We start from the raw sequence: 127,008 nt of genomic DNA on the forward strand, positions 1-127,008 counted from the left end.
TCCTCTCCAAGCTATAATAAAACTATGTACCCAGAGGGAAAGAGTCAAATCAGGAATTATGTAGTTGGACTGGTAGATAGACCTATGTCACCTAGAACTGAAAACAATTGTTATCTTATAAATCTTTGTGAAACCAGAAATGCAGCTCTAGAAATAGTTCAAAGCCCACCTACATTTACCAGCCTCAGTTTCTAAAACTGAAGGAAAAAAGGGGATGGGGGTTAAGTTGGTAGATTCATTGGTTCTGCAGCTTCATCAGTTTTTTAGCAGGTTCCGTCTCCTCATGAGATTGGTGAAGAAAATATTTGGCCAAGTTCCTCAAAGGCACATCATCTCAGTCAAAATAGTAAGACATGGACAGGTAGATGGAAGTGTAGAGCTCCAGGTTGATCTGGCGGTTGATGGTGGCCTCTGAGTCCTGGTGGTAGTTCTGGCATACCTTCGAGGTGGACCTGGTTGTGGTCATGGTGGTGGCTAAGGTTAGGCGGCTGCAGCACTTGAGCGGTGGCGGGGGCCTTGGGCTGTCCAAGGGCGCTGTGAGGCGGCAAAAGGTTGGATCTGGGCGGCTGGTGGGGATGGGTGGATGGCTTGAGCACCGGGTTCCATCCAAGCACTGTTGAAGCAGAAAACCACTGCGACTCTCCTTGAAGACTGTGATATTGTGATTTATAAGAAGAAATATATACTTGGTCCTCATCCCTGTTACTGGCACAGGGCTCTTAAAACTCTTGGAATTTCCCAAGTGATAAGAACACTAAAAATATCTTTTTTTTATAATATTTGGACTTTGACCCTGGTTCCTGAAACTGAGCTCCTGAAACTTTTGTAATTTCCTGGGTGGTAGGAGTGTCTTCTGTTCTAATGAAGCAACTCTGGATGGACTTCTGACTGGTTCCTGGGTGAGGGCTGCTCAGTGGAACAGCCAAGCCATGATTAAAAGATTGGAATTTTCAGTCCCGCAACCCATTCTCTTGAGAGGGAGAAGGGGAAAAATGGAGTTAATGAGGGAACATGCCTACAAGATGAAGACTCCATAAAACCCCCAATAGTACAGAGAGCTTCCAGGTCTGTGAACACGTCCACGTACCTGGAGGGTGATACACCCCAACTCCATGGGGACAGAAGTTCCTGTACTTGGGACCCTCCTAGACCTCTCCCTATGTATCTCTTCACCTGGCTGTTCACCTTGTATCCTTTATCACAGTCTTTAAATGCTTGGTAAGCATAAGTGTTTTCCTGAGAATGTAAAAGAGCAGTTGGATCCAAACTGTTTCTGGCAGATGGTATAAATTAAGGTTACCTGCTTAGATAGCTAATGCTTTTTCTTATTAATATTTATGGAGAAAGTCTTACGGAAGCTATAGCTAGATTTTGGGCAAGGGTGCTTCTATAGCCATTTGTACTTAAACCAATAACAACAACTTAACCCCCACCCCCTTTTTCCCTTTAGTCTTAAGAAACTGAGGCTGGTAAAGACATCTGGGCTTTGAACTATTTCTAGAGCTGCATTTCTGGTTTCACAAAGATTTACAAGATAAGAACAATTGTTTTCAGTTCTAGGTGACATAGGTCTATCTACCAGTCCAACTACATAATTCCTGGTTTGACTCTTTCCCTCTGGGTACATAGTTTTATTGTAGCTTGGAGAGGAAGCCTTAAAAAAAAATTCCTACCAGGTTCTGATCATCAGCTTCCAATTGGCAAAATTTCTGATAAAAAGGTAATTAAAGTCTTTCAATTGTCTTGTCAGGTTTCAGCTTGGACAAACAGTAAACATTTCTGGAAGTATTAAATGATCCCATGGACTCAAGACGGTGCAGTTTACCACCTTCCAGAGTCATTCTCTCTAATGACAGCCAAAGAGCTGGACCATTTACAAAAACTTTTGAGAATCCTCCCTAGTTTTAAGAATTCCTCTAATCATGGCCCTTAGACTGGCCTTATTAGACCAAGGAAAAAAGAATATCTGAGGATAATCACCTTTAAGAAATAACATCAGGCCCGGCCAGGCGTGTCTCAGCAGTTGAGCATCGACCTAGGATCCAGGAGATCACAGTTCCAGTCCCAGTCAGGGCACATGCCCCGGTTGTGGGCTTGATTGGCAATCAGGGGTGTGCAGGAAGCAGCCAATCAATGATGGCTCTCTCATCATTGATGTTTCTATCTCTCTCTCTCCCTCTCCCTTCCTCTCTGAAATCAATAAAGATATATTAAAAAAAAAAAAAAAAGAAATAACATCAGTTTTCTAGTCTTTGGTTTTAGATACCTTTTATCTCTAACATTTCAAGCCTTTTACAACAAATTTTTCAATAAAGCTATAATTATTTTTCTGTTTAGCATATCTAATTAATATTGCCTGAAGGGTGGATGTATATGCCCTCTGTTTTATAATGTAGGTTGTCCCCCAAAAAATGTATACACACTTTAACAGCTGAGAGCTCAATTTTGAAAATGAAATGTATTTTAATAAACATTGCCTTTATAATTATTTGAAATGTGTGTATACATTTTGGGGGACACCCTATATTAGGCATGGGAATGTTCCCCCAGTAAGATACAATATCTGTTTCCACAATACAATCAAGTAAAAGAGACACTTCATAGAAAGCCCGTTCAAAATTTACTAATTCACCTATAAACTTTGACCTTAATTTCATCAACTCTTACATTCTTAACTGTAGCCTCCATTAGGGCTTTATCAATAAGTTTGAGTTTTACAGTACTGCATAGGAGATGTGTTTCCAGCCAGCTATGATAACCATTCCCATAAAACATTCAGGTAAAGCTGACATAACTTCTTTACATAAGACTGGTTAAAAATTCCAATTTTTGTAATTTTATCAATCCTTACATTTCCATTTTCTTTTTACCTAATCATAGCCTGACTCAATTCTTGACTGGTGGAAAATAAGAATGAGAAGCCCCGTTTTTACCATCTCTGGGAGGAAATGGATAGACACAGATAAATGCCATGAGAGCTTGGCATAGCCAGGCAGAGAGCTAAGTGCACCCTGGCAAGTACACCCTTCTGGATGGAGGAGGCCAGAGAAGAAATATTTCACTGGTCAGAAAGGCCATGTTCTAAGGACATATGACAAGATGAAAGAAGAGAAACCATATAGAGAAACACAGAATTAACAAAACCCATGAGTACTCATACAAATAATCAAGAGTTGCTAAGCTGAAGAAACTACAGTTTCACAAATATTTTCTCACGTTAATCAAAATTTAGAAAAGGAAAAAAGACTCTCACCACTCTGCTTCCACTAAACTCTGCAGGTAGACTAATCTCTTATTATGGGCAACACCTTTAACTTAAATTCTTCTAGGTAATTAAGGAGGGGTGGGGCAAAGTTTCTCTTGAGACTGCAAAGCCTCAGTTGCCTTTAGCTCAGAATAATCCATGTACTGAAGCACATCCTGGGGTGACTTGTTCTGAACCCCTACAACTTCATCTAATTGCAGCTGCTGCCTGCATGTATGGTACCTATAATGTGTGAAACTACTCCCTCCTGTGGTTAGCAGCACAACCAATAACAGGTTTAGAAATCCCTTATGCAGCTGTCTGCAATGGACTGAATAGGTATCATACCACAGTAAGTTGTACAGGGGTACTAGCCATAGACTCTGCTCACTTTTGTTCTTCCCACTTGTCAGCATCCCTCCTTTGAATAATGCTCACCCATAATTAGGTTAACTTATATCTAGCTTTGCTTTCCAAAGTACTCTGTATAATTATTGGACTACTCCTCTAACAATAGGAAAAGATTGAAAATTAACAAAGGTGTTGGGGAAGGATATATCAATCTAATTAATCCAATTAATGTTATAGTCAGTGTGTCTGTAAAGATAATAGGATCATAAATCTCTATTAGTGCCACCTAACTGGCAAAGAAAAAATGGTGTGCATAAGAGGAAATACAATATAACTTGGATCCCATGAACTGAGGTGAATTGGGACCTATTTGGGTTTGTCAGTACTGAAATGGAACAATTCATTTGAACAACAATCAGTTGAAATGAAACAATCTAGCACCAGGTGATAGTGTAACACAAGGTGGAGAAGTCATTGTTTGACTTTAATCTCAACAAAGCAAAAATAAAATAAAACCCACTTCCTACCCATGTCTCTCTCTTGAATTTCTGAACATTTTTACTTTCTTATAAAGAAAACGGTCTGATAGTAAAGGAGTATCCTCTTACCTTTGGCAAAAAGTTCCCCAAAACAGAGTGACACAAACATATTTGCTATTTAGAAAGATCACTTGGGCTACTTTATGGTGAATAGATTAGGGGAAAGCAAGATTGGAAGTGGAGAATACCAGTCTTCCAGGTGAGAATGCTGGAAATTAGGAGTTATAAACAATAGGACTTAGCGATTAATTGGGTGTCAAGGGCAAGGAACAGGAAGAGTGAAAGATAATTGTCAAATGCGGCTAGAATTTTCCACAAGGCCTTAAGTAGACATAAGTGGAAAACCTCCAGGATTTGCAGTACAGGCACCCAAAGGAAAGTTTGTTTTGCTCTTGGCACAATAGAAAGTCAAGGCCTACAACCTGCCCATTACACCTGTGTGGCATGGCTCACTGAGTGCATTAATGGGTACTGATACAAAAGCGATGTTCCACCTCAATTATATTCTAATCTGGAGAACATTTTACTCAATCTGGCCATTATACTCACTCTACATCAGACACACCTTTATGAGGTATAAGGGAACCAATAAGAAAATGCTCCCCAGCTGTCTATTTAGCTCATGTTTATCTTTACTCAACCGTTTTGCTGCTTTAGAAGTAAACTGAGGCAAAAGTAGCTGAATGAAGTTTAAGTCATTTGCGTACACTCTCAAACTTAAACCAGTGAGTTTCTGGCTTGAGCACTTAATTACGTAGCCGGTGTTGCTACTGTCTGAGGTGGGGAAGACAGTAGAGGAGGACCAGGCTTTTTATGTTATTGTTCTTGCTGTAATTGCTATTATTGCAGTCGTGGGAGAGGTAAAGTTCAGTTTTGGGTATGTTGACTTTAAGGTCGCTTTCATACTCCAAGTGGAAATAGGGACTAGACAGTTGCATATATGGATCCAGATCCCAGAAGAAAGTTGTGAGCTAAAATTAAAAATGCTGGAAACCTTAGCCAAACAGATAGAAATTGAACTTATGGGCACAAATGAGATAACCTAGGGACAGAGTATAGTCAGAAGAGAAGAAGGCCAAGAACTGAACACTGAGAAAAACACATGTTTGTTAAGGACAGTGAGCAGGCTTAGAAGAAAGATGTATATAGCAGAGTAGTTAAGGGAAGCATGGTGTCTGAATACCAAGAGGAGGAGTATTTCAAGGACAGCATGACCAGCAGTGCCAGATGCTACTGAGAAGCATGTAAAATGAAAACCAGTGGTAAAATAAAACCACTGGATTAGAGATCAAAGGTTATCGATGGCCTTAGTGAAAGTAGTTTTGGTAGAGTAGTTTGAGCTCAGTCCGTGGGTTGACGGGTCCTGGGTTCAAGTTTGGCCAAGGGCATGTACCTCTGTTGCAGGCTTGATCCCAGGCCCTGGTTAGGGCTTGCGTGGGAGGCAACCAATCGATGTCTCTCATATCAATGTTTCTCTCTCTCTCTGTGTCTCCCTTCCACTCTCTCTGAAAAGCAACAGAAAAAATATCCTCAGGTGAGGATTAAAAAAAAAAAAGTTTTAGGGAGTGCCTTTGAGGGCAGGAGAGGGCAACAAATATAGATAGCCTTGAGAAGTTTAACCTGAAAGGGGTTAAAAGGTATTAAAAGGAACATTTTTAGGAAATCAGGAAAGAGAAAGCAAAGTAGTAAATGTGTGTTGTTACTCGTATTTAATCCCATAAGCATTTATTGATCACATGAAGGTCACATGGCAAGGAACTGAGAATTGAGAAATGCGTAGGAAACAGTCCCTCCCCTCAAGGTGCTCAAGGTTTAAAAAGGGAGAGAGAAACAGATCAGCAATTATGTACAAGGACAGTGCAATAATAGAAAGGTTAGATTTAGTGATAGCATAGTGGTGTAGTGGAGAGTATGTTTTATTAGGAAGGAGATCAGGAAGATTTTAAAGTTAACATTTAAACTGAGTTATGAATTCTTAAGTGTTTGCTAGGATGACTATGAGAAAGATATCTCAGATGGAGAGAAAAAGCATAGTTTATTGGAAAACTACACATAGCCTTTAAAGATTGTGAGTTCTTGGAATCACAATGCTTAGATATAAATCCTGCCTCCAACATTACCAGCTTCATGACTGGGTTGTCATCATACTCTTGTAAAGCCTGGAATTCCTCACCTATAAAATGAAGGCTGATAATTCCTATTGCGTAAGATTTTAGGGAGGGTTAAAACTGTGAAGCACTGAATTCAGTAGCTGGTACAAAGCAAATAATCAATACACATTAACTTGTTATTGTAGAATCAAAAATGCAAAAAGAGTGGCGAGGTCTAAAGCTGAAGAAGAAAATTGGGATGATCTGTCATGAGAGATTTGTTGCAAAAGGCAGCATTGTTCTCAGCATTAATTAAAACAAACTAGTACAATTATTAGAAGACAAACTGAAATCAGGCTTAATTCAACTAAAAAAAAAGTGTTCAGGAAGCATCTTAATTATAATCTCCTGTTGATGATGCCTAAGGCAACAGGTATGTATTAGCAAGTATCTTACAGGCTACTAATTAGGAAGCTGAGATTGCTAACCTCTAATTGTTCAATTTGCAAAATTTTTTTGTACATTACAACATGTTGGAATACAATGTATTATTTCCCATTAAGATTGTTGCTAAATTTCAGTTTTCTAATATTTTTCTTTATATATTTTGGTATTTTTAAAAAATGAACTGGTAGAATGGTAATTTTTTGCTTTCAGTAAAAAGCCGATTTCAGCTCTACCACCAACACACACCAGTTAACCTATCACTTAGTGCAGCTGACCTTGAGAGGGATTTTAAGGGTATAGTTAGACTCCACAAAAAGCTGCAGGTGTATCCAAGGAAGTTTGCACGAGGCTTCTATCCATTTGTTTGAATGGATAAAGGTTTCTCTAGTGTCCCAAATCAGCGACTTATCTTTTAGATCTTTATTTTCAGGAAGCCTTACTCTTTTCTTTTTGGAAGAGTTCAACGTCTCACTTAAGTGAACAATATTTCCTCTGCAGGAGGATTTTTTTTTAGCCTTAAAAGATAATTCTGGGTCACTACTGCCTGGAGTACTTAACCTGTTGAGTGGTTTTGAAGTTAAGGTATCAGCCTGACACCTTCATTTAGAAATTTTCCATTCCTGATGAATCCAAGGTATAATCTTTACACTGGAATTGTTAACGATGATTTTGTATAGGATACGGCATGCATCGTTAAGGCTGTTTTTGTATCTGGTATGGACTGATTTGTGTCCCATCCTGCGCGTGTTCCTCAGTTTCCCTGCCCTTTTTCTGATGGCCCGGGCGTGTAGATGCATCTTGGCATAAATACCTACGGAGGTCCTGAGCTCTGCCTGCTGTGTAGGTCTGACCTTTAGGCTGGCAGGCACGAAGCTCGCTGAGCCGATCTGTGAGGGCGGGGTAAACTCCCTCAAGCAGTGGCTTTGGATTTTTCAAAGTTGTTGCGTTTTGTTGTTGTTGTGGGTCCGTCTGTTTTTTTTTTTTTTTTTTCCCAAACAACAAACATCCGTCACATCCGTAACCCAATACACGGTACAGGTATCTGCAACTGAATAAAAAAGGTTAGCTATCCGACATTCCCCGAAATTTCTTCCTCGATTCATAATAAAAACGTCACCCCTCCCAGGCAGAAACCAGCCACGTCGCAGTCACGAACCACCAACGCGTGGGTCAGGGCAGAATGACACCGCTCCTCCGGCAGTTGTCCGTCCCGGCCCTGGGGAATCGCGGCGCCCGCGGCGGGAAGGCCGCGGCCCGCCATCGGTCCCGGCCGGGCCCAGCCCCGCCCCGCCCCGGACGGAGCCGGTTTTCCGCCGGGAGCCGCGCCGCTCTAACCCGCAGCCCGGACTCGGTGGATGAGGCCGGGCTCCCCCCCCCCCCCCGTGGCCGCCCAGCTTCCTCCCCCTTTACCCGCCCCGCCCCCTTTATCTCCGCTCCGCGAATTTAATTTCTCCCCGGCGAGGGGGGCCGAGCGCCGAGCGATCGATGCCTCCCCACACCCCGGAGGCCGCCATTTTGAGGGGAGGAGAAACGCTAGGAGTGGCGGCCGAGGCGCGGCGCGATGCGGACGGGCTTTCGCTGCGCTCGCCAGCCGTGTGGGACCGGGACGGACGACCCCACCGCGGCCACTCCGCCCGCCGCCTCTCCGGAATGAGGCCGCGGCCCTCGCGCGGGACGCCCCCCTCCCTCCGAGAGCGAGTGACGGCCCGCGGCGCGGCACGGCACGCCCCCCGCGCGCCCTCGGCCGTCAGTTACCCCGCGCGCCCCCGCCCGCGCGCCGCCTCCCGCGCGCCCCTGCAGCTCCCGGCGCGCTCCTCCGCCCGCCCGCCCGCGCGCTCCCGCCCCGCCCGCCAGGCTTGGCGCCCGGCGCAGACTCGCTTGTTTGTTTCTGCGGGAACCTAAGGAGAGGCCCAAGCCGACACCATGCCTGGGAAGCTGAAGGTGAAAATCGTGGCCGGGCGCCATTTGCCAGTGATGGACCGAGCTAGCGACCTGACTGATGCCTTCGTGGAGGTTGGTGCAAGGTCCTGGTGCTCAAAACGCAGGGAGCGCCAAGCCCTGAGACGGACCCGACCCGCCTCGGCCGCAGCCCCTCGGCCCATTCCCCTTCCGACAGTCCCGTGCGCCCTGCTCGCCCCGCTCTCCCTGCGGGGCTGTCGGCCGAGGCTGCAGCCGGTGGGATGGGCGCGCGGCTGGCGGGCGGCCGCGGCACACTGCGCGGCGCGGGGGGCTGTCACCACTCTGCATGCTGGGGTGACCCTGATGCCAGGGCTCGTAACAGGCCACCTGCCAGTCAGGAGATCCCAGGCGCGGCCGCGGGGCCGCCGACACGCGCGCACACACACGCACACACACGCGCGCGCACACACACGCACGTCCTTTGGGGAGCGGTGGCTCTTCGCGCTAGAGTGATGGAGACGAGGTTTCAGAACGTAGAGATCCCGTGTGAGCGCTTTGGAGACCTGCCGGGCACGGAGATCCACTCTTTACCGTAGTATTTTCGGAAGCGTCATTTGTTAAGCTCTAAAACACAATTGTGACACTTCCTGCACTTGTCTGGACTGGTAGGTCTGAAAAGCTGTTTTAGGGTAGTTTAGTGCCTTGGGGTAGGAAGTCGTCAATTAAGTGCCATGGATATTTAAATTGCAAAATTGCCTTTTAAATTTAATGATTAGTTTATAACTCATGCAAATTATCACAGGCCTAGGGCCCGGAAAGTAATAACCCAGTGTATGAAAGAAGCCAAGTAAAAATTGTAATAAAAATTGACATGATGAGCCAGAGGATTAGGACAATAATCATTTGGCCTATTAATGCTTAGAGTTGATAGATACATGATAATATACAGCTTGATTTTATCTCAATATAAAATATTCTTGATTTTCCATAAAGGTTCTCTAACCTAATAACTGCAGTTTTGCCCTCAGACATGGCTGTGGTCATTTTAAACCTCAATTTCATTTGGGAAATAGTTACTGAATGTGTTTTTGGCCAGATGTTAGGTAATGGGGATACACAGATTTCCAAAGCATAGCCTTTCTTTCAGGTAGCTCAGAGATTGGCCTACAGTTTAGGTTAATAACTAATAACTAGCATGTATTGTAGTCTTTTTATGGCCAGGTCTGTGCTAAGTACTTTTTAATTAGTTCTCAGAACAGTCCTGCCCTGGCCGGGTGGCTCAGTTGATTGGAGCATTGTCCCCATATACCAAAAGGTTTCAGGGTTTGATTCCTGGTTAGGACACATACCTAGATGGCGTGTTCGATTCCCGGTTGGGGTGCGTATTGGAGGCAACCGATGACATTTCTCTCTTTCCTTTCCTCTCTAAAATCATTAAACATACCCTCCAGTGAAGATTAAAAAAACAAAAACAGCCCTAGCTGGTTTGGTTCAGTGGTTAGAGCATCTGCCTGAGGACTGTGGGGTCCTGGGTTCGATTCCTGCCAAGTGTCCACACCTCAGTTGCAGGGTTGGTTCCTGGCCTGTCAGGGATAGTTTGGGAGGCAGCCAATCGATGTCTCTCTCACATCAATGTGTGTCTCCCTCCCTCCCTTCTTTCCTCTCTCCCCGCCCTCCTCTTCTCCCTCTCTCCCCTCCCCCTCTCCCTACCACTCTTTCTGAAAAGCAATGGAAAAAATACTCTCAGGTGAGGATAAAAACAAAACAAAAAACAGTTCTGCTATTGTATTCTTTTTATCCTCAATTACAATTGGGGTAATTGAGGCCTAGGAACAGTAAATAATTGGCCTAAGGTTACTTAACTTTGTAAATCCCTGTAGCCTCGTTGCCTGTTATCTTAATGACTGCAAATACTGCCTCTTCAAGCTAGATGATGAGTGTGGAAACTTAAATCTGTCTCTGAGGGTTTAGGGAGGCTTCCTAAGACAGTGACATTTGAGCTGAGTCTTGAGGGACACTCAGGATTTTTACCAGACAGAGGGAACATCGGAGGCATAGAATGGGACACACAGTATGCTTAGGAAGTTTGAGATGTGTCTGGAGTAAAAGAGGATATGTGGGTAGTGGAGGTCATGGGTGATAGGCTGGAAAGGTAGGTTGGAGCCAAGCCTCATTTTCTATTCTAAAGAAAATTTCCTTTATTCAGTAGCAGAGGGTTAGCCAAGGGAGCTTTTTAAGCAGAAATGAAATGAGATCATGTCCTTTAGGTTATTTCTTTCTAGGATGACTTGAATGATGGACTGGACAGTTGAGAGATGAGACAAGGATAGCAGTTAAGATGGTGGTAATGTTGTAGGCGGTGGGAATGGCACTGGGTGTTAGTCAGTTGGGGTCAGACCAGACTTGGGTTCAGCAACCTCAGTACTTGGGTTCTGGCTAGGAAAGAATTCAGAGCCAAGACCCAAACTATAAGAGAACATTTATTTGGTAAATCACAGAGGTAGAAGAAGTAATTTGTAGAAGAAGTAATTTGTAAAAGAAGTGGGCTTAGGAAACAAGTTATGAGGCAAAGGAGGTCCTCCATCTTTAGGGTTTTAAGGGTGTAGATTTTAGGGGATGTCCCAGAGGAAGATCTCATTATAATATTCAGCAGCTTTCCAAGTGTGTTCTTTCAGGGTTGTGGTCTCCACTGGTTGATTGGTTGGCACCAGGTGGGTCATTATCCAGTGCAGGTGGTCCCGCGGTCAGCTGTGGCTGGTTTTGTTGCTTCTCTGGGCCTGAAGCTGAAATACAGTTGAGGCCTAGATGGAATACAATTGAGGCCCTTTGGGGAGGAAAGGTCAGAGGGTCCAAACCATGTGACCAGTGATAGCTAGGGGAGGAAAGGCCGCCCTGGCCTCTGGGGTTGTCCTTTACAAGACACATGGGGTTTTCCACCCAGTGACCTGTACCTGGCCCATAGTCCTTGCTCTACTCACATCTGTCTAACTGCCCAGCACAGTAACATTATCTAGGCAATATGTGTGTATATAATGGCAATGGGAATGGATTAAGAGAGAAAGATTTGAGGGGCATTTTTTAGGTAAAATTGTCAGGCTTTGGTAACAAAGGGTTTTTGTTGGTGAGGGAGTGGTTGGATTCAAGGGTGACTCATTAATTCCTTCTTTCATCATGTAGTTATTGAGTGCCCCCTATTTGCCAGCCCCATGCTAGTCACTGGCCTAGACGGTGCATATACAATGATGAACAAAATTGACTAGGTTCCTGTTTTTATGAACCTTGTATTTTGGTGAGACAGACATTAAAAAATAAAGAAATGGCCCTGGCCCGTGTGGCTCAGTTGTTTGGAGCATTGACCCATACACTGAGGGGTGGCGGGTTTGATTTCTGGTCAGGGCACATACCCAGGTTGTGGATTCAGTCCCTGGTGCAGGCCAGTGCGGGGGGCAGCCTTATTGATGTTTCTCTCTTCCCCTCTGTAAAATCAATAAAAAATTATTAAAAACAGCTTTTAAAAAAATAATAAAGAAATAAGAAAATATATAATTACAAGTTGTGATGAGTGCCATGAAAAAAAACAATAGGAAGAGAGTAACAGGGAGCATCTGCTTTAGGTTGAATAATCCGGGGAAGTGTGAATTAGGCAAAGACCTGCTGGATGAGAAGGAGGGGCTAGCTGCTCAGGGTGTGTGTGTGTTTAGGGGAGTTTGGAGCAAGAGAGGCTAGAGGAGGAGAGAGAGTCTCAGCAGAGGGAAGATCCTGAGGAGATTTGCTTTGTTTTAGGAAGTGAAGGAAGATGTGTGTGGTTGGCATGTTGTGATTGTGGAGGAGACTGTGTAAGATAAAGTTGGAGAGTTAGGGAGCCAGTCTTGCAGGATCTTAGAGGTTATGGTTAGGAGATTGGATTTTATTCTAAATTCAATGGGAAGCAGTTAAGATGAGCACTTTTGTTGTCTGGAGAATGGATTGAAGAGAGGAAAGAGCTGAAGCAGGCAACTAGTTAGGAGATTCTATAACAAAAAAGAAGTGGTAATAAAGAGAAGTGGTCGGATTCCAGTTGTGCTTTGAGGTAGACTCTAGAGGATCTGTTGGTAGATTAGAGTAGGGGATCAGGGAAAGGGAGACTAAAAGATGGCACCTAGCTTTCTGGAGTCCTGGGGTAATTTTCTGACACTCCATGGGGTTGATAAAGATTGACTGAGTGGGTGGAGAGTCACTCTCCATTTGGGCGTTTAGACTTGAGATGTCTTTGGTCCTTCAGTTGGAGTTGTCAAGGTGAAAGTTGTATTTGTGAGTATAGTGTTCAGAAGAGAAGCGAGTGCTTATCAACTTTGTGAGACCCAGTATCCCCTTTATATAGCAGATATTTTGAAATCCACCCTTTACTATCTTGGCATGATAGTAATAGCTAATATAACCTACCTGTGCTCACAATTTAAAAAAATCAATATAATGCTCTAACTTTAATAAGACAGAAATAAAATTATTTAATATGTGTTTCAATATGGAAGTACTTGTTCATGACCACAGTAGAAGGCATGAAGTAATCAGATTGAGTCCATGAATATTTTCTGAACTTTTGTATATATCAGATAGTATACTGGATATCGTACAGCATACTGGGGATATAGCAGTGAATAAAGCACAATTTTTTTAGTCATGGAATTTACATTTGAGTGGGAGTAGGGAGTTCATAAAGAAGATAATTAAGTAAAAGATAAAGTATGCTAGATGGTGAGACGTGCCCCATGTGGAGAAAAAACACAGCAGGGATGCAGAGTAAGAGAATGCCTGACCTATGTGTAAAATCACATGAATATGACTGCTCCTTGGACAGTGAGACGGTTGTGTAGTTTCTGCATCTCAGGCCTTCATCGCCATTGGCTTTATGATTTTCCAAAATAGTCAACTCACGGGAAAACAGAGTTGTCTCTTAATGTACACGATGGCTGTACTTCTTGATAATTATGTATATTCTAACCCCATCATACTACATTTATCTGTAAAACTGAGTTAGTTAGGTTGTAGATAGGTTTTTCAGCCATGTGACTATCTGGTAGGACGTGGCAGGAGACAAGTCTTCACTGTTGGGTACTATCTTGCATTGGAGAACAGTACCTCTGGCCTTCCTTATTAAATAGTTCTACTCTTTGTCCCCGAAACACCCCTAGAAATTTCTAAAGTTTCCTTAGAAGTTAGTTCTATCCATTTTGCAAATTTCCAGCTTGGGAGATAGGGAGAGGACAGAGGGATGGATCCTTGAAAAACTTGACATTAAGTACTTTTTAGAGGTGGAGGGCTAGGTGAAGGAAGCTGAGGTTGTCATCTAGTGGGTAGGTGATAAATCAGGAAAGGAATGTCTCAGAAGGCAAGAGAGGAAATTTCTGGAAAGAGAAATCTCTCAATTGTTCAATGCACTTGAGAGGTCAAGTAAGAGGACAAAGCAATCACTGGGTCGGACTCCATGGAAGTTGTTAAAGACCCTGGTGAGGAGAAGCTCATGCTCTAGTGGAAACGAGGGCTAAGGTACATGGAAGATGGGGAGGTGGGCGTGGTGTGGATAGACCATGGTGTCTGGAAGTCCGGCTCTGAGGGAGAGGAGAAAGTGCAGGGTTTGCGGGAGTACAGAGCTTTGTTGCTAAAGAAAATGAGTTAGAAGGTAATAGAATAGTTTGTGTGCTAATAGGAATAATCCAGCAGAAAGGGGAAGATTAATGCAGAAAAAAGGGGATAATGAAGGATTATAACTTAATAAAGGGATAAATTGTATGGTGTAGACTGTAAGTGCTTTATAAGCTCGTAGGAGAGGGACATAATGAAGCCTGGGCTGGTGACCACAAATTTTTGTGCTGGGCTTGAAGAATGGTAAATTTCCACAGGCAGAAAGGATTTTTATTATTTTATTTTATTTTGTTTTGTTTTATTTTATTTTATTGCTTTTAGCAAACTAAATCTAGAAGTTTAATAACAGAATAATACACCTTGAGCAAGGATAGTTTACTCTGCCAGTACACGAGTACGTAAATATTACATCAAGTGATGAAAGAAGAATAAGCAAATGATCATATCATTAGATGTGGCACCAGTTATGTGTCACTGTGTAACTACCCCAGAACTTCATGGCATAAAACCACCCTTTCATTATACTCATGAATTCTGAGGGTCAGAAATCAGAACAGAGCACAGCAGACACCATCTGTCTCTACACCACGATGTCCAGAGCCTTGCTAGGCTGTCTCAAGGCCGAGACGACTTGATGACTGAGGGATGGAGTCATCTGGTAGTGTCACCACTCACTTGTTTGGCACTTGATGTTGGGTGTTGGCTGGGACCCCAGCGGGGCTGTCAGGTGGGAAATGTAGACATAGCCTATGCAAGTGCTTTCTCTGTGGGTTAATCTGAGCTTTCTCATGGCACGGTTGATGGATCCCAAGAGTGAGTATCCCAAGAGAAGGAGGTAGACGTGTATGGCATTTTTATGATCCAGAAAGGGGGCATTTTTTAGATGAATAGGACAACCTTGGTAAAAGCAAAGGTAGGATAGAGCAGAGTATATGTAATCGAAGGCAGGGTTCTTGTTAAATAGAAATGGGAAATAAAATTTGGCTAGGTAGGTGGGGATACAGACCACCAAGTGGCCTGAAAGCTGGGGCAGTAGTCTGTGCAGTGGAAGTTCTCTTAACCAACTTACATTAACTGATTCACTACAGTCCCCAGTGCCCTGAATCCCTTCCATAATCACATTCCTCAATACTCCACACAGTTAGATTATTCTCCAAGGTACCCGTGTGCCTGCTTCTCCCAGCGGTTGGCTGGTGTACTTTACCAAGAGGCAGTTGTTTATGCCAACTCTATTGTTGTAATTTATTTAAACCTTCTATAAGTTGGTGAAATAAGTGTGAAATAAGCTGATAATGCTACGTAAAGACTTATGGATACAGTCAATAAAAATTAATCTTGAACTAGATGAAGATTGTAAAAAATCTAGGATTCTATGTTTATGGTTTTAAAAAAGCAATTTTAAGTTCTACCACCACATTTTAAAGAAATCCAAACTGGCAATTATAGATGATACATTATGGGTGTAGTTCATGCAAAAAAGATGAGTACAACTCTAAAGAATGGACCCGTACTCAGTTTTACACATTCAAAGATAGGGGAATGAATATTTATGTTTATTACCTTAGTGTTTACTGTTTGTATAATTTTTAATGATTCTCCAATTTAACGAAGTTATTTCATTAATCAATTGGTTGAGGGAATTTCTACAATATATGATGTGAGGTGTATAGGAAGCCAGTGAAAACCAAGTCGTATTTAAAGATGATTATTCTTCAGGAATCTCAAGGATGTATGGGATGTGTTTCTGTACAAGGGAAGCATTAATGGAAATATGTCCCAGTGTTAATGTGTATGCTACAAACTGTTCTGCTAATTATCTGCACATTATCATTTTGTGTTTTTCCAGGAGCCTTGAGGGAACAGAGAGAGGAAAAGAAATTAATATTAAATAAGTATTTTCTTTGTATCAGACATTTTACTAGGTCGATTTCCATGCCTTAGCTCATATAATGCTCACAGCAACCCCCTTTTTCAGAGGAGGCAGCAGCCTCAAATAACAGGTTAAATAACTTTCTCAAGGTAATTTAGCTAATGAGTGGGGAAAGAATGCTTGTACTTTACTAGGTAATCTCATTAAAATCCCTGATGTTCTTTAATAAAATTGTGAGGCATTCACATTAAGGCTGAGTAATAAAATCTTCTTTGAATTAAATAAGACCGAATGGACTGTGATTCTTCTTTAGTAGAAGGGGAGTCAACACAGTGTTTGGAAAATACACACTTTAGGCTTTTTCTTTTTCGAAAATCTTTGTTTTTGTTTGTTTAAAGGAGTGTGGGGACTATCCTATCTTTACTATAGTATAGCTAGAATGGACAGTTGACTAAAAAAAGTGCAAAATAGTACTATAATATAGTGGGATAAAAGTGAAGGGGCTTTTAAATTATAACTTAAAAAATGATATGCTGTTTTTGGCAGTTGAGCCCAAACCCTTAAGTACTCTTGGCTTTTGAATGGTTTTATAAATCCTAACTACATTTTACTTCAAAAAAGCAGTTTTTAGATAAATTAGACATCGAAGTATTTCTTTGACATTTTGAATATTGAAATATAATGAAAATTAAATTAGAAAATGAGCAATTATCTCTATTCTTCCTAGGTTTCTTTTCCTGCATCATGTCTTTTTTTAAAATTGAATTTTTGGGGTGACATTGGTTTACAAAACCATACACATTTCAAGTGTATAACTCAACATCATCTGCACAGTGCATTATAGATCAATGGCCCAAAACAAAGTCTCTTTCCCTCCCCATTTATCCCCCTTTGCCCATTTCCACCTACCTACCCCCACCCTCTCTTTTCCTCTGGCTATCCCCACACTGTTGCCTGTGTCTATGTGATATATATATGTGTGTGTGTATATACATATGTATATGTATATATATGTATATGTGTATATATATTCTTTGGCTTAATCCCTTCACCTTCTTTCATCCAGCCCCCTACCCCACCTCCCCTCTGACAGTTGTCAGTCTCTTCCATGTATCCATGCCTTTGTTTCTGTTTTGTTTGTCAGTTTATTTTGTTCATTAGATTCCACATGTAAGTTAGATCATATGATATTTCTCTTTCTCTAACTGGCTTATTTTACTTAGCATGATAATTTCCAGGTTCATCCATGCTGTCACAAAAGGTACGATTTTCTTCTTTTTTATGGCCAAGTAGTATTCCATTGTGTAAATATACCGCAAGTTTTTTATCCACTTATCTACTGGTGGTCACTTGGGCTGTTTCCAGATGTTTGCTATTGTAAATAGCACTGCTATAAATGTAGGGGTGCATATATCCTTTCAAATTGGTATTTTAGGATTCTTTCAATATATTCCCAGAAGTGGGATCTCTGGGTCAAAAGGCATTTCCATTTTTTAACTTTTTGAAGAAGCTCCATAGTGCTTTCCACAGTGGTTGCACCAGTCTGCATTCCTACCAACAGTGCATGAGGGTTCCCTTTTCTCCCCATCATCACCAGCACTTGTTGTTTGTTAATTTATTGATGGTAGCCATTCTGACAAGCATGAGGTGATATCTTATTGTGGTTTTAATTTGCATCTGCCTGATGATTAGTGACATTGAGCATTTTTTCCAATGTCTCTTTGCCATCTGAATGTCCTCTTTGGAGAAGTGTCTATTCTGGTCCTTTGCCCATTTCTTAATTGGGTTGTTTTTCCCCCATTAAGTTTCTTATCTTCAACATTTGTGATTTAAATTTTTAAAAAATGACACAAGAAATATTCAAACAGCTCCCATTACAAAAGATTTGAACACTCAGAATTAAAACTTGAAAACTTACTTCTTTGTTACTCTACTGTACTATATTGCCTACACCCTGTCAGTCCCTTCTTCAGAGATAATTGCTGTCAGCTGCATATTCTACTATGTGTCCTGTTCAGTTATTACGTCATTGACATTTTCCCATGACAGAATGAATAATCATCTCTGTCCTTTAGTAGGATTCTTTAGTTATTTAGTCACTTTCCTGTTGAATGACTATTTAGTTTTTTGTATATTTTTAGGGGAGGAGGCCTTATGTAAAAGTGCTTCTTTAGGATAAAATCCTGCAAGTGAATCCAGAATTCTATAATTCAAATAAAAATAAATGTTTTGTCATTTAGATTTAATTTTAATTTAATTTTTAATTTTAAAATAATGCATTTTAAAAATAGGTAATATATATGTATGGTTCAAAATCCAAAATGTATAAAATGAGTCAGCCTCTCGTCGCCTTTCCTTTAACTAAGTGGTCTGTTCTGTTCTTTGCAGTGGCCACTATTAACATTTCTTGTATATTCTTCTAGAAATAATCTGTGCACATGAAGGCAAATGTCATATGTCTTGTAACATTTTGTCATATTTCTCTATGCAAATTATGCCACATACACTGTTCTGCAATAGAAAGTTATATCTTGGACATTGTTCCATACCAGTGCTTGGAGAACTGCTTCATTCTTCTCTTTAGGACTGCCTTGTGTGACTTTACCATATTTAATTTAACCAGTTCCAAACTGATGGACATCTAGGTTGTTTCCAATCTTTTGCTACTATAATGCTGCTTATATGCATTGTAAGTCCATTGTACATCTGAACTTAAAGGATATAAGTATTATGAATTTTTTTTTTTTTTAATCCTTGCCCGAGGATATTTTTTCCATTGATTTTCAGAGAGAATGGAAGGGGAAGGAGGGAAGGAGGGAGAGAGAGATAGAGAGAGGGAAACAGAAACATTGATGTGAGAGAGACACATTGACTGGTTGCCTCCCGCACACGCCCCAACCGGGGCCGGAATTGAGCCTGCAACTGAGGTACATGCCCTTGGCTGGAATCAAACCCAGGACCCTTCAGTCCTCGGGCCAGAGCTCTAACCACTGAGCCAAACTCGCTAGGGCAGCATTTTGATATATGTGGTCAAACTGTATTCCATAGAGATTGTTCTAATTTGCACTCATTGATCATCTCTTGACATATTTATAACACCTATTTTTCCATTTCTCTGAATTATCTGTTCATGTCCCTTTTCCATTTTTCTGTTGGTTTGTTGATCTTTTTCTTATTGGTTTGTAAGAACTCATTAAAAATTGAGTTAATTAGCTTTTTGTGATGTATTTGGTAAATACTTTTACTCAGTTTCTTATTTATCCTTGATTCTATCAAATACCTTTCATGCAAGGTGTTATTATTTTTATGTACTGTTTTAAACCTTTTTTACCCTCTAACGAAGCTACCTAGGTATCACGTGGTTGCTGTCATTCGTGATAATTCCAATAGAATGATATAAATAACTGGAAAAATATACAGAAGATAAAAATAGTTTTGGATATTTTGCTTTTAGAAAATTTCCTGGACTGATTAAACATTAATATCTATAAGTATTAAATACCAAAAGTAGGATTGTAGTTAAAAAAGGAAAGGAGATTTTATAGATTATCTGATTGAACCAGCATTTCCTAAGTACCCTCAGTGTGCAAAGCTCTGTGCTGGTTATTGTGATAAAAGGGATGATCTTTAGTGAATTCTGAGGTTTATGGTGATAACTGATAGACTTAGGGAAGAGTTGAAGAGATTAATTCAGGAAAGGAGAGGCAATCTAGGAAGTAGGTTCCTAGCTGTTTTGCTCCTAAGCTTCCTCACTGTTTTCTATGTCATCTGAGTTTCACAATCTCCATTCTTAGCTGGAAGCAAGTCACAAGGATTTAGCCTGCTTTCTACCACCTTTTGTTTCCTTATTTACTTATTTTTGGACCTTCGTGATTTAGTGTTTGCCAAGAGTGCTATGAAATAGGGTAGTCTTTCCATCCAACCCCTTCCATTGTCCCTAAAGATAAGAACATAAAACCCTTAATGATCATAGTTTATTGTCTGTCCCTTTGTGTGCACACATAAGACTTTTAAAAGCATGTATGGGGAAGTTAGAAAATACAACAAGGATATGTAACTGAGTTCTTGTAATATGGGCTGTAGTTCTGGAAGGTGGAAGCTGGCCTTTTGCCTTCTGACTTTATTTTGGCTTATCCACCCTTAAAACTTTCTTTTGTCTGAGCCCCTGTGTAGTGAAGGGCATATGGATTCCTTTCTCCATACTAACATAATGGTCTGTGTTTTAATTTTCTTGTAGAGTTAGTCAAGCAGAACAGTGGGTAATCCCTTGTACCTGGTGTAGCCTATAATGTTACTGGGAACCATCCATACTTTCTTCTTTTTGGCTCAGGGGATATTTGTCTGTTTTCCTCTCTAACGTTAATCCTCTCACTTGTTGGCTCACATTAAATTTTATTTGTATTCACATATTTGACATCTGTATTTGATTATTTTTTTATTTGTTTTTAGGTAAAATTTGGTAATACCACCTTTAAAACAGATGTGTATCTCAAGTCCCTCAACCCTCAGTGGAACTCGGAATGGTTTAAATTTGAGGTAAGTTTTTAAATGTCAGCATTTTTAGTGTTTTTTTTGAGATGACACTTTCCCTAGGAATGATAAGAATACCTTTTATTTCAGGCATAGTTTTCCTATACCATAAAAATACTTCTTAGGAATATTGATTTTTTTAAAAATTATGTTACAATTAAGAAAATATAAATATATGACTAGGAGAACCCAGATTAAATAGATATTATATAGTAATTTTCTCTGAATTTTAGCATATATCATAAATCACTTAAGAACAATGTACAGATTTTTAAAAATTTGTTAAATTACAGTAAAAATATATATCATAAATACTGCCATTTTAATCATTTTTAAGTCTACAATTCAGTAGCATTAACTACATTCACAGTGTTGTACAACCATCACCACTGTTTCCAAAATTTTTCATTATTGCACAGAAAAACTACTCACTTAGCAATAACTCTCCATCCGATCCTCTCCCTAGCCCCTGGTAACTTCTAATCTACTTTCTGTCTCCTCGAATTTGCTTATGTTAGACATTTCATGTAAGTGGAATCATAAGTATTTGCCCTTTGTGTCTGGCTTATTTCACTTAGCATATATTTTCAGTTTCATCCATGTTGTAGCACCTATTAGAATTTTATTCATTTCTGTGTCCAAATAATATTTCTTTTATTTTTTTGTATGTATATACCACATTTTGTTAATCCCATTTATCTGTTCATGGACTGGACACTTGGGTCATTTCTGCCTTTTGGCTATTATGAATAATGCTGCAGTGAGCATTGGTGTACAGGTATCTCTTTGAGTCCCTATTTTAAGTTCTTTTGAATATACACCTAGGAATGGAATGGCTGGGTCATATGGCAAATTCCATGTTTAGCTTTTTGAGGAATTGCCAAACTGTTTTTCACATTGGCTGTCCACTTTACATTCCCACCAGCATGTATGAGAGTTCCAATTTTTTCATATCCTTGTAAACACTTGTTATTTTCTGTTTTTTCTTGTTTTTTTTTGGTTTGTTTTGTTTTAACATAAGCCATCTTAGTATGTCTAAAGTGATATTTGCGGTATAATTTCAACCAGCCTCCCACTCTTGAGTGGGGTCCAAAAGTCACCTCATTCACATAGCACTTTTATCACTCTCAACACTTAGGAAATTGCAAGGGTTTTGGCAGCCATGAGCCAGGAATTGTGGATGAAGACCAAATATTTTATAAAGTACACTATCGTGAACCCACCCTATCTAGCTCCATATGATGACTTAGGCATATATCTCATTAGTTGCAAAGGACGCTAGATAGGTAGTCTTTTGGCTGGGTATTTTTCTGTGCAGCTAAAATTTTTAAACACTTAAAACATTTCTGAGAAACTTTTTTTAAAAAAAATATATATTGATTTCAGAGAGAGGAAAGGAGAGGGAGAGAGAGAGATAGAAACATCAATGATGAGAGAGTCATTGATCGACTCCTCCCGCACGCCCCTGACTGAGGATCGAGCCCACAACCCGGGCATGTGCCCTGACCAGGAATCGAACCCCGATCTTCTGGATCCTAGGTCGACGCTCAACCGCTGAGCCACGCCCGGCTGGGCGAGAAACTCTTAATTAATGAAAACTAATTCCTGAACTTCTCTATTCAGTTTTTTTACATTATTAGCTATCTATGTATATGTCACAAATTATTTCTAGTCAGTTAGTATAGAGTCCTGTAATGTCTGGAAAGGGATACCTCAGTGTCCTATAAGATAAGATAATAGTACTCATAGGTGAGTGAGCCTACACACAAAAAATGGTATTAATGTAGTTAGAAATTGGGGGAACGTCTTTGGAGGAATCGTTAATGGCTTAGTTTATGATTCTTTCCTGTTAGATAATGCAGTAGTGGTAGAGAAAATTCCATTGATGACAGATGATTCAGTATGGATTAGAATGCAAAATGACCACTTTATTTTAACATTTCATTAATGGAAATTTTCAAATATGCACAGAAGTAGACAGATTAGTATACTGAGCTACGTATCCGTCACCTACCTTTACCTTTACTTACCAAAGTTATCTATATTCTGCTATTCTTGTTTTACCTGTTATTAAACACCCCATTTTGGGGGTGAGGGGTTGCAGGAGTATTTTAAGGCAAATTCAAAATATTATGCAATTTATCCACAAAATTTTAATTATGTCTGTCTGAGAGAGAAACACCTCCCCCCCCCTTTTTTAAAAATATATCTTTGTTGATTTCAGAGAGAGGAAGGGAGAGGGAAAGAGAGAGATAGAAACATCAGTGATGAAAGAGTCATTGATCGGCTGCCTCCTGCATGCCCCCGACTGGGGATGGAGCCCGCAACCTAGGCACATGCCCTGACCGGGAATCGAACCCCGATCTCCTGGATCCTAGATCGACGCTCAACCGTTGAGCCAAGCCCGGCCAGGCAAAACACTCCTTTTTAAAAACAAATCATCAAGCCGTGTACTTTAATTCTTATAATAATCTTCAGAAGCTAGATTGTTAGTCTAAAATCAAAGAGAAGTTAAACTGGAGATGAGAAAAGGCATAATGTTTCATAATTAAGTTTAAAAAATTTGACCAAAGGACTAGGATTGCAGAGATACCACTTGACCGAAGCATATATAAGGAGGTACAGAGGTTTTAGTTCACTGCAAACTTGGTCTTCACTGACAGTGTGGTACATCTGATGTAACAACCACCATTCAGAGACTGCAGTTTAAAAGTAGTGTTTTAGTTACACGAAATAACTCTTTTATATTCTGTCCTAGTCTTATTACTGTCTATAATATTGTGTTGCATCTAGCCACGATATTTGATGAGGATTACTGGCAAATTAGAGGATGGCCCCCAAAATTGGGAATGTGGCTTTCATGAGGGAGAATTTGTTTTTCTCCTATGTTCTCTGTCTTAGTTTGGGCTGCTGTAACAGAATGTCGCAGCTGGGGTGGCTTAAACAATAGCATTTTACTTCTTACAGTTCTGGATGCTGGGAAGTCTGAGATCAGTGTATCATCATGGTTGGGTTCTGGTGAGGACCCGGTTTCTGGCTTGTAGATGTCCATTTTCTCATGTCCTTACATGGTGAGGCAAGAGATCATCTCTCCCTGTCATTACTAATGAGGATCCTAATCTCATTCATCAGGGCCTTATCCCCATGACCTAATTACCTCCCAAAGGTCTCCATTTACCAATACCATACATTAGTTATCAGGGCGCGTCAACATTGTATTTTGGGGGACACAAGCATTCAGTCCATTGCACTCTCCATTGTAGTCCCTCTCTGGCACAGTGCTTGGCACACGATAAGTACTTGACAATGACTAAGCAAAAGAAGGAGAGAGGGTAGACATTTATTTCATGAACTTAAATTGTTTTCCTTACAAATAAAGTTAGTTTTGCTTACAGTTTTCTCTGAAATTGTCCTTAGGAATTGTGGTGTCATTGTACTTATTAGCGTCTTTACTCTGTAGATAATATATGGACACTGTTAGGACATTCCTAAAGCATTTTTGCTGTATACCATTGGTGGAGTAGTAGAACACAGGATAATATGTAGAAAAGGAATTACAACTTTTTGTGTGTGTTAATTATTCTAACTTTGTGCTTGAGGTAAACTGTAATTTCCCCCTCCCCGAAACTTGGCATCTTGTGTAGAAAATGGAGTTACAACTTTTTGTTTGTATATTAATTGGATTCCCCTCCCCCCCCAGAAATAAGTAATCTTACATTTGCTATATGTATACAGTTACAGTAATGAAGATTTTTAAATTGTAAGATTTAATTTTAAGGTATACTTTTAGGTGGATGATGAAGATTTACAAGATGAACCTCTACAGATCACAGTTCTTGACCACGACACTTATAGTGCAAATGATGCCATTGGTAAAGTGTACATTGATATTGATCCTTTACTCTACAGTGAAGCTGCAACAGTCATCTCAGGATGGTTTCCAATTTATGATACTATACATGGTAAGGGGTATACTTTAAGAAAATAAATCTTTTAAATTTATCTTTAAAGACTATTATCTGCACTTGGTGGTTTTAAAATATATATATATCTTTAAATGGTGTCTTATTAGACTCAGTAGTAAAGTATTTTTGGTAGAATTGTTTCTTTTCTGAAAATAATTTGAAATAATTTTCTGAGTTAAATTTGTACAATAGTAAGTAGGTGCATTATTTAAAATCATCTTATATTTGTACTCTGTTCCCAAAACATACTTTCAAACTGTATTCCATTAAACTGGACATTTTAGAGATTTGCAAAAATGTAACACAGTACCACTCTCATTTCCCCCCAAATATAGTTATTTTAATAAAAAACATTGTTTATATTAACATAGATTCATTATACTTGAAATGAAGTAATAAGCAAATATTTTTAACAGTTTTCAATTTTAATTTATAATATGGTAAATATTGATAGATATGAATCACATATACAAAAACTCTTTGAGGTCCTCAATAATTTTTAAGATTGAAAGGGGTCTTGAGATCAAAAAGTTTGAGAACTGCTAGCCTAAATGAACCCAAAAGGAACTGGCAGATGTTTCTCTCTATAGTCTTGCATCTTTTTGCCTATTTTACATTTTTGACCCAGCAATTCCATTGATAGTCATTTATTATAAGAAAATGTTTGCTGAGATTTATGTATATAGGGTGTTCCCCCCAAATGTATACACACTTCAAATAATTATTAATTCCAATGTGTTAAATCTGAAAAGAAAGAAACATCAATTGAACTATCAGCTATTAAGTGTGGCTACATTTTGGGGGGGGACAACCTATATTTATTTTGATGTTACTTATGTTATCATTTCCTGATGTATAAATTGGTAAAAAATAAGTTGGAAAATAGGATTTACTTAAATAATTTAGAGCATATATAGACCATAAGTTACATAGCCAGAACTAAAAGCATGTTTTCATAATACAGTGGCATGATGTATTATGAATTGCAAAATCCAGATTATAAAACATTATAGGATGATCCCAAATTTGTTTAGAAACAAGAGAATTGCATGTATGTAATGCTTTTGGCTAAAGTATCAGAATACATGATAAAATGTTTACCCTTGGATAGTTTTATTTCTGGACTATAATCCTGTTTTTCCTCTTTGTCTTCTTTTGCTTTTTCCCATACTTTTTACAATGTATGCAGGGTGGGGCAGAAGTAGGTTTACAGTGGTGAGTATGTGAAACACTTGAGTTCATTCTTGTATTATTATTTATTAATTATAGTATTATTTTCCATACGAACAACTGTACATCTCCTTTTGCCCCACCTTGTGTGTATAATTTTCGTACTCAGAAAAGAAAATCCAGTCTTATGTAATATTACCAATAAAAAAAGCCACTGGAGAATTAACCTGGGCTTGCATTAAATGCAGTAACTATATGAATGAATGAATGAATTTTCTAAACATTATATTAAAGATTGCTTATAGTTGATTTAAAATGTTACATGAACCCTTTGTTAGGAATATAACCTTTTATTTCAGTGGGTAAATGAACAAGCCACTCTTCTTAGAAGGGCTCCTCCATAAGTATGAATTTGACAGGAAGTCAGGACAGTCAAATAAAAATATTTAATAAATGTTTATAGAGATAGGGGCTGGGTCATTTTTATTTGTTAGGGCATCTTCTAAAAACCCTTTAGCTTGGAATTTCTTAGTTAGCTTATTGTAACTTATTACTGTATATTCATTGAAAAGAATAAGAGTTCTTTTGTGTTAAATCAGAGTTTTGCATTAGTTGTTAAGAGCATTTACTCTGGAATTTTAATCCTGGCTTCACCACTTACTAACTATTGACATTATACAAATTATTGAACTTTTATTAAACTGTAGTTTTTTCCTCTGTAAAGTGGGAATAACTAATACTACAGAAATTACCTTACTAGTTTGGTGTAAGCACTATGAGATACTGCTTGTAAAGCATTTAGAACATTATCAGTGCTCAGTAAATGTTATCATCGTCAATTTAAATGGTACTCCTTTCCAGTTAGATTGGTTCAAATAAGTGGAGGCTTGTGGTAAAAATGAATATTATTCATTCTTTAATGTATACATGTTCTTCAGAAAATGTAATAAAGAAACTACTTAAAATGAAAATTAGGAAACAAAGTTAGCATTGCTGTTATGATTGATACATTATTTTAAAATCATTAATTGGTGTTGCTTGATTATTTAATTATTCTTTATTTTTTTTAAAGTAGAAATTTGATTTTTCTTTTGAAATTATAGGTATTCGTGGGGAAATCAATGTAGTTGTCAAAGTAGACCTCTTCAATGATTTAAATCGATTTAGGCAGTCATCATGTGGAGTCAAATTCTTTTGCAGTAAGTAAATACATTTTATTACTCCTTTAACAGGAAGTTTAATAATTGATAAATATGGGAAATCAAATTAATATTGTAGAAGGCTAATGGAAAATCTATTATACTTTGGCTTTAATGCCAAAGAGAAAATTGTCAATTTTTCAGAAATAATTGCTGTAGCTTTGGGGACTACTTATCTGATTTTAAAGTAAATGATATCTACTTTTTTACAAGTTCATGAAAATTTTTATTAGAAAAATTCAGTTGTGTACATGTGTGCGCGTGGTCGTAATGACAATGCCCGTTGCCCAAAGGGAGGCTATACCCAGCCTGCCCCACCTCTAGCCCCTTCTCCAGCTGCTACTTCAGTCTTTACCCCGGCCTGTGAGCATGATTAGAAGGAATAACATTAAACATTGCCGGTGCCCTAGCTGGGTTTGCTCAGTGGTTAGAGTGTTGGCCCGCAGACTGAAGGGTCCCAGGTTTGATTTCAGCCAAGGGCATGTACCTTTGTTGCAGGCTCAATGCTGGGCCTCGGTCAGTGCGCAAGTGGGAGGCAGCCAATGGATGTGTCTCTCACATCAATGTTTCTATCTTTCTCTCTCTTCCCCCCTTCCACTCTCTCTGAAAACAATGGAAAAAACAACAACAAAAAACCTTGCCGGTAACAGCCACTTAATGCCAATAGAAAGCGTACTAGGTGAAGGTCTTTGGATTTTTCCCAGAATTTTAAAGAATCAACATATTAATGAAACATTTTAACCTCATTTACTTTAAAAATATATATATATATTTTTATTTTTAGAGAGAGAAGGGAAAGAGGGAGAGAGAGAGAAACATCGATTGGCTGCTTCCTGTAGCCCCTTCCTGGGGATCAGATCCACAGCCCAGGAATGTGCCCTGACCAGGAATCAAATCAGCAACCTTTTGGTGCACAGGATGATGCCCAACCAACTGAGCAACACTGGCCAGGGCAACCTCATTTACTTTTAAACCTTATGTTTCACGGTATTGAGCCCGAAGGTAGAGAATTGATTGTTAAAGCACTGTGTAAAAATAAAATTATCGGATACCTAAGAATGACTGGAAACAAGGTTGAAAACAAAGGTAGAATGTGTTTTTGCTGCAATGCTACAAATTAATTTATCCTTAGAGAAATTAGATCTGTGTGCCTTCATTTGGGAAGGTAAAGTGTGATCACATTTGCTACAGCCCTAACTCAGAACCAAACAATGAAGGGAATAAACCTAAACTAACCTGTGGTGAACAGGTTTAAGACTCTACCAAAAAAAAAAATCCCTGCCTTATTGAATTACATATGTGTAAGAATATAAAAAATTGGCTTATAAGACAGGTGAGCCACTGTATCTGAAGAGTAGCCTATGCTACTTTGATGTCCCCTGGTTGTCACTAGTCAGCAACAACATAGAGGGAGAAGGACTTGGTGCACTTTCTTAGTCAAAGAGAACAAATCCCACACTCTCTAATATCTACATTTGCGGAAACAAATTTGATGAGGCTACATGTGTGGCATGTTCAGACTTCATTCAAATGGGCCAACTAAAACTAAACAATACAGATGTGGAGCCTTTTGTGGTAGATGGATGTATGTATCTTGCAGAGGTCTCCAATGGCCTTAAAAGCCATAATTATTAGACACCAACTTATGGAGAAGCTTGTGGCCACTCACCTAATGCAGGTTTTACTCTTGTACCAGTAAGTCAACATCTATGAAAAACAAGGTTAAAAATGTCACATATTTGTTTTATTACTTTCACAGAGGTTAGTATTTTGTTGGCATTAAAATTTTTTCACAAGTTAGAACAAGTGACTTTTGTCAAATGTGTAAAAGATATGACTTATTAAACTTTGTATAACTGTCAAAAAGAAAAAAAATCCAGTGGTATTTTATGCTAGAAGAGGACACTGAAAGATAGGAGTAGAGCACTGTGGTGCTATCCAAAATTACATAGGCTTCTACAGGTATGGAGCCATGCATGAATGCCATGCAGTATGGGTCAGAATAGGCCAGATCTGGGCAATTCATAGCCATTTTGGATTAATAGGGATGAAAAATCCTAAGTAGTTGAGTTAGCTTCAAGGCACGAATGTCTGTTTTAAGAAACTAGTTTGGTTTAGATGTTCTCAGGTTCTTTTTTTGAATCTGATCAGATCTTAGTTAAATCCAATGACATTTGGTGTTTTACATCTTAAATGAGTCTGTTAAGCAGAGTGACTATTGAACCATTGGCCATATGGCCATGCATTAGAAACTGCAGAGCTGTATCACTCCTCATTATGTCAGAAAGGTTTGATTTTTGAGGCTGGCATACAGAACTTTTTCATAGGGCTTTGAATAAATAGAGCTTTTTGTATGCATTATCTACTTGTCACCTATTTAGATAATAATCAGCTAGTGAACTTTGAGTTTTTGCGGTTTGTATTGAATGTTATTTAAGAAGTCTTAGCTGTTTTCTAAATTATAAAAGTACAGTGTATATTCATTATGCTTACATGGGAAAGATGAGATGTCTCATGAAAGAAAATGATTATTTGTAAGAATAATTTGTAAGACTGTTTGCTTGGAAGTATTATTATAATTACATGTAGATTGTCACAGTAAAAGATCTTCTTGTACTATACATCCAAAAGGTAAGAACTTAGTTGTACATTTTTTTAAAAAATTGATTTAACCTTGTGATAAATAGAAGCATAATAGACAGTTTCTTTTAACAGCAACATCTATTCCAAAGTGCTATAGAGCTGTAATAATTCATGGATTTGTAGAAGAACTTGTGGTCAATGAAGACCCAGAATATCAATGGATTGATCGAATTCGCACACCACGAGCATCAAATGAGGCCAGACAGAGACTCATTTCTTTAATGTCAGGTATTTTTTTTTAAAGACTTCATTACTGATTGACTTAATATTCCCAAATTTTTTACTTTCTTTTGATATGCTACCTCAAATTTTACAATGAAGACTGTGAATTATAAACAACTGATTCCTTACCCCTGGCCCTATCCTCCTGAACACATGAATTTCCATCTTACAATAGGGAGAAATCTAATCAGAAGCTTATAATTCCTTCTTAACTAGGCAGTAAAAGGAAATTGTGCTCATGAAGTAGTATAGTGGAAAGTGTCTGCGCAAGGAGATAGGAAACTGGGTTCTAGTTTTTTCTCTCAGCATTTATTTATAATCAGATTTAGGTAACCTGTCTCATGCTTTCTTTTCAAATGTTGCCTTTTCATAGCCCTTCTCTGACAACTTATATCTCCTTCTATCTCTCCCTGCCACTTTTACCCAATTACTTTTCTTATTTTTCTTTGAAGAACTTATTTATCATCTAAAATTTATGTTTATATGTGTATATATGTGAGTGTCTATATGCACAGACACATTCATACATATTTACTAGACAAATAAGTATAAATATTTATATTTAATAAATTTATGTATTTTAAATATATACTTATACCTATATTACTATTTAATTATATTAAACTTATATTATTTATAAGTATATTTACGTTTATATACTTTTAAATTATACTTAAAATATATTTATGCCCTGCTGGGCGTGGTTTAGCGGTTGAACATCGACCTAGGATCCAGGAGATCGTGGTTCGATTCCCAGTCAGAGCACATGCCCAGGTTGTGGCCTTGATCCCCAGTGGGGGGCATGTGAGAGGCAGCTGATCAATGACTCTCTCATCATTGATATTTCTCGCTGTCTCCCTCTCCCTTCCTCTCTCTGAAATTGATAAAAGTATATTAAAAAAAAGTACTTATAAATATATTTATACTTATATTGCTATTAAGTTAATTATAATTAATATTTATAAATAATAATGAATACGTCATATTCATATTTAATGTTTAATACATTAAATAATACATTTAATTAAGTTATATTTGTATATTCTCCATATTTGTATTTTACGATATATAATAATATATAATGCCTAAATTATAATTATATTTGATTACATTATATGCTATGTATTCTATATATTATATTTAATGTTTATATTTGTTTTTTGTCTGTTTCTCTCACATTATATAAACTTCACTAGATTTGAGGCTTTACCTTTCTAGCTTATATATCTAGCACTTAGAAGAAAGGAGGAATGCCAGGCACATAGCACACAACCAAAAATTATTTGGTAAATGAATGCTACCTGCCACATCTGTAAAATGTAGTTAATAATATCTTGCCACCCTGAAAGTTGGTTCACTTTAAGTTATAAAAATCCATGATTTTTTAGATTCTTTTATTACTACCATATCCAGTTTTATTTCATAGAATGTGGAGATATAAAGCAGAATGAGTTTCCTTCCTTTTTTGTAGGTGAACTGCAGAGGAAGATTGGCTTGAAAGTGCTTGAAATGAGAGGAAATGCGGTTGTTGGGTACTTGCAGTGTTTTGACCTGGAAGGCGAATCTGGTTTAGTGGTACGAGCCATAGGAACAGCGTGTACACTGGATAAATTAAGTAGCCCAGCAGCATTCCTTCCTGCATGCAATTCCCCATCCAAAGAAATGAAGGAGTAAGTATGAATCAATGAATTGTTCTTAAGGAACTTTTTATTTTACCCATACATGTTCATTTGACTTGAAACATTTTAGTAGTGTTCAACGTACATTTTTTCCTAAGATAATTTTTCTTATCAGAGATGACTGTCAACATTTGAAACTTAAAACTATTTAGATATTCCTAACATTTTATTTATAGTCTTAATATGAAATTCAAATAAAGTAATATAAGCTTATCCAGATCTTTAAACACTGTACATCTAAAGCATAAAATGAATATTCATGCATTGCGTGGAATTTTACTTATTCTCTGGAGCATGCTTAAAACCCTATACCTGATCATTCAATTATGCTTATTATCAGCAACATATAGAAAGCAGGGAAGATTGACTTGTACAGGGGTCTCAAACTTGAATGTCTATAGAGGCCAAACAGTTTATATAAATAATTGGGCATAATAATTAGCAACATATAGAAAGCAGGAAAGATTGATTTGTGCAGGGGTCTCAAACTTGAATGTCTATAGAGGCCAAACAGTTTATATAAATAATTGGGCATAATAAATAGGTAATACCGGGTACCATATAAAGCAGATGTTGGCAAACTTTTTTTATAAAAGGCCAGATACTAAATATTTCAGGCACTAGCTATATAGTTTCTGTCTTCATTTACTGAAAAAAGGAGTTTGTTGATCCTGATCTAAAGGAGTTTAGGCTCGCACATTTTTTAAAAACTATGTGTGATCCAAGAAAATACTTTTGTTGGGTGGTGTCATTGTTCAACATAGTGGTGCTGGTGCTGTCAAAAGGAAATGTTTGAAACAAACTTTCTATTATAATGATGGGATGAGGGAGACCAATCCTGCTGGAGACTAGAAATGCTGACTCTCCTTCACAGCAAGGGACAGCTCTGTACTGTGAAAACTTTTTCCGTCCTAAATGCCAGTAGTACTTCCAGTGAGAATCACTGGTCTAGAGATTCTTCTAGATCAAGGATCAACAAACTTTTTTGTAAATAACCAGAACATACAGGTAAATAATTTATGCTTTGCCAACAGTAGCTTCTCAACTCTGCTGCTGTCCTGTGAAAGCAGCCATCAGCAGTATGCAAATTAACGAGTGTGGTTGTGTTCCAATAAAAGTTACTTCCTCACAAAACAGATGGCAGGATGGATTTGGCCTGTAGTTTGCTGACCCCTTTCCTTTATCATCAGTGAGTCAGAATTCTACACTCAGAAAACCTGAAATGTTTTCTAGTTCAGCAGTAGTCAAGAGAGGTTGACTAGAAAACAATTACAATCTTTTTTTAAAAACAATCTTTTTAAAAAAGATTTTCCTCTTTAAGTTTATTCTTTTTGTTTAATTATTTCCTTTCTGCTGGCCTTAAATTATTTGGATTAAATTTTAGTCACAAGAGGGAACACGTATATTGCTTAATTTTACTTGGAAAGTAGTGAAATAACTGTTTTCAGTAAACTGGAAGAGTGAATTTGCTTTATATTCCACTTACAATGTGTCTTAAAAATATATCAACCGCCTGCTGCTACAAGTAAAGTCAGATTGCAAGGGTAGATTTTGGGGGAATTCAGATTTTTTTCCTCTCTTTCCATAGCAAATTTAAGTAAGGACCTGGGTCCCTCCTCCTCCTACCACCCTTCATCTTTATTGACACTGCCTCAGGGGTCTGGCTTTTGCAGCTGTGATGTCTGAAGTTTTCCTCTTGTCACTAAATTACTTAACGGAAAGAGAAAGCCATATTACCTGTTGGTGTCTTAGAATGATACATGGGGTAGTAGGGGAATACGTTTTGTCTGCATTCCGGAAGTGTTTCAGTGATGCAAATCTGCTAGGATTGTGTACATTTTCTCCTTTTCTAACTTTGTTGTAACCATTTGCCTTAAATTGTCAAATATTCACACTATGAAGAATTTTAAGTTGCTTCATTAAGATTTTTCTGAAAGACATCTTGCTACCTGAGTCATGTTATTTAAAAACAACAACACACACAAAACCTTAATACTCAGGCTGCTTTATTTCAACTAGCTTCTCTGTATTTTTTATAATGAATCAGTTTGAGTGCTAGCTTAAAGTTGTTTTATGAGTCAGTTGATTCTAATTATTCTGGTATTTAATTATAACATTATTGATTCTAGACAGGAATTTGATAAAAGGTAGTTTGGATTATGTTCCTGCCTGAATGGATTTGATATTTGAAGTGCCAGTAGGGTGTTGTTGTAAGGCAGCCTTTCATGCAAGGAGACTGATAAGAATTAGAACTCCAAGAATACATTATGAAGCTCCAGTATATTTGGATTTTAATGTGATGTCATAATTTGAACATTTTGCAATGTTCATTTTATTTTATTTTATTCATTTTATTTTACTTTTATTAATGGTGTGTTCTACTCCATCAGTTCTTTTTTTTTTTTTCCTTTTAGATGTTTGATGTAAAGCACAATATAAATCTTTTTGGTGTTTCCTAGCTGAATTATCTTGATGGTAGAAAGTGCATTTAAATATGATTTATTGCTTCTCTACTTTAGGGGGAAAAAGTGCTAAGAGATTTTAGCCATAGTTCCTTCTCTGTATGGCACTGATTCTTAGAGTTTTAAACTTCATTAGCCTCTTCAAAAGAGAGAGAAAAAAACAAAAATAAAACCTCAGTTTGTATACAAATAAATCACCAATGAGATGTTTGATTTTTATTAGTTATATTTAACACATTTTAAATTTAAAAGAGCAACAGAAACATTTGTCCTGTTGTAAAATCAGTGATATTTTCAGAAAGTAGTCTGTAGACTATTATTGCCGATGTTTGAACCTTGACAAATTGTAATTGTTGGGAATGTCCACTGGGCAATGGAAAAGAAAAAAAGAAGCCAGGAAAAGTTGGGCTCTTGGCCTGCTTTTGATTTGAATTCTATAAAAATGGGGATATGATAGTTTTTCAGAGTGTATACAAGGATTCTTTTCACCTCATTTTGCATAAGCAAAAGCATTGCATAGTGAAATAATTGCTAATATAAAGTTGAAGATTCTTAGTTCTACAATATATCTTTCCCCCCATCCAATGTAATTATGACCTTTTAGCCAAATTTCTTGATGAAAATTTGAAATGTTGTATATGAATATATGCCTGTGTGTATCTGATCTAAATATACCTATACATTCGCATGATGTGGCCTATTGCAGGATATAAGTTAATATCTTATAGAATTTCAATTCACAATGTAGTTTAATCTGTTTAAGTTTAAATAATATTCTGTTTGAGAGAGAGACAAAAATAATTTACATTGCTTTATTAATGTGTTTTTAAAAGCAGTGTTTCTTTGCTTCATTTTGTTCCCAGTATAACTTGGGTTTAAGCTATATATTTGGTGTGCGAAAATATGCAGTGTTTATATCTGCTTATATCCATTCAGTTCAGTCATTTCTTTATGCGTAATTTTTCTTAAGCACTCTTGTCTCGAGATTCCAGACAGAAACAGTTTTCTTAGTTGAACTTTCTTTATGGAAAATATAATTAATTATGTTAGCAGTTATTCATATCTCCATTTCAAAGATAATATAAGAACTTTATAGACTTTTCACTTTATGGGTGTTTTCTCCCTAAAATTCTAAGGTGATCAAAATAATAACAAACATATTAAAGCAACTTAAATCCAAATCTTAGTCTTTGTTTAAAATTGAATTCCACTGATAATTCTGCCTGCTATTTTTCATATGCACAATCCTAATTTATTAATCTGATCCTTTAAAACTATAACTATATCCTAATGAATGAATGAATATTTAGCTAATTTTTAAAATTTCCATTTGTTTTTTGCATGCTAGGGATTAAAAAAATAATTCCTCTCCCCTAACTAAAGCTCCTTTGAAATTATTTTAACATAACTTTGCTATCTGTTGTATGTATTGTTTTGTTTTCTTCCACTTTGACCACAAATTCCCTCAGGTCTCCGCTGGTTCATCCTCCAAGCCATGGATGCCGCTCGACTCACAACAGCCCAATTCACACTGCTACTGGCTCACGACTTACTCAGAACTTCTCTGTGTCTGTTCCCACTCTCATCTATACTGGTACGAGACTGCTCAGACTCCAGAGCTGGGGAAGGCAGGCCACAGGCAGAGCGGCTGCAGAGGGCAGGCAGGCAGGTAGTGTAGGCAGGTACCGCAAGTCTTGGCTTCCTCCTTTTCTCACTCACAGTCCAGCTGCAGTGAAGAAATCCTGTATTTGGCCTCCACAGGGGCTCTAACTACATGGAAGCGAAAGTGTCCTTCCAGTTTCCAAAGTCTCTTCCATAGACCCTCTCAGAACCCTGTCTTGTGTATGTGTACTGTGAGTTCTTAGGAGAACCCTCCAGTATGTATTTTTGCCATTACAACCACATTCGGTTATAATAAAAATTGATGATTGGATTCTAAAGGAAATAGCTACCAAAGCTTCGGATTTCCTTATTTTCTTTATGTACAAAGCTTGTTATAGTAGGGTCTGTTTTATTCTGTGAAAGAGAGCTTTTGGAAAACAGGTAAGCAACTATTCTGCACACAATGCAGTGTTTCTGTGTAGCTACATTCATTTTCCTCTCTGCTGTGTTTTTAGCTGTGGCACTCGATGCTAGAGGATAAGGAAACATTTTTCTTTTGATGATATCTGTGTGTGTGCAAATATAAAAACAATTGTGAATATTTACACACACCATTTGCAGTCATTGTTTCTTTGGTAACTTAAAAAAGCTTTGTTTATTTGAAAGTATTTTCAGTCATGTATTTATTCGTTTTGTTTATTTCTCCTTTTAATATTTTTTACCCTCCTTAGTCTGTCATTTCATGCTTTTTTGCTTTTTTACTTGGCTTATTAACTGTTTCAGTGCAGATAATTATTTATCTGAAGAATGATGAATGGTTAAACAGCAGTTGGTTGACTTTGGCCTCATACCCAGCTCCACACTTAAGAAATGACTGCTGGCCCTGCCCCAACACTTTCTTGGTGTTTGGATCATGCTGCCTTCTGTCAAGTCCTTTGGCACATGATTACTTAATATTTTTCCACCTTCTTCTGGCAGGATTCCCTTCAATGAAGATCCCAACCCCAATACTCACTCATCAGGACCCTCCACCCCTCTGAAAAACCAAACTTATTCCTTTTCACCTTCCAAGTCCTACAGTCGACAGTCCTCTTCTTCTGACACAGATTTGAGTTTGACACCCAAAACTGGTAAGGCGCTTCCACCCACCTTTTATTTTATTTATTTTATTTTTTTCAAATTTATTTCTGTTTCTTGTTAGCTTTCCATCCAAGCCTTTTCTCCTGTTTTTTGGCATTTAAGTTAAAAGATAATGTGAATAGTGATCACTTTCAGTTACTACAATTAAAATATGAAAATTTTGTGTAGTTCAGAAATTACCATGCTCAGAGATCTGCATTTTATTGATTTAATAATAGTGTAGCTATGAAGTGCAGGATTTATTTTTGCAGTAGGTATTTTTCATTTCATGCTTAAATTAAGAGGAATAACATCATAAAGCATTTGAATAAAAAGTAACACTAATAGCTTGCAGTTGAATTCCTCATGCAGTATAAGCATTTTGAATTCATTGTTTCTGTCTGTTTCTGAATTTATTTGTAAGATTTTATTATGAAAAAAATCTTAACTAAAATGGTTATTTGGAATACATACATCTATTAACTTTTTGTTATTTAAAATGTTTGGTTTTTCTTATTCTGTAGATTAGGAAATAGCAGTTTTGCTTTACTTATTGCATATGTCTTAATGTATGAAATTTATAATTTTTCTGTCTCCTATGTGTGTTTTGTTAATCTGAGTTTTTCTGAATATGTTTTCTGACAAAAATTGATTAAAAATTAAATTAGTTCCTTCATAAAATAGAATTAACTTATTTAATCATTAAATTATTATTCTCAAAAATAAAAAATAAAACACTTAAAAGTTAATAGTTTGCAAGTTTTGTAAATATTATTTTTTTTCTGGCAGTTATCATGCCAGACTAATAAAAACATTTTGCATAGTTCTTATTTGTGTTATTTTATTTTTTTAAATATATCTTTATTGATTTCAGAGAGAGGAAAGGAGGGGGAGGGAGAGAGAGAGAGAGACGTAGAAACATCAATGATTAGAGAGCCATTGATCAGCTGCCTCTTGCACGCCCCGACTGGGAATCGAGCCCGCAACCCGGGCATGTGCCCTGACCAGGAATCGAACCCCGATCGCCTGGATGCTAGGTTGACACTCAACTGCTGAGCTACGCCTGGCCGGGCTATTTGTGTCATTTTAAATTTATCTTTAATAACCTTATTTTTGTTAGAGAAGAAATTTATAAAATGGCCCCAAAATTTATGAAAACAATATAAAGAAATCTAATTCTAGAACCAGTGCTACTTTCAAAGTAGAGAAAGGGTATTAAAAAAACAAACCTATAGATTTAATACCTACTTTTTTATAAATGTAGCCATTTATATGAGCACCTAATTCTTGGAAAGGAATAATGTGTTGACATGTGGCATCTTAACCATGTTCATGACATAAAATGGAACTGTTCAAATGGGGGTTTTCTTTGTTTTTGTTTTGTACTAAAGAATGATATTCTGGCCTTGGTTTTATGACAATCAAAACAAGAAAGACTTAGGATAGTATCTGAAGAATAAATTCTCTTAAAAGTATTTTTAAAACTTTGTCCACTGGCTTTTATTTGTGTATTCCAGGCCACTTTTCAATATTCTTTAAATTTTTAAAATTATTTCCTTGATCTTTCTGTTTCTTTTTCTTTATTTTACCATAAAATCCAAGACTAAAGAAGATTGTCAAGTAATAAATTAACTGAACCAGCCTACTCTTCTCAGCTTTCTAGTTTGCAATCAGTTGTATTATTCAATGAAAACTTTTTTGCATTTTATTTTCTAGCTCTAACTTTTTAGTTTTGAAAAACTTATTTATAATAGAGGTATTCTCATATATTTCTATATTTATTTATAAGCTACCTCTAAATAAATTATTTTGGTTTTGGCCATAGCATATTTATAGAATATTAGCCAGTTTTAGTCCTTTGACTTTATCTTGAGTCCCTGAATTATCTTTGAATACTCCTGAGGGGCATTCTCATTTCTTTTTTTCTTTGTATTAAAATTCATTTTAGAGAGATGAAGGGGGTGGGGGAGAGAGAGTGAGAGAGGGAAAGAAAGAAATCGATGTGAGAAACATCGATTGGCTGCCTCCTGAACATGCTCCAACCAGGGATTGAACCCACAACCCAGGTATGTGCCCTAACTGGGAATCGAAACTGCCAGCTTTTGGTGCACAGGATGATGTTCCATGCTCCAACCAACCGAGCCACACCAGCCAGGGTAGCATTCCCAATTCCTGTGGAGATTTAAAATAGCAAAATATGATTGTTCTAAAATTTCTAAAACTGTAATTCCTTATGTATTTCATAATTATCTGGCTTTTAACTTACGTATATCTAAAATCAGTCTTTTGAGAAATAGTGAGAATAGATAAAGCTGATTATTATTGATTTATTATATGTAAACCGGGGAGCCAAAAATGAATGAAGTTAATAAATCTTAGACTGAGAAAGTTGTTTTTCCCCCCATTTTTAGTTAAAGCTGTCACTTTTTAAAAAAATTAATATTGATTTGTTTCTGTTCTAATTTTTTACATTTTATAAGATTTTATTTTCATATTTTTTCCCAAGTACTCAACTAGTCACAATGGAATTTTAGAATGCTAGTGTTAGGATATTGATTTGACATCTGACTCAAGCTCATTTTTACTTTTTTTAGTCAGGCTTTAAATCATATATAGAGAGGGTATTTGGCCCTTAGGTGCTCAAATCTTTGTAAATGCAAATAGTACTATGGTCAGATTTGAGTATTTAAAATTTTAGAGGAAAAAGAAAAGTATTAACATACATCTTGAAGCTGGACAAAAAGAACTTAATATTTTATTTAAAATTAATAGTGGCAATTGCTTAATGTGGTACTGTTTGATTTTTTATGGGGTATTCAGTTTAAATACTCATAAGGAATTTTTTTTTTTTTTTAGTAACCTTTGAAGAGCTGTACTTTACCACTTTAAATAAATGTTTCTATTTGAGGCAACACATTTCTGGCTTTAAAAAATTGTAAAATGCGGTACATTTTAATCTTACACATTCTTAAGCAAAAGAAGGCAGGTAATTTAACTGTTTTAAAGAATCAACTAAAAGTTATTAGAATGGCATAAAATCTTATGTTAGTGATTTAAAAATTTTAATGAATGCCAAGTTTGTAAAGGTTTTGCTAAGTTTTAAGACTATGACTCCTATTTATATTATGTTGGGTAGATGTCTTGCTAATGACTTCATAAGCTTAGTGTAATTTGTGTATGCATTTTAAAATTCATTTTTACTGTTATGTTTTGGTTCATCATTGCTTTCCTTATCCTGCATTTTCTGATCATCTTCTGAATCTACATCTTTTTCTCTGCTACTTTCCTCCACAGCACCTTACCCACAGGGTCCTAGGATTTTCCTGTATCCCAGCTCCCCCTCTCTCTCTTGTGGTTCCCTTCATCTTAAAAAGTCCCGTCTCCTCTCGGATTCTAGCCTTCCCCCTCATCATTATAGCCTTGTCAGCCCAGTTCTGAGGAAAAGTGTTTCTTTCAGTGAAGAGCTGTTCCTGGCTGCTTCTGGTAGGATCACATTACGTCAGCTTTTTAATCCCTTTATTGTGAATCATTTTTGATACTACAAAGAAATAGTGGGTATTTTATGCAGGATGTACTTCTTATTTTTCTTATTGGCAGACAGATTTAAGTGATCAGAATTATCATGAGCACATGATTGACAGTTACTTGATAATTATGAATATTCTACTCCAGTTGTTTTATATATTAAAAAGTAATATGTCTAAGGACATAGATATGCATTATTATTAGGTTCTCATTACTAGAATTTCTGTTTTAGATGTTTTACTTTCTTTCCCTTCATACCAACTCTATTCACATTGGACCTGTACCATCATGTTGCTAAACCATATGGTTACATTAGTAAATTATTCTGTTTGAATCAGTTTAAGTCTCATTTTGGTAATATTCTTTCATAATCCAATTTTTTTCTGTCCATTGCTTTTTTTGATGTTTTAGTTATCTCTACAAAATTACATTTTGTTTTATGGTTTTCAGTATGCTTCATGTAAAGATCTTAGTTTAATTTCTATGTTTAGTATTGTATAGTCTCTAAAAATCACGTATAGGTTACTACAAGAAAATAAATTTCCTTTTTTTTTAAAAAAAAAAAAAAGAGAACAGAATGAGACTATACATATGCTAACCTGTGTTTCCTTATCCAAGAACAGCTAAAAATGTAAAAGTCAGTATAGTGAATATGACTGTATGTTTCTTAAGTTTGAAAGGATGGGATTGAACAAGTGACTAGTTTATAGAGAACTGGCTTCTCGCCTGTCCCCTGCTTTCTAGAATTCCTTGACCATAGTTGGTCATTTGGTATTATCAAAAGAATAAAAAAAGGTAGGGAAAGAAATTTAAAATTAAGCCTTTAAAAATACATCTAAGAACTTGGGAAATAAAATTCTTTCATTCATAACTATATACATTTGTGATGTGTCTATTATATGTTCATGATTTTTAGTTTTTTAAAAAATTTTATGTTTTTTTGCAAGTGAGTAGAAAACTATGGATATTAATACTGTTTTGACGTGAATGTTTAGGAATGGGAATTTATCTGAAAATAGATTTGACTATATTTCAAAATTGCCTAAAAATTCGTGTTCTTTAGAGAATTTTGGAATATTTTAAGTAAACACAATTAGTGCTTTTCCCTTCTACACTTGATTTTAGACAAACGTTTAATGTTTCTCATTTCTTTTAGTATTCTTAAATTGTTAGCATAAGTAATTGGTATTGTCGTGATTATTTTTTATTAGAAGACTCAATTTTAAAAATTGAATATTGTACAAAAATTCAATACCTTAATTTAATTAAAAAATAATTTTTTTTAGAACAAATTAAGTCTAAAACTAGCTGTGATCTGTAGAACTTTGACATATTGCTTCTTAAATGAACTTTGAGAGTAAAAGAGAGTGAAATATGTGCTTAGTTGCCATCTCAAATACTTTAAATGTTTGGATTGTTTTAACAGATTTTGACTCATGATATTTATGAAGATGAATGCAGTTAATCTTTCTGCTCCTATAGTTGTTTTTTGGTTATTTATGTACTGATGTTCTGTAGGAATGGGAAGTGGTAGTGCTGGAAAAGAAGGGGGGCCATTTAAAGCTCTTTTAAGACAACAGACTCAGTCTGCATTGGAACAGAGGGTAAGAGTCACTCAACATTCTTTATTCTTACACTGTTAATTATTATCAATCTTCCATGTACTTATAACTTATTTCCATACTGATTTTGGTCATGTATCTGTAATATTGTAATTTCAAAGTCCAAAATGTATTTAAGGTATCAAACTAATTTGTTTATGAATACTTTTAATTTAGAATAATTCAATAACTTTCTGTTTTGTTCTCCAGTCTTTTATTAGAAATAGTCTATTTACAAATATCCATAGAATGGTGAAAGTATTTCTAATTTTACATTGAAATTATAATATATGAAAGAAAATAATAGATATTTTTCCAGAAAACAAATATTTTAGTTATATAAAAGTATTTCTGTAGTATATTAATATTTTTATTTGCTGAGATTATTTTGATCACTGACCAATCTCCTAGGAGTAAGAAATGCACAGATTCAATATTTCTACTATATTAATATGAATAATGTGGTGGTTTGATATTTCAGTACATCTCTTTTAAATATTGTAAGTTTAACGTTTTATTGAATATGTTAAATGGAAAAATGAGTAGTTAAAGTTTTTGGATGATTTTTTCTCTTTTCATTTTTATTTTTTTATAAACTTCAATGCTAAGGGAGGATCGCCTCATAGGTTCTGTAGAAGGCGGGTATGTTCCTAAACATGTGTGAGAGCTATTTCTTGCATTGGTAGCTTTTCTAGTTTTATTCTTGATCATTTAAGTTTTATTTATGCTTTTAACACATGTTGCCAGCTTTTTTTCTTTTCATAATGCAAAGTTTGTTTTTTTAATTTAATAGCACCATGAGGCTATTGTTTTTGTTGTTTTTTCCTATTTAACTAATACAGTGCATGATTTTATGTCCTGTCAGTTATTTTAAAGCGCAGTTCCATAGCTCTCATTATGTCTGATTTGGAAGTTGTAAGCATTTACAGAATTTCTTTTACAAGTTCTATTTTACACTAGTATTAAAAAAAATATGCAATATAGCAAATACCTATAAAAGGATGCACTTTATTAAACAAAGGTATTTTTCCCCGAGATGTTGGCTTTTTGAGAATACTAGTGTTTTTCACACTCTATTATTACAAACAATACAACAATTTATTTTTTTTTAGACTTTCTTTCCTTTGTGCTGAGAGTATCTGTGTATGCACCTTTTGCCTTTTAGACAAGGCTGGAGAGAGCAGAGCTGAACTCAGCAGAGTGATGAGACTTTAGCTGTACCCAGTTCCTGGCTTTATACCCTATCAAGCAGCAATTGCCTTTCAGTTACTCTCACAGCTTGCAGGCACAAAAAGCCCACCTAAACATTCAAACCATCCATTGAAACCAAACCTAGGGAATGACTAAAAAGATGGAGGAGAGGGCCAGAGTGAAGGTGTGTGTGTCCACTTACTTTTTAGTCTGGAATGCTCTTAGCTTCCACCCCTCCCAGTTTTGCATTGTCTATAGAGTCCCTTTCACTAGATATGTCCTGTAATCTAATTATCATTCTCAAATTCACAGGAACATAAAAACTTGGGTTGCCTTGATGGTTGATATAATGAGATTTTGCCTGTATGTTGTGCCTGTGACTTGACTCTCTGTACTAAGAACTTTTAAAAGCATCTAGCTTTAAAAGGAAAAGAATTCTAATCAATGAAAATTGTTTTGGATTTGGTTTTGGTAAAACTTATGTTTTCAAATATGCTTTTAAACATCCTTAAAATTTTGGACACATTAACACATGGGGCATACATTACTAGATAATCTTCATGGAATTAACAGCAAAGGTGTGGAGAACTTTAGTTTTCATTTACAACTTTGTAAAACCTGAGTTAGCAACATATTTACATAACCTAACCTTGCAATATTAGTTACTTGAGTTTATGAGACCCTGTGTGCAAAATAAATAGAAAAAGCATCATCATCTTTGACTTTCCCATTCATCTATGGCTGCCAGTAGTGTGGCTTTGTTCTGGGAAATATTTGTACAGAAGTAAGAAGAATTCTCCCCACATGTGTTCAGATGGCCTTAACTCTGCCAAGTTGAACACCAAATCAAGCTGAACCTAGGCTGCTTGTATAATTTTTTTATATTCACTTTTAAAGTATTTATTTCTACCCCTTGCCACCACCCTTAATAAATTGTATGGATTTTTTTTTTCTTGAGGAAAAGAGAACCTTTGTCAAACATCCTTTATTTAATAGGTTATTCAAGTAGAGTTCTCAAAAATAAAGGTGTTATGTTTTCCCCCTATCACAAAAGTATTAAAAAATAAGTTGACAAGATCTTGGTAACAGGTGTCAGATTACTGGGAGATGAGAAATAGAATTAAAAGTTTTATTTAGATTTAGGTTTTGCCTATGAACTATTTGATGTAAGGCAACTAGATATATTTTTCAATATGACTCTTCTTTCACCTGTAAGAAAAATGAAATAATTTTGTTGATTCTGGGATATATATTTTCTTCAGTTAAGAAATCTAGTTAACTTAGTTTTACCTAGTGCTTTTTAAATGTATTTTACCGTGGAATTTTTCATTTAAATACGTTTTAGTGAGGAACATACTTGGGGGAAACATTGATTAAAAAGCAAACTCATTTGATAATGACTTTTTCAGAAGTAAGGGTAAAATTAAATAATAAATCATAGGAATCTGGCATGGAGTTTTATGTCTAGAAAATGTACTCTGGTCTCTTAGGATAATTAAAAAATATATGATTAAAAAATAAACTATTTAAACATCTAAGAAAAATCCTATTTAAATCTTAAAAGAGATACTACTCTCTTGTGTTCTCAGATTTTTCAACTAGCCTGTGTTGAGTACATGCTATTAGTAGATTTATGCTTCATGCACTTGGCTTGTGTCAAAGATTCAACATATGAAGTCTTATCTAGGTACCACAAGGCAAGATACTTTAAATATAAAGACTTTACAGAGAAAATGTCTTCTGCAGTCCCTGAAAGTCTCATCTGAGCATTGAAAGCAGGGTGTGCTTGGGCTGATCTTAAGGAAGCTGTCCTTATAGAATAGAGAACCTTTAAATTCATCAGGTATAATAATAGACTAGAGATTAAAATCAACTCTTTAACTTAATGGTTTAACCAGAAATTTCAAGAAGCCAGATGATAAGGTTTGTTGCTCAGTAAGAGTCTAGGCCTTCTTGAACTCAGTTTTTCACCTAAAATGTGGAGATAATAGTACCTCCCTCTTAGAATATGGGAAAGATTACAAAGCACAGTTTTAGGATACTTTGCACAGGGCTGGCACATTGTGAGTATCCCATAGCAGTTGCTAGGGATGGTGGTGGAGATAATAGGTATAGAACCTCCAATCTACAGGTAGGCTGCAGATATGAGCAGTATACTGCTCTTCTGAGAAGGTTGTCTGAAGATGTAATTTTGGTTGAATAGCAATGCCATTTTATTTACTCTGAAGTATGTGTGTTAAAGTGAGTGGATGTGCTGATTGGATGAACTGGGGACATGCAGGACAGAGGTGAAGTTGGCATAGTGGGCCTCTGCCTCTTTGGGCGGCTATTCCCCTACTTTTTCTGCTGTGACCCTCTAGATGCTTTTCCTCTCGCCCATTTATCTCATCTTCTAAAATTTGGGGGTAAGGGTCAAAGAATACCAAATAGAGAAAGCATTTAGGTTCATTTTTTCATACCTCAAATCTTATATGTAGATGTTTTTAATATGTGAATTTACCCAATTTATTTCTGTTTTAGAAGAAAGTGTTACTTTCCATTTGCTGACAAAAACTTATTTCCAGTATCTCTTGTCCAGAATATTTAAAATACAGGGTATCTCCCAAAAATGTATACACACTTTGAATAATTGGTAATTTCAGGTTAAATCTGAAAAGAAACATCAATTGAGCTATCAAAAAAATGTATGTTTATACATTTTTGGGGACACCTTATATTTAAGTGTAAAGAGTAAATTTAAAGGGCTTTTTTATATTGTGCCTCAGTATTTTGAGGACATTTAAAACTTGTGTTCTTAGAATTGAAATTTTTTTTTTTACGTTATTAGGTAAAATACTCAAGTTTCTAATAACATAAGCTTACCTGGACATTTCTCACTTAAAACATATATTTAAAAAGTTCAGGTGGCAAGAAGGAGGCATTTATATACATATATGTATGTTTTTATACTGTATCTTCGTGGGTTACTGAGGTGTATCAGATTGTTTGCCTTTGTGCTGAATGACTCCAAGTTGCTATGCTTGTGAATTATGCTTTGGTGAGTTCGTATTTTCCATGCTTTAAGTTTGTATTCTCCAGTCAGTAATCGTGCTACTTTTAATGTATCTGCTTCTAGTAGTATTCTGTATCTTTTTATTTTCCAGCTTTTATTTGCTGCACTTAATCTGCTGTGGTCTAGAGAAGAGATACCGAAATATTTTAGAATATGTCCCTAAAGTTATATATTTATATAACTATATGCCATACTATAAATATGATCTGTGGAATAAATACATAAACTTTAGTACCTGGAACTGTAATGGTTCCTTTTACTGTTGAGAGCCCTGTTCTGCTTATTTTGCAGTTCTCAGTTAGGTTCTGAATAGCTGAGGCTCCTGGTAAGTGACTTCTGGTTAAGTGAGCTACATTCACCTTGGAGCCAGACAAATCAGATACTCAGTTTCCCTGACCCACATGCAGTTTGTATAATGTGAGAGAACTCTATATTTGGGCAGCTACAGGAGCTCTCCTTTCTTTCTGGGTACTATTTCAGTGAATTTCCTTTCCCGACCATTTTTCTCTTGCATGCTTCTCTTTGCCTCTAAACTGATGAGATTGGTGTCCTTGAGAGAGATGGAAGGGTGAAGCTTCAAAGAACATGTGGAATTGTATTGCTTCCCTTGCTGTCATCTAGTTACCTCTCTCCTTAATATACGTTTATGAACTTACATTTTCTCCTGCTGCCCTGGTGTTGGTAGAATAAATAACCTCACGTAGTGATTCTCTGCAAACCTCAACTTGATGTTTGCCCTATCTTCACCTTTCTATGTATTTCTTCACCCACAGGGCTCATCCTCTCCCTCAATCCCACATTCTTTTAGATCTCTAGCTCTGGCCTTCGGAGTCTATACCAGTAGCCTGGAAATGGGTTTGTCTGTGAGGGGGACCCTATCCCAGTAAGAACTAGGTATGGGGTAGAGGGGAATCCTCTCACTGAATTTGGAAATTAGTTAGAGTAGGAGATTGAGAGGAAGCAACAGTATAACTCTTACTCAGATTGGAACTCTGAGAACATTTTTCTCTCTGAGAATTGATAAAAAGTGCTTGGATTCTGTATAACACGATGTATATGGGAAAATGGATTCAAAACTCTCAACATCCAAGGAAACCTAATTACAAAGCATGTTTAATGTATAATTGGTAACCTTATGTTAAGGGATGGAATTTATTTTCTTATGACAAGCTTTTTAACAAGTTTTTGTACTTTACACACAGTCAATTATATTTCCCCTCATCCTTTCTATTAGGAATTTCCATTTTTTACCTTGACTGCGTTTCCTCCTGGATTTCTTGTGCACGTTGGGGGCGTTGTTAGTGCACGCTCTGTGAAGCTTTTGGATCGGATCCACAATCCTGGTATGTTCTTAAAAAGTTTGTTTTCAATGTTTCATTTATTTAGATTATGATTATTAAAACAGATTTTCATGTTTTTTAAGCCAAATTTATCTGAATAAGAAATAAGAAATAAAATAATCAAACTAAGAAGTATAATTTAGTTACTTTTTTATACAAAATAAAAATACAAATCTTGATTCACTTTTGGCCAAGGACTCACTTTGAAGGAATCACTGCGTGACTTTTGAGTCAGCTATTTTCTCTGAGCAAAGCAGATACAATTTGACTATTGTGACCATAACTTAAGGTGTTAATTCTTTTCACTGGCAACAACTCTTTATAGATTATTTGAGTCATTTCCTTATTCCGAAAAGAAGTATTCTTTTAGAATAATTGTAAACGGTTGTGTAGAGCACCTAAGAATTAAATAAACTGTCTGGCTCCTGGGATTCTTTTGTGTAGCTATTTGTTCTCTGTAACTGAACAACTAAGAATAGTAGCTCACTTCTTTGAAACATGGGGCCATGATTATAAAAGAAGAAAAGCATTAAAGTCCCAGTAATTTCAGGCCCTTGGGTTAGAAATGGTTTGATGATTTTTCTAAATCTAAAATAAACATGATAAATATGGTAGGAACTTTTTGTATGGAATGTGTGCTTGCATCTCTGACAAAATGGCCAACCCACTTTCCCAGGTTGTTTATTATTTTAATGACATACCTTAAACCTGAAGTTATATTACTATACATATATATTTTTGAAAATTATAAATTGTCACTTTCAGTGACCTCTTCCTGGGGCTTGTACTGACAGCTGTAAAAAGAGTGAACTGCTTTGAAATTATTATTATATGCCAAACATTGCAGATAATGATTTTGAGGATACATAGCATTGCTAGTCCTTTAAATTAAAAAAAAAATAATCTGTGCCCTATGGTTTGATGTCATTTGTTTTGAGTTGATAATTACAGAGAAACTGACATTTTTAAGACTCTGAACAAGATTTCAGAGAAGCAGTACTAGCTAGGATTATGTATAAAAACTCTAAAGTTGAGCGAATACATCTTTTAAGCATCAGTCTTCTTTTTCTTCTATGATTTATTATTTTTCCCCTTCTTATTTTTCTGGTCAAGTCAAGGTCTTTTTTTTTTTCATGTAGTATTTGTATATTCTGCAGTAATTAAAGGCAAATTTAGACTGATGCCAGTTTAATGTATTGATACCTTGAAGACTATGCAAGGTTTGTATTTTTGTGTTTAGAAACTTGAATTATTTGGAAAGTGGAAGGAAATACTGCATCAAGATACCTGACGTTAACCATGTGACCCAGGGCTAGTTGCCTGTGCTTCTGTGAACCACTGACTCAAATATTTTGATAGATGGCACACACTGATACATTAACTTCAAAAAATGGTTTTAGGAATATATTCAATTATTGGTGCTATCTTTTATTTACTGAAAACATTTTTATTATTGCTTCCATGTACTCTGAGTAAGCTATAGAGTCTGGGAGAACAAATTAAGGTTACTTAAATGAGTTTAAGTAGAGGGTTGTATTTAAAATTGTATTATTTTGTACAAAAAACTGCTTTGTGGGGTGTATCGTACTTGCCAGTTTATTCTATCTCTGTAAGAAGTATAAGAATCCAGGCCTAGAGAAGAAAATAGGAACCCTTGTTAAGAATACATTTTGTATATTATAATTACCTGCTCATCCATTCTCTGCCTTTCCTTCTCTTACTTAATGTTTTTTCAATTCACATATAGAAATTCTTAGTTAATAATGGACTATTTCCCGAACGATTATGGGCATAAACATGTAAATGCTTTTAATGGTATATAAGTTATATTTTAATTTTGTTTTGCTTTCTGTTAAATACAAATCAATTGTATATTCATATAGTTCCAATATTTGTTTGATATAACTATCACATTCTTTAGATTGCTTAATGTATCTTTTATGCTTTAAAAGAGAATATTTTCTTAAGAGCATTTTATTAATCTTTAGGCCCTTTAAATAACTATTTATGAAAATATTTCAATTTGTTGAAAAAAGCTGAATGATAAAACAAACTCTAGATTGGCATCTACCATAATGATGTCGCGTTAATCTTATGACACTGAGCTAGTCCGCTGAGAGAAACTTAGGATGAATTGAGATACATGTGCTAATGTTAAAAGTGCTGTATGTGCACAATCAAATGAATTCTGCAGCTGTTTTTTTTTTGCTAGTGAGTATGGGAAATTTGCATTTCACACTGAGTGTAGAAGGAAAAATAATCTTATTTTAAAACCACTCCCACCTGCTAATTCTATGGATTATTATTTTGGAGTTATTTCTTTTAGAACTTTCTTCTTTGTTAAGCATTTAGCAAACAGGATCATATAACAAAGGAAAGAATGGGGTGGTTTTAAAAATCAAGGTAATTATCTTAAATAATTAAACTTTAGTTAATGTTAGATTATGTAGCATGCTCCTCCTTCTCTTCCTATTTCAACTTCTTATTAACTTTGCTGTCTGTGTCTTTCCAGTTCCTGTCGAGTGGTGTTGTCAATTGTGTTCTTATTTGTAGTTTGTTTTGTTTTTTCCCTACTATTCTGCACCTAAAACTGATCTTCTAATTTGCTGTTTTGAACTCAGCCTTTGTCGGAATTATGGGTAACACAAGATCTTACAAACTGCTAGACTGGAATAGTTTCAATTCAGGTATTTTAATGGTCATTCAGTACTACATATGCTGACAAAAATTATGGCAGCTCAGTGAAGTTTTTAGAATGTTCTAGATTAAATAGGTTTAATGTCAATTCAGTTACATAGATACATTCTTCAATACATATGTTCTAACTCATAATTTCTGTGGAAATGCAAATATAAAAATGTGTTAACTAAAATGAATTAATCAAACTGTAGAAATACCATAAATTATGAATGACTTTTGTTAGATGACTGACCTTCAGAATGATAATTTTAAATTATATTATGTTTTGGACAGTTTTTTCCTATCAGGTAAATGACACAAGCATTAGCTTTGTGATTAAGGAAATATTGTTAAATATATTATAAGTATTAAATGACTAGACTGATAATCTTAAAGTATATATAAACTTATATCTAGATTTGAATATAGTGTATTTAGTGTTCTATACCAGAAAAATGTAACTGTTAGCATTTATATTTATAATTCTAAAAGTGTTCCAAAATTTGGTAAGAACAGACTTTGGGGAAATTAACAGCGTTTGTAAGCTATTCTCGTTCTCCTTCTACACGAGAATATAAATTTTCCTTTTAAGTATTTTTACATACAGCTTGTTTGTAGCTTTTAAAGAAACTAAATTAAGATAACTTTACAGCTGATGATGTGGTTTAGAGTCAAAGCCGGTTAATTTTTCTTTTCTTTTTTTTAAGTTAAGTTTATTGGGGTGACATTGGTTAATAGGATCATATAGATTTCAAGTATACATTTATATGATACAAGATCTGTATATTGCACTGTGTGCCCACCACCCAAAGTCAAACCATCTTCCATCACCATATATTAGGCCCCCCTTCCCTTCCCTCTGGCAACCACCACACTGTTGTCTGTGTCCACGAGTTTCAGTTTTATATCCTACATATGAGTGAAATCATATGGTTCTTAGCTTTTTCTGACTGACTTATTTTACTTAGCATGATATTCTCAATTTTTCTTTTTGATAAAAGCATATTAATAAAACAGATATCTTAATTTTGATGTCATTTATATGTTACAATTAAGCAGTAGAATCATCTTGATTTAGTATCAGAAGCTGTTATTTTACCTAAAGAATCTTTTCTATTCTTTGTGTCAGAAAATATATATATTTACAGAAAAACAAAAACAAACGTCCAGAGGCTCAGCATTTTAGGTAATAGCCTATAATCTTTTCAATATTTTAAACTTTTTTTGTTCTTAGGAGTCCAGGATGTAAGTTCTGATGTAAGTAATGCATGTTTGACTATGAAGTAACTCATGTTCATCACGCAGATTTACCTAAATTCAGTCTAGTAAACAATCTGATTGGACCCAACCTTTGCAGATTTAGACTGACTTCACTTGGTAAATCTTTAGGGGAATTACCTCTATTGGCTATCCAAGTTTTTGCCAGCGTGTTTTCACATTGATTAGAATTAAAATAATCATTTTTAATGTGATGCTGTATACTTAGTTTTTAGTAAGGAATTAAAAATAATTAAAGGAATTATTCCTTTAATAAATAAGAATATATGTTTAAAACATTAGGCAGATTAGTATAGTGGGAAGAAGAAAGGCTTATATAAGAAAAGGACATTGAGAGCAGATCAATAATTAATAATTTAAAGAGCTGAACCCTTGTCAGGGCACAGATGTTTAGGGTGAGATGTGTATGTTAGATAGTGGAAGAGTCCTGGAAAGTGGAAAAGGCAAAAGATAAATCCTATAGACATAATAAAGAATTTGTCTCATGTAAGCAGAATTTTAGAATTTGGCAAGGAAAGACATGGTTGAGGAAGCAGTATATCTTGCCATCATTTAAAATAAAGTCCAGTCATAAGTGTTTGGGAAAAAGAAGATGGATTTAAGTTATAGAATATTAAAAGAACATAAAAGACGACTGTCAGTTTAATGTTCTTATAGTTGTATGCTTTTGATTGAGGTATTAGAATCGTTACAATAACAGGCTGACTTTGACATTAGTTTAGGGAACAAACTTGATAAATTTGAAAAAAATGTGATATATTTGGTAAACATATTAAAATTACTTATGTATTCTTTTCTGTAATTAGGGAATACTGCTGTCCCGTATTACCATAGAGAATCAATAATTGACCTTGTCAGTGAGAAAACTGTTTAATTTCTATTAATGCTAAAATTTGCTTATGCTGTGTATTTTCTGGATTCTCTGATACCATGTATTATATACCAAGAAAAAAGAGAAACACTACCATCTTAAATATACTCATTAATTATTAGACATTCTTATTTCACAAACATTAAAATATGGAAAGGTATAGGAAAACATTTTATATTATACAATAATATTTCACAAAATGTGATATGTCATGCAAGCATTTACTAGAATTAATTTTGTGCCATGCAGTCTGTTAGATAATAGATGTGCAAAGATGCCAGGGCCCGAAAAATATGTAAGCTGTTTACTGTGTGGTCTGGTATGATACCAGGTACAGTGTTAAAGAGAAAGGCATGATTAACTTGATGTGGTAACTTGATGTGGAAGCTTATAGAGGTGGTAATTCTTGAGCTCAATTTTTGAAGGCTCTGTAGGAGATTCATGTATATTTATATTTTAGACAGTGTATTTGGAGCCATGTTAATGTACACCCTTTGAATATAGTTCTGAAACTTCCAGCCACAACTCATTTGATTATGTTACTTACTTCATACTTAAGTTTTTTTGCCATTGATACAAAATGTTTTTGTTAGTTTTGCTTTTTCCCCCTGTTCTCTTTTCTCCTGCTTTGCTATCTTAGTTTGTGTTAACTACAGTGATAGAAAAAATATATATATTTTAAATATATCTTTATTGATTTCAGAGAGAGGAAAGGAGAGGGAGAGAGAGTGATAGAAACGTCAATGATGACAGAGTCATTGATCAGCTGCCTCCTGCTCGCCCCCACCTGGGGATCGAGCCCGCAACCCAGGCATGTGCCCTGACCGGGAATCAAACCCCGATTGCCTGTATCCTAGGTTGACGTTCAACCACTGAGCCATGTCTGGCTGGGTGAAAATATTTTTATAGAGCAAGAAGAAGGGAATTCAATATCTGAGAATTTATTTTATAAATAATTACCTTTTTATCATCTTGCTTTTTATGTTTCTGGCCTGGTACCAGATTTTGAGAAAGACAAGATGAATCTTGCTGCTAGGAAGGAAGATGCAGCTTTTTCAAATCTTGTGGGTGACATGCCAGGTACAGGGTTTCCATGGGAGTAAGACAAGAGCCAGTGGTCACATTATGAGATGGAGAAGGGATTTAAAGGCCACAAGACTAGAGACAGGGAAACCAGTTAGCAGACTGTAGTAGTTCTGGCCAGATAAGTGACCCAGGACTTGGTGGTGGTGGGAGAGCTAAAGTTTACAGAGCACTTACTGTGTGCCAGGTACTGTTCCTTGTTGAATTCTCATAACACAACCTTGAGCTAGGCACTAGTCCCATTTTGTACATGAGCAAAACGAAACGTAGCAATTTTTCCAAGGGAAAATACAAGGAGGCTGAGCCAAAATTGAACCTCCCTTCTCTGGTTTCAGGGCTTACGCTCTTCACTATAAATTTCCAAGATATTTAGGTTGTAAAATCAGCAGGACTGGGTAATTAATAGGATGTGGTGGGTGAAACAGGCCTCTGGCAAATGTTAGCTGAGAGTGAGAGAAAGAGAGACCACAATTATCCTACACTCAAGTCTGTTTGAAAGTTGAGTTGGAAAAATACTTCGAGTAAGTTTTAATAGTCCTAGTTTGTTGTTTCTCAAATGGCTATGGTCTTTTTTCTTTCTTCTGAGATTACCACTGAAAGTATTTCTGAATAGCTCATGCAAATAACTTGAATTAGTGATAGTCATAGTTTAGTTGAGGAAAGTTTGTTATTCTTTCTTTGTGTAGGATGAATGTCAGCTTAGATATTTTTTTCAGGAAGGGAGAGAGGAAATACAGAGTAGTGTGTAAAACGCGATGTTTGAAACGCAATGAATCAAATGATGTTTAAGGAAATATTTATAGAATATACATATCAGTCTGATTATCCAAAACTTTTTTCTTTTTTTTACAATTTTAAATAAAAGCCTTTTATTTAATGAATATTTATGGAGTGCCTGCCATGTCTTAAGCACAGTGTTGAAGATTGGCAACACCACTCTTCAGCCAGGCAGAGATTCTGTTTACACACCTCATCTTGGCTACTTTTTACACTGTTTTGCTCTGTTTGTGTGTGTGTGTATGTATTAATTAAATGGAAATAGGCTCTCTTGGAACTTGAATTCTACTGATGATCTCAGCAGTTAATCTTTTTACTATATCTAAGAGATACACATGAACAGATGTGCAAACTAAGCCTAAAGTAGTTAAGCAGCTTTTAATTTTTAGTATTTTAATGAGGTTTTTAGGAAGTAGATATATATAGGGTGGGGCAAAAGTAGGTTTACAATTGTGAGTATGCAAAACACAGAATTCTTGTATTATTATTTATTAGTTATTGTATTCTTTTCCATATGAACAACTGTAAACCTACTTTTGCCTCACCCTGTAGAATTCAAGAAAGCATAAATAGCATGTATGCTATGCGAACTTTTCTTCATATATAAAGTAACATATAAATGTATATATACTTTTCTGTATATCTAATGTAACTTGATATTCATTACTATCCATAAAAAATTAGATATATAATCTCCTTAATTGTGAAATTCACTCTTTATATGTATAATAATGCAACTTTATATTCATTACATTATAATGTAACATGTAAATGTAACACAATGTTCTCTTTCTGTATGTACTCTAACTGGTCTTTATATATGAAGAGTTTAATTTCAAAATTAAGGAGAAGATTATCTGATTTTCTTTTTATAAATAGTAAAGAACTCCAGTTTGGTCCAACGTGGATTATATCCCAGCTACCTCCTAACATTCCAAATGACTACATCTTGATGTTTGTTCTGAGCTTGCACACTACTCCTTTATAATATGACTGTCCTTCCTGGCTTGGGACTGAATCCCCACCCCATTTGAAATACATGCCCTTGAACCTGAACTTTCTACTTTCTATTTCATTAGGGAAAATTTACCTTCTTCAAAGATTATTCCGAGTTAGAATATTTCTTTCAGATATTTGAGAATATAGCATTTTATGCTTCCATGAACAAGATAGAATATAATTGTATTACAAATTTTTATTTGTTCCTACCTAACAGTTTATCTCCTCTTGTTCATTTAAAAATTAGATTGAATAATGTCCATTTCCTTTATTCTTTCAACCAGATGAAAAGATCCTTATGGGCAGAGTTATTCTCTTCCAGAGCTGTGTAAGCATAGAACTAATTAACACTTCAGGTAGCCAGTCATTCTTAGTTGCAGGTGTGTGATTGCCTGAAACCTCTAAGGGATTGAGTTTTACGAAGGCCTGTTTTGTTGTTTACTTTCTGAGATATAAACTATTACTGTTATTTCAGGAACCTTTACCAGTTTCACTTGAACTTCAGCAACAAGAAAAATGCTAAAAAGATGGCAAGATATCAAGCTATGGCTATGCTCTAGAAAAGTAACAGCAGCAAAATGAATTAATTAATGATGTCAACCCAGGTGTGCAGACATTACTTTTAAATGAGGTATCAGTGAAATACTAATCTAGAGCTCAGTTCGAGCCTACAATTAAAAGGATACATTGAAAGATTTATGATATTATCTGTGTTTTGACTCATAGAAGAAAAACATAAAAGTAGTATGAAATATAATTTGTATAATAAATAAACTTTATTATGCCCTAAAATGATATCTTTATAATTATCAATAATTCTATAGATTATTGGGAGGAGCATGGTATTTCAAGTGAAGGTATGTTTTTCTTAACGTCTTTGACACGTTATCAGTTGTGACCCTCACATCTCAGCTGTATGTCCTCCAAACGACTAAATCGTATTCAGTTCTCTGTATGGCGTGTATAGTTGCCGTCAATTTTTAAGCCAGACTCTTTGTTCTGCTGTTTATATGAGTATGGTAGGTCCTCAATTTTTGACGTACATAGGATGAATAAACCAATTCAAACTCGCTCGTGGTTCCTGTAAGAATGTAGCGGTTAAATACTATGATATTTCTGCATTTTCAGTTGTAATAAGTTAGGCTGAATCATAATTACTTCAGTATTCTCTGGCTCATCTCTGGCATAAGTATGATATAGGTGTTGAAGATAAATTTAATTTTTCTTTAATGTTAAATAAATTGATTAACCTTAATTTTATTTTAATTAAACAACCCTTAAATTTAATAGCCAAAAAATTAATCCTTTGGCTTTTTGCTTACAGTTGTAGGTAACTATTGTTAATCCAATTACTAGTTTGTGATTAAGTGCTCCCTACTGTATGCTTGCCTTGCTTTCACCTAGAATCTAGGGCCATTACTTTCTGTAACCATTTCAGTGAGCTGCCATAGTTTTCGGTCTGTACTGTCACCTGATCCAAGCATGCGCCAAAATATCCACTGTTTCTGGCTCCTGTCTGCTGAATCTGCTTTGCAAAACCCTTCGTTCTTTGAGCTTTTGCTTTAGCCAAAAACCAAATCTGAGAAATTCTTTGGAGTGTGGACATATGCCATTTGCTTCCTTAGCTCCCATGTTATGTAACTCGTTAGCTTTTATTAAACTTGTAAATAATTACAACAGTGGCATCCCCATGTGCAACTGTGTGGCTCGTGTGTCAAAATAAAGGCTGCCTGTGAACTTGTCAGAGGAATATGAATGCTCCACACATGCTGCATTCAGCTTTTTTTTTTTTTTTAATCAGCCACCTATTCTTTCATAGTGTTTGGTTTAATTATCTGATTACTTTATGTATTATACCAAGGTAAGTTTGATGTAAATAAACTTTGTATTCTATGTGATTACATGTATCTCATAGTATTTATTATTACATACTTTTTCGTTTAGACATGCCAGTCATTTCTAAATAAATACACCTTGAACTTAAACTAAGTGGCTCCTTCTGTTTTTCATTAATTTAAAATGGATTACTTCTTGTAAAGTTCATTTTTAAAACAGAAAAGCTACTGTGTATTACTTGTGGCACAGATGTAGGCACCCCTAATATGAGAAGATATATATTATAAAAACATAGTATATAATTATTAGTTTTAGCAAGTAATAGTTTAAACTTGCAGAAAGATATAAGAAGGAAATAGCAGGCCCTACTAGTGCATTTGCATTTAAGAAAAGTTAGGTTTTTTATTTTATACAGTTTTTCACAAAAATAATTATTTTTAAATAGAAATATTTGTTATTATTTATGATATCTATTTTCAAAGAGTAAGTAATTTGATAGATTAAGCAACTACTTCAGCTTTTAAGTTTGTCTTGTGATATAAAAGTTCCCTGTTAGGAAAGGATGATGTTAAATAGATGTCCAAGTTGGTCTGGAAACATGTGTCTTAAAAGAAAAAGAGAGAATGGACTTGAAAGTGTATTTGTGCTGTTAATGTCTGCATTTCAGTTAGAAATATCAAGAAACCCTTTAAGATAATAGTGTGTGTGCAAAATAGGGCCACCAGTTTTCTCACACATTTCTTAATTAATAATGCTAATTGCTAACACCCTATTGTAGTCTTTTCTATTTCTCTTCCTTCTTTATTTTTCTCCTACTTTGATCTTTTTCTCAGTTTCCTGGAGTCTGCATTTTTTTCTTTTCTCCTGAAAGAAAGTTTTAGGGTAGCTCTGTCTTGGATCCAAAACTTTAATTCAAGAAGTGGCTGGCATCAATTGTAGTTCTGGCCTTTATCTCCTCATTTCTCCCTTTTGCTGATCCCCTTCCTCCCTGTGGAGGAAACAAAATTACATCGTAGGAATGTGAGCCATAGTAAGCCTTTAACCTTTCTTTACTTTGCTGTCTTCAATATTTCACTAGTGAGTATATTTCTACTTATTCTTCTTATTTTGCAAAACATATTTTGAAAGTGGATATATATTGAAATCCAAAAAGGAAAGTTTGGGGATTGTTTTTATTTTCAGTTGTAATAGTGCCTTATATGTAGAAAATTTACAATAAGAGCTCAGCATCCTATTGAGAGTTGGTTAAGTTTTTTTATCTCAGTGGAATTGGCCACACAAAAAAACAAATTAGGATATGCTGATTATAGACTGTTTCTGCTTTTAACATCTTTGTACATAAAAAGTTACTGTAATTTGCAGCTGCTGTTCACCAGTAGTTTGCAGCTAAATGCAAGTGATTAGGAAGTATGTGCGACAGATGCCCCATTTATAATGCTCCATTACAAAGCAGTATGGGATTCCTCTATGGTAATAAAATACAATTCTGTGATTCTAGGGCATTTTCTTAATCACAGAGCCATATGTGGAATTATAGTGTTCTATTTGAAATTTGTCCCTATATACATTGACCAAATTATTTATATTAATCTTTTAACTGTATTTTTTTAAATTTTGAATTGGCTAGTCCCTTTATATTTTGTCAGTTTGCTTTAGGACCCACATCTCTTTAGAATGGTAGAGCTACAGATGGCTTTCTCTTTTTTTAACATCAACTAATCTTTGCCTTGAAAAGAATCCAAAATATAGTGGGTTATAAAAAATAGGCACCAGGAAATGAAATCTGAATTTATGGATATGACTCATAATGTGTTCTCTCAGTGAGGTGATATATAGGATATCCTCTCAGTTTAAAATTAGAATCTGGAAAGTCTGGGTCTACATTTTAAGTTGTACCTGATAAAATACATCCCTGTAGGTGTCCCTTAAAAGTAATAAAGCAAATAGAACTGGGTAGTTTATTTTCTAGCAATCAAGTTTAAAATGTTAAACTTTTTGAGAAGTAGCATTACATTAAAGTATTAAGCTTTTGAGAAGAAGTATTTTAAAGATAGGATGTTTTAAAATCTGTTGTAGAACAGTACTTTTTTGCCTTACAGAGTATGTTTATTTTAAACATTTCTTGTTCATATAGACAGTGTACTATTGAGTAGTAAACTGATTTAAAATTTATTTTTCAGATGAACCAGAAACTCGAGATGCATGGTGGGCAGAAATCAGACAAGAAATAAAATCACATGCTAAAGCATTAGGCTGTCATGCCGTAGTGGGCTACAGTGAATCAACTAGCATCTGGTAAATGATCATAACAACTTGCTTTTCTAGATGCTGTAACTTACAGATTGTCATCTGAAAAGGGAAAAGCTTTATGCAAATACAGAGAGAATAGCGGGGTGATCCAGAGCATGGGCTTTAGGGTACCTCAGACTGAGGTTCATGTGCCATTTTTGCCATCGAATTGCTGTGAAACTTTGAGAAAGTTATTCCATTCCTCTGAGCCTCAACTTTCACATTGAATGAGACTATAATAATGACTCATAGCATATGTTAACTCTAGGCTGATTTTATTCCCGTTTGTGACTCGGCTGACTTCTTCCTCGGTGATCTTTGAACCCTTGATCTGTTGTAAATGAACCGCCTTGTGTCTTTAAAGCCCATCTCCAAACTCTTCCTGCTGTCTTTTACTAACTGTTACTTATCTTTCTCCTGCTAACAAATCATCCTAATGCTGCCAAGTAATGAAGGGACTTCCATATTCTTAGTTCTCAAAACCCTTTTTGCCTGTCTTACGTTTTGAACAGCCTCTTAAAGCCCATGCCACTCCACAGTTCAGGACTTCCTCCCTCCCGATCATTCTTCTGCCCGTCTTCATTCCTTCTCTGCTGTCTCCTCCAGTTAAATGTGATTGTCACCCTCGCATTGCACTTTCTCATTCTAACGTCCTCTATCCCCATTTGACTCTAAACCATACATGGACCTCATTACCTCTCAAAACTGTTGCCTCTTAAAAATGTGAAACTGTAAGAGTTCATTCTTGGATCACAGTATTTTTCCACCCACACCCTTTGCTCATGTACACCTCGTTTGTTTGGGTCTTTATCGTAACCAAGAGTTTTCCTAGTTCCTTGCTCAGGTTTCGACTTTACTTGCTGTCTGCCATTCTTGAACCCCCTTACCAGCTCCTTCAGAAGTTTGTGATCTCATCTAGAAACTGGTTGACCCTCTGCTATCTTATTTTCCATCTGCCATTCTTAGGTAATTCTTACTGGAGTTGTGACACGGATAATTCTCTTGAACTTATGGTGGTCATTCTTGTTAGAGAAAAAAGTTTAGGCTGTAGTAAGTGTGGACGTTACAGAGCCACACCCGTCGCATCTTTTCCTTTGCAGCATGTGTTATCATGCTCTTGAACTGTCCTATTCCCATAGTAGTAGTTCTATTCTTGTTAAGCTAACTTTTTTATGCTTCTCCTGCCTTACTCCCCGGTATATAGTCCTGCCTCACTTATGGACTTAGTGTCACACTCTCAAGGCCTAGGGATGTGGTTTGAAAAGCCATAGTTCTCGTTTTGAGGTTCACATTCTGCGGGAGAATTATGAGGAGTGTATGTTTTACGATAGAGAAATCCCAGGATGCTTTGGGATCCAGAGGGTTGGAGGTTAGAGGTAAGATTGGACGAAAGTGTTAATGAAGTAACTGAAGCTTACACTGGATCTCAGGGAATGCATATTAATTATATAAATGAAGAGAAGAGGCATAGGGACAGGGTTCAAGGCTGAAAGCATAGCATGTGGAGAAGGTGTAGGTTCACTGTGGCTGGACACGGATCACAGATGCAAGATCTACAGACGTGAGTCCAATTAACTTATTTAGAAGTTTGAATTCATCTGACACAAACTCCTTTTTTTCTCTAGACCTCAGAAAGTCTTTGTATTAAATTCCATCTTTACTAATGTGTTCTAACCCATCCAACTTACTATTACTGGGTTAAACTCCCTGCAATGCACTCTACTCTTGTAGCATCTTGATTCAGTGCCTTCTAGTGACCCCATGTTGTTCCTTCTGACATCCTCAGTACCCGCTTAAACATTTTAAGCCTGGCTTCTCTCTACTCAAGTGACCATTTCTTTCCTATCTTCTTAGGCTTCTGGTCCATTTACACTTTGTTTCCAGCCTTTCATCGGTAGGCTGCTAATTTTCTGATTTGTTTTGTGATCTCTTTCAATAATTGTGTTGGTGGTTTACTTTTTTGGCTTTCAAATTGGGTAATATGTAGTAAAGACTTTCAAAGAATTCTTTTGAATATCAATTTTTAACATATATATAAAACAATGTAATTTAAGTTCCATTTAGTATATTTTGGATATTATTTGCTTCAGATACTGTTTTATTATTAAGTTTATATTAAGCTATAGCAATATAGATATTTATAGTTTGTTTTTAGAATAATTTAAATAAAATTTAATGTGCATTTTAGGAGGATTTTAATGAGTTATCGCCTGATTCAACAATATAGTTTGTTACTGCTTTTATTTTAAAATGTTTCAATCTTTATCAGCTTTACCATATTTTAAAGGACTCTATTGTCTTTAATATTGTGCTTTACCTTTTATAATTTTTAAGTAACAAAGAATTCTTGCCCTCTCCATTTTAATAACATTACATTACTTCTGTTTTCTCTCCTAGGTTTAGGAGGTAATCCTGTGATATTAATATTTAGTAGAGTCTAACCTGAATTTAAATTGTCACCCTTGTAATCACTCTGATATTTAACATTTTCCAAACTTAGATTGCCTGAAAGTGTTAACTTGTTTTTTGTGTTTTTCCTTTTGTAGTGAAGAGGTCTGTATTTTATCTGCATCTGGCACGGCAGCTGTACTGAATCCTAGATTTCTGCAGGATGGCACCGTGGAGAGCTGTTTGGAACAGAGGTTGTCCTGGCAGCCTGGCTTATTTCCCATAAGGGCAGAGAAGGGAGAAGTTGACTGTTTTTCCGTCAGAGCCGGGATAAGTCTCCTCTATGAGGGTGGTTTACAGTGGGACAGAGTAGAAATCAGGACCAGGCACTTGACTGCTTTTTACCTAATACACAGCGACAGAGAAGTCTTGGGATCTGCACTGTGTGACACATTATAATGTCTAGTATCTTGATAAGTGACTTGTATGGCTACCAGTTGCAGAATTTCAAGGAGACATTGTTTTTGTTTGTTACATTATAGATATAATTTCTTTGATTTGATTCTCCCCCCCTTTCTTTTGTCTTACCTCTAAAACAGAAAAAGGTCATGAAACAATTTTCATAAATAAACTTCTTCATTCCCAAAACCATCAAAACACTATATTATACCAAAATTATATATAAAAACTTCATGGAAAGTGAAGTATAACTTTAATATATGTAAAAGTGAAAGTGAAAGTATTAGGTAAAATGAGATTACTTTCTGGTTTATTTGATTACTGGTCCCTTTAATCTGTTAGGTTCCATAAATGTCAAAAATGCTATTCATAAACAGGTGAAATTATCAAATATATATGCAAGAAAACTGTTAGTGTGGTACCAGAGGCTACTTGGATAATATAACTTAATCAGTCCTTACCCCACAGTATGCATATTTGCTTTTCAATATTTTTTTTCAGTATTAATATACAGGATGGGGCAAAAGTAAGTTTACAGCTGTGAGTATGTGAAAAAGAGTTTATTCTTTTATTATCATTTATTAATCATTGTATTTTCCATGTGAACAACTGTAAACCTATTTTTGCCCCACCCTGTATTAGTATATATTAAGGAAGAAAGCAAAAAAAATCCTGTATGTGATCAGATTTAGTACAAATTTTCCAAGTGTCTATATAACAAAGAATACGCTAAATCTGGTAGGCACACAGAATACTTTGATCGGTGTCTTTTTTTGTCAGTATTAAAACGGGCTTAGCATTAATAACCCACGGACACAGACATCAGTACAGTGTGGGCCTGGGCTGGGGTGGGAGCTGGGTGGAGGGAGGTAAAGGTGGGAAGAAGGGGAAACGTCTCTAATACTGTCAACAACAAAAAGTCGTCATAAGTAGGAAAGTGAAGGTGGGACATTTGAAGTATATTAAACAATTGCAATGTTTTATTGAGAAAACAGATTTTGCCTGTGAGTTCTCCCAGTGCTGCAATATAGTTGTTACACATGTCAGTAGATTTCATTGAGTAGAGAGAAGCCTAATTTAACAAATGACCTTCCCCATGCTGGTAGGTTTTTTCAGTATTGTGGCTTGGATTGATACAGTGGATTCTCTTGTATGGTAGTCTAATGCAACAGATATTTTTATTTGTAAAAGAGATAAAAAATATTACTGCTTACTAGAGAAAATTTGAAAAATATAGGAGAGTAGAAGGAAGAATTTCCTATGATCTCAGTATTTAGAGTCTCTTTTGTACATTTTATATTTCAGATGCTTTCATAATTTTTTAAATTTTATTGTTGGAAGTATTACATATGGCCCCCATTCCCTCCCCTCCTCACTTTCCCCCCTCCACCCAGTCCCCTCCCCACCCCAGGCCTTCCCCACACTATTGCCTGTGTTCTTGGACTATGTATATATGTTCTTTGGTTAACTCTTCCTATCTCCTCCACCCCTTTCCCCTTTGAGACCTGTCATTCTGTTCCATGCTTCCATGCCTCTGGACCTGTTTTGTTAAATTTTAATACTTTATTTTTTTGTGGCTTTATAATGTTGCACAATTTATGTCCATATTTTTATGAGGTGTTTAATTAAAAATTGCCCCAGTTTATACCCCCCAGTTAGTTTGGAATCAAACTAATTGGCATTAAAATTTAGGTCTGCTACTTAGTACCTAGTGTGACCTAGCAAGTTACTTAGTATCTCAGTTTGGTTTCAGGCCAAGTAGAACTAGTTTCTGTTGTCTGGTGGGCATTATTTTAGGGGGTAGGGCAGCCTGTGTGTTTGCCTATTGTGTTCTTACTTAGTCTTTGAAAACATAAAAAGAACCTTTCTAGGCAGATATTGTTATTCCGATTTTATAGAGGAGGCTCTAAGAGGTTAAATAACTTGTTCAGGGTGACACAGCTTTACTCAGGTATGTCTGAATTCCCTGTTACTTCTGATATACCAGAATGCTGCATCCATAATGCTATATCAGTAATAAATGAATATATACCAGAATGCTATATCAGTAATAAAAGAATAATATCTGGGAGTAATTTAATTTGATTTAGAAATTCAGTGAATTATTGAAAATTCAGTGAAATAATGTATGCAAAGGATCTGCAGAAAGCCTGACTCCTTGTAGATATAGTATTAGTTTCCTTTCCTTTTAAAAATGTGTCTACTTGCCAAATTTCAGCTTCTAAAAGGTTGCTTTAGAATATGGAGAATTGAGAACTCACACCTTCCAGAGCCCTAGAAGATAGGGCTTGGCAAAAGCCTGAGGTTCTCCATGGAGCCTTCTCTGTTTCCATTTCCATTCTTCTGATTTCCTTAGACTTAATGAGTAAAAAAGTACTTAATCATTCTAAAACGAACTCATAAACAGCATATTACAACAAACATTTTACAGTGAATGGGAAGGTTGTGGGTAGTTCATTTGCAGTTTATGCATGATATATATGTTGTTTCTTAAATAGGCATTTTGGTTTTTAACCATGATTTTTTCATATAGTTAGGTTTTCTGGTTAAAAAAATTTTTTTATTAGAAATTCTTAAATTATATTTGCATTATATCTGTCATATAGTAAGAAAATGTCACTCTCATTGTCTGTTTGATTTTATGTTGTATCCCAAAGAAAAAACTTTGAAATAATAATGGTTTTTGTTAGGTGGTAAGTCATCACACATATGATTGATAAAAAATGATTTCCTACTTGTATAAGCCTTTTCTCTCATCTTGTTCTCATTTCATGGTCATTTGTAATTATCAGTCATAGCGGTACTCTTACAACCTACTGTGGTAGAAATCATGGTATAGTTTGTACACAAGTACTATGTATACAATATATGTTTTTGAAAAGGAGCACAGAATTTTCAAGAACGTCTTATTTTTCTTCTTAATATATTCATATAGGCTAGAAGAAAATTTGCCTGCAGGCTGTGGATTTTGCCATATACCATATGACGAACTGAATATGCCATTTCCAGCTCATCTCACATATTGCTATAACTGCAGGAAACAAAAAGTTCCTGATGTTCTCTTTACAACTATAGACCTCCCAACAGATGCAACAGTTATTGGAAAAGGTTGTCTTATTCAAGCAAGGTATGTTTGTGAAAACAATATTTGGGGTCCCTGAAAGAGTAGGGGATATGGAGCCAAACAGACCTAATTTCAAGTATCTACTGTTTCCTACCTGGAGTCCTGGATAGGCTGGGCAGTTCTATCTGAACCTTGTATTTTATCATTTGGAAAATTGGGACTAAAAATACTCTCATTATAAAACTTAAGTAAGTTTATACAGGGTGTCCCAAAATATCACAAAAAATATATACACACTTTAACAGCTCAATTTTTAAAATAAAATGTATTTTAATAAACACTACCTTTGTAGTTATTCAGAGTGTGTAGAAACATTTTTGGGGGACACCGTATATTAGTTTAAAACATTTAAATTCTGTATTTATTTTTATTATGCAGATTATTCTTTAACCTCTTGAAAGCTAGGGATGTGACTATGCGTTAATGACATTAAAATGTCACACATTCTGGAAATGGACATTTTTCTTTTAAAGAGCAGTGCTATGTAGTGTTTCTCTTATGACTTCACTTAGCTGTTAAGAGCTCCTTTTAAACTGTACAGGAGTAGGACATGCCATGGCATCCCTGTGGTAGGAACACAGGAAACAGCTCTGACTGTCACTAGCACCTGCCAGGTTACCAAGTCCACTGAGCATGTCTGACCTCACTGTACTTGATGACTCAGCAGTCACACAGTTGGTCATTTTCTCCTTTTTGAAACTTCTTTGACTTCAGGATGCCACACCTTCTGCCTTTTCCCATCTGTATGAACAGCTTCTAGTCTCCTTGTTGATTCCTCTTCGTTTCTTGATCCTTGAAAGCCAAGGGTCTGGACCCTCTTCTCAGAACTCTCCATAGGTGAACTCATATGCTGTCTGTGTCTGACTCCCAGGTCTGGAACTTCAGTCCAGAGCTTCCTTCTGAGCTTCAGACCCGTATGCTTACCTGCGACTTCACATCCCATTTTGATGTGTCGTAGATGTCTCACGCTTATTCCAAACTGAACTGCTGATTTTCTCCACTTCTTTCACGTTAGCCTCCTCTACTTTAATAAATTATGCCTTGCTATATCCAGTTCTTCATGCCAAATATGGTATTCTTGCACGGTGCCCTTTTTCTTAACCTCCCCACATGTTATTACAAAGTCATATTGCGTTTTCTCCTAATTATATTTTTATTCCATTTACTTTTGTTTTATTCTTTCCTGCATTTTAGGCCTTTCATTTTGGGTTTTTCTTTGGCCTGAGGCATATCCTTTAGTATTTCTTGGGTGGGTCTGCTGGTGGTGAATTATCTTGTTTTTGCTTGTCTGAATGTGTTTATTTTATCTTTAAAAGGTATTTTTGGGTGGCAGTTATTTTATTTCAGCACACTAAAGATACCCTTCCACTGCCTTTTCACTTTCATTGCTACTGTTGAGAAATAATCTATTAGACTAATTGTTTCTTTGAAGGAATTGTATGTTTTTTCATCAGTCTGTGCTTGAGCTATGGTATTTGTTTTTGGTTTTCTGCAGTTTCCCTGAGAAGTGTTAGGTATGGAGTTATCTTTCTTTCAATTGTTATACATTGGGCTTCTTGAATATGTAGAATAGTGTCTTTCATGTGTTTTAGAAAGTTTTTAGATATTAATTCTCCTGTGTTTCCATCTCTTCTCTCTTCTTGATACTCCAGTTAGAATATATTAGACTTTCTATTGCCTCCTCTATGTCTGTTACTTTCTCTTCTGTATTTTCTGTCTTTTTGTTTTTCTCTGCTATATTTTAGATACTTTCTCTTCTGTCTTTCAACTATTTCTCTCTTTAGCTATCTCTAATATGCTAATAAGCCTCATAATTTGAGTTTAAGTTTTTGGCAATTTATTTTTTATTCCTAGAAGTCTCAGTTCATTCTTTTTCAAATCTGATAGCACATGTTATAGTCTGACTGATTCTATAATTAACAATTTTAATATCTGAAATCTTTTTGTTTTCTATTGTTTCTGCTAGTTATTGTTCATCATGTTTTGTTTCCTTTGATTGTGATAGGCTCACAGGAAGTTACAAAATGGAACAAAAAGTGCTATGTACGCTTCAGTCACCTTTCCTCATTGGTGACATCTTATACAGCGATTGTAGAGTATCAGCTAGGAAATTGACATTGGTATAATCCTGTTAACTATATTGCAGACCTTATTTAGTTTTTACAGCCATCACCATAGTCAAGACACAGAACTGTTCCAGCCCACAAAGTAACTTTTTTGTGCTGCTTCATTATGTTTATGCCCCACTTAGCCCCTTGCCATGGTCCTATGATGCTTTTCAGAAGAATATATATATATACACACACACACACACACACACACACACACACACACACAAACATTTTTTTTGTTTTAGGTAGGAGGAGGTTAGTCTCCATCAGTGGGTCTCAGAGTGTGGTCCCAGACCAATAAATAGCATCACCATCCTAGGGGGAACTTACAGAAATATAAATTCTCAGACCCCACTCCAGATTTATTGAATCAGAAACTCTGGGAATGGGGCCCAGTAATAGTTTCTTAACTAGCCCTTTAGGTGGTTCTGATGTAAAGTTTGAGAACTACTAGAATAAATAGACTGGCTTACCAGTTTTGGAGATCTTTCCTTTATCTTCACTGCTACCTTTTTAGTTCAAACTCTTATTGTCTCTCACTTAAATGGTTTCTTATCTACTATCCCTACACCAATTCTGTCATCTTACTCCATTCTCTGTGTAGCAATATAAATAATGTCCTGATATAGAAATGGGTTCATGTTAATACTTAAAATCTATTTGGGGTGTCCCATTGCTGGCAGAATAAAATCAAACTCTTTACCATGACCCCTAAGCCCCTAATATGATCATGTTCCTTCTTACCTGTGGCCTCATCTGTACTACTCTCACCCTTGCTCACTTCACTTTAGCTACAGCAGTCACCTTTTGGATCTTTTAATATTCCAGCTCCATTCTATAATTGTCTTTCTCCAACTCTCAGTTTTTATCGTGTCTTTAAGATCCCAACTCAGGGGGTCACCTCTCCTGTGAGGCCTTCTCTCTAGTTATTCCCACTCATTTCACCTGGTTTATTTTCTTGAGATACCTGATTCTTAAACATAATCTGAGGTTGCTTTGCTTTTGTCATCCCCCCCCCCCCCGCCCCAATGGTCTATAATCATGAGAACAGGGGCTTTGTTAATACAACCATGAGAAACAGGACTTTGTATTTTTTTCATTGGTTAGTGCTCACTACCTAGAAGTGCCTGGCACATGGTAGATATTCAAGTTTTGTATTTTTATAAAATATGTTTTTATAAGTTTATATTCTTTTAATGAGTAAATTAACATTTTCCTCTGCTGTCCAGTCATCATACAGTCACATGGAGTTATGAAACCTAATTTTAAATTATATTTTCTAGTGATTTTGATCAGTATTTATTTCACTTCTAGAGATTTTGAGGTTTTTTTTTCCTTTTTGTTCGTTGACACAGATTTTCAGCAAAAACATATACAGTGAAAAAAATGCCAGAAAGATTATTGATATAACTTAATTAAGCTACTTGAAATGAGTAAATGTTTTTTCAAGCACTCTCTTAGAACGTATTAAAAATTGGACACTTCTTAACATGCTACCAAGAATACCGTCCACTGACTAAATTATTTTTTAACAGGTTATGTCGCTTAAAAAAGAAAGCACAAGCAGAAGCAAATGCCACAGCGATCAGTAACCTGTTGCCATTTATGGAATATGAAGTGCATACTCAGCTAATGAATAAACTAAAACTCAAAGGAATGAATGCTTTATTTGGACTGAGAATTCAGATCACAGTGGGCGAAAATATGTTGATGGGCTTAGCAGTAAGTTCGTGTGTTTTGTTTTTCTTTTCGTGATGCCTGTAGTGGCAGTAGGTTCTGTTTTATGTGATTCAAAGGTTTTTAAAAAAAAGACTTATCTAAAGAAACTGGCATCAAAACTTTTAAGGGTTGAAGACATACGAAGTAATAAATCTGGTGATAGGCTTTCAAATATTTTATTTTTATATTTAATTATAAAATTATTATTTTAAAAATATAAAATATTGATTGATTTTTATGTTATCATTATATTTTTATATTCTGACCATAACCTCAATAGTCAGATTTCTAAAAATGATCATGTGCAGCCACCATTGTACTAGACTTGATTGTTTTTTACATTGCTAAAACAGGGTTTTTCCTTCTTGGAACTATTGAGATTTGGGGCTGGATAATGCTTTGTCGTAGTGGGTTGTCTCATTTATTGTTGGTTGTTTAGCAGCATCCCTGGCCTCTGCCCACTAGATGCTAATAACTTCCCTCCAGTGTTACAACAAAAAATGTGTCCAGATATTACCAGATGTCTTCAGGGGGCAAAATTACTCCTGGGGGTAAGAGGAACTAAACTAATTTTTACTTTTAATGAAGAAAGTAAAGCAATACCTGTGAGACACTACCTACTATTAAATTTCATTATAATTTTACATCTGTGGTCAGAGACAGTAGAATATACAATGTGTGTTTCTTAAGTGCCCTTAAATTGTGAGGCAGTGTAAGGCTCTTTATCTCAGCTTCATGTTTACCTTTGCTTGTTAGGAAAAAAATTCTGACTGGAAGGTTGTCAATGAGCATGAGCTGCCTTTATAAATAGCCTGAGACCCAGAGAACTAGATGTGCCTACAAAATGTATATCCATCAGATGGAATCTGAACAACAATACTTACGGAAATCCTCTCATATTCTAGATACTTTGCTAGCCAGCATTTTTATGTTACTGGTACTTTTTAATTGGGAATCCTCTGCCATCTTTCTGAGTCCTGCATAGAAATTTAACCTAAGAAATTGATGGAACTTGGATTCTTTTTTTCAGTATGCATTTATACATAAAATGCTAAGTTGTTTCTTGCTTCATCCATGTTTTTCTATTAAGAGCAAATATGGAAATTTCTGTATGTAGGGAATAATTGTATGATGATTAATTATGTAATCACAGTTTTTTAACAAAAGGAATTTGTAATGATTAATAAAAGTAATCTGATTTATATTCAAATATTTGATATTTAGATTAACTTGGGGAATAAAGTATTCATTATAATTCATTTGTCTAAAACCTCACATACTTACTGAGGACTTAACATAAATGTATAAATTGGGCTAAATATAAAACTAGTTACTGGTGGGTCTCTATAGGAACTAAGAGCTTGATTCATACTCAGAGGTTTAAGAAGCATTGTGCCAACTGTATCAACTTCTGATCGTTGAGCCCCAGGAAACTATTGTGTAGTCCTGGTATAATCCTTCAATATCTACCTCAAACACTGCCTTTTCTGATTCTTACTAATCTTTTCTTTCTTCATCATTAGTGACACTAATTATAGCTGTTTGAGATTTTGATCTTTGTGCGTGTCTCTAGCTTGTGCACTCAAGGTCCTAAGAGGAGTTTCCATGATAGTTAATGTCTGATGAGTGCTGCTGGGTGTCTGTTACTGTGTTATGCCAGAAGAAATGTAATATTATTTTTACTTTACAAGAGGAGAAAATGTATGTTATGATAGGTTGAAACTTGTCCAAAGTGATACGGTTACATGTACTGAACCTGGGTTTCAGACCCAGGACTGCCTAGTTCTAGGGTCTGTGTTCTTAACTATTCTGGGTTGTTGCCTCATTAGCCATTGCAGTTAGAAAGTGTGAGAGGTGGTACACTAAGGCTTCACTTGGCACATAGGGTATTTTGAGGTTGAGCTTCAGAAACTAGGTCATGGGTGCAGTCATGGACACTAACGAACAAACCAGGAGAAAGAGCTCCTGAGAATCAATGCCATCTACTGCCCAGACTTCATCATAGAGTATCATACTCTTTTGAGGATGGACTTTTATAAAATTGACAATTGATTAATTTAAAAATGATAACTCAGTATTATCATTTGTTAATTATTTCCCCATTATTTTTACAAGTCGGCCACGGGTGTATATTTAGCAGCATTACCAATGCCTGGTGGAATTCAGATTGCTGGGAAGACTCCTAATGATGGCTCCTATGAACAGCATATATCTCATATGCAAAAGAAGATAAATGACACAATTGCTAAGAATAAAGAGTTATATGAAATCAGTCCTCCAGTAAGTAAACTAAATCTTCATTGTGAATACATAAGTTATTGTTTAGGTGTTAGTATAGTTTTGGGTTATCATACTTTGGACATGAAAGATTTTTTTCCACCATTTAGATATGCTCCCCTCATTACTCAGTCTTCTGCCTCCCTTTGTGTCTATGCTCAAATACCTTCTTTTTAGGGAGACTTTCTCTGACCTCCCTACTTAAGAATTGTAACTCTCTCATTCATTTTTGGTACTTCTATCCCCCTTTTTGTCTGTTGTTTATTAATGCCCAGTAGAATGAAGCTCCATGAGACTGTATCCCTAATGCCTATAATAGTTGCTTCTCGTATTTTTGATAAATACTTATTGAATGACTAAATAAATGACTTAAAATGTTCTTTTTTAATAAAAAACATTGCTTATCTTGGTAAAAATGTGAAAGAATAGAGTTTTTTTCAATTTGGGCATTTTTCTTACAATTTTCCTACCAGTCATTTCCATAGTCAGTCTTCTCACCAGCTTTGCAGTCAGTATCACAATGCCTCCTACTCTACAGATGTCTTCTAGCTTTACGTTGAATTGAAAGAAAGATATGTTGGAGGTAGAGTGAAACTATTTGTTTTTATGAGTCTCTGATAATGAAATACTTCTGTAAAAAGTATTTGGATAACATTGTTGCTTTTTTATTATTTCATTTATGCTATTGAATTTTGGTTAGTCTTCTGGTGTAGTGCACCAGCTTTAAACTTATAGCTTTCTAGCAAAGGTATTAAGCTGGGAAGAATTTTAAAGATATGACTAGAGCATTACCTATGATGCTTGTTTTATATTTCTATTGAGCAGTGTTAAATTCATTGAAAATGTGAATGTGTTAATATATTTACTCATATAGCCTTTGTAAAAGCTTTCAACGCTTGATTGACTGCTTGTTCACTCTATTTTTCTTTTATAATTATATTTTGATTTAAAAAAAACCATATTTTTATTGATTTCAGAGAGAGGAAAGGAGAGGGAGAGAGAGAGAGAGATAGAAACGTCAATGATGAGAGAGTCATTGATCGGCTGCCTCCTACACGCCCCCAGCTAGGGATCGAGCCTGCAACCCAGGCATGTGCCCTGACCGGGAATTGAACCCCGATCGCCTGGATCCTAGGTCGACGCTCAACTGCTGAGCCATGCCCGGCCGGGCTATTTTGATATTTAAACATCTACTAATAGTGCTTATTCCTGTTGGGGAGAATGATTTGCAAAGCTATATGTTAGGATTCCATATATCAGTTCTAATGATATGAGCTGACTTTTGTATAACAGTGCTTATTAACTCCATACTTCTGTCCTGACCTGCCTCTTCCATTGTGTTTCTATTGTACCTGTATTTGCTTCTGTCATAGTGCCTGTTACATATTAGTGTACTTATAGTGTAGTGTAGTTTTTACGTCGTTTTTTACCATAAGTCCCTTGAAGACGGAGACATATTTAGAAAGTGTGAATTAAGTTACTTCATCTATTCAATAAATATTTATTGAGCTATTGTTTTAGTATCTTAGAAGAGGGAATAAATCTTTTGTGAATATAAAAATTTCAGCATGTATGGATTTCATATGTTGAATATGACTGTATTTCTACAAAAGGACTAATCGACTTTTGAGTATTCTACTACGGCTTTCCTTATTTCAGATACTGACTACATTATGGTTTTTTAGCATAACATCTCAATTTGTTTGGAAAAGTCAGTGTGCCAGGCCACTACTCATATTAAATTTTTGTGTTTTCAATTTTCTAAAACAGTGTATGCCCACCAAAAAAATGTGGATTAGTGTTCCTTATTTTAGGAAGATAGCCCAAGCTGAAGTGAATGCTGTTGTTTGATTTTCTTCTCAATACATTGAAAAATGTTTCTAGTGCAGAGGTGTAGTACCACTTAACTGGAGATAATTCAGTCAACCAAAGTTATCAACATGAGGTGCAAAACTTTTATTTGGAATAACAGCCCCTATGGTGAAACCTCATTATGAATCTTAGATATATTAAATTTCAGATAGTTACGTTTATTAGGTCCATGATACAATGAAGAGAGGCATAACTGAATTTTAAACTACTATAAAATTGTAGAAAGAGGGATGGTTTCTATTGGGAACAACATTGCACTCAGAGTCAAAAGAACTGGTGTAAACAAGCTCTTCACTTACTGGTTTGCAAACCCAGGCAAACTATTTTACTTTAAACTGTTGCTCTTTCTCATTTTGTATTCATTATAATAAGTGCCCTGTCAAACTTATATAGGGCAGGTTAATTTGGAGTGCGAACAAGATGAATGGATGTGAAAGTACGCTATAGATAGCTGTGTTATGAAACTGGTGGTGATAGTCTTATGTAAGGTTATGCGCTAGTGATGAACATTTAAAACTACATTTTTGAAAAGCTTTTTCTTATACCTTCTTTGTTTTTTCAAAAGGTCCGTTACACTAACTATAAGCTATGCCTTTTGCATTTGTACTTACATATCCAAATTCTTCCGATAATCCTTGTTGCCAACAGATATTTAGAACCTCTAGTTAGCTCTGATCTTTGGCTATGTAATAGGAAAAGATTGATGAACCCATATAGGATTATACCATACACTGACTTGAAAAAGAGCATTATTTTAACTACCAAAGTTTATTTAGCTTAATAAGTTGCAGAGCAAATACATGTGCAATATATATATTATCTATACATGCACACATACATTTATTGTATTCCTCATTTTACTATGGTGAGCTTTGAAAAATTACCACTGGATAAGAAAAGATATAGAAGAGTCGGATCATATTTGGGGACATAAATCTTTAACTCTTTGTGGACTATTAGAACTTTTAAATGCTGAGCAGTAAATACCTTCTGAGCTAGGACTGCCATTTCCCTAGTTGTTGTAGTTTCCTCTCTGTACAGTAGATGTCAGTAATTCCTCACTAGGTCTGTCACAGTTTACATATATGTGTGTGTATACACACACACACACACACACACACATATGTTTTTAAACATATATATATGTTTTTGAATTAGCATGTCAAGACTGCTATTATCAATAAAAGGACGTATCCATATATGCACTCTATAAAAGGTTAATTAGCCATAAAGGTTATAATTAAATATAGACTTTAAATATTTTTTATAGACTTTCCCCCATAGGTAGTTGTTTATTATAAAAATTTAAAACCAAACTGAAGTATGCAAATATCAAATCATTATATTGTGCAACTGAAACTAATATAACATATATGTCAATTATACCTCAATTAAAAAACACACCCGCAGTTTACAAAAAAAACACATTGAAAAGTATGGTCTTACATAATATAAAGCAATTATATTTCTTTTAGGAGATATCTGAAGAAATTATAGGATCACCCATCCCAGAACCTCGACAGCGCTCAAGACTTCTAAGATCTCAATCAGAAAGCTCTGATGAAGTTACAGAATTGGACCTTTCACATGGGAAAAAAGACGCATTTGTTTTGGAGGTACTATTGCATTGGAGTAATTTCTTAAAGTTTTTAGAAGATGTACATTTTTATAATCAAATCCTAAATTGATGTGATTCTTTTGTATCATTACAACTGTTATAAATATAAAAAATATATTATTATAAAAATTACAATAAACTTGAGAATATCAGAACTTAGTAATACATTTTTTGTTTGACACCAAAAGACTGATAACAGTGCAAGTGGTTCTAGAAAAATTAATGTATGGGTTGAAATAAAATTAAAATAATATTAAACTCTTGGAGCTATTTTTTGTAAACTTGAATGAATTTAAATCAGAAGTTAAAGTGCTATTCTTTCACTTACTATAATTCCCTGCTTTATATGTTATAGCATTTTACTATAATTATAACATTTTTAGATGTATTAATATAGGCACTGTGAATTCTGAATGTAGTGTTTTCTTACTGAATTCAAAGGATGTCATTGAACTTTCATTATAAAAGTACATTCAGAACTAGCTTTTCTGGAGAATAAATGTGGTACAAAAGGTTCAGGGAGCCTCCTCCCTCACAAATCTGCTCCCCTTGCCGTCCTCTCTGGAACTGTTAGCTTTGAAAGAGATAGATTCCTTTAATATTGAAGGAAAGGAAAATAAATGAGGATGCTCAGAAATGTTCTGTAAGGTGCCAGTTGAGAGAAAAAGTCAGATGCCTTGATCTCAGTGAAGCAGGAAACTGATGGTAGACTTGTATTGGAATGGGATTGGAGTTCGGAAGAGTCTAGAACAGTGCCTATGAATGGGAGCAGGATGTCAGCCGTGGGAGATGCACAAGGCTTCACTGAGGTAAGAGTGTTAATTTGTAGAAAACTCAAACTGTATGGATTTGTGCTTTTTCTCATATTTTTTTACAGTCTGAGAATGGAAAAATAATGGGAGTTGGTAAAGAATATGTCAGATTAAGGAGGTAAAAGGATTCATGGTACTGTTTAGAGCAGTGCTGCTCTAAGTGAGCTGTGACTACCTGTAGCATCAGCCCTTTCTGAGAGCTTGTAAGACACAAATTCTGGGGCCCTTGCTTCAGACCTAGTAAATGAAATTTTAATGGTGGGGCTCAGGAATCTGTTTAACAAACTCGCCAGGTGATTCTTAGTATTACCTGATGTTTGATCACAAGCATCATTGATATTTCTGATCCTGGGATCCTGGTTAAGTAGTGAACAGAAGTGTTTCAAACGTGGGCAAAAGACGGGGGGTGAGGGGCAAGGTGCAGATTCAGGAAGAAAAAGGACAAGAAGACATTGTAATTGGAGAATGCTTGAGATCTGGGTGTGGAGTGGTTTCGGAGTAGGGACAAGGTGTGGCCATGGCTGTGGGCAGCTAAGGTAGAGCGGAAGCAAAGGGAGTCCCGGAGTCGCAGGGGTGATGTGAGTGAAAGCTTGGAGTGTGTGAATCGACCTAGACCCCTGATGAACAGATGAACGTCAGCATGGGTCCAATTGGATCGTTTCATTCTTTCTTATTCACAGTGGAATATTGTGATATCAGAAAAGTCAGATTTGGACTTATTTTTTTTTAGACATGCCTTTAAATTTATCCCGACATAATTTTATTTTAAAGCAGTTGTGCATTTAGTCAAAAGATATTTTTTAATTACACTATATTTATTTAAACAAATAGAGATAATGATTGCTGAAGGTATGTTTTGAAACATGCCCTCATAAAGGATTGAGAAAAGGCTTGTTTTTTAAAAACTAAATATAAAATATTTCACTTAGAAGAATTTATAATTATTACTATGGAGAAACATACAGATATTTGAAAATTTTTTTTCAAGTTTTATATTTTAACTTAGAGAAAAATAGATCTATTTTTTTGGCTTGTTTTCTATTTTTTAAAGAAAATTTTTTAATTAAAAATGATTATATATTTACTATTTATGTAATAGTTTTAATCTTTCTATTTTCAGATTGATGACACAGATGCTATGGAAGATGTACATTCCCTCCTTACTGATGTTCCTCCTCCTTCAGGTAAAAAGAAAAAAGTTACCTTTGAGATGAGACTTTTTTTTTTTTGCACAGCAGTACTTTAGTTCGTAATTATTATGGTACTAACTTTATTTTAAGGATTTTATCAATGTTACACCCTGTTATGTGCTTTGCTGCTTCAAGGGGGAAAAGAGTTTTAAAATATTTATGTTAGAACTTAAATGAACTGATTTTTAATCCTTTTATGATTATACATTTTTAAAAAACAGATAACTTATTAAGATGGTCTAAAGTTTTCTGAAGGTATGAAGTTTTAGAAAAAGAATGAATGGTTCTGTTTTTGTTTTGTTTTTTAAATATATCTTTATTGATTTCAGAGAAAGGAAAGGAGATGGAGAGAGAAATAGAAATGTTGATGAGAGAGTCATTGATCGGCTGCCTCCTGCACTCCCCCGACTGGGGATCGAGCCCGTAACCTGGGCATGTGCCCTGACCGGGAATCGAACCGCGATCTCCTGGATCCTAGGTCAATCTTCAATTGCTGAGCCACACCCAGCTGGGCATAAATGGTTCTTATAGTTAGAACTTCATGTAATAATTGAAAAATGTTCTTTTTAACACAAAAATAACTATTACCATATGTTTTAACTGTAATTTATTTTGACAGGCTTTTATAGTTGCAATACAGAAATTATGCCTGGGATAAATAATTGGACATCTGAAATACAGGTGAACCTTTCATTTTTAATTTTAAGCAAATAAAACATAAGTGATTTTAGCAAGTTCCTTCTTAATATATGTTTTCTTTTTCACCTCCTTATTGCAATTAAAATGGTACCCTTTTTCATACCACATTCGTTGTTATTGTCCATGATATGGCAGTTTTATTAACTGTTACAGTTATTAATAAAATGACATGCTATCATATCTCCCATATATAGATGTTCACATCAGTAAGAGTAATCCGATTAAGCAGCCTTAACCTGACTAATCAAGCCCTCAATAAGAACTTTAATGATCTCTGTGAAAATTTGCTCAAGGTAGGAACCTTCTAACTAACTGTACTTTAGTTAAAACTCCTAAGAATCATGAAATTAAAAATGAAAAGGCATATATATTGTCTGGAAAACCTTACACAGTTGTGGGCTGAATTATTTTTTATCTACATATCAATCTTAATTCTGTCATCAGGTATAATGCTAAAGTTGTCCTCTCTATCTTAATATACCATACTAGAAAAGAAATATATTTTAAGTTATGTCATAGCTTTAAACTTCATAGAAATCTGTTGTACATGTGTAAATTCAAAATACCTTTTTCTTATTTTTTATTACATTGATAAATATGATTAAACCTTATTGTCTGCTGTAATATTAAAAAATGTATTCTTAATGTAAGGATAGACAAAACAAGTGGACTAGCTTTGTTTTAATCCTTTAAACTTTCCATTTGCTATAATATAATGTGCATTAAAATGTCAGTTTTTGTAAATTTTTAAATTAAAAGAAATGATATGACTAATATTTTCTATTGTATAGAGCCTGTATTTTAAACTACGGTCTATGATCCCCTGCTGCCTTTGCCATGTAAATTTTACAGTATCTCTGCCTGAGGATGAATTAATTCAGGTAATTAAGATTCAGTCTGCTATCAAAGAAGATTTCTAGCTTTTATCTGTTACAATATAAATATGCCATAATTAAATAAGTATAAGCTGTTTTACTTCAAAATATTTTGAAACATATTAGTATGAAGCAGACTGTGTATATTTCATTTTTGTGAACTCTAGTTATCTGAAGGTGGAATCACATTTGTGCTCCAGTGTACACACAGTAGGATTTGTACTTATGTGTGATTTCTCCAGTCCCCATCCTTTAGACAAGGCTCTTGAGCTCTTTCTGGAATATCTATGGTTAAGTATACATGTTGGGCTTAGTCGCAGTGTGAATATCTGAGTTGATGTATAGTTCTAACTGAGAATGTTGACCAGGAAAGGCAGATTAGCCAATTCGTATAAGTTGTTCCATGGTACTGAATACTATGTGTCAGAAACTTATTTTGGCAATGATTATTTTGCTAATCTTACTGTTTCTGTGATTCTAGGTTACAGTCACAGCAGTTGCAATAACTTTTGACAAAAATCAGGCTTTACAGACCACAAAAACACATGCTGAAAAGTCATTGCAAAGAGGTAAATCTATGATGAATGGGACCATAGTTCATGTTTCTCTACATTATAGTTCAGTGATAAAATATAGAGGAGAGGTAGATTAAATATACGAATTGTTTCCCGAAGAGAATCTGCCACTTTTTGTTTATCTTTAATCAAGGTAATGGCGTGGGTAAGCATATGGCTGACTTGATACTTTTTACAAATGAATAGGTGGTTGACTGGTATGCACAGAGACACTGTTGTTTTATAGACTTAAATTTTATCATATTAATTCTGCAGCAATTTAAGTTTCCTATCCTAGTACCTCTAAGGAGGTCCTCAAAGCATTTGAAAAACTACTGTTGTAATAAGCATCACGTGTTTTTCTCAGGAAAGATCCCATAATATTCAACAGATTCTTGGAGTTGTTTACTCAGTAAAATTTAGAAAGTATCATTTTTTTTAGGTGTAAAGAGTGGGATTTTGATTTATTTTATTATTTATTTTACTGTTGACAGTATTATAGCTGTCTCCCATTTTCTCCCTTTTTGCCCCCCTCTACCCACCCCCCCACCCCACATCAGGCCTTCCCCATCTATTGTCTGTGTCCATGGGTTATATATATATGTATGTATGTTCTTCAGTTAATTTCTTCCTGTCCCCCCGCACCCCCCTGAGATCTGTTATTCTGTTCCATGCATCCATACCTCCAGATCTGTTTTGTTCGTTAGTTTATTTTATTCATTAGATTCCCCATATAAGTGAGATCATGTGATATTTGTCTTTCTCTGACTAGCTTATTTAGCTTAGCATAATAGTTCCCAGGTCCATCCATGCTGTCTCAAAGGGTAAGAGCTCATGCTTTTTCATAGCTGCATAGTATTCCATTTTGTAAATGTGCCACAGCTTTTTTATTCACTCATCTAATGACGGGTACTTGGGCTATTTCAGATCTTAGCTATTGTAAATAACACTGCTATGAATGTAGAGGTGCATGTATTCTTTCTAATTGGTGTTTCAGGATTCTTAGGATATAGCCCTAGAAGTGGGATCACTGGGTCAAAAGGCAGTTCCAATTTTAATTTTTTGAGGAAACTCCATACTGTTTCCACAGAGGTGCATCAGTCTGCATTCACACCATCAGTGTACTAAGGTTCCCTTTTCTCCACACCCTCACTAGCACTTGTTTATTCATTTATTGATGGTAGCCATTCTGGCAGGTGTGCGGTGATACCTTATTGTAGTTTTAATTTGCAGCTCTCTGATGATTAGTGATGTTGAGCATTTTTCATGTATCTATTGGCCACATGTATGACCTCTTTGGAGAAGTGTCTCTTCATGTCCTTTGCCCATTTTTTAATTGGATTGTTTGCCCTCCTGGTGTTGAGTTGTATGAGTTCTTTGTATATTTTGGAAATTAACCACATATCAGATGTATCATTGGTGAATATGTTTTCCCATAAAGTAGGTTTCCTTTTCATTTTCTTGATTTTTTTTGCTGTGCAGAAGCTTTTTAGTTTGATGTAGCCCTATTTATTAATTTTTCCTTTGTTTTCCTTGCCCCAGGCAATTTATCAGTGAAAATACTGCTACATGAGATGTCTGAGACTTTTACTGCCTATGTTTTCTTCTAGGACTTTTATGCTTTCACGTCTTACATTTAAGTCTTTTATCCATTTTGAGTTTATTCTTGTGTATAGTGTAAGTTGGTGGTCTAGTTTCATTTTTTTCCACGTACCTGTCCAATTTTCCCAACACCATTTATTGAAGAGACTATCTGTATTCCACTGTATGCTCTTACCTCCTTTGTCAAATATTATTTGACCATATTGGTGTGGGTTGATTTCTGGGTTTTCTGTTCTGTTCTGTTGGTCTATATGCCTTTTCTTGTCCCGGTACTAGGCTGTTTTGATTACGGTGGCTTTGTAGTATAGTTTGATATCCAGTATTGTGATACCTCCTACTTTGTTCTTCTTTCTCAAGATTGCTATGGCTATTCGGGGTCTTTTTTGGCTCCATGTAAACTTTTGGAATATTTGTTCAGATCTGTGAAATGTGTCGTTGGTATTTTAATAGGGATTGCGTTGAATATGTAGATTTCTTTGGGTAGTATGGACATTTTAATGATGTTAACTCTTCCAGTCCATGAACACGGTATATGCCTCCACTTGTTTGTGTCTTCCTCTATTTCCTTTTTCAATAGTTTTCCGAGTGCAGGTCTTTTACCTCCTTGGTTCAGTTTACTCCCAGGTATCTTATTTTTTTGATGCAATGGTAAATGGGTTTGTTTTTTTAGTTTTTCTTTCTGAGAGTTCATTACTGTTGTATAAAAATGCCATCGATTTCCAGGTGTTAATTTTGTATTCTGCTACTTTGCCAAATTTATTTATTAAATCTAGCAGTTTTTTGGTGGAGTCTTTAGGATTTTCTATGTGCAATATCATGTCATCTGTGTATAATGACAGTTTTACTTCCTCCTTTCTAATTTGGATGCCTTTTATTTCTTCTTCTTGTTTGATTGCTGTGGCTAGGACTTCTAGTGCTATGTTGAATAAAAGTGGTGAAAGCAGACACCGCTGTCTTGATCCTGTTTTTAGGGGAAATGGTTTTAATTTTTGCCCATCGAGTATGATGTTGGCTATAGGTTTGTCATATGTTGCCTTTAGTGTGTAGAGGTATGATCCCTCTATTCCCACTTTGCTGAGAGTTTTTATCATAAAAGGGTGCTGGATTTTGTCAAATAGTTTTTCTGTGTCTTTTGATATGATCATATGATTTTTATCTTTAATTTTGTTGATGTAGTTTATCTTGTTTATTGATTTGCAAATATTCAACCATCCTTGCATCCCCAGAATAAATCCCACTTAGTCATGGTGTATGATTTTTATAATGTATTGCTGGATCCTATTTGCTAGTATTTTGTTGAAGATTTTAGCATCTACATTCTTCAGGGATATTGTCCTGTAGTTTTCTTTCTTTGCAGTGTCTTTATCTGGTTTTGGAATTAGGATAATTCTAGCCTCATAAAAAGAGTTTGGAAATCTTCCATCCTCTTGAATTTTTTGGAATAGTTTGAGGAGGATAGGTGTTAGTTCTTTGAATGGTAAAACTCACCTGTGAAGCCATCTGGTCCATGGCTTTTGTTTACTGGGAGTTTTTTGATTACTGTTTCAGTTTCTTTCCTTGTTATTGGCCTATTCAGGTTTTCTGATTCTTCCTGATTGAGTTTTGGCAGATTGTATGTTTCTAGGATTTGTCCACTTTGCCCAGTTTGTCCGGTTTGTTGGCCTATAGATGTTCAGAGTATTTTCTTATAATCTGTTATCTCAGATTCTTAATTTAAAAAGTTAATAATAGATTATTACTGAATAACTAGTGTTTTTCTTGCTTCTAAGCCTCTACAGATAATGAAGAACTCCTGCAGTTTCCACTGGAACTCTGTTCAGATTCGCTTCCTCCTCATCCTTTCCCACCAGCTAAAGGTTGGTTAAGTGAGGGAAATGCAAATGCAGATCCTAGTTCCTAGGTTTTTTACATGTTTTGATGTTGTAGATAATCTTACTTAATCTTGAGATGAAGATTTATTCTTCATTCCCTCATTGTATGTTCATGTTCATAAAGGGGAGAAAGTAATGTTCCTATTTTAATTTCTCAAGTAATCTCAACATATATTATTGAGGTATTTTTTCATACGAGGCTTCATTTTTATATATCAAATGTATTAAAGTTTTATTTTCAGAGATTTTGATTTCCCATAATAATTATTTATTTACCCATGATATATTTGAAATTTATATTATATTTGGTAATTTTTTTTTTTTTAGCAACATTTGAACCGTTACAAAAATTTTCATTTTGAAATGACAGCCAACTACTTATTTTCTTCAGAGGTATTTGGAGAGGTTTTGGGTGGTAATAGTAACATGAGAAAGGGATATGTTCTTTGTCTTTTAGGTGCCTTGGGTACAACTGAGGTACATTTTTAGATGCTGCCATTTTTTCAACTGTAAAATGATTGTCTCTTAAGTTAATAACAGTAAATCTACTTAGATCTAACACTCTTTGGAGAAAAGGGTAGTTCCTCCCCCCATTTTTCTTCTGATTTCACTGCAATTTTTATTATAAAATTACAGGATTATTGTACTTTATTTTATAGCATTACATATATAATAAATGTCATTTGCGGTTTTTCCTAAATGTTTTATTCTGAGAAATGATGCATTTGTTTTTTAAAACCATATTAGCTTTTCTAATTATATTTTATATAATACAAGTGAAATTACTTTATGATTTCTACTTATCAGTTATATTATCTGATACCAAATTAAGTGTAATAAAGAATAGTTTTATAATCACATTGCATGTATATCAGTAGAGTCTTTACTAAATCAGTGCAAAGCCTATCCATGTAAGTGAATATCCTGTCTCTAATTTGAAGATGAAAAAATGAGCTCCTTTAAAATTCTGAACTTTCTAACATGGTAACTGTGGTCCTTTTTCCTTTTTGTCTAAATTAAAATTCTAGTTTAGGACTCCATGGAGAATTTTTGCATACTTCAACTTCCTTGAAAGAACAGAGAGGAAAAATCAAATCCAAAGATAATCTGAGTTCAGCTTTATAAATTAAATATAGCTTCCAGAATAAAAAGTAGAACTGTTAAAAATCTCCCTTGAACTGACTAGACAGGATTTTTTAAAATACCTACTTTATACAGAAACTTGTATTTAACACAGGGGTGGTTCTAAACCACTTTTAGTTATTTTATTTATCTTTACCCTGAAATGTAGGGGGGGGAAAACAAAACAAAAACCAATCAACAAAAAAAGATTTGATCAATTGCTAACTTGTAGGACTATATATGTGTACTTAGAGTTCCTGTTAGCTATATTTTATTATGTCATTAATAGCTACTGAGTTCTGCAGATTAGATTTAAACTCTGTAAATTTGCCTTATCTGTATTGACAATTTACAGTCTCTGCAATAGCTTTCAAAATATTTTCAAAGGTAATTATAACTAGTATTTCTTGTCATTAGTATATTTTGTACAAATGATACTGTGTGAACTGAAGAACACGGAAAGAAGAATTTGAGTGGAATAAGTAATAACTGAACAGTACCTAAAATATTCACAGTTCATTTTAAGGATTGTAGAGAGGGACATGGGGGGAGTAATAAAGCAACAGATCTGGGATTTCTTCTCAGTTCTGCTGCTGCTAAGTGTGAGACTTTAGGCCAATTTAAAGCTCAGTTCCTCATCTGTAAAATGTGAAAGGATTAAGGTTCCCTTTGGCCTTTAAAATGCTCTCATTCCCTGGATTTCTGTAGTTTGTGGTTCTTCAATTATTAACATATTCCCATTACTAAAAACAAATCAAAAGCTAAGTTATGCCTAAAGTCGCACTGAGCTTAAAATTTTCCAAATAGCTTCCAGTTAAACCAATAATGTTTTAAACCATAGTGTTTCTTCAGAGGTGCCTCACGACTTCCCGGAGGCGGGGTGGGAAGGGCGGGAGCTGAGGAGGGCGGGGGAGTGAGTGGATAGGTCTCTGGACCCCCTGCCCTACCTCTGAACTAGGGAGCTTTGATTCAGTGTGCTTGTACATATCTGTTTTCTACATGTGATTTTGTTTGGAGAAAGGTTTCAAAGTTGGAAAACAACTGAATCAGATCATTTCACCTTTATTATCATCATCATCATCACCATCACCATCTTCATAATGATCAGTATCATCACAACCAATACTAATGTATATAAAACTTTTTATACTAAGTGCTTAACTGAAAAACCTATGTGCTTTTCCTTGAATATTGCATTTCAAAATCATCAGTGAACACTAAAAAGTTTATCTGTACCTGTTGTGAATAGTTTTGTAAATTGTGGTTTATGTTGCATGCTTATTTATTGTCTTTGCTCCCTCAAAGTCTTTTCAGGAGGACATGGGCTGTACCAAATTGATTTGAAAGTTATCTTAAAGAAAGTATTCTTGATGCTTTGAGGATAGGACGAATTTTGAAAAGGTCAAAAGAATGTTATAATAGAGCCTTATAAGGTGAATAGCAACTGGGCATTGAAACATGAAGAAAGGCTTTGTATAGTCAGTAGAGATATCTGGGAAAAGTTGTGTCACAATTCAGAGGAAACAGGCAGGAGAGGGAAAGGTAAGAGTGCTAGGAATAAATGCTCAAAAATGTCTCTACTTCCTTATGTGCAACTGGAAGAGGCTTAAAAGCCAACTACTAATACTGAGAAGTAAATAAATAATATAATTTTATAGGTTTTTTTAGTTCAGTTAGCTAAGTTGATAGAGCTTTTTCTTTTTTTAATTCTGAAAATTTTGGATTCTAATTTATTCTTATGTTCTTATCACAAATAGGATGATTTGTTAAAATTGTAATTTCTTTTTATGTTGACAGAATAGTTTCAAGAGCTAAGTTAAGCACAGTACGTTTATTAATATTTCCATCTTTTCACTTGTAGATAAACCTTTTCTTGTCTTTTCGTGTTGTTGGAAATGAGTGACTATTATGTGAAGAAAAGATGCTTCAATTATGTGTATCCTAATTCTGTGTATAGAGTAAGCCTGGGCCTGAATTGTCCATCCATGTTCAATTTTCCCCTTCCATCTTTTGTTATATTTGGTTTTGTTTCTCAAGGTAACAAAATAGTTTGAGGTATGTCTCAAATTTATGGTGGACTTGGTGTTACCTTGCTAGTTATCTTGATTTTTCTGATTTGAAATATTAAAAGGTGCTGAGCTGAAGTAATTTCTTAAAGGACATTATTCTGTGAAGGTCATCAAAATATTTTGATGAATACTGTGAGTATCATAGATGATGTGGCATTGACATAAATTATTTACACACGAGGCGGTGTTATGAGAAAAAAGATGGCTATAGCAAACTTTTATACCACTTTCATAGTGTTTTTCTTAACTATTAATATCTACACTTCAGTTTTTCTCTGAAAAAGTTTAAAGAGGCCTTAAAAATTTATATATATATGCATGTAAAAATATAGTAAAAATGGGGAAATCTGAATGAATATAATCTGGGTGAAAAGTAAAAAATAAATCAGTAAAACTTTTCTCATAGATTATAGTAAATCTCCAGAATTTTATACGTGTAATTTTCATAAAAGGTTAGCACATTCCTTTAGATACATTTCTAAAGATATAAATCTTGAGATATTAGATACCATATTGTAGGATTTAAGAACTTACATTAATGACAAAAGTGTATGAATTATATACTATTACAAATAAATCTCATATACTTTATAAATCTATAATAGGATAGCCATTTTCATTAAAATTCTGAGAGTTTTAAGACTTTAAAGCATTAATTAAGTCAATATTAGTTTTTATATACTGTCGGATAATACTGCATAGAAGAAAGTTTTTTATACCCACCTTGTTCCTACTTTCATTTTGCTTTATGCTGGCATGATTTCCTCATGCTCAGTGGCATAAGCTATACACTGGCAAGATTACTCTTTTCATTAAGCAGGGGCTGACTAATGTGGCAAGCATAGGCCAAAATCTGGATTTCAATATAAAAGACAACAAGCTGGCTTATTCCCTTAATGTGTTGTACTCCATAATTAGGTATCCACATGATAAGTTTTTTATCTTTATTATTGTAGGCTTATAAGAGTTAGGTTTTTTGTTCTTTCTTTTTGTTAAATTTGATTTTAAATGAGCTTAACTTTCAAAATTTAGTGACTTGCCTCACATTATTTTAAACCAGCAATTAGAAATATAAACCTATAAAAATGTTAAAGTTAGCTTTCATTTTTTTCCTGCCAACTAATATATAAATCTTTATGCTGACTAAAATATCTTTATATATTAACAATTCATTGCATGCCTGCTTTCTCTTTCTCTTTTTAAAATATATTTTGTCACAATGACCAAATGGTATGAATAATAAAAAGCTCTCCATGGTACTGATGGCCACAACAACCCATGGGAGGCTCTGAAAGGGAAGAGCTGCTGAGGAGAAGGAGAATGAAAGGAAAATAGAAACTAAAGAGGAAAATGTGTGGAAAACTTACTTATGAAATGGGAAGGAAGAAAAGAGAATAGATGGAGAAATAGAGTCAAGGACTCTTAGCTTTTTTTTTCTTAAACATATCTTTATTGATTTCAGAGAGAGAAAGGGAGAGGGGGAGAGAGAGAAAGAAACATCAATGATGAGAGAGTCATTGATCGGCTGCCTCCTGCACGCCCCCGACTGGGGATCAAGCCCATAACCCGGGCATGTGCCCTGACCGGGAATCGAACCACGATCTCCTGGATCCTAGGTCGATGCTCAGCCACTGAACCACCCCTGGCAGCCGGAATCTTAGCTTTTTTGAGGCAGCTTGAGGACAGTGAAATCCAGAATGAGGAAGAGGGAGTAAAAAGCAAAGAAAAATGTAATTGAGTTACAGGAAACAGGGATTATTTGGAAGAGAATATAAAGGATGTTAGTGAGAGGAGGAGTGGATACCTCGTAATGGAGGCAGGAAAACAGAGAGGGATTGAAGAAAAAAGACAAGTGGCTTAGGATGTGGTACACCTTTAGTTGGAAGCTTTGACGACCTAGATAAACTGATTAATTGTCTTTGTCCCCTAAAGTATGTATTTCCTTTGTGGTTGAGTGTTTCCCTTTATGGACGATCCAGATTGAAGCTATCTATACCTTTCTTTATGCCTTAATAATTTTTAACTAAAATATGGCAATTTTGTTATCCACCAATATTCGAATATCATAATGGACAACTTTATACTGAATGTTCATATACATCCTTTATGTAACTTGGTCATAAGCCAGATTTTATATTTATAAGACCTAGCTCAATGCATTATAGATTGATGGAAGTGCTTAAAGGAACATAAACCCAAATTTTGATCATAACTTAAAACTAAGAATGTTTAAATAGGAAAATACAGCATGAATTTTTAAAGACTCCAGATCCGCATATATTTTAATCTGCCAGATAATCTTTTCATAATTTTCAGGATTTTTCTTTAGTTTTGGTAATTTTCTTAGGATAACCAGATAAGATTGTCTCAAATATTTTTTAATTAGTAAGAGCAAAGATCTATAAATTCTAATGACATAAAGTGAATAAGTGGTCACAAGAGTTAGTGGTCAGTGTAGAACTTGATCATAGCTAATCAATACCTTTGTCATTAGTGTGACAAACTATTTAGGAGAAAAGGAAGTCTTAAAGTTTAGAAGCATCGGAACACGTTGAGGGAGGAAGAATCCTTGCTACATTTTTTTTGTTTTTGTCATCAGTTTTCTCATTTTCACTAAACTGCTTTTAACCAGGTGAGTTGCCTCCCCACACCATTAGGGCTTGTTAAATATCGATAGCTGTACCAGGCAGATAAGAAGACCACACGCGCTGTGGCCATGCCAACTTTCCAGGGTCATTTATTTGGGGATAACAGGGTTATCACTTACTTGTACTTCTTAAAAAAGCAAAATAATAATTTTATTGTATTCAGTGGGAAAGGAAATCCTAAGAAAAGTAGGCTGCCATGTGGCTTGATTGAGACTTTGCAGCTAGGACGGGGACCTAACATAAGAAGTATTTGTCTCAGGCTCTTCCACATAGACATACAGATGGCCCACAGCTAAGCGTTAGCCCTCAACAAAGCCCAAAAGACTTAATATTTCTTTCCTTATACATGAAGTGGTGTCTTTTTTTAGTATTGGCTTAGAGATTACGTAAGTATTTTTTAAATTTTTATTTCTTTTTAATCAGCATTACTAGTTTGTCAGTGAGCCAGACAGCTTACACCTGTAGTACCTTTTCTTCTGAAAAGCCTGCTACCTGGGAAGGCAAACTGCAGCCAGGAGCAGTGCGCCGAGAGCCCGAGGCCAGGAGATGTTGGAGGCAGTCGAGCCGCTCCAAGGTGCTGCCGGGCTGCTCACCCTGGGCCTTTCTCAGAGAAAATTAAGGTCCTAGCAAGTATATAAACAGGTGAACCTACTTTTATAAAGTGAGATAAATCTCTGTCGCCCTTTCCCTTAGGAATGTCTCCAGTTTTAAAATTTTAGTTCTTTATTTTATTTTAATCCAAACGCATTCATGTTTGAGAGCCAGGAATTAGTATTTTCCCTTGATTTTATTTCCCTCTTCCTCGTACTTTGTAAAATTCTGTGGGACAAGTAATAAATGCACATGGTGAAAAGTTCAATTCCTGCCAAAACATGATCTAGTCCAGTAAGGTGTTCTCCTCCCTTCATTTCCTTTCCCAAGAGGCAGCTGCTCTTAATAGCTTATTATCTGTCTTTGCAAAGATACTTTATATTTTCCTTTTTTAAAACACAAATATTTTACACATCATTATGTTCCTTTGTTTTTTTCCACTTGGTATATTTACCGATGGGAACAGACACTTTCTACCTTTAAGCTCTTTTCGTGGGCATTTGCCATTAACTTACGTATGGTTGCTACTGGGGACTCCCATATTACCCAGATAATATTGAGGTACAGAAGATAATTTCATTTTAGTGATTTTCACACTTTTTTAGCTTCCTCTCCTGCCCCTATGTTTAAAAAACTTTCACAGAATTCCTAATGCTGAGTATATTTTCTGTAATTCTACGCTCACCACGGGCATATAGAACCCTGGGGCCCTCCTGGGATAGGTAAGCGTCTGGCTGTCCCAGCGCTGGGTCTGTTTCTGTGTTGAGTTGTCCCTAGAGATCTGGTCAGCCTCAGGATGTCAGTTCTGTCTGGCCTTCTTTCTGTAGGTTCCATCTCCTCCTGGGCTTTCAGTGCCCGGAGGACCCTAAGTCCAGAGGACTCTCCCTGTCTGGACCTACATTCTGAGGCCGTGCTCATCAGGGCATGTCCACAGCATAGTGCCCTCAGGGATTCCGTGGACCCCACCTCGCGCTCCTGTCTGTTCGTCGGTTCTGTATTGTGATAGGAATGCCAACCATTCTACTCTCAGTATTAGCTAGTGGTTACTTGACCTATAAACATGGGGGAGGGGTGATGTGGGAGATACTTCCATTGCACCCAATTATCAGAAACATTCTGTACAAATCTCACTTTTGAAAACTATAACTTTTATTAATTTAAGAATATTACCAAAAGATCAACCCATTAGGCAGAAACAAAAATATGTATTTTATTAGTTTATAATTTTTTTAAAAAAATCTGGCTGACCTAAATAATCCTCAATGTTTCTTATGAGCCATTTCTAGCTTGATAACACTATTCCTTCAATTATAAAATTTTTTGAAACAAAAATTCAAATATGCTGAAGTGGATAGAGCCTGAACATTAGAAATAGATGATTTTTTATGGTACTGTTTAAATTTGTACAATACATTACATATCTGTAATAAAAAATATAAAATATCAGAGAAAATTCTGGATGATACTTTTATGAGGTACTGGAAAGGAAGTGATTGGGATTCCTGGTTATTTCTATGGAGAACAGTCACTTTTTTGTTCTGCAGAGTGTTGATACCACTGAAGGAAGATGTTGATAGTGAAATCCTTGAAAGAAGGGGTTGGTGGCGAGGGAAGGGTTTTATAGCTAGTAAGGAGCTTGTGTTCGTCTGTGAGACATCGGTCATTGCCTTGTCTGTAATTTTTTATCTCACTGGCTCTTCCCCCTGCAAATGTTCCCCTTCCATGTTTCATTTGAGATTTTCTTCCCATTTCATTGACCCTTTTTTCTGCTCAGTTACCTCACATCCTGCTTTCGTACTACTAACATTTGTTACTGTGTTTATTTTTCTCATGTCTATAAAGTTTCTGAAACTCTTTTTGTGTTATACTAACAAATAGTCTTCCTTGGCATGGTATTTATTAACTGAGCTAGTTTTCATATGTCAGTAGAAATTGCGTTTTAAACCTAAATACTTCTATTTGGTTTGCTTTTACAATGAAGCCATAAAGATTTCTTCCTGTTCATCTGGCTTGTAGAGAGTATTTACAAACAGTAAAGAAGAGAAACTGGCTTGTACTTAGCATCCAAGCTAATGTTGTTCATATTGTCTTATTAGAACACCTGGAGAGTGCAAGTTCTAACTCAGGTATACCAGCTGCACAGAGAGGTGAGTTCGTCTAATTGAGCAAATAGTCACCAAAGGTGTGGCATTCTGGCGTGGTGCATCAACATGCAGGCGCGGAGAAATGCACTGGGCAGTGGAATGGACGCCAAATGCGGCTTTACTGTAGTTAGAATGTGTCTCAAAAATATTAATAAAACTAATATTTAATTTTTTTAGCATTTCACAGTTTCCCAGTTTCTGAAAATAATATCTTTTTCATAATTTTATTATTATTATTTTTTTAGTTCAGTAGTAGTAAATGTTCTTTTCTTAAAAGGAGAACTTGTTAGGCTCACACCTGCTGCCCTCCCATGTGTTATCAGAAGCTTTGTTGCCAAAATCATACATGGAAAGAAAATATGGACAGAAGCCACCCTTTGGCTTTCCTGTGTGCTCATGGTAGAAAGAAGGTATTTTAGTAAAAGATAAGTCCACTAGTGATTTTTTTCATCTGTTCTTCACCATTTGACACTCATTTTTAGTTTTGATTTTAGAGTAGAAATAGGGAAGGCAATTATTCACAAAATTTGGATTGCAAGTTAAAGTCCTAAAATATAAACAGCTGAAACATTGTAAAGTAAAAAGAATGGGGGGGAAAGTTAGTTAAAACATAGTATATGGTCCTTTCACTGATATTTCTGTGAAACCCCGCTTCTGTTTTCCCTTAGAGACCACACAACTATGACATCACCAAAAACGCTCAGCCAGCTAACTGATAAATTGGTTTTGGACAAATCAGTGTCTAAAGCTTGACTCTTTACTGTCTTTCTTACCTGACTTGAAAGGGGCCATTCTTTTTCTGTATTACAGTTAAATTACGTCATCGGAAGGAGTGTTATGACGAGTAAAAGACGTCATACATATTTTTTCTTTGTTTTCTGTCTGTGTTTCCAGCAACGTCAGTTGATTACAGTTCCTTTGCAGACAGATGCAGCAGCTGGATAGAGCTCATTAAACTGAAAGCTCAGACCATAAGGCGCGGATCAATTAAGACAAGTAGGCGGATGTTTCTACCACATTATGATCTGAGAAGCATATCCCTGATTTCCCAGTGGTGAAGGCTAGACTTTTCCACGCAGTAATAACATTGCCAATCAATCATGTGTTGGAGTGTGAAAGCTGCAGACTAATAATGGTCAGTTAGCAGACGTTATTGAAGGGATTTTAGATTTATTTAAACTGTAGAATTGTGTTTTTAAAATTTTACTTTTTGTAAAGGTATTTTTAAAAGTATATAAATAGATATTATATTCTTCTAGTGGAAGGAAATTGTCAGCTCTCTTATTGAAAAGACCCTCTCCCAGGACCCAAGGTACTATCTAGCATATGACATGTGTCAGTTAACTAAGGGTGATATCAGAGGGCTAAAAGAAAGGTATTTCTGGAGAGAAAGTAGTTAACTCTTATCTCACTGTTAGAATCAAGATCATTATATGTTCTTTATCTATACTCCATGTGTTTTGGTAGATTTTGAGGCAAATGTATTCGAGTGTCAGAGTTTACAGTACATTAAAAGGGAAGGCTTTGTTCTAGAGGAAAGATCACAGGATATGGAACCAGTCAGATCTGGTTCTGAATCCTGGAAGTGCCATTCTAATAGCTGTGTGACCTTGGGCAAGTTATTTAACTTCTCTGAGCCTCAGTTTCCTCATGTTGAAAATGAGGATAATAATACCTAGAGTGCTAGGTTGTTGTAAGGATTAGATATATATATGTGTGTCTGGCTTATGGTAATTATTTGATTAGTGGTAGGTATTATTTATGTTATTTTATAAACAACTTTTAGACAGCCAAGGTCATTTTTAAGTTTTTAAAATTGTTGAGTTTGATCAAAATGGTTTGGAAAAGGAACCTATCACAACTAGTTAACATAAGGTTTATCTACAAGTTGACAATGATGAAGTCGTCTGAAAAAAGATGGAAAAAACTGGGAAATATAACAACTTTCACACTCTCTTTGTAATAATTTGTTCCCACAGCAGATAATTTTTAATTGCTCTGCCGCTTTTTCTTTTTCTTCACTTTATACCGATCATTGTATGTGTAGCCACACCGCATCAACATTTTCTTTTGCAGGAATGCCATTTTTCTTCCAAAAGAATTCCATTCCAGCATCTCCTCTGTGTTTCTCTCTCTCTTTTAATTGCATGCAGTGCATGATAATTTCCTGTCTTTCATGACATGGCTTAGCCTCACAGACAGCTGAATGTTGTCACCACTTACTTGGAGGAAACCTGGGGGCGTAACTGGGCTACTGGCATCTAATCCTGGTGCTTTCTCTTCTCTCTCCAATTTTAGCTGTGACAGTTGAAAAAGCAAGTCCAATGAGTGAAGGAAATTTCCGGAATCGCTCTGCTCCACCTTGTGCAAATTCTACAGTTGGGGTTGTTAAGATGACACCTCTTTCTTTCATTCCTGGAGCAAAAATAACTAAATATCTTGGGATAATTAACATGTTTTTTATTCGGGAAACCACTTCTCTACGTGAGGTAATTTTATGGATGTTATTTCATTATTTTTGTGAATTGAAGATATTAGTGACAAAGCTGAACAAGTTTCAGTTTTTCCCCCCAAAAGTAGCACACACATTTCCCCCCCCCCAATAACCTGTCTGAATTGATTCTAGATTAGACTTACCAAATTTCATATAATAGCTAGTATTATCATAAGACTTATGAACAAAACAGATAGAGCGCCTGACCTGATGGAATTTACAGTATAGTGGAACTGGAGTGTCGTGGACATTAAATAATTATGTAGCTACTAGTGATAATAAATAATATAAAGAGATACAACAGAGGCCATGAGAAAATATAATGTGGGAACTGGCTTTAGATTTGACAGTCAGGGAAGGTGTCTCTGAGGAAGGTCCATGCCCTCCAGGACCTAAAGAATTAGATAAGAGTTATCCTGGTAGAAAATTGGGTGACGACCCTTGGAACTTTCAGGATCAGCATGTGCAAAGACCCTGAGGCAGGAAAAGTGCTTGACACTTTCGAGAAACTGATAAAGGGCAAGTCTGACTAGAACATGGTTCAGAAAGGAAGATATGGATAGCAGGGAGGTTTTATTGTTTATATGTATCATCAATTTATTCAAGTGAGGATGGGAACAATTTGATAGGGAGAGATGTGGAAGATGGAGGAACGATTTGAATTCTTGGTCTGCCATTTACTTACTAGTCATGTGATCGTAGCTAATCATGAGCATATTACAAAGCCTTTGAGCTTCAGTTTCATCATCTGTAAAGTAAGGATAGTAATCCCTGTCATAGGCGTGTGTTCAGTAAAGGTTTGTTTGTTCATTCATGCAACAGATCCTCACAAAGGGCATTAAAATTATCCATCATATTAAGATCATTTAGGATGATTTCATATATTCTCTGACATTTTGTGTATGTTTTTGCGTAAAGCATAGTTTGATTTTCCTGTGCATTGTGTAGGAAGGAGGCGTCAGTGGTTTTCTGCACGCTTTCATCGCTGAGGTGTTCGCCATGGTGAGAGCTCATGTGGCTGCCTTGGGGGGGAACGCCGTCGTCTCCTACATAATGAAGCAGTGCGTCTTCATGGAGAATCCAAACAAGAACCAGGTAAGAGGCAGTTAAAGACCCCTGACCAGAACGGGCCAACTTCCCCCGTGGCCTTCCCACCTGCCACCCTCCCCTGCAAAAGAGATTTTCTCTGTAGAGCCCTTTGATTCTCGATGCTTAGAACACGTTCTAAAGAATATGTGCATAACCAGGGTCATACATGGGTCAGATGCTGTTTTCACGTCCCAGGTGACCAGTTATTCCAGGGTACTTTGGGAGTTTGGCTCTTCATTTACTACTCTTCATCACCTTCTTAGTGGCCTTTGGAATACAGTGCTAGCTGACTGAGGAGAGTTAAAAATGCCATCGTTTGGTTCTAACTGCCATACTGGTGAAGAGTGCGTCATGATGGGGGCACACTGTTTTGTTTTTAAATAAGTAATGTAATTCTGTTAATGGGGGCTAAATTGTATTGTTTAGCTTAAATTTTGGAATAAATTTCTTTTATTATTTTTGTTACAATAACTCATTTAAAATCGTTAAAGATTCCCTTAAAAATTAAATGACCGTCATGATGTTTTTTTTGGTTTACTTTCTTGTGAATTGCCTTCTTGTCCTTTGCTCATTTTTCTGTTGGGTTGTCTATTTTTTCTCTAATGACAGTGGTTCCCCTAGCATAACAGAAGAGTCTGAGCATATTGTTGACTCAGTGACCGAACATGCCCTGTTGTTCTTACAGGCACAGTGTCTTATAAATGTCAGTGGTGATGCAGTGGTTTTTGTCCGTGAATCTGAATTAGAAGTGGTATCAACTCAGCAACCACCTGCCAACTGCCAGTCGTCGTGTCCAGGAGGAGAAGTCACAACCTGAAGCGAATTAGAAAGAAAGCTCCGCTAAATAAGATGTATCGTTCTCCATCGTTTTGTCATTATCTTCCTAGGCTTTTTAAAAATTGAACTTAATCTGAGATAATTAAAAAAGAATTGGTACATTATGTGTAGATTTGATTTGTCTAGAATCTCTTGGAGTCATGAGAATTTCCTAATCTTGACATTTTGTTTGCCAAGCCTAGAGAGACAGGCCCCATGGAATCCTGACCCTTTAGTAAGTTAAGTTTCTCAGAGAACTGTAGCAAAGGTGGAAGATATTTGTAATTTATGTTGATTTTAGTAAAATCATAATTTACAAAATGAAATGGGGAGATCATCAGGATAGTTACCCTAGTGTAACTGAGAAAAGCTAAGCAGCAAATTTACAAGTTTAATGAAGAAATAGTCTGATTTGAGGGATGTGTGGGAAAAGGGAGAAAAGTTCTCAGAAAACTATGTGGTTTCTTAATATGTTTTATTTTAATGAGGAATTTGGTCACAACTGAAAGGGAGCAGTGCTTGAGCTGTCTTTTAAAAAGAAGTTAAAATTCTGCAGCTTGTATCCATAATATGTCTTCGCTACTGTAAAAGAAGACAGATTTATCAGTGCCGGTGTCCTTTTATTGAAAATTTAATTATATCTCTGAGCAAGGAGGGAAAAAAATTACTATATAACTTCATAAGTGTCCAATTTCAGTTGGTGCTTAATTTGTCTAGAAGAGGCTTGGCTTCAACAGGGAAGAAAAGTCCATGAACTTTGTTGAAATAATTAAAATATAATTGATCTAATAGGAACGTAAAATTATTTTCTAATAAAGTTGTAATGCACTTCTACCAAATAGGATTTTAGTAATGTCTTAGGGACTTTTGATGAAGAGTTAGACTGTATTTGGCATAGAACTTGGAAATGTAACTTGAATGTAAATATGCTGCAAAGTGTTGAATGTATACATAGGAATACTTTTTCTGTCAATGCCAAATACCTGTTACAGATGAACCTTAAAAAGTACGTTCTTCCTTTGCACAGTGAACTTTCTTTATAAAACTCATGATTTTGCTCTTCCAGGATGACAAACTGCCCTAAGGATGAGGAGTCATTTTCTTGTTATCACAGGTGTCAATATTTTTCTGTATTTTGTTTATAATTTTATTTTTTAAATAAAAATTTATAAGGATAAACTGGAATATTCCTCAATCTCTTTTTTTGCCTCCTTGGTACAGTACCGTCAGTAGTCAGGAATCACTTTGCATGTGATCGTCTCCATTCATTCTTCTGTTCTTAGTTTTGGGAGAAAACATATGTAATTGTGGAACTCTGTGTCTTTGGTAGGTAGGTATTTATTCAACAACTATTTGTCAAAGGCCTATAGAACCCAGGGTGTAGTTTTAGACAGTAAAACACACCTAAGTTCCTGCTCTCATGGAGCTTATTTTCATGAGCTACACAAGAAAATAATTTACAAAATGTGACATATAGCCCTATAATGGTTGCTAAGGTTTATTGGATACTTACTATGTACCAGGCAATCTAATAAATATATTTTTGTATTAACCTTCTATAGAAACCCCATGAGGTAGGTACTGTTGTTAAGCTGAGAGTTTATGTGATTCACCCAAAGACACAATAAGTAGTGGAGTCAAGATTCAAGCACCGGCAATCTGGCTCTGGTAGCTACACTGTTAAGTGAGAAAATGTTTGTAGCTTGGAATGAGGGTAGCTTGGAAGCTTCCCAAAGGAATAATAATAGTTAAAACTCAGTCTGGAAAAATAGGCAGGTCACTGAAATTGACTCTTTGTTCATAGTTTTATTCATTCATCCATCCAGCTGCTATTTTATGATTCCCCCGTATATTTAAGATTCCTTCCTACCCAGGGGAGTAATTAGAGAACTGTCGCTAATTAAGTACCTGTTTAGTGTCATATCCTATGCATATACATTATTATTAATCCTTAAAATATAAAACTAGATGAGTGGTGGCCGGCTGGGCATAACTCAGCGATTGAGCGTTGGCCTAGGATCCAGGGAGTTGTGGTTTGATTCCCAGTTGGGGCACATACCTGGGTTGCGGGCTCGATCCCCAGTTGAGGGCGTGCGGGAGGCAGCCGATCAATCACTCTCATCGTTGACATTTTTCTCTCTCTCTCCCTCTCCCTTCCTCTCTCTGAAATCAATAAAGATATATTTGGAAAATAACAACAAAAACTAGATGAGTGGCATTCTCCACTTTGGTATGAACAATTGTATACTCAACAGAGGCCCAGGCTGATTTCTAGGAAAGCTGGAGTTTCCTTAGCCACTCAAGGTTTGCTGTCTGACTGTTCACATGAACCCGTTAGCGCCTGTGGGCTGCCTTAGTACAGTCAGCTCACACGAAGATTGGCTCCTTCCAGGAAAGCTACTGTTACCTTGTGTCTCAAGAGCTGCTGCTGTTTCCCTCTGTGTGGACTCTCTTAGAGACAGGATCATTTTAAACAGACTCTCCTGGAAATACAGAGGCAACTTACAATAATTGCAGCATGTTTCATCTCATTCATTCTTCATTGCTGCTCCAAAGGTAAACCATACAATTTAACCAATATTTTTTTAGGTTTGCTACACTCACTGTCCCACTTCCTCCACTTCCTACTCTTTCATAATCCATTACCCTCTGGCTTCCATCTCCCGATCTGCCCCTGAATGTGAACATGCCACGGATACGAGTATTGGATTGCAGTATTGGATAGTTGGCAAGCTTATTTTTCCCCCATTGATTCTTAGAGAAGAAAGGGAGGAGGGAAGGTGGAGGAGGGGACGAAGAAGAAAACAGAACACAGTTATAAAGAATAAAATGGCATTAAATACCTACCTATCAATAATCACTTAAAATGTAAGTGGCTTAAATGCTCCAATTGAAAGACATAGAGCAGCTGAATGGATAAGAAAATAAGACCCATATATATGCTGTCTATGAGAGACCCAACTCAGAACGAAAGATTACACAGACTAAAAGTCAAAGGGTGGCCCTGGCCGTGGGGCTCTGTTGGTTGGAGCATCATCCGTACACCAAAAGGTGGCAGGTTCAATTCCTGGTCAGGCACATACCTAGGTTGCAGGTTTGTCCCTGGTCGGGGTGAGTACAGGAGGCAACCCATCAATGTTTCTCTCTCACATCAGTGTTTCTCCCTCCCTTCCTCTCTCTCTCAAACCAATAAACATATCCTTGGGTGAGAATAAAAAGAAAAGTAAAGGGATAGAAAAGGTACTTCATGCAAATGGACTGGAAAAAACCTCGGGCAGCAATACCTGTATCTGACAAAACAGACTTTAAAACAAAAGCTATAATAAGAGACAAAGAAGGACACTACATAAAATTGTTATAAATTTAAACTCTAGAGATATATAGTTACCATATAGTTACTCTACTTATGGTGATAGCGAATGTGAAACGCTTCCAAAAACTCAGAGTAAAAATAGTCTTACCTCTTTTACTTTTTCAATTAATTTTTGAAATGCCCACCGAACTAATTAGCAGAAATCCAGAATCTCTCGCCTTTGAGGTCATCGCCACTTAAAATTGTCCAAAAACTAGGTGCTCAGTGCAGTCCCCAGAAGTTAAGTTCCGCTTCCACACCCAAGCTGTGACAACACAGGAACCTCTTTGGTACGCTGTTGCATTTGCTTCTCACTGCCACAGGGCGTCGCTGTTGGAATGGGTTCTGCACAGTAAGACCCTAGATGTTGGTCTTCAGCAGTGATGCCCAAAGCTGGCCAAGACTCCTACACAGGTTTCCAGGATTCTTTAGCAGGTAGTCTTATTTTCTCTGAGCCTACTCCATCCAAAGAAATCTGAAAGTTTTGGGTCTTAGTGTTCAACTTAATTGTCAGCTGAGTTGTGACAAAATAATTCTAGTTTTCTTATGTTTTTCTCTAGTTTTCTCATTTTAGAATAGTTTGTTAATTTTTATATGAAAAACTGCTGGTATTTTTAAAAAATTGACGTTGTGTTGAAATGTAGATAAATTTAGGGAGCATTCACAGCTTAATATTGAGTCTTCCAATCCATGAATATGCTTCTCTATGTCTTGCTTGATTTATTTCATCAATATTTTGTAGTTTTCAGTACACAAATCTTTTTTGGGGGAGGGGGGATTTATACCTAAGTACTTCATGTTTTTTGGTCCTATTATAAGTGGGTACTGTTTTAATTTTAATTTTCAGTAGTTATTAATTTTTACTGTATACAAATACAATTATTTTTTACCTTGATCTTGTGTCCTGCAGGCACATATTGATTCCAGGAGGGTTTCTTTGGTGATTTGGAAGAAGTTTGTTTTTGTTTTTGTTTTTTTAATTTATCTTTATTGTTGAAAGTATTACAGGTGTCCCATTTTCCCCCCCAATTGACCCCCTCCACCTCGCTCCCCCCCCTCCCCAGACCTTCACCCCCTCTGTGTCCATGGGTTATGCATATATGCATATAACTTCTTTGATTAATCTCTTCCCACCTTCCACCCCCCTTCCCTCTTCCCTCTGAAATATGATTGTCTGTTACATGTGTCAATGTCTCTGGATCTATTTAGTTCATCAGATTCTTTTGTTCATTAGCTTCTTCTTAAAGAAGACCCTTCAACATTTCCTGTAGTGCTGGTCTGGTGGTGATGAACTCCTTTAGCTTTTCCTTGTCTGAGAAGCTCTTTATCTGACCTTCAGTTCTAAATGATAGCTTTGCTGGGTAGAGTAATCTTGGTTGTAGTTCCATGTTTTTCATCACTTTGAATATTTCTTGCCACTCCCTTCTCTCCTGCAAAGTTTCTGTTGAGAAATCAGCTGACAGCCGTATGGGTGCTCCCTTGTAGGTAACTAACTGCTTTTCTCTTTCTGCTTTTAAGATTCTCTCTTTGTCTTTAACCTTTGGCATTTTAATTATGATGTGTCTTTCTGTGGGCCTCTTTGGGTTCCTCTTGTTTGGGACCCTCTGTGCTTCCTGAACTTGTAAGTCTATTTCTTTCCCCAGGTAGGGGAAGTATTCTGTAATTAATTTTTCAAATAGGTTTTCAATTTCTTGCTCTCTTTCCTCTCCTCTGGCATCATAATAATATGAATGTTGGGCCTCTTGAAGTTGTCCCGGAGGCTCCTTATGCTATCTTCATATTTCTGGATTCTTTTTTCTTTTTGCTCTTCTGGTTGAGTGTTTTTTGTTTCTTCATGTTCCAAATTGCTCATTTGATTCTCAGTGTCCTCTGCTCTACTATTGATTCCCTGTAAATTATTCTTCATTTCAGTTCGTGTAGCCTTCATTTCAAATTGGTACTTTATTATACCGTCGATTTTCTCAATTTTCGTTATACTCTTACTAATATCCTTGAGCATCCTTATAACCATTATTCTGAACTCTGTATCTGTTAGCTTGCTTGGATCTATTTCATTTAGTTCCTTTTCTAGAGATTTCTTCTGTTCTTTCCTTTGTGACATGTTTCTTTGCCTCTGCATTTTGGCTGCTTCCAGGTGTTTGTTTCTATGTATTAGGTAGAGCTGCTATGTCTCCTGGAATTTGTAGAGTGGCTTTGTGTAGGTGTCCTGTAGGGTCCAGTGGCTCAGCCTCCCCAGTGACCTGAGCTAGGCCTTCTAGGTGCTCCCCTGTGTGGGCTGTGTGCACTGTCCTGTTGTAGTTGAGCCTTGGTTGCTGTTGGCATCACTGGGAGGAATTGTCCCCCAGGCCAATCAGCTGTGAGGACCAGCTGCAACTACAGCCAAAGAGCTGCTGTGCTGGAGACACCCCTGTGGAGCAGGATTTACTTCAGTGGAGCTTTGGTGTTCACCAAGTGTGCCCCTTGAGTGTGTCACTCGTGGATGTGGTAGGGTTGTAATCCAGTGTGGTCGAGTCTGACCACCAGGTGCACTGTCTCTGGGGCCTCCCGGGAGGTGCAAAGTCAGCCTGTGTCAGTGCCTTGCCCAGGGCCACCCAGCATGAGCTACACAGCAAACCGTAGTTGGCTGCTGCTTGTGCTGGGCTTGGAGGTGCTCAGGAGAGGCCAAGCTATGAGCCAATGCAGCTGCCGCTAGTGCCAGGCCTGGGGCCGCTTATCAAGCTGTATGGGGCAGCTGCTGCTTGTTTGAGAGATTTTAGGAAAGTCCTGAGCATGAGGCTCAAGAGGCCACTTGCACAGAAAAGCCCCTGGAAATGGCCCGGATGAGCTGCAGGTGGGGAGGGGCGGGGCCTCCGGGAATCACGGGGCGGGGCCAAAGGTGCGAGTCAGGTGCTGGCGATTCAAACATGGCGCCTGCCTGCCGGCTGTGTGCGGGGAGGACTCGCCACAGGAGCCATGGCCTCTGCCAGCCCTTCTGCCCGGAAGGAAGCCGCCCCTCCACCTCTCGCCCGGATCTCAGGCAGGTTAGTTCCTCCCCGAGTGTCCCGGGTCCCTTCAGGCTGCTGCCCGGCGCTGGGCTCAGAGGGAGCGTCCGAGTGAGTCGGTGCCGGGCCCTTTAGAGGAGCTGCTGGGGCTCCCGCAGCCTCCGAGACCCTCAGGGACAGTCCCGCTGGTTTCACAGCCCGGAGTTGTGGGGACATCTCTTCCCGGCCCTGGAGCCCTGGGCTGGGGGCTGCTGTGGGGCTGGGACCCCTCCCTCCTCCCTCCTCCGGGAAACCTCTGCCACAGGGATTCCCTCCTGGGTTTACCCCGCGGCACCGGGTGTGGGCCCGGGGCCGCGTCTCGGCGATTCAGCTCCGATCCTTCCCGGTCTCCGCCCCTCCTCCCGGTCTCGATGCTCCTTCAGCTCCCTGGTTGTGGGGCTTCTGTGCAGCCAGATCTCAGGAGGCTCTGAGTGACGGTGGTTCTGATTTTAGTTGTGATGTTGATGTGGTTGCGGGAGGCGGCGGGTGCAGCTGTGACCTACACACCATCCTGTTTTCTCCTCTGGGAGAAGTTTTATGTAAACAATCATTGTAATAATTGTGCATAGGGACAGTTTTACTTCTTCCTTTACAATCTGGATGACTTTTATTTTTATTTTTCCTTACTAAATTGGCCTTATTAATAAAAACCTTATTAAATATTATGTACAACATAGAGTAGTAGGAGTGGACATCCCAGCTCTGTTCCAGATCTCAAGGGGAGGACTTTCAGTCTTTCACCATTAAGTAGTATGTTATCTGTGGTTTTTCAAAGACACTCTTGGTGATTTTTTAATTCTCAGTTCACCACAAAAAATATGTATCTGGAAAATCCCTAAATATTTGAAAGTACGCCATTAACCAAAGAGGAAGGTAAAAAGAAAATGATAAAATATTTTGAATTTAATGAAAATAACATGTTAGAAATTGGGCATCCTATTAAAGGACCCTGTTAGTGCATAGAGGGAATTGCAACACCTTAAATGCTTACATTAGAAACGAAGAAAGGCCTCAAGTCAATGACCTAAGCTTCCACTCTGGGGAAAAATTATTTCTGTTTTTGCCTGGCCACTCTCAGTTTTATTCAATGGGCCTCCTCAGAATTTAAATTGATCAGTCCTCTAATTCTCTACTTTGAGATAAAGTACTCAGCCATTATTGGTTCCCAGTGTGTGTGTGTGTGTGTGTGTGTGTGTGTATAAAATATTTATTGGTCTGTAAGGTTTTCCTCCACACATTGGCACAAACACTTCATTTGCAAAAATGGTTCTCCTGGTGGAAATGAAAGCTGAAGCATCAGTTCGTAATGTGTGGGAGGAGGTGGGAAGCAGCTGGGCTCAGCTGGCTGGTTGCTGTTGGTCCTCTTGGGCATTTTCCAGAAAGGCCTTTCACATTTACTCTCCTCATGTTCCAGAGGCACGAACCTAAGTAAGGGGTTGCCACTTAATGGTCCCAACTAGAGACCAATTTCCTCTGATACTCAATGGGATGGAATAGGTATCACCTTACCCTCAAATTTTAGGTATTAAACTACTAATAACCAGTTTACATCGCTTTTATATTGCTTCAGCTGATCTGGGCATGTTAAGAAGTGTTCCACCACCACCAGCACACTGATTGTCCTTAATAAGGGAACAGGAAATATTTATTACATGTAAAATGAATAAAAGCTTTTATTTCTTCCTTTAAAACATCAAAATGCTATTATTGGTTAGGGTCCAAGATAAGATTTTAAGCATAAAGCTGTTTAAGCTAAACCAGTTAATTCTCTCAGCGTTTACGTAGCCCTAATAGCTTGTTATCATTTTAGCATCAGAAGCTTTAACGTATCCTGGGAGTTACCTTGCATGTCTTTTAAATTAACACTATATTGTTCTTTGATCCCAACATTTTAGGATGTTTTTAAACTTCATTACTTCTTTTGTAGGCTTGTTTTTGGAATCACAGCCTGATACCTTAAAACTGAGGTTACTGGCCAGGAACCTTTTAGATGATGCTTTTATAAACATCCTGGTTTTAAATACCTGCTCTCTAAACAACAGTCAATCAGGAAAAGAATAAAACGCCAGTCGGGTCAATTATCCCTTTACTGAAACTCAAAATTGATGCCTTCAGGTCTGATGCGGGTTTTGTCTGATCATTTAAACCTTTGGGACAGTTTTGATGAGTAAGAAAGTTGACACTAAACCTTCCTTCCTTCTTTCCCTTCCCTCCTCCTCTTCCTCATCTTCCTCCTCCTCTTCCTCTTCTTCCTCCTCCTCTTCCTCATCTTCCTCCTCCTCCTCATCTTCCTCCTCCTCCTCCTCCTTCTTGCATTTCACAGGGATTTTCAAGATTCTTCCTCCCAGTGTCACTTATCGCATCAAAAGTTGGATGTGTTTTGCTGCATCAAGTACCACCCGTCTAAGGTAGTTATGTTTCCACTCAAAGTGCCCATATACAGGGTAGTTTGCTCTGTCGTCACATTCACTTTGAAACAAAAATGTGCCACCAGAGTGAAGTGAAGAACTGTAGATAGGCTCTGCCACGATAATGGCATCGCCAGGCTGCTGAGGTGTGTTGGGCAGAGCTGTATCCAGGAGATTCTCCTCGTCTGGCTCTTGTCCTGTCCTGTATTATTACTTCTTCAGCCTAAAGTCACCTCCACGAGGTGAGAAACTCAATTATCTAAAGAAGCCCCTCAGCCCCTCACTGTCATATCACCTAGTTCTAATTCCCTACACAGCCCTTATCACTCACTGCTTGATATTTTGTTTGTTTCCTTTGATTACCCTCCTAGAATTGGAGCTTCAGAGACTTTATCCACTTTTGTTCATTGCTGAATATCCAGCATTTAGAAGAGAATGGGACATATCCCATCGAATCTAAGATCACCTCAATTGTAGGCTAAACCATCATTTTATGTATGTATAATTTTTTTTAATGCCACCATTCAAGCTATGGGACAATGCCTTCTTGTCATTTTAGACTCTTAATTTATGGAAAAGCTCTTTTAGATTCCTTTAGCAAGAACATAGATTTATCGTATATCTTACTGTGCACTCTAAAAATAAAAATATAAGCAAAATGAATTGGTTAAGCAATTCCCAAAACAATTTTTCACTCAGAGTCCAACTCTTCAGTATCAATTTTCAATGAAAAGTTGCCAATAAACACTATTTTCCATACAATGTCATTGTCCCACCAAGAGCATTGGTGAAGCAATATTTCTTAAAAGATTGCTCCATTATTGTCTTTTAGGTTTCCCCCAGATGGTGATATTCTCTCTGCAGGTTTTGATGTGCATGGGCAGTCAGTGCCCAGTGGGCAGCAACTCTAGGACTCACTCTGATTTCAGAGATGTCAAAATATGAAATATTATACATCTGAAAGGCACAAAACTAGGGTTGTAGGTACTCAATAAATAAATCATTTTTGAATTCTTGAATAAATGGCGTCACCTCTGTGTCCTCCAGCAAGCCATTTTATTCCTTGAGCTTTTTCTCATCTAGAAAATCAAGAGGTTAAACTAGAAGCCTGTAAAATCCTTTCTTGCTAAAAGAAAAAAAAATCATAGGTGTTTTGTAAGTGGCTGAAGTTTTATAAATGCAAGGCAATGCCATTTTAGTGAACTCTTAAAAAAATACTCTGTCCAATCTACTCTTCAAGGGCCCAAGTCAAACAGTAAAAATCCCACCCAGCTATTCTTTCAGATAATTGATGAGCAGTGCCAGAGCTCTGATCAGAAAATGTAAGTTATGTAAAGTGTGGGGATTTTTGCCACACTTAGCTGGCCCCTTTCTCTCCCTGGTTGTTGCTGATTAGTATACATCCCACAGAGCACTGCCTTTAGAGAGAGAAAAACTAATAAATGAGAGCATTTACAAGCAGGAAGGAATGTATGCTTAGCCATTACATGACTCAGTTCTAAGGATGTAGGGACTCTGTCCAAGTTAGAATTTGGAGGCACCAAGCAGAGACCAGGCCCCTGTTTGCAGCCATGGTGGACTCTCTAGCCAACATGGGAACATTTGGCCTGGCTACAGGTGAACCTATGGGCAAATGTTAAAAATTCTTGGTTGTTGCTCAGCCAGCATGGCTCAGTGGTTGAACATCGACCTATGATCCAGGAGATCACAGTTCGATTCCTCATCAGGGCACATGCCTGGGTTTCAGGCTTGATCGCCAGCAGGGAGCGTGCAGGAGGCAGCCGATCAATGACCCTCTTTCATTGATGTTTATCTCTCTCTCCCTCTCCCTTCCTCTCTCTGAAATCAATTAATTAAAAAAAAAATTCTTGGTTGTCAAGTACACAGCCCTCAGGGTCCTGCATGTCCAGATGTGGCTGAATTGCCACTTTGTAAATACAGAACTGCTCCTTTATAAGCCTGAAATCAATGCCTGTGAGTTTGAGGAACACGTCCATGATCCACCAGACAACCTGTATATATGCACATCATCCAGCTGAAAATGGCTCAAGAGCCCGCCCAAGGTGGCTACCTACACAGTGAATCTCTATGGCCTGAAACTTGTTATACATCTCACTGTGTTTCCAGAGGTCGTGTCTTGGATACAATGACCTCCTGCACATCAGTGACAAATTGGGATTGGTTTCTACTTTGATTCTTCTATTACTGAAAGTATCTGATTCTTTTGTAATTAATTGCTTCCTGCCTGTTTCTTCGATTATGAGACGTTCCCCCAGAGAACTGAAGAAGAGCAATGGAGCGAATTATTTACTAAATCCCATCCTAGATCAAGTAAGTTATCATAGTTCGATGCCTCAGGAAACATCCCGTTTGGCTACATGACACAGAGAGAAGCTGTCCTAAACTTCCCTCACAGACTGCTTCATATACTTGGCACGATGCTAACGTTTCACACTGGTGTGGGAATCTTCTCCCTCCCGGCATAACTTGAGTTTTCACTTCTAGGTCAGGATCAAAGAAGAATCAGAAAGCAATCCATTTTATTTATTTACTTATTTTTATTGTTGAGAGTATTACAGATATCTCCCATTCCCCATCCCCCTTTGCCCTCCTCCACCCGGCTAGTCCGTTTCAAAATTTAAAGACCACCATATCCTGCCATTATAAATGCATTACATTTACTAAAAGTTGCTAAATAACCTGCCAATTTTTTTGATATTATAATCAAAGGTACTTTGTTATTGGTATTTTTGCAGCCACTGAAAATGTCATGCAATTATATTAAGAATATATTTTCTCCTCTGGAACAGCAAAGCCCAGAGGTTCAGACTAATGGTCATGCTCTTCCAGATATATTATTCATTGTAAAGTAGACTCCCACATTATGGAAAACTAATTACCTGTCACATTTCCAAAATCCTACATTGTGGAAAACTAATTATCTGTCACATTTTGAACCACACGTATGCTGTTTTATAGTAGGAACATTTGGAACAATCTTTCACTCCTGGTCAATTGTGTGTGTGTGTGTGTGTGTGTGTTTTAATAGTAAAGGCACTGAACATTTTTTGGTAAATGTTAAAATATAAGAAAAATAACAAATTGGAGAAATTTGACTAACAAAGAATTTGACAAAATTCATTCTTAGAGACATGATAAGTAAAATGGAAGATGGGTACGAGATTTATGTGCTGGATAAACTGTTAACATCTAAGTCTTTATTGCTATGATTCTGTGTAGATGTTACGCCTGAAATGGAGGTGAAGGGAGATGTGTCTCCTGACTGAGACATGGAAGACACCACTTACCGGTTGCAGGTGACATTTTGAGAGGATTAGATGGGATGCTTTTGCCAGGTGCCCTGCTTCCCAAGCATGGAAGTTTCCCAAAGGATAACTGATGGAAGGATATGCCTGGAGGAGGCTTTTGGGTCACTCAGACCAGTCTTCTATCCATTAAGTTTATTCTTTGCTACAGATTTTAGGGAAAGATGGCCAAAACTAGTCTTGAATATAAGTGTTCAAACACCCTGGGAAGTTCTAAAATGTTATCATATATGGAACAAAAGTAGAAAAAAGTTAAACAACAGAAAATGTGAGTACAACTATGACAGTGACATCTAGAACATAGAACTACCCTAGTCAAGCTCTTTCCATTAACCCCAGCATTCTGCATTGATGTCTCATTATATTTAGAATGCAGTTAAAATCCTGCAATAGCTCTGGCTAGTGTGGCTCAGTTGGTTGAGTGTTGTCCCATGCACCAAGGGGTCGCCGGGGTTGCAGGCTCGATTGCCAGTAGGGGCCGTGCAGGAGGCAGCTGATCGATTCATCCATGTTTCCCTCCCTCCCTCCCTCCCTCTTTCTCTCTTTCTTTTTCTCTTTTCTTTCTTTCTTTCTTTCTTTCTTTCTTTCTTTCTTTCTTTCTTTCTTTCTTTCTTTCTTTCTTTCTTTCTTTCTTTCTTTCTTTCTTTCTTTCTTTCTTTCCTCTCTTTCTCTCTTTCTCTCTTTCTTCTTTCTTTCTCCCGCTCCCTTCCTCTCTCTCTAAAATCAATAAAAACATATTCTAAAAAATCCTGCAATATTCTATTAAGAATTGTCCCCTGACACCCTCTCTAACATCAGCTCCTACCACTCAACCCAGTATTCCCGGCTCCCTCTGCTTCCACGACCACACATCCCTCACAAAATAAGTATTTGATAAATATTTATACAACTTTATAAAAAATGGAAAAGTTTTATATATGTATATATAAAATATATTTGTATGCACATATATTTACATTATTATTTAAATAGCGATGCTTTATAGTATTCAAAGTACCTTTACTTTTTTCCTTTGATTTCTATCTTTTTTCAGAAACTTCCGACCAGTTTCTATTAGTTTTCTAAAAAACTCCTATGTTCTTGATATTAGATTATTAGGAGATTAGCGGGTGGTAGAAGTAATTGATAAAATATGAGTCAATCCCTGTGGCTTGATGGGGACATTGAAAAAAGAAATTAGTACAAAAATAGATGGGAGGGTGTGTTTATTGTTGTCAGGAAAGATTTAAAAGTAAAGTCCGTGGCTGCAGTCAGACTGAAAGCGGGAGTTTTAGCACAGTCCTTCTGAGAGCAAGGTGACGAGAGTACACAGATTCAGGATGGAGTCACTCAGCCAGCCAAGATTCAATTTGTGTAAGGTAAAGAAGCTATTTTTAGGAAAAACTAGGCGAATCATCGATAACATCCTCAAACCAGAGCAAACAGTTCAGCATCCTTTGATTGGAAAGCCTGTGCTGTCTCTGAGCCTCACGGTGTGAAGCTGGTGACAGTAGGTCCCGTCACAGCACTGAATGAGACGGGACCCTAGGCGCTGTGCGGTCACCAGGAGGAACAGTTAACCCTGTGTTCAGATTTTGTTTCTGCTTCTCCCATGAATGAAAGTTATTTTCTAGGTCAGATGGCAAAAGCCTTAGCTGCTCTACCCCAGCTTCAGCTCCGGCCTGCTGTGTGAGCGGGGTACTGACCACATTGGCTGTGCTCTCTTGCTCAGCACTGAGCTTTTCCCTTCACAGGTGATAGGAGAAAACACCAACAGAAAGTACTTCTGTGTACTTTACATTTCTCTGAAGTTGAGGTGTGAAAGTAAATGGTTTGGTTTAAAAGGCAGGTCGCTGTTTGAAGAACATTCAATGAAGGGACAATAGGCAACCGGGTGGGTGATATGTCCTTCTCACCCTCCCACCAAGTTTTAAAAAAGGTATTTGCCTGGCTCATAATGGGACTAACCTGCCATGAGTTATTGTGTGGCAGCTTGTATTTTCCAAAATTGACACTATAATATTTCAAGTTCCACATGCTCTTCAGAACCTTACCTTTCCCCACCAAGAAGTGGAGTCTTTCTTTTCCACTTGAAATTAGAAATAGAATCAAAGGAATAAAGAACGTAGAGGAGATACTGCCCAAATTCTAAAAATACATCATGAAAAGGGGATATAGTCAGTTTCCACCCCTCACCCTATCCCCGCTCTTTCTTTCAATTCTCAGCCTTGGAATCAAGCCATCATGTTTTGAAGATGCTCAAATGGCTCGTGTGAAGAGACCACAAAAAGACAGCATCAACTCGGGACAGCCAGCATAACTCCCAGACATGTGAGTTGATTCCAGACCTCAGTTTTTTATGCAGTAATTGATAACAAATACACATTTCGTGCTCTTTGTTCATTAACTTTCATTTTGGAAGCTCCCCGTAGCCAAATTCTGCATCGTTTGGTTTGGGTTTCTGAGTGAGTCATACACGCCACTTGAACTGCTCTCTTCTTCTAAGCAAATACAGGGTCTTCATTTTTATTCCCTAATGTAGTTCAAAATCTCTCCCATAGGGACCAGTGCTATTCCCTTTACTCTGCATATCCCTATGCACAATGAACTCCTTTATACTGTATTTATTTCCATTCATGTGTGCTTTGTTTGCCTTTCTCTTTGCTTCTTCCCATAGGGCCAAGTCCTGAATATTCAATTTGACTGAACTTTACTTATGAGAGGGGCAGTGTGGGATGGTGGGTTAAAAGCATTGGTTTAAGAGACCATCCAGGTCAGGATAGAAGCTCTACCACTTCCCGGCTGTGTATCCTTGAGTAAGCTACTTAATGTCTGTATGGGTCAGAGTCCTACCAGAGAAACAAAAGCACTAGGATATGTCTATGTCTATGTCTATGTCTATGTCTATGTCTATGTCTATGTCTATGTCTATGTCTATGTCTATGTCTATGTCTATGTCTATGTCTATGTCTGTCGTCTATGTCTAGTCTGTCTATGTCTATGTGGTCTGGCTGGGCAATTCTAAAATCTGTTTCTTTGCCATACCAGCTGACAAGATCCCAACCCTGAACCATGCCGGTTATCTACACTTTTCTTGAAAACTGGAGCTGGAGCAATTGAAGCTGGACAGTGAGCAATTCCTAGGAGACCTCCCCTTCCTCCCAGTAGCCATTTCAAACCTTACCTGCCCTCCTCTTTTTTCATGCTAGTTCCTGTTTTAGCCCTGAGTTTTAAGTAAGTCACATCCATGCAGTTTCCTCCTAAAACTCCTCCAAATTCTAGTCTCTTTCTTTTATATTCAAGCCTTTCTGTCTACTTCTTTATACTCTCAACATAACAACATGCCCCCACTCTTCCTTACGTCAGTCTTGATCTACAGGGTCTTCCTTTGTCAAACAAACTTCTTCAGAAAATAGTACATTTTGCTCTCTTTATTTCCTCACTTGCTATTCACTCATTCATTGAAATCTGACTTTTATCTCAACCTTCCCACTGAAACTGCTCACAAGGTTGATGACCTAAACCATAGAGTCAAGAGATGGCTAAAAAGCATCTTTAGTGATCTTGTTAGAAAATCAGTAGCTCTGGACACTGTTGACCACTATGCTCTCTTGACCCCCTCTCTTCTCTTGGCTTCCATGACACTGTCTTCTGATAACACATATCTCTTTTAACATTCATGCCATTTGCTCAAATTAGCAGGACTTCATGCATTTCTCTCCTGTCCTCCAATCAAATGTGTAAGAACTAAGGATTACTTAGTCCAATAAGGCCAGTCCTGCATCCAAATGCCAGGTGAGGAAGGAACTGAAGACCCAGATCAATTCATTGGGAGACTTGTTTTCCAGCTGCTGTTACTTCTTTTGCAGCCACTCAGCACATTGCTGTGGAAAACCTGTGAGATGTGGAGCCTTGAACAATAGCAACAAAATGCCAACCAAGTGGAAAAAGTGGATTCACCTAGAGAGAAAAGAAGTTGGAAATTGTAAATGACCAGTCTTTAAAAACCCTACCTAACTGGTCAGCATCATATTTTGCATAGATATTACTTTTTAATTACATGAAAAGATAAATATTTCTCAAAATATAGTCCCTTCATGTAGATTGGACATATAAAATATATATTATTTTAGGTTTGGGGGGTGTAGTCAAGCTAAATCTATTAGCATGAACTCCTTGGTTATTACTTATTGACTCTGTGATTTGGTCAGTTTCTGGTTTATGCAGTGTTATTAGTGTTAAATTTGTGGGCTGTAACCTTAGGGTATAAATTTTATAATCCACCACCTGCTATGAAAAATATATGAGATGAGTTTTAGGGATGTGAAATTATCCAGTGTAGAGTAGAAAAAGCTGTGGGGCTGTCTAACAGTCACCTCAGCTGGCTGATGGGAAGCTGTAAAGAAAACAGTCAATGAAAAGGGGAATATGAACACCTCTAGGGAAACAGAGGGAGTCAGTAGCTTTTCTGAAGATCAAATGAGAAGAAATACACTGAAGTCATAATAGAAGCTAGGACACCAGCTTCACCTTTCTTGTCCTTTATTTCTACCTGGACAAACCACAGCAAAAATAGCTGACATTTATATCATGCTTATGACATACAGAAACTACTCTGAATTCTTCACATCTATGAACTTTCTAATCCTCACAACAGTCCTATGGGAGGAATTTTCCTCTCCTCATTTTTTATTTCATATGCTCCATGAAACACAGAGAAGTAAATTATTTTCCCCAAAGTCCCACAGCTAGTAATGGCAAAACTATCATTTCGATGTAAACTCTCTGAGTTCATCATTGCAATAAAGACTGGGCAAAGCTCTATGGCTCCATTTCACCCATGTGAGTGACCACAGCTACCTCTGTTTTTATTTTAATATTCTTTTCTATTGCTTTCTCTTTTGCCACAAGAAAAGAACAAAAAAGGGCCAAGTGATACAGTAGAACAAGCAAATGCTTCTCCCCCAGGACAGTGGCTCTGCACCCAGGAAGTTACTGATGCTACTCCAGGGGCAAGGAGGGGGTGAGGGAGGGAGGAGGTGGCTGGCCTGGGGGGACTGCTGGAGGGGGACAGACACGCTGAAGGGCTGGAGGGTTTCCAGGGCATCTGCAGTTCTGAATCAGTGGCATTTCATAGATCTATAATTCTTTCAAAACAAAGAAGCACATTGGCTTCTATTCTACCCTAGATCATTGGGAGCTAAAACAAATTGCTGCGAATGCTCAGCAGATGTGGGGGGAAAAGTCTGACTGCCTTTTACTGGCTACATATGAAATAATGTCTTGCTGACATTCTTTTTGGGAGCCAAGGTGCTTTGATGTTTGTGTTGTTGGTTTATAAAAATAAAGAAGTGGGAAAGTGTTATGAGGGCATCTACAAGGGCACTTCCTAATTACTGAATATGTTTTCATTCTTAAGAGCAAAACTTTTTTTGAATGACATGGTTTTTCTTTTTTACATCCAAAGAGCTTATTTTGTCTTTTTGCTCTTTTGGACTGAGATCCTGGAGCAGGACTATAGGTCTTGTAAAATGTAAATTAACAAGGAATCTATTTTCATATTTCAATAATAAGTCTCTGAATACTTCCTGTGACAAGAAACTTGCTATTCAGAGGCAGCTTATTCTATTTTTAAAAATACAACTCAGAGTATCAGGACATTGATATTGGGTAACTGTCAGGAAATGTTTTCATCATATGTAAGTACAAAATTTTCCTCATGGTTCATGGCTAAGCAAAGGTCTCTCTGACAAAGGTGTAGTGAGCACGTTGTTTCTCATCTTTTTAAAAATTAAATATATCTTTATTGATTTCAGAGAGAGGAAAGGAAGAGGGGCAGAGAGAGAGAAACATCAATGATGAGAGGCTGTCTCCTGCAGGACCCCGACTGGGAATCGAGCCTGCAGCCCAGGCATGTGCCCTCACCAGGAATCGAACCCCAATCACCTGGATCCTAGGTTGATGCTCAGCCTCTGAGCCATGCCCGGCCGGGCTGTTTCTCATCTTTAACGACCAGTTTAAAGGACTCCTCATCTCCTCCCTCTCTCCTCACACCCAGTGTTTGACCCCTTGGTTGCCCAAACACTTCTGCTCACCCAAGACTGGGACCTGAATTGAGGGACGTGCTTCTGTGCAGTCAGCGACACCACCCTGCGGAGTTCTTCATGTAGAAGGTTTAGAATAGCAAGCCTCTACAATTATGTTTCCTCATTTTCTTTCTTTCTTTCTTTTTTATTAAATGTATTGGAGCAACAGTGGTTAACATGAACTTACAGGTTTCAGGTGTGTGTTTCTATGTTACAAGATTTGCATATTGCACTGTGCACCCATCACCCAAAGTCATATCTTCTTCCGTTACCATGTATTAGGAGCCCCTTCACCCCCCCTTCCCTCTGGCAACCACCACGCTGCTGTTTGTGTACGTGAGTTTCAGCTTTATATCTCACATATATATTTCTTCATTTTCTGATAGATTTTTTTTATTAAAAAAACTGTTCTAACGTTGGTTAATAACATAATATATGTTTCAGGGGTGCAAAAACAAAGTCTTAGATGCAGACAACAGATTGGTGGTCACCAGAAGGGAAGTGGGGTGGGAGGAGGGCAAACTGGGTCCAGGGGTCAAATATCTGGAGGCAGCTTTTAGTTTTTCTGACCACTTTTAAGAGTCAGACTTCTAGCAAAATAAGCAGGCTCATCTCAGAAGTCCCTTTAAGAAACTGTACTGGTAAACAAGAAAATTGACCTTTTAATTGTAATAATGACACAAACAAGTTAAAATTCTAGTAAGACAAGGGATCTCTTTATGTGTATAATAGCCACATTGATGTCCCCAGTGTGGCTCCAAGACAATGGACACACTACTCTACTCAACACTGTTCTGGGAAAAAGGGCCAGAGAAGTAATTACTGTAAGTTGATTGTAATATTGGATTTGAAAGTCATCCAAGAGGTTAGCTCTGTCCTGGAGAGGAAAGCTATGATATCCCCAAACGCCACAGGTAAAATTTGTTACAAGTGGTACGGGAAGAATGTGTGTGGGAAGGAAACATTATCAATATTTTTAGCAGTTGCCCTTCAAGAGCGAAACAGATATGCGTTTGAAACAGTGAAGGGATTTATTTTCCTTCCCTTTAGGTCATAATGCCCTGGGGCTTTCCGCCTAAGGAATCAGCGGGCTTCAGTGCTGCTGAGGAAGGACAGCATGGCTCTTGATTGCCTGGACATATCGGACACATCGAGGGCTCTCGTAAAAGCAGGCTCTGGAGAGGCAAGGTGTGTTGAGAGACAGGGGATTTCTACATTTTCAAACTCCTTGAGATTGCAGGTCTGAAATTCATATTATACTGGGGTCACAGGAAGAGGGAAGACAGGCTGTGGTGAGGAAGGCTGCCGTTTGTGCAGGGAAGGAGAGCTCTCCAGGGGCAAGGGCAGGACAGGAAAGAAAGGACGCTTAGGTCTATGACTTCTTCCTCCCGCTTCAGGTCGAGCCCTGGGGTGAGGGGCATTAAAAACAAGAAAAGGTTCTGGTACATATGAGAAGAGGGGCTTTCTCCTTGTTTCTCTGGGCACAGGCTGGGATTTCAAGTCCTCTCAGAGAAGGAGACCACCCAACAAGGTGCATCCTAGGTGACAGGTTAGAATGGTTGAGAGGGGAGCTCTCAACAGAAAAGAGGAAGCGTCAGCTCCTCTTCTATCCAACCAAGACCAAGGTCAGTCACCACGGAGGGGTCCGCCCAAGGAGCTGATCAGGAGAGAAAAGACTACCAGTTTCCCCGACTGTGGTTTTCAGCAGCAGGTACCAGAAAAGTGCCCAGTGTTCAGGCAGGATGAGAAACGGCCTCCCAGAGGCCAGGGAGGGCCAGGAGCACAGTGCAGGACCCCCGCCCAGGGCCCAGCCCCAGCACCCAGGATCCTTACCTCCTCACCTCCACACCCAGACACCTTCTGACAGGGGAGCCAACCTGAGTGAGCAGTTATCAGAACGAAACAAAGTTAAACCTAAGCAGACTTTTAAAAGAGAAGAGAGCCTAAGTTACCTTGAATTGGCGGGTTTAGTTTCCATTTTTCTTCAAGCCTTTATAGGAGAAGGGCCTCAGATCGAGATTAGAAGGCCTTCTTTATTTTCAAGAAAAATAGAGACTGCTCCATCTTCTTTTTTAGGACTTTCCCTGTCTGTCAGTCTTGTAGAAATGCTTATTCCTCCACAAAAAAAACCCTCACAAAACTCTAGAAGTATTTGCTAATGTTACTTGGTCCAGCACTAACCCCCATTGAGTAAATTCTAGTTCCAAAAATGATTTCATATTTTACGTATCATACCTGCAGGACGGACATCACTGTACCCTCTCCAAGCCCTGTTTTCTTTGTCTCCTGGGCACACAGTTAAATTACATTTAAATTACATCTCCGCCTCACCAGTAGTAAGGTGGGGCCACATGACTATATTCTAGCTACTGGAATGTGGATGGAGGAATCGATGGCTACTTCCAGGCTTGGCCTCTAGAACCCCCTATACAGTCCATGTTGGTCCTTCCCTCATCTGTTCACTAGGGGCCTATGAAGTAATACATTTGTTTTTTCATCAGTTTCCTGATGCTATAGCTGAAGGGTGTCTGTAATCCTAATGAGAACCACAAGGGTCAGTCCAGTTGTAACATTGCTTTAGAAAAGGCAGACGTCTGTGGGAAGCTAAACTGGCCCAGCCGAGCGCCTCCAGGATGTCTACCTGATAGATAGCATTACTGCCCATGGGCTGAGCCCCGCCCCACATAGTAATGCCTTATGCCACGACTTTACGGCATAGCCATCACTAGGAGATGGGGAGTTTTTAGCTCCATTATCATCTCATGGGACCACTGTGGTATCTGCGGTCCTTTGTTGACTGAAATGTGATTGTACAGTGCAGACTGCATTACTATCATAATTAGCTTTAAGTTATTTCTTTTACTCACAATGGGAAAATCAAGCGCTGAAAATATTGTAATGACAAGTGTTACGGAAAAGAACCAGCAGTATGGTGCTTTGTAATCTCCAGGGCAAGCCAGCAAGATCATTAGAACATGTTTCTTCTCTATGAGCTACTATGGTGAGTTCTTTTAATGTTTAATGCTGAACTAGAAAAATTCAAAAGAAGACAGTTTTCTTTTCTTTCTTTTTCTTTCTTTTTTTTTTTTGTTAGCCCTGGCTGGGTAGCTCAGTTGGAGCTGAGGTCACCTCTAGCGGCGAAACCAGAGCCAGCTATTAAGCAGCCAGAAGGCTACAGTAACTGAATACATGACCATGTTTCTTTTAGCACGCTCCTTGTTTTCCTCTTCTAGAAGCTGTAGACGTCGATTTAGTTTGATTATCTGTCGTCTTAATGAAGCTGCATCTACAGCAGTCATGTCATCTGAAGTCTCTTCAATTGTATCCATATTTGAAATGCCATACCTGACGTTCTCATGGTGGGGATTGAAAGTGGCAGCCACAGGCCCATCACATAGCACAGGTCTTTGACGATGTATTTCACTTAGTCTCTTTACAGTGTACCCTGGTGCAGAAATCAGTGCCTGGAACCTTGAAATCTTACTTCTTGGGGTAAAATCTGACCTGTGCCACATGGAGTCAGTTCTGACCAGCTGTCCATTTTGGCAGGCAGCATTTTCACTCCTAGAGCGCTCTCTTTTTAGCCTGCCAACTGCATGGATTTCTTCATTTTGAGGGGTTGGAGGTGGTCTTTCTAAATCCAGAATATCTAGTGGTCTTTCACTTAGGGCAAGTATAGGAGGTGGTGTTTTCAGTGCCAGAGGTCACAACCTGCTGGTCTTGCAAATGGAATGTCTTCATTATTTTCTGCTACGACAGTCCTCTCTGGAACCTGCATGATCACAGTAGCATTTGGAACTCCTTGGAATTCTTGTTCCAGGCCAGCATTAGGTGGTGCTAACTTTCGTATTAACAGACCTCACTGGCTAATACCTTTGGTGTACTCCATTTCGTACCGAATTCGTCTAATTTCCACCACCTCAGCTGCAATGCCGCCCCACTCACTCTTCCTATTGGTGTGTCACTGGTTTTTCTTTTACTTATTTTTATTTTAATTTATTATTTTTTAAAAAGATATATCTTTATTGATTTCAGAGAGAGGAAAGAAGAGGGAGAGATAGAAACATCAATGATGACAGAGTCATTGATCGAGCCCACAACCCAGGCATGTGCCCTGACAGGGAATCGAACCCTGATCGCCTGGATCCTAGGTCGACGCTCAACTGCTGAGCCACACCCAGCTGGGCACTTTTACTCATTTTTAATATAGTAAATACACATCTATAATAGCTATTAAAATACCTCTACCCTGTAGTTCACTTAACACAGTTCCCCTACAGATCTGAACTTTTTGGGAGGTGTACATAACAACATGGAAATTGCTTTTCCAGAAATGTGTGTCACTGCTGCTTTTGTGCTTCATATGAAGTCCTTTCATTTGCTTCAGTGTACACATGCTGAGTTTAGAGCCACTTTTCACCCACTGGGCCGGCTGGAGGGTCCCTGGTGAGGGCTGCAGCCCACAGCCTGGGAGAGCTCCGGTGGGCGCCCTCGGAGGCCATTGGCCAATCGCAGGAGGTCCCTGGGCAAAGGAGCGGCCACCGGGGGCAGGGAGAGACTCCTGAATGGCAGGGGGTCAGGCCCCTTCCAGGACCCTAGAGGAGTCAGGTTCACGGTCACGGGACTCGAGGAGGGCAGGCCAAGGCAGTTTTCTATGGAAAATAGTGTGAGGTAAGCTGTTACTAGGTCCTACATGGTATAAAATTTCTTTATCTCATATCAAAAGTGAAACAATAGGTAAAATTTCTTGAAATAATATTTAACATTTCCTCCCACTGATAGGGTTACAAGTATCTTCTGTGTTCACAATGATTGGCTCTCTTTCCTGACCTGCCACCTGCAGAATAAGCCATTTGAGTAGCTTTCTGGCAATAGAGATAGATTCATTGTCCTATTTGAGGGCAAATTGTGCAATGTAGCCTGAAAACAAAACAAAACAAAACAAAAATTGGCTACCAAGGATTAAACCCACAACTTTTGACCTCATTACTGGTGCCTTAGTGCAGTACCATTTTCTACTCAAAAGAGTAACCCTGTCTCAGGTTTCCTTAACTGCCACTATAGTCAATTTTACTATGACTGCAGCACAGTGAATTATGGTTCTGTTCAAATGTAGAGGAAAAAAAATCTATTTTTTTTCCTCCTAGAACTGGTCATTCTGGGATTTTACATTTTATAAAAATATGAACTTCCTATCTGGATTTCTGGACAACTTAATTTATAGCTATTGTACCAACTTCAATGACTGATATCTACTGTGGCTAAACTAGTGACTGTGATATATGGATGGATGCTGTTTCCTGAAGTGATTTGTTGATATTTGTTTCCCCAGCAGATTTATGTTGTCTATTAAGTCTTCCACCACCATCTGGTATAATTAATGACTTGTGATACTTGTCTCTCGTAGCACAAAATCCACCGCATGGCAGAAAATGCAGATGGGCATTCTATGAGGGGAGCCAAGATTTTTGAACACAAAGGCTTCCTCTGCCAGCTGAAAGCAAATATATGAAAAGCCCTCACCACCTGGAATTTGTCTCCCTCCTCATTTGTTGTCCCAGAACACAGGACAGCAGCTCGAACTTGACAATGACTGAAACTAAAGCTCCAGCTAGCAGCAGTCTGAGCTTAGCCCCAACCTATGTCATCACCCAGATGTTGACTTCAGGCTTCGTTGTTTGCCAGAGCCTTTGCTTTCTTCTTCCATATTCACGGCTCTTTCTTTTACTCAATGCAGTGGCACCTCGGTTTTCCAATGTCTCTGTTGACGAGCATTTAGGTTACGAACGCCGTAAACCCAGAAGGAAACGCTTCAGTTTTCGAACACGCCCCGGAAGTCGATCATGCCACACGGCTTCCGCTGAGGGCAAGGTCCTGAGGCCTGGATCCTGAGGCCCAGCTGTCAGCTGTTGATCCCTCGGGTTTCCAACATTTCAGAGCTCAAACGGTCTCCTGGAACAAGATACATTCAAAAACCGAGGGACCACTGTACTCTGGTTCTCCCTTTTATCTCTTCCTTGACCTTGTAAATCACCACTTTCTACTTTCCATCTTTTTTGTTTTTTTCCCCCTCAGAAGTAATACTTGCTCATGATTAAAAACATTCAAACAATAGAAAAGTATTATAAAGCAAAAGTCAGATATGCCAGAAAATAGGCATTGTTAATAAGTTCTTTTGTTTCCTTAAATAAGTTTTCTATGCATATTACAGTGTAAATAATACATATATAGATATATATTTATCTTCGTTTTACACAAAGGCAATCCAACTATGCACACTATTTTGGATTTTTTTTCCTGATTGAAATATGTTTCAACATCTTTTTTAATCAATACCTGTCACCTCATCCCATTTTTTGTACAGTGAAGGACATTTATTATGTTGTGAACAAAAAGTCCCGAGATAAGGGAGCTCCCAGGTTCTACTCAGCTATTATTTGCTTTTTCCTTCTTGTTACAAAATGAGTGCAGTAGCAGGAGGGATCATATCCTGATATGCCAAAGCACAGTATTAGAAGGACTGTCTCGTCTTGTGTCTTTGCGAGTGAAGAGACCTTCCCCACAAGGTCTCTGGAAGGTTTCCCCTTGCACGTCATTGGCTAGATCATACCAAATGCCCATGTCTAACCCAATTACTGGCAAAGACAGTGGAGCCACAATGATTGCCTAAGACCAATTAAGAGGTACCCTAGGAGTGATATGGGCACGGGGCATTCCTTCAATCACATAGAAGGCAGGGAGCATAACTGGAGCTCTACTGCGGAAGAGTGGGGAAATGGTTGTTGTGTGGGCAAATATGTCAGTTATACTCTCTTTACTCTTCTTTTTTTCAAAACTGTGTCAGATATCCTTAGACATTTATTTCTTCATCTATATTTGAGAATCTGTCGTATTTTCTCTAAGTCCACCTGGATTTTGATTGGGACCACAAAGAATTTCTAGGTTATTTTTCTTTGTGTGTGTGGAAAAAAATATCTTTACAGTCTTATGTTTTTCAGCCACAAACATGGTTATCTCTCCATTTATTAAGTTCCTTTTAAATCCTTAATAGAGTTTAAAATTGTTCTTCATGAAATTCTACATATTCTTTGTTAGATTAATTCCTAGACATTTTATAGTTTTATTGCTACTGTTTACAGTGTCATATTTTCTAATACATTTTCTAGTTGTTTCTGCTGTAGAGGGATGTTGTTGATTTTTTTATGTTGTTCTTGAATTGAGCAAACTTACTGAAATTCTTTATTCTAATAAGATTCTTTTTACCAAATTTTGGTTATTTTGCTTCTTTACTTCCAATCCTTATGCCTATTATTTCTTTTTCTTGTCTGATTATGTTGGCAGGGACATCTAATAGTATTTTAAAGAATAGATGGGATAATAGATGGTGTCTTAGTCATAATTTTAAACAGAATGTATCTAAAGTTTCTTTATGAAATCAGATGATTGCTGTAGTCTTGCAGTAGGTAGCTTCTATTAAGTTAAGGAAGTTCCTTTTCTTAGTTTTCTAAGAGAAGCACACTTTTTTGAATGGCTATATGATATTTTCTTGCACAATACATCATAGTTTATTTAAGCAGTCTCATATTGAGAAACATTTTGGTATTTATAGCTCAGTCCTGGGCACTGTTCTCTCCTTTCTGTGTTTTACTGCACTAAACAGTTTCAGAATTTTATTTTTTTCTGTTACAAGAGTGCTACAGTAGAGATATTTGTACATATTTCTTCCCACATTTTTGTAAGTATATGTGTAGGAAAATTTCTAGAAGCATAATTGCTGAGTAGAAGGCTGTGTTTCTTAAAATTTTTGATAAATGTTATTGAAGAGAGAAAGAGCTAAGTATTTATTCATCTTGTCCTGCACACTATTTCAGGCTAACGAAAGAGCCTTAGATGATGAGAGTAAGTTAGTTTTACGGAAGACTTCAGCTGAAAGTACAGGGAAAATGGTAGCATTATAAATGCACCACTTTGCAACTTCTAAAGTAATAATTGATTTAAACAGTGATCATCAATGGATGTCAAAATCACCAAAAGGAAAGTGGATTATAACCGAAGGATCAGACAACCACTGTCTGAACTTGCTAGTCTTAACATCAACACAGCTAAACAACCAGACTTAATAAAGTACATAACACAATATGTGAAATAGTCTTGCAAGAAAGCCTGAACCTGAATCTGAGCAAGGTTAGGGGAAAAAGGAAAAGGGGGGGGGGGGGGAGGGAAAAAGTTAAATAGCACCTGGGAGAAGCAATCAGACACAACAAGGTGGAACTTCAAACCATGCTTCGGTAGTTCTAGATCACTGCAAAAAGAGGTTTAGAGATATTGCATGAAATCACAAGGGAAAGACCACCATGGCCTGGAATGTTGTGGGGGGAAAAGGAACATACAGAAGAAACCTTCAAGGGTGGGTTTCGAAGGTGGGCGAGATCTGTAGTATAGGCATAGGAAGGGAGACAGGATTTCAAATGAAAGGGCTCACGTAAGTGGAGCAAGCAAAAGAGAGGTGGAACGAGTAGGGACACGAGTAGAATGACGTGGCTGGAGGCAGTTGCTTGGATGGGATATACAACTGAGCATAAGGATTGGTGACACTGGTGCACCCTGCCTGCTCAGCTGTGGATTTTAGATACATACATGTGGATAACTGGGAGTCCTTATTAAAGTGCGGGATGGTATGAGTAAAAGAGTTTCTTAGAAAGATAAATAGGTCAGCGGTACACAAGATGGATGAGTGAAAAGATTGTAGGCAAGAAGTCTAATAGGAGACCAATGAAAATCAGAAGCCGGATTGAGATGGTAACAAAAAGGGGAGATTGGATTTTAAAGACACACAAAGCATTGGCAAAACTTAGCTCTGCTTAGATGGAATAAACGCTTCATTCTTTCTACCCATAACCTAGGGACCTAGGATTTTCTCAATTTAAAGTAGAGATGAATATTTACATACATAAAGTTAATAATATATTCTTTTCAGGGTAAAGACATTAACACACATTTACTAATCACTCTCTGAATACATGGGAAGCACAAGACCCCAAGTCCCTCCCCCCCAGTCCCGTTGTTAGGGTTACTCTGTAAGGGAACTGCCCATTTGTAAAAGGTTTTTCTCAAGATGATTTTAGGCAGAGCTCGAAAAAGAATAAAATGATGTAAAGTGTTTAACCTCTACCTGCCTCAGATTGCTCCTCTGAAACACATAGTACCCCAGAGGGCTGCTGTGAGGATTAGGTGAGTTAAAACATGCAAGTGTTACACTTAGTGTCTCAGGAAGGGTTAGCTTCCCTCCTCCCACTCTTCCTCTGTCTTACACTTAATGCATCTGGAATAGCCTTTTGTGAAATCATGGAACCATTGCTGTAAGCCAAAGTACCCATTCTTCTCTTTGCTAAAATGATATCATTTCAAAATGATTAACTATTCACAGAATTTTTTGATAGTCTAACCAGACCATGACCAGACTCCTTGGATCACCTCAAAAATACATATCACAGGAAGGGAAATTTTTTTTTTTACACCATTGATCATGTCTTCCTCCATTCAGTATTTTACTCTTCTGTGGCACCGTGCTCTCTGGGTTTTCATTCCACCTCTGGGGCCAGGCCTTTTTCAACTCTTTTACACATGAATTATCTCATATCTGGCCAACTGTATGCTGGGTAGTCATAGCTCAGTCCTGGGCACTGTTCTCTCCTCTCTGTGTTTTCCTCCACTAAACAATTTCATCGATGTTGCCCTCCATCTACAGGTTCATGATTTCCAAATATATATTATGCCCAAACCTCTCCTCTGAGTTCCAGGTACAAATAGACCCCTGCTTATGTGATATTCTACCTGGATGTCTGAGGCTGCTCAAATCCATGTGTCCAAAACAAAACGCAGGTCTTCTTCTAGTGTTTGCTGTCTTTAAGAATAGCACCTTTATAATTATTCAGCTGGAAACCATGAGGTACTCTCAATACCCACATCTCCCTCATGTCTGTTTTCAAATTCATTCTCTAACTGCCATCAATTTTATCTCCTAAATATTTCTCTTCAACCCTCCTTTCTTAATCTCTGCTATAAGCATTCCAGACTTAATGATTTCCCTGAATATCCTGCAACTTCCCTTGCATGCTGTCTACTTTCTTTCAGTAGGGCCTTGAACATCTTAATCACAGTGATTTTAAATTCTCTGTTGGAGAACCCCAACACCTGGGTCATATGTTTTACGCTGTGTCTGGTTCTGGTGCCTGTTTTGTCTCTTCAGACCGGCTTATTTTTCTTATTGTTTAGAATGCCTTATAATTTATTGTTGAAAGTCAGATGTGATGTTCCTTATAATTTTTTGTTGAAAGTCAGACATGATGTTTTAGGTAATAGGAACAGAGGTAAATAGGCCTTTAGTATGAAGTTTTACGTTAACTTGGCTGGAAGTTTGGCTAAAGGTGCCAGAGGCTTCAACTTTCTCTAGTGTCATTGGTTTTGACTCATCTGTTGACTTTGGGCTTTCCTGAGTATTTTTCCTCAAAGAATTTGTATCTTGTTTTTTTGTTTTTAAGCTGTAATCCATGGATATTATATTGGATCCCTATTAGTGTAGTGGCAAGTTGTGGGAGAGGGGAAGTGTTCAATGATCTTATGATTAAATTTCTTGTAATGAAATTACAAGAAATTACAGCTTGTGCCCCTGGGCTGTAAACCTCACAAATGTTTCATAGTTTTATTTCCCCAGCTGAAGTGAAACAGAATGGCCACTGGGTTTGAAGTGGGATAAATGCCCTTCCTCCAGATGGGATAAGGCTATTATAAGGTCTTTTTCAATAGACAGTAGGACTTTGTTAGGGAGACTCCTTGGGCCATATTTCACAATGGTTTCTCTTTCTCTACTCCTACCAGAACACCAAGAGGATCTTTTTCTGTTGTTTTGTTTTGTTTTTCCTGTAATTAGGTGAGATTCCTGGAGGTAAAACTCACAAAAGTGTGGTGGCCCAACTGACTGTAATTCCCAGAAGTCTCTCACTGTTGTGCTAGCCCACTCTCAGCTTCTACCAGTTCCATTTTTGTTAGTTTCAAATCACCATTGAACTGTTTCTGTGAGTTTATGCCTTCAGAATCTTCTGCTGCAGATAAACAGATCTCAACTCTGACACTGGATATGCCTCTGTCTCCAGATTGGGGATGGTTATTTGCCTTGTAACCTCAGTTGCTGATTTTCACCAGGTTCAGCTTTTTTGTAAGATTGGGAGTTACAACTTTCAAGCTATTTCTGAGCTGAAACCAGAAGTTACTGATTGTTCTTTTGATCTGAGGCACACTTGATTCCCTAAGAATTCCCTTTGTCTCTCTCTTGCATGAAAGCCCTGGATTTTTGGATCCCTAACTCCCTCTTTCTTGGTAAACCTCTTATTTTAGTGGAGTATCAATAATATGTTCTCAGGAAAAAGTGCATGGGTATGAAGTTTTTAAGACTTTGTACTTGAAATTGTCTGTTGTACCTTCATGTTTGAATCACGTTTTGGCTGGGCAAAGAATTCCAGGTAGGAAAAAATTTTCCGTAAGAATTTTGATGGTCTATGCTGGAAACTCTTCAAATGTCTGGGGATCCTTGACTCTCCACTCTTATTTTAAAATGAGGCCTAACAAAGAGGCTAGCAGGTCTGTGTGAGCAGAGCTGACCTACTGGTGGCCTTCACTATAGGGTGTTAAGCAGGGGTATGACTGTTTGATTGGAGGCCTTCTGCACATATAGGTCTTCTCCTTTGTGCTGGTCAGTTTCTCTAGAGAAGTAGCCTCCTGTTTTTAGCCAGGTGGGGGGATGAGATCTAGAGGCTTCACAGCTCTTTTTAGAGGCTTTCAAACAAACTCTTACTTTCCTTCATCCACCACCTCTACCTCCAGAGGTACCAGGTGCCTCTAACTTCTGAGGCTTTCAAGAGCTCTGTGTTACAAATTAGCTTTATTCTTGTTGGTGTTGAGCATGAAATTACTTAACTTCCACAACTGAAAGCCTTTTAAAAAGAATAGGTTTATTGAACCATGTGCTTACCAGACAAGGACCAGGTCCTGGAGCATGAGGCCGAAACCACCAGCAGCAGCACTAGATGGAGAAGGCAACGTGCCCACCACGCTGGAGTTGATGAGCACCTTTATACATTATGTTTTGGGGAAGAAAGATGTATATTTTTTTGAAAGAATTTACATTGGCTACAGATAAGGGGGGGTGGGTGGGAAAAGGTGATACAGGGACAGTTCTATGATAGAAACACAGTCTATAAAGAAGAAATATTTACTGCTTTTGATTAGTTACAGGCAACAATCCGGAAAGTCCATGCATATTCAGGATGCAATGGTCAGCTAATGGATTCCTGGAGGTTGATTCAAAGCTCCGACATACATTCAGAAATGCGAGCTGTCTTTTGTGAAGTGGTCCACAGATATTAACTGGTTAATAACTCCTGTCTTCTTTCTCTCACTTCTCAGCAGCTGTAAGTTAATTTAGAACATCTCAGGACCTTTCTCTTGTCATGAGCTTCTGTCTATTCTACTCGCCCCTCCCCTCAGCACACCCACCACCACTTGAAGGCCCAGAGCTTTCTCCACTCTGATAAACTGCTTACTTGCTTATGAACTTCTGGACATGCTTGTCTGCTTCTGCATTCTTTCTTTTTTTCATGTTCTTTTGAGTTGATGCCTCTTTCAGTTCTTTATTGTCCTTTTAGTGGGGTCACAGGAGGGAGCGGAGACAAGCAAATGCACTTGTTCAGATAAACTCTACTCATTCCACAACACTATTTGCTTGGGTGTTGTAATTGATTGTGAAAAAGGCATGTTTTTATGCTTTTTTTTTTCCCCTCTCCATTCCAAGCCTTTATGACAAGAAGAACTTGAGAGGAGACTGAAGAAAGGGTGACATTAAAAAAATTATTTTTATCTCAAATCGTAGACAATTTTATTTCATCTTTTAATAAGAGACTTCTACGTGACTTTTTTTTTTTGGTTTTAAAATATTTTACTACAGGCACTTGGGCTGTGTCCAGATCTTAGCACTTCTATGAACATAGGGTGCATATATTCTTTCAGATTGGTGTTTTGGGATTCTTAGGATATGTTCCTAGAACTGGGATCACTGGGTCAAATGGTAGTTTCATTTTTAATTTTTTGAGGAAACTCCACACTGTTTTCCATAGTGATTGCACCAGTCTGCATTCCCACCAGCAGTGTATTAGGGTTCCTTTTTTCCCACATCCTTGCCAGCACTTGTTTTTTTATTATTTATTTTATTTTATTTTTGTTTAAAATATTACAGATGTCCCTTTTTCTCCCCAATGACCTGTTCCACCCTGTCCCTTCCCCCTCCCCAGTCTGTGTCCTTGGATTGTGCATATATGCATAACTCGGTGACTATTAATGCTTGTCTTCACACCCATTAGCATCCAAGAGAGCTTATAAACTGTGTGTGTCCCACTTTCTCTCATCACCTCTCCACATCTTGCTCTTGCTCAGCGTTCAATGAGAGGCGCTTCTTTTCCTCTCTCCT

The 127,008-nt window shown here is 37.0% G+C and overlaps 1 protein-coding gene and 2 pseudogenes across 10 annotated transcripts; 1 reads left to right on the plus strand and 2 right to left on the minus strand.

Annotated features, from left to right (window-relative positions):
- Positions 1-697, minus strand: part of LOC148093892 (ferritin heavy chain pseudogene) — a 1,341-nt pseudogene extending 644 nt beyond the window's left edge.
- Positions 698-8,515: 7,818 nt separating this feature from the next.
- On the plus strand, positions 8,516-96,497 carry C2CD5 (C2 calcium dependent domain containing 5). Of its 10 annotated transcripts, XM_087814762.1 has the most exons (27): positions 8,516-8,684; positions 20,512-20,598; positions 24,383-24,554; positions 26,831-26,926; positions 29,642-29,797; positions 31,263-31,461; positions 36,513-36,664; positions 39,948-40,136; positions 41,697-41,782; positions 47,257-47,365; positions 59,066-59,180; positions 61,721-61,816; positions 64,957-65,148; positions 68,792-68,978; positions 71,091-71,255; positions 74,600-74,740; positions 76,675-76,738; positions 77,364-77,425; positions 77,638-77,736; positions 78,235-78,324; positions 78,800-78,887; positions 82,244-82,330; positions 90,872-90,922; positions 91,814-91,915; positions 93,218-93,408; positions 94,362-94,508; positions 95,188-96,497. In XM_087814762.1, the coding sequence occupies exons 1-27, from the start codon at positions 8,595-8,597 to the stop codon at positions 95,317-95,319; spliced, it is 3,345 nt and encodes a 1,114-aa protein (XP_087670888.1). In that variant the 5' UTR covers positions 8,516-8,594; the 3' UTR covers positions 95,320-96,497. The 10 variants fall into 10 exon arrangements, with proteins under 10 accessions (XP_087670888.1, XP_087670890.1, XP_087670889.1 ...); XM_087814764.1 differs by lacking the exons at positions 36,513-36,664; positions 39,948-40,136 and adding an exon at positions 35,402-35,526; XM_087814763.1 differs by lacking the exon at positions 39,948-40,136.
- Positions 96,498-116,620: 20,123 nt separating this feature from the next.
- Positions 116,621-117,267, minus strand: LOC107525319 (mitochondrial fission factor pseudogene; annotated as a pseudogene).
- Between the last annotated feature and the right edge of the window lie 9,741 nt (positions 117,268-127,008).

This window comes from Miniopterus natalensis, chromosome 2 (assembly GCF_054644295.1).
Source record: "Miniopterus natalensis isolate mMinNat1 chromosome 2, mMinNat1.hap1, whole genome shotgun sequence".
Taxonomy (NCBI): Eukaryota; Metazoa; Chordata; class Mammalia; order Chiroptera; family Miniopteridae; genus Miniopterus; species Miniopterus natalensis.

Coding starts and splice junctions, on each gene's coding strand:
- C2CD5 (XM_087814762.1), top strand. CDS start 8,595: ATGCCTGGGAAGCTGAAGGTGAAAATCGTGGCCGGGCGCCATTTGCCA. Junction 31,462..36,512: donor CCATCCAAAGAAATGAAGGA/GTAAGTATGAAT, acceptor TTCTTCTGGCAG/GATTCCCTTCAATGAAGATC. Junction 68,979..71,090: donor ATATGTTGATGGGCTTAGCA/GTAAGTTCGTGT, acceptor TATTTTTACAAG/TCGGCCACGGGTGTATATTT.